General features: G+C 46.1%; 13 protein-coding genes across 31 annotated transcripts; 8 read left to right on the top strand and 5 right to left on the bottom strand.

Annotated features, from left to right (window-relative positions):
* Nucleotides 1-3,898: 3,898 nt before the first annotated feature.
* amigo1 (adhesion molecule with Ig-like domain 1) lies at nt 3,899-13,095 on the top strand. 2 transcript variants are annotated; one of them, XR_003933647.1, is made up of 3 exons: nt 3,899-4,078; nt 4,873-6,654; nt 13,084-13,095. XR_003933647.1 is itself a non-coding variant. In XM_030118030.1 (2 exons), exon 2 carries the CDS (start codon nt 4,966-4,968, stop codon nt 6,517-6,519), a length of 1,554 nt encoding a protein of 517 aa, XP_029973890.1. In that variant the 5' UTR covers nt 3,899-4,078; nt 4,873-4,965; the 3' UTR covers nt 6,520-9,532. The 2 variants fall into 2 exon arrangements, 1 of the variants encoding a protein (XP_029973890.1); XM_030118030.1 differs by lacking the exon at nt 13,084-13,095 and having other exon boundaries at nt 4,873-9,532.
* Nucleotides 11,108-16,844, bottom strand: atxn7l2b (ataxin 7-like 2b). Its single transcript, XM_030118029.1, has 9 exons — nt 16,746-16,844; nt 15,132-15,197; nt 14,756-15,047; nt 13,639-13,922; nt 13,448-13,530; nt 13,214-13,365; nt 12,921-13,104; nt 12,636-12,757; nt 11,108-12,449 (listed from the first exon to the last, which is right to left on the bottom strand). Exons 1-9 carry the CDS (start codon nt 16,840-16,842, stop codon nt 11,786-11,788), a joined length of 1,944 nt encoding a protein of 647 aa, XP_029973889.1. The 5' UTR covers nt 16,843-16,844; the 3' UTR covers nt 11,108-11,785.
* Nucleotides 16,845-17,513: 669 nt separating this feature from the next.
* sypl2b (synaptophysin-like 2b) lies at nt 17,514-20,523 on the bottom strand. Its single transcript, XM_030118031.1, has 6 exons — nt 20,351-20,523; nt 20,128-20,205; nt 19,598-19,716; nt 19,305-19,509; nt 18,772-18,960; nt 17,514-18,694 (listed from the first exon to the last, which is right to left on the bottom strand). Exons 1-6 carry the CDS (start codon nt 20,366-20,368, stop codon nt 18,572-18,574), a joined length of 732 nt encoding a protein of 243 aa, XP_029973891.1. The 5' UTR covers nt 20,369-20,523; the 3' UTR covers nt 17,514-18,571.
* A 4,153-nt stretch (nt 20,524-24,676) lies between these two features.
* sort1b (sortilin 1b) lies at nt 24,677-34,827 on the top strand. Of its 2 annotated transcripts, XM_030118028.1 has the most exons (20): nt 24,677-25,278; nt 26,495-26,554; nt 26,726-26,799; nt 26,887-26,989; nt 27,083-27,244; nt 27,377-27,450; nt 28,767-28,816; nt 28,980-29,107; nt 29,205-29,349; nt 29,614-29,769; nt 30,293-30,399; nt 31,083-31,185; nt 31,272-31,440; nt 32,059-32,249; nt 32,336-32,525; nt 32,702-32,818; nt 33,219-33,324; nt 33,412-33,524; nt 33,596-33,725; nt 33,887-34,827. In XM_030118028.1, exons 1-20 carry the CDS (start codon nt 25,009-25,011, stop codon nt 33,899-33,901), a joined length of 2,463 nt encoding a protein of 820 aa, XP_029973888.1. In that variant the 5' UTR covers nt 24,677-25,008; the 3' UTR covers nt 33,902-34,827. The 2 variants fall into 2 exon arrangements, with proteins under 2 accessions (XP_029973888.1, XP_029973887.1); XM_030118027.1 differs by having other exon boundaries at nt 33,219-33,524.
* A 1,518-nt stretch (nt 34,828-36,345) lies between these two features.
* Nucleotides 36,346-38,839, bottom strand: ngrn (neugrin, neurite outgrowth associated). The gene is made up of 3 exons (XM_030119151.1): nt 38,470-38,839; nt 38,107-38,217; nt 36,346-37,379 (listed from the first exon to the last, which is right to left on the bottom strand). The coding sequence occupies exons 1-3, from the start codon at nt 38,691-38,693 to the stop codon at nt 36,797-36,799; spliced, it is 918 nt and encodes a 305-aa protein (XP_029975011.1). The 5' UTR covers nt 38,694-38,839; the 3' UTR covers nt 36,346-36,796.
* Nucleotides 38,840-39,307: 468 nt separating this feature from the next.
* Nucleotides 39,308-45,080, top strand: nfyal (nuclear transcription factor Y, alpha, like). 16 transcript variants are annotated; one of them, XM_030119139.1, is made up of 10 exons: nt 39,308-39,441; nt 40,010-40,114; nt 41,009-41,092; nt 41,783-41,929; nt 42,016-42,147; nt 42,266-42,368; nt 42,460-42,629; nt 43,819-43,992; nt 44,091-44,213; nt 44,435-45,080. In XM_030119139.1, exons 2-10 carry the CDS (start codon nt 40,034-40,036, stop codon nt 44,492-44,494), a joined length of 1,074 nt encoding a protein of 357 aa, XP_029974999.1. In that variant the 5' UTR covers nt 39,308-39,441; nt 40,010-40,033; the 3' UTR covers nt 44,495-45,080. The 16 variants fall into 16 exon arrangements, with proteins under 16 accessions (XP_029974999.1, XP_029975004.1, XP_029975003.1 ...); XM_030119144.1 differs by having other exon boundaries at nt 41,009-41,095; nt 42,460-42,611; nt 44,091-44,201; nt 44,438-45,080; XM_030119143.1 differs by having other exon boundaries at nt 41,009-41,095; nt 42,460-42,611; nt 44,091-44,201.
* Nucleotides 45,081-46,320: 1,240 nt separating this feature from the next.
* Nucleotides 46,321-58,270, top strand: ahcyl1 (adenosylhomocysteinase-like 1). 2 transcript variants are annotated; one of them, XM_030118618.1, is made up of 17 exons: nt 46,321-46,637; nt 52,033-52,147; nt 52,598-52,741; nt 53,102-53,202; nt 53,286-53,388; nt 53,839-53,933; nt 54,019-54,125; nt 55,120-55,236; nt 55,351-55,414; nt 55,504-55,592; nt 55,773-55,843; nt 55,992-56,086; nt 56,471-56,569; nt 56,660-56,728; nt 56,807-56,885; nt 57,041-57,161; nt 57,251-58,270. In XM_030118618.1, exons 1-17 carry the CDS (start codon nt 46,446-46,448, stop codon nt 57,255-57,257), a joined length of 1,668 nt encoding a protein of 555 aa, XP_029974478.1. In that variant the 5' UTR covers nt 46,321-46,445; the 3' UTR covers nt 57,258-58,270. The 2 variants fall into 2 exon arrangements, with proteins under 2 accessions (XP_029974478.1, XP_029974479.1); XM_030118619.1 differs by lacking the exon at nt 46,321-46,637 and adding an exon at nt 50,129-50,284.
* Nucleotides 58,271-58,620: 350 nt separating this feature from the next.
* On the bottom strand, nt 58,621-73,525 carry LOC115408030 (heat shock 70 kDa protein). The gene is made up of 2 exons (XM_030118616.1): nt 73,522-73,525; nt 58,621-60,675 (listed from the first exon to the last, which is right to left on the bottom strand). The coding sequence occupies exon 2, from the start codon at nt 60,651-60,653 to the stop codon at nt 58,734-58,736; it is 1,920 nt and encodes a 639-aa protein (XP_029974476.1). The 5' UTR covers nt 60,654-60,675; nt 73,522-73,525; the 3' UTR covers nt 58,621-58,733.
* Nucleotides 62,034-68,268, top strand: LOC115408031 (heat shock 70 kDa protein-like). The gene is made up of 2 exons (XM_030118617.1): nt 62,034-62,182; nt 66,188-68,268. Exon 2 carries the CDS (start codon nt 66,210-66,212, stop codon nt 68,127-68,129), a length of 1,920 nt encoding a protein of 639 aa, XP_029974477.1. The 5' UTR covers nt 62,034-62,182; nt 66,188-66,209; the 3' UTR covers nt 68,130-68,268.
* On the top strand, nt 70,215-79,978 carry LOC115407453 (eukaryotic translation initiation factor 4 gamma 3-like). Its single transcript, XM_030117801.1, has 13 exons — nt 70,215-70,283; nt 73,649-73,774; nt 73,903-74,100; nt 74,477-74,623; nt 74,713-74,949; nt 75,301-75,411; nt 75,486-75,618; nt 75,785-75,879; nt 77,140-77,581; nt 79,195-79,292; nt 79,359-79,440; nt 79,576-79,713; nt 79,809-79,978. The coding sequence occupies exons 1-13, from the start codon at nt 70,215-70,217 to the stop codon at nt 79,976-79,978; spliced, it is 2,046 nt and encodes a 681-aa protein (XP_029973661.1).
* A 6,366-nt stretch (nt 79,979-86,344) lies between these two features.
* LOC115408034 (uncharacterized) lies at nt 86,345-92,374 on the top strand. The gene is made up of 9 exons (XM_030118620.1): nt 86,345-86,408; nt 86,692-86,735; nt 87,195-87,241; nt 87,624-87,711; nt 89,206-89,270; nt 89,432-89,590; nt 89,928-90,069; nt 90,297-90,438; nt 90,622-92,374. Exons 1-9 carry the CDS (start codon nt 86,350-86,352, stop codon nt 90,758-90,760), a joined length of 885 nt encoding a protein of 294 aa, XP_029974480.1. The 5' UTR covers nt 86,345-86,349; the 3' UTR covers nt 90,761-92,374.
* A 5,983-nt stretch (nt 92,375-98,357) lies between these two features.
* On the bottom strand, nt 98,358-100,349 carry LOC115407603 (heat shock 70 kDa protein-like). The gene has a single exon (XM_030118014.1). The coding sequence runs from the start codon at nt 100,325-100,327 to the stop codon at nt 98,408-98,410; it is 1,920 nt and encodes a 639-aa protein (XP_029973874.1). The 5' UTR covers nt 100,328-100,349; the 3' UTR covers nt 98,358-98,407.
* Nucleotides 100,350-101,730: 1,381 nt separating this feature from the next.
* LOC115407601 (heat shock 70 kDa protein-like) lies at nt 101,731-105,146 on the top strand. The gene is made up of 2 exons (XM_030118012.1): nt 101,731-102,047; nt 103,018-105,146. The coding sequence occupies exon 2, from the start codon at nt 103,040-103,042 to the stop codon at nt 104,957-104,959; it is 1,920 nt and encodes a 639-aa protein (XP_029973872.1). The 5' UTR covers nt 101,731-102,047; nt 103,018-103,039; the 3' UTR covers nt 104,960-105,146.
* Nucleotides 105,147-121,896: the final 16,750 nt, after the last annotated feature.

Raw genomic sequence — 121,896 nt, 5'->3', positions numbered from 1 at the left:
ATGCTACTGATGAGCCTGCTGCCGACATCCAGCATCTACAGCTCCTCTCATCTTCCCTGGACTGGAATCGGAGCTTCTCGCTGAACCGTCTGATCAGTTTCTCGCTGTTTTAGTTCACCATCAGCTCTCTCATAGCTGGGTTTTTTGGCTGCAGAAGGCAGTTTTTTTCAGCACATATAGTTCTAAGAAAACCCACTCTACACCACCTACAGACGGTTTGTGGTCAGCAAAGTGAGCATAGTGGAGTACTGAGATGCTCCGCAGCCAGGTATTTTCCTTCAGGACGCCAGAATCATAAATAAAACAGAGTGAAGAGGATTTTTAAACATGGTCGGTCACTATTGTAGGCGTGATTAAGCTTCAATTACAATTCTGGAAAATACTGTTGACAATTTCTTTAGAAAATAGCAGAAGAATAATACTGAACTAACAACAGTTTGGCAGTAACGGCAAGGCGCTGCAGATCCAGGTCCAGCAGCTGTGTCTGCAGCCTGTATGGTTTCGCGCACATCCATGCTGTATGCTGTGTAAACCAGTCGGCTGGGAGGGAGTTTACTGTGTAAGCAGAGGAGCAGGTGGACCGCCGGCAGAGTGAACTGTATGCAAACATCACTCTCAATGCTGTGATCAGGCCTGGAGAAACAGAAAGAGACTGATCACGCAGACGGCTGCTTTTAGCATTCAGAGTGTCACTTAATGCCATTATTTGTGAAACGTGATCGGGTTCATCTCAGGTGAAACAAAACAGATAAAGTCTCTGTTGCAGGAGTCAGCGCTGCCAACACTGAATGACTAATAAGTGGTGGAGTTGAGTCTTTCTTTCTTTTCCTTGACTGATCACTTTGCCAAGAAAGACAAATATTCTGCCTCATTTCTTTAATATTTGATCACATGCTGATGAATTAAGGTGCACATTCGGTAACCCGGCGTTCCTCATGTCAGGAAGTCTCTCCCTCTCAAAGCAGGACACCGATCCGGGCAGGAAACCTCATCTGAGCAGGTACGTGCAGGATCGGGAACAGGAGAGGAGAGAAGGCCACCTCAGATTCGCCACCGAGCCAAAACAGTCAACGAAAGGCCGCAGGCGGTTGCCAGGCAACACTATCCCTATCACAGCAGGAAGGGGAGTCGAACAGTACATTAATCACTTTCAGCTCCATCTCACAAGAGTCCCTGCGCTCCGCCGCTCTGGTCAGACAGAGGTTTCCACGCTCCGTTCGGTCGCGCCGGCCCAGCTTCTTAGCATTTAGGAAAGGGTGCATCAGAGTCGTTTATGAAGCGTATCTGTGGAAATTAACGTGATATGAATGGTGAGGTTATAGAGTAAAAGCACACCCACATTATAATGAGGCGACATTAAAATGATCCTTTGTCCTTTATTGCTGTAACCTTCTCTTGTGGCGGCATCCCCAGTAGGAGGCTGCATTAATTGGCAATGCACAGTCCCTCACAGCTCTGCCAGTGCTGAGAATTACTGCAGCAGATCTGTGAATTGAGGAAAATCCAGAAAAAAAACAGAAAGGAAGAAAAAAAAAATCAAAACGCCGCATGTGGGTGGATTCACTTGAGTAAAAAATGACAAGGTTTTCCCTGCTCAGCCGGCACGCAGAAACAGACCTAATCAAATACGAAAACAGTGTGCACAGCGAGCCAGACGGAGCGAGCCGCGCGAGGGAATCAATTCAGGTATCGATCAGCGAGAGGTAACTCCGCGGTGGGAGAGCTGTCAGCACGTTTTAGGGAAAATCAACATCTAAATACCCACAAACAGAGGCAGTCCCTCAACGGAGTAAAATGTCAAAAACCCAACCATGTTCAGAGTGGAAAGAGAAGATTCCGATACCGGAAAACCGCCGTCGATACTCAACACACTGTAGATTATATTCTGCCTGGATATCAAGAGGAGGTGAAATCCAGTTCCTACAATACCAGCAACTTTAAATCACCTGTGATTGTGACATTTAAACCAGTAGTTGGTTTAACATCAACTCATAGACCAAAAAAAAAAACAAAAAAACAAAAGGGCCTCAACTTCCAGCCAGGCTGAGACAGTTGGATAACACACACTCTGTGAATGTGAGCTTTTTGTGTCTCACAGATGTCACTGCAGTAAAGTGGCATTTGGAGGGACCAATATAATCATGCTTTCTGAGCTCTTTTCTTTTCTTTTTTTCTTTTTTGATTGCTTTTCAGAGTATTTTCAGCCAAATCTTAATCACAGATGACATGACAGCAAACTCACCACCTTACATGACTCACTGGAGAAACTGGAATTACTCAATCTGGATCATCCGCCACAATTCAGTCGGACCTACTTATATGATGAGGAAATAAAAATAGTAGCACTCTCCAGAACATGCAGTCACGGCTCACACTCTGCTGTCAGATGGCGAGTGACGAGCGAGGAGAGAAAAATGTGTGACAGCTTTGTGCGGCCATATTCAGCCACATGTGAGAGAAATCTGTGCAGACAGAAACAAACAGCCAGCGACTGGATCACACTGTGGTGTCACAAATATGCTTGGTGGATTTAACAAACCCTGTCATTGTTTTTTAGCTGGAATCAGCTCCACATGCAGGCTGACCGACAGGAACACAGAAAAAAAGGCCAGTATATGTAAACCAGGTGGCAGCAATCAGGTGAGAGACATCAGGGAGGGAAAGACTGATCAAACTGGAAGATGGGAGACGAGAAACCAGTCAGAATCCAACAAAACACACCAAAGACAACATTAACCATGATATTTCACTGCTAAACCGTGAATATTCATAGTTGGATCCACTGATAACGGAGCAAAGCAAAGGTCAAATATACACTTATTTTAATTTCCTCTCTCTGGGAATATGGAAGTCCCAGGAGTTTGAATGTTCTCTCCATGCTGGTGTGAAGAGCTCTGGTTTCCTCCCACAAACCAGAAAACATGAAATCCCACTGTTTTGGAGATTATTGTGGATGTGGATATGAGTGACACTGTACAACAACCAAATATGAGATTATATTTTTAATGGCTGTCTGTTGTGCGTGCTCAGTGTCCAGGTGTAACACTCTGAATTTAATAGAGCTATAGATGTATGGATGATAAGAAAAACGAAATCCCCCACTTTTCATTTACAACTTCAATCAAAAATCATATTGCATTTAGTCTTTTTCTCTTTATTAGTCCACCCAAACACTGACATATTTGATAGATAACAATATAAATCCCAGTCTGATCCTTTTAGATCAAGATCATTTAACACACTGCAGTTTTCAATGCCCATCATGAACTTGTGTGCAGGGTTATTATCTTGTTTTTATATTGTTGTTTCTGTTGTTGTTGTCCGGAATACTTATTATAATTGTATCATTTTGCTACTTTTACTACTGTTAATAATGCAAATTTTTACATTGTGGGACAAATAAAGGCTTATCTTATCTTATCTTATCTTATCTTATCTCATCTTCTTGATAATGTTGGTGATGAGGCTATAAATAAATGTCCTGGTGTTGATTTTCTTGGAGAGCGTCTTGCGGTGCGTCCTCTTCCAGAAAACAGCGCCTTCCTCCCTGGTTCGAGTGAACTTCAGCCACTGCATCTGCAGCAGCGGCAGCAGCAGCAGGCCTGTGGGGAGCCACCGCGTGTTCCTGAGCACTGCTCATCCTTAATGATCTCCATGGCTGCTGATGAGAGCGGACCAGAGCCGGACCTGCTCAAACTGCGCCAATTCCCCGCAGAGGACGGACGCGCGGCGGCGGCGCGTCCACAGAGCGCCGCGCTCCTCTGAAACCACCACACACACCTGCTCCCATCGAGGTTGTTGAACCTGTCTGCGAAAAGGACAAGCGCTGTCTGGTCTTTTACGTAATTTATTTATTTATATATTTATTTTTTTGCGTGGCTTTTGCGCCGGGCGTCGCGCGCCTCGTGGAGCGGGATTATTCCGAGGAGCTCCGTGCGTTCCCTCCTCCCCGCATCCGCTGTTGTCCTCCTCCACAGCAGACTGGGAGTCGGTCTGGAACTGGGGGGGCTTTTCGCATGCAGCAGCGGGGTAAACAAACCAGGAGCTGTTTTCATGAAGCCCGGCGTCTCTGCTTGAGGTGAGCGTCCTTCTCCATCCTTCTCCGCTGCGCACGCTTCCACGTCGAGCGCGTTTGTTTTCCTCCAGAATGGTGCAATGCAACGCTTCTCCAGCCTCAGATCGCACAAGGGCATCTCGGAATATCACGAGTTGCAGACCATTCCGGGGTTGGACATTTACAATCTTTGCTTTATTGGCTATTTTGTGTGTTTTTAACGCGTGCTGGTGTGTTTTTCCGCGCGTCACGGAGGAAGAAAGAGAGAGGGAAGGAGGGAGAGACAGGGAAATGGAGAGAGGAAGAAAATCGGTACCGTTCCTCCAGGAGTGTGAATGCACATGGGTTAGTGCGTGCGTGCGTGTGTATGTGTTTGTGTGTGCCAGGGGAAAGTTTGTGCTGGAAACGGTGTTTGCGTGAGGAAGGAAGACGAAAAGAGGCACAGTGCATCACAGAGCTGCATGTTCCCTGTGTGGCTCAGAGGGGAGGAGGGCATGCTCACTTGCTGAAGTGCATTATGTAAAAATACTGCTGCTTTAATGACTTTAATATTGATTTCAGGCAGTGGGGCATTTTCTAAGAAGAGTAGCAAGATGGAGCTGCAGCTGTAGAACCACAGTCTTTCATTATTCATTAAAACAGGACGTAAACAAACTGCAAAATCAGTGTCCGAATCTCTTCCACAAAAAGAGATAAGAGAGAAAAGAGAAATTCATTCAGTATTTATGCCATCTCTAATGCAGGATGTCGTATTGGTTCTAATCAGGGTTTATTAATGACCTAAAACAATCTCTTCTTCCTTTTTTCAGCCATTCAGCCGATGTAACTGGAAATCCCGCAGCTGCCCCTCAAGACTTTTCCTGAGAATGGGATCATAGTGAGCGTCCCTGGGATCTGAAACACTTGCTAGCATGTTGCAGCCTTCCGGCAGAGCAGGTGGCGGCCCGTGGGAAACGTCTCCTCTCGGGGCTTGTGGGAGATGGGCCCTGCTGGTCTCCCTCTGCACAGCCTACCTCTGCCTTCCGGGGGCGGCGGGGTCGGCGGTGAACTGCCACAAAAACTGCATCTGCGCCTCCAACATCATCAGCTGCTCCAAGATGAATCTGTCGGTCGTCCCGACGGGGCTGCCGCTCTACACCGCCGTGCTGGATCTCAGCTATAACAAGATCGGCCGGCTGCAGTCGGAGTGGACCACAGTGAAGCTGCCGAACCTCCACAACCTCCTGCTCAGCCACAACGGGCTCCACTTTGTGTCTCTAGAGGCGTTCGTCTATGTCAAACACCTCCGCTATTTGGATCTGTCCTCGAACAACCTGCGGCAGCTGGAGGAGTTCATCTTCGAGCCCCTGGTCAACCTGGAGGTCCTCCTGCTGTACAACAACCAAATCACACAGATCGATCGCTCCGCCTTCATCGGCATGGTCAACCTGCAGAAGCTGTACCTCAGCCAGAACCAAATCTCTCGCTTCCCCGTGGAGCTGGTGCGGGAGAAGTCCCGTTTGGAGAAGCTCACCCTCCTGGACGTGTCCTCCAACAAGATCAAGATGCTGCGGATCGACGAGCTGCAGGCCCTGCCTGCCTGGATTAAAAACGGCCTCTACTTCCACAACAACCCGCTGCTGTGCCACTGTGATCTCTACACGCTCCTCGCTCACTGGTCCATCCGGAAGCTCAACTCCGCCGTGGACTTCAGAGACGACTTCACCTGCGTCCTCCCCGGCCCCGAAAAGACGCCGGTCGGGGTGTTCGAGCTGAGCGGCAACTCCATGAACTGCAGCACGTTTGAGGAGAAAGACGAAGAGGCGTATCTGAAGCAGACCCTGACGCTGGGCTGCGACACCAAGCACAGGGACATGGCCAAGACCTGGAGGCTGCCCGGGAACGTCCCCGTGACGGCGGGAAGCAACCAGACCGCCAAAGTCCTGCCGGACGGCAGCCTGCAGATCAGTCCGGTGAGAGCCGAGGACTCCGGCACCTACACCTGCATCGCCATGAGCGAGGCGTTCAACGAGACCATCTACGTGGTGCTCAAGGTTTACAACTTCACCATGGAGGGGAGCGGCGACACGCTGAACACAGCGTACACCACGCTGGTGGGCTGCCTGGCCAGCGTGGTGCTGGTGCTCATGTACCTCTACCTGACGCCCTGCCGCTGCTTCTGCTGCCCCAGCAAGAACAAGGCCCAGGGCGAGGACAGCATCCACTCCTCCATGCTCAGCGTCACGCCCACGCACGGCGACCCGGAGCTCAAGGCCGAGCTCAACCGCCACGTGGCGTTCATAGACTCCAAGGACTTGCAGGGGCAGAACGGGAAGCTGAATCCCACCGAGGAGGAGGAGGAGGATGAGGAGGAGGAAGACGAGGAGCTGGACGCAGAGGCCGGTTCCCTCATGAAGGGGAAGAGGAAGAAGTCAGTAGCAGAGTCCATCAGCTCCGTCTTCTCAGACACTCCGATGGTGGTCTGAGAGGAATCCGGCAGAGGCGGCAGGCGTCACATGACTGGACGTATGACGGGACTACAAGAGCCATGTTTTAGTTTATATCAATCCTGACTAGTGACCTTGTGGGAGAAATCTATGGAGGGATCTCCTTCGTTCGTAGTTTCCAGCACGTGGGAAAAAACAGACTTGAAAGGGAGTAAAAAAGACAAACTGTCTTGTTGTCATGTGGGACAATGAACAGGACTTTTCCAGCAATTTAATCTGTAGCACTTAATATTCATACTGTGAAGGATGGTGGTGGACTCAGACGGTGGAAGCCAACAGTCTTACTCTAGTAAATGATGTACTGAGGAAGGGATCTATTACACTGAAGAGTGTGGGAAATAAGTAGAGCGAATTTAGTTTTCAAAAGCATAATATGTTACACGTAGTATATATCAGAACCAGAACTGGCTCATATTTATATTGATTAAGAATGATTAGAATAGATCGCATCCTGTGTAAACAATAGAGCATAGGTCCATTCATCCATGGGAGGAAAGATTTAGAGTCACATTAACCTGGCGTCACCTGCAGTGAAGCGGCGTGCCAGAACGCCTCGTCACGAGACTCCAGAACGCAGCAGAGACGGTGGGAAGATAAATTCTATCCATGAGTAGTCAGATAATCATATATGAAAGCAGGAACGCAAACATATTAAAAGATGCTGCGTCATATTCAGGACTTCGTGGAACTCGGTTGTAGTAAATTAGATCCTTATTAGCATTCATTCTTGTCATGAACTGTGATGAAACGCAGATGCTTTTTGCTTTAAAGAATCAACTTTGGTGCATATTGTTATTCAGCTTTTTGGACCCCATTTACACGACAACGCTTCAAGTGGAAAATGCTTCGTTTCTGCATTTTCGTTTCACTTGTCAGCATTTTGAAAACGATGTCCGTTTACACGGCAATGGCAGAAACGCCCAAAACTAATGCAGTTTTCACACTGGGCCACCAGGGAGGCGTTTTCAGCATCTTCGAGCGCCGTTGTCATGGAAACGGACCCCGAAACACAACTGAAGTTCGGCATTTTCACTTGAAAACGTTGTTGTGTAACCAGGGCCTGAATTACAGCGACCTTTGTAGTTTTCCATTGAATAAAAACATGGAATGCCTTCAGGAGACACACGCCGGCGGGCAGAGGCGTCCATCCTCTGCTGCAACCGTTGAGGGAGGGACAGACGCGTGTTTGTCGTTACGCTGAGGTGCCACGTTACCGTCGTCCGAGTCCGACTCGTCCTCGTCTCGGCCGGGTTAAAGGAAAGTCAACGACAGCAGCTGCAGTGTTTAACCGGTTGTTTCTGTTCTCTGTGTCAAATGTGCACCTTACTCCGAGTCCAGAATTGTTTTGTTCGCAAAAGAAAAGATTTTCATGCATCATAAATGATGTGGTATATCAGTGTTGGATGACGCTTGTTGCCTGGATGGACGGCTCCGGTTTTTGCTTTGTGGTTGAAACGTTGTTTACATGAGTCAAAGTGGAAGGAGAGGAAAATGTTTGTGGTTTCTCCAGAATATTTACTTCACGATTGATTTGATTTGTTGAGGAAAGACCTCGGCGTCATGTCTGTAGCTGCTGACAGGAGATCTCTGGTGGAACAAGCCATTTAAACGCTGAATGGATCGGATGCTGCACATATATAACTATATATTTATCTACGACCTTCAAACAGGAAGCCGTCTCACCGTCAGCTGGGAAGGGGGATTGAATTAAGCGGTGCCATGTCGGCGTCGTAATACAATGAGGGAGGCCTGGCGTAAACGCTAATTGCATCTTTTGATGGGACGGCGCTTCCCTGTTTGCTGTTAGTTTGTGTGTGTGTGTGTGTGTGTGTGTGTGTGTGTGTGTGTGTGAGCTGGAGGGGAGGCCGGTGTGCTAACATGAGTCACGGCGACACAAAGCCATCCTCCCTGGCTCTGCCGGTAAACCGTCTGCCTCCGTTCAGCCCAGATGTGTCGGCTTTGTTTGTCCGCCTTTTGTCATTAGGCCGCCCTGACTTAAGCTCAAAAGCAATTATTCAGCCAGGCAATGAATGTGATGCCCTTTAAACGGTCTGCGGTTTGTTTATGGAGGGGGGAGACGCCCGCAGCTGTCGTTCCACAGGGCTCAGAAAGTTGAAGAATATTTGGAAAAATCAATGTCTGTGTGAATCACCGGCGACTTGTAGCTGAATAACAACTCAACCCTCACATGTTAAGAAGTAGTTGTTTCTGGGTGGAAGAGGTTTTTTTTACGCAAAATAGGTGGAATCTTCACAGTCACTGTGTGCACCGCAGCATCTCCTGTGTGGGTGAGAAGAGGAAGTCACACTTATCAGGGAGGTGGTGCGTGAATCATTCCACTCTCTCACACGTCGGAATACCAGGTGGAGAAAGAAAAAAAAAAAAGGAGAAGGAGCAGCAAAAAATACCGCGACGCGCTCCAAGTCAAGCCACATTTAGCCGGCCTGCAGGCCGGCCGCGTTTGGCCAAGAAATCTGTCACTTCTCCAGGAATCCCGCTTCTCATTTTCACCCTCCGGAGCTGAAACACGCTGAAAGTCGACCCATTTCCTGAATACTGAAATGTAAACATGGGTGTGATCGGCCGCTGAGCTGCACACAGTGAATTTCAGGAGGAGCGGTGTGGAAACACTGCATGTTTTTCCCCCACAAATGAAGCTGAAAGTGCTGATCCGATCAAATCTGCGGTGCTGGTTAATGAGCGGTCTACCGCTCTGTCCGAACACCACGGTGTCGTCCTGGACGGAGGGAACACTCCTGCTGGGAGGGAGAGGAGCAGCTTTGAAGTCTCCAAAGCTAATTTGCCTTCCTATGAATATATTTATCTATATATACAGTATATATGTATTGAGACTCACTTTCTGTGTTTAGTATTGATTAGTTGTGTACTGCTATGTTCTACCAGTGTACTGACTGTATTCCTGTGTAATCCAATGTTCATTTTGTCGTTAGTTGTTTTGAGCACTCCAGTCTTGATATAAATGTTTATTTTTTAATCTGGATCAAGGGGGGGATTTTCGTTTGTTTGCTTTTTTTTTTTATTCTTAATTGAATGAGGATGTATTTTACCCTCGGCTAGTGAAGATTGCGATCTGAACATGTATCTGGAACGTGCATGGGAAGAGAGTCAGTGGATCCGATGCGTCCTGAAGGGCAGTGAGTATGTAGCCTCCAGTTATCGTCGGTCAGTATTTGACTTTACTAATAAAGCCATAAGCAATTTGAAAAATGACATGATCTAATGCAGTGGTTTTTCACATGTGGGGTAATCTACATCACAGTCAGAGAGAGAGAGAGAGACAGTCATCCTCCCACCCTGAAGTCCCCTGACGGAGGGAGTTGCATGTTCTGCTGTGAATGAAACGTGGATGGAGAAAGTGACCACCTCCACATCACCGGCTCAGACAAAGGAGCGCTTGAAAGGCTTTAACGGCGGTGGGTGGAGAATATCTCCTGCGAAACTTCTCAAACTCGATGTATGAGAGAGACGGCGTCTTTGGTTTGCAGTCACTTTACAGCAGGGGTGTCAAACATAAGGACTGCGGGCCAAAACCAGCTGACAAGATTCAGATCCGGCTCAAGAAAATGGTACAAATTTTAGTTCTAGAAGATTTTTTTTTTCACATTTCACAATTTTGCACAGGTAATAGTGTATTGTTTTGGGAAAATAAAGCCATTTTCATCACATATACTCTCTGCCGCAATCAGGAAAATCTTTCACGTATGAATTTAAACATTTTTATGGCACTATTGTAGCTGAATATTTCCCAGTGAACTAAAATGAGTTTGACACGTTAACTCAGTTCTGATCAGAGAAAAGAGTCCCTCTGATTCACATCTCCATTTATTCAACAACCAAGCAGCAATCGCAGGAGCGTCGCTGAGGTGAGGAGGCCAAGAGCGCGTCCAGAACGGAGAAGAGCGCTTTCAGCGGAGTTTACTGACCACTGCTTCAGAGATGAGACGGTCGGTCACCGCCATAAAAAATAGAAAGGTCGTGCAGCTGAAGTGGAAATGGATTTGCATGGTCTGCTTAAAAGCTTCTCTGACTGCAGGGTGGGTTCAAAGCAGCGGCCGAGAAAGAAAAACAGAATGCCGAAATAATCAGTTGACTTAATGAAAGGTAAATGTTGCTCATCGTTCAGTTTCTGTTTCTGCAGCCGTCTCATTCTTCATGATGGTCAGTCGTCACATTTGGCCGAACTGAAGCCTCTCGCGGCCCGGTTTTGGACCTCGGGCCTTATGTTTGACAGAATATCAGTGAATCAAAGTGATCACGGTTCAGTTGATTTTCATCTTCTGTAACAAGCACAGAGCTCTTTGTGAGTGTGTGCTGTGCATTTATGTAACCTGGAGGGAAAAGCTGCAGCTGCATCCCGCAGCTCCACTGATGCCTCTGCGCCATCTAGTGGCGGGACCGTTGTAGTGCGTGTAGAAAAAGGCAGCTTGCATTAATGACCAGCAGTGAATCTGGCAGCTCTATCAGTTACTAAGCCTCTTTGATGAAGGGAAATTGGACTAACAGACAGTTGATGTTGAAGAGACGCAGTGGAAGGACACAGAGCGACACCGATCAACTGTGTTTTAATTGTTCTGCCATAAAATGTCCTTAAAGTTTTAGCAGCATAACGAGCAGACTGAGGTATGTTTTATGTTCTCACATAGATAATAAACTGAAACATGTGGACGCTTCAAAAAAAACAAAATTGCAAAAATACACAAATTCATTTGCATACAAATATGTTTTCCTGACAACGGCTGTGCATATAAAAGGTTGTTAAACAGTGAGGAAAAAAAAAAAAAAACAAGGTGTAAAGACAACAGAGCTTGGTCTCCATGATTTAAAGGGACGTGACACCGATCAACAATCATGTGAACTCACTCTGACCCGTAACAGAACAGCCGGAAGCCTGGAAACGGTGACGCCACCTTTCGAGTGGAATAACTTACTTCACACACCCCCGAAACAACACTGTGTAAACACGCTGAGTGCCGACCGCACACACATTCACACACATTCACACACATTCATGCAAAATGTTCCCTAAACGGCCCCTTTAAGGCCGACCTCATCGGCTACACACACTGGATGTAAACAACATTTACAAATCGATCCGTCCGCTGGCTCCTCTCTCCCAGAGCAGCTTGAAAAGAGAGATGTTCAGCTAAACGTCCAGAGCTGCTCGACTTTATACAGAACTGACCTGTAGCAGTACTTCCTGTGCTGCGCTCAGCCGGGGCATCCTTCACACGTCCGCCCGTTTCTCCAAACCCCAGCCGAGGACGTCCTCGATGCTGGAGCGCGACGGGGACGGCAGACATTTGTACTTGGGGGTTCTGGGCAGCGGGGGTCCGCTGCCTTTGCGCTTCTGAACGAGCGGCCCGTGGTCGAACCCCAGGACTCTGCACGGCGCTCCGGACGGCGCCCTCCTGCCGCGGGGGGCGCAGCGCGCGGGCGCGGCCAGCGGGGAGCGCTCGGCGGGGTTCAGGGACAGCGGCCGGCATGGCTTCTTGACGCGCGGCGGACTCCCGAGGGCCGCCTCGGAGGAGGAGGGGGAGAAGGCGTGCGGCTGGCTCTTCTCGTGAAGCGGCCGCTCCCTGATGTACCTGGACGGTCTGTCCTCCACGCCTCCTTTCCTCGGCTGGGGGCTTCCCGGTTTCCCGGCGAGGTGGCAGCGTCGACCGGGAGGCGGCCTGACGGCGGCGGCGGCGGCGGCGGCGGCGGAGGAGGAGTAAGGCCGCTTGGTGCTGTGAGAGTTGTGATGACTTTTGGTTTCCAGTTGTCCCACTGAGGTAGACTGCAGGCAGCGGGAGCCGGCGGAGAGCTTCTCCCCCGGCCGGACTGCCGCTCCGACCAGCGGGGGCGAGACGCGGTGCGGCCGAAGACCTGACGAGACTTGAGGCATTTTTCTGGAGGTTAAAGAAAAATAATAAAAAAATCAGCAAATTTGTGATTATGTGAACAATAACAATTTGATTTACATGTGAAGAACAAAATAACGATCGGGTAGCAAATATGACAATAGCCGAATGTTTCTGTCAGCTCAGCCCTCTCCTCGTCCCACTGCTCAAACGCTGCAGTTCAGCCGGACTCACTTCCACACGTGTGTGTTGGCGTGCCGCTCCAGCATGGCGCTGAGGGCGAGGCGCAGGCGGTGCAGACGCCGGTCGAACGTGAAGATGCTGCAGCCCAGCGTGCGACACCCGAACGTGCAGAGCTGCAAAACACAAGGTTTTGGGGGATTTTTTTTTTTTTTTTAAACACAAAAAGAGGTGAAGCTTCCCTCTGCTGCCCACAGGATGGATCCAAAAGTTACACTTTAGTCCTCTTTTTTTGTCAAACATGAGGCTCGTGGGCCAAAAAGTAGCATCTCCACCCACCCCGAGAGGTTTGGGGTGCCAGGCTGTAGCGGGCAGGTCTGCGGCTTCCTCCTCCTGCTCCTCCTCCTCCTCACTGCCCTCGCTGGACAGCAGGCTGTGGCTGAAGGAGAACGCTGGTTTGAGCTCCACCTCCACACCGGAGCCTCCTTTTCCCTCTGGAAAGCTTTCTGACAGAGTCTTTGACCTGCAAGAAGACAAAATAAATCAAAATGTAGAAGGCAGCAACACGTGGATCGTCCTCACAGAGCAGTAGGTATAGTGATTCACACCAATATGTGAATTTACTGGGATACCTGAGAATGCTGCAGCTCCCACCCTGAGGACTCTTCTTCTCGTCTACATTGTTAGCGAGCTTCTCTTTGGATTTGGTGGGAAGCTGTTCTGCGGCTGCTCTCTGCTCATCGACAGACTCTTTCTTCTGCTGCTGCTCTTGGGTCAAATCCGTCTGTTAAGAGGACAGAAAAATCAGGGTTTTACTCTAAAAGTGAAGGATATGAAGCCGCAAAACTCAGAAATGTGATCATTACATTGCATATAAGCTGCCGGACGGGCAGCTTCTTCTTTTCTGGATCCAGACCGCTGCAGAGTTTGTTCAGCTCACTTTCTTTTTCTGGGTGAAACAATGCAAAAAAAAAAAAAAAAAAAAAAATCATTAACACGTTCACATCTGACGATGAAGATGCACGAGACACGGAAGAGAACCAGGCAGAAGACTCACTGTTGAGGCTTTTGTTGGTTCGACTGTAGGTTCTCATTCCACGGACAGAACAGGGAGGCTCAGTGGACTGACCGGCCGGCGACTTCTGAACAGAGAGCCTGTCTGACGGGGGAGCGGCGGTGGAGGAGGAGGAGGAGGAGGAGGAGGAGGAGGAGGAGGAGGATGATGAGTCGCTCGGAGGCGGCGGTGCGGAGGGCCACGGAGGAACCCTGGGCTGTGGCGTGGAGGAGGGCGGGTGGAGCAGAGGAGGCTTTTCCTTTTCCGAGAACTTCACTGAAGATAAACTGAAGAGGGAGACGGAGAAACGAGTTTCAAAATGTGTTTCATGCAGTTTAGACTCAAATTACACACAAACTTATGATCTTCAAGATAAAAACTGCACATTAAGAGACTTTTTAGATACATTTTCAAAGAAAATCAAAGTTACGCTGCATCGATCATGTGACTTTTCATCTGTGTACATGCTACTAAAGACTTCCATTCATTCTTAAAACCTCTGCTTTAATTCAGAATTTTAGACTTAATTGCAAAAGCAACATGATGAAGCAGTAAAGGCTGTGAATGAAGAAAGCGGCCTTGGAGTTTGAGGTTCCTTTTCCTGCTCTTAAGTTTAACTTAAACACTTAACATTTCTATACCTGCTTTGAATAATAAAACATAATGATCCACTGTGGTTTTTAGCCTGGATTTACTTTCACCTTTTAGTCATGTGTTCTGCTCATTGTTATAAAAAAATGAAAAACAGATGATGTGCTCACAATTCAGATTTTTTTTGTGTGTGTTTACCATAAAATATTTTGCAAAATTCTGCAAATCTAATTCTGAATGGCAGGAAATGACCACGTACACAAAATGCACACGTGTACAAACCGTATGGAGATGTTTCAAACAGGCACTTTTACATTTGTCATTGTGACAAAATAAGATTTTTTTTAAACAGATTTTTTAGTACAAATGCTAAACTTCACCCTATTGGACGCCTTCGTGATGCTAGTTACCATGCCGACGGCCCGCCCACAGCATCAGCTGCTGTTTGAAGTAACTGAATCCTGTGACATACACCGATCATCAATATTTAAAGCGACATTTACAGTCTAATCACAGCTTCAAACCGTACCTCGCTGTCTCCTTGTGGTCCTTTGAAGGCCTGCTCCGGTGGCCGGGTGACACCGCTGCGGACACATCGCCGCCGTCTTTCTGCCGTCTCACGCAAGGAGAAGCACTCGAAGAGGACGGAGGTCGCAGCTGAGGAGCCAGGGCGGACGGCTGGCCGCACATCCACATGACGGGGCCGTGCAACCTCTCGCAGTGCTTCTCGAAGGCCTGAGGCTTCACCACCAGGCCGCAGTGGCTGCACACCACCAGGAAAAACTCATCGTGCGCTGGACAATGGCCAAATATATTCATGTCTGCAGGAGAGAATACAAAGCAGAGATGTAGCAGCTGAAGCAACGCACTGGGAGAGAGGTCATATTGACGGTGTCTGTGTTCACCTTCTTTCCTGAGGGTCATCGTTTCGGGCCCGTCCGTCCCATTTTTGCTGTCCTCATTACAGCCACCTGCAGAGGAACAACAGTCAACAATGTGTAGATATTTTTTCATCTGATAACCAATTGTTATTTTTACCAGAGAGATGACGAAAAGATGCAATTTACATTTCACCCTGTCCTGCCAAAAGCATTTGCTCAGCTCTCCAAGCCAGGTGTTCCAATTACTTCCATGGCCACAGGTGTATAAAGTCAAGCACCCAGGCATGCAGACTATTTAACATCAGTGAAAGACATTCGTGGGGATTCTGCTGTGGGCCTGTTTTGGGGGAGCGGGGCTCGGCCTCTCAGTTCCAGTAAAAGGAACTCTGAAAGCCTCAGCAGACCAAGACAGGTTCTCAGGTTCTCAACTTTGTGGCAACAGTTTGGAGATGGACCCTTCCTGCTCCAACATGCTGGCACACCAGAGCACAAAGCAGGTCCATGAAGACCTGGATGATCCAGTTTTGACCTGGCCTGCACAAAGTCCAGACCTCTACCGAGGAGAACACCTCTGGGATGAATTAGAGCGAAGACTGCCAGTCAGGTCTTTTCTTCCCACATCAGTGTCTGATCTCACAAATGAGGCAAAATTCCTGTTAACACACCCCAAAACCTTGTGGAAAACCTTCGTAGAAGAGTTGGAGATGTTATAGCTGCAAAGGGTGGAGCGATACCATGTTAAATCCTCTGGTTTAGGAATGGGGTGTCATCAAAAATCATTCTGGCTGTATAATGTGTGTGTGTGTGTGTTTGTGTGTGTGGTTCATGTTTTAGATGCTTCCTCTGTGTGATTACAGTGTTCAAAAAGTCAAACAATAGAACTTCTGGACCACCAAAGCAGTGTCCCACACCTGTTTGTGATCAGATGTGCACCTCTGAGGTGTTTTCTCCTCTATTTAAAGCTTTTCACTGGATGGAAAGTATTTAACACAGACTAGTTTTGTTTTTCTGTAGTGGGGTAGTCGTGTTTTATGTCTGTTAACGAGTTGTACAAATCCTTTCAAGGAACTAAATCCTCAAGTAAATGTTGCTGTCCTTGACAGGCTAAAGCTGAAGCTGAAGAGTCCACCGGGAAGACGAGATCACTGAGTTTTCCTCTCGGGTCTTTGATTACATCGCACATTGATCAGAAACGATGGTTTTATTCAGTGTTTACTGTTAACATTTGAGGCTCCCGCACTCGGACCTGGCAGGTGTTTCAAATGAACTGGATTCCAGGTTAACCGGTGACCGACTTCCTTTGGCGTCCCATGTTGCTGCTGGTAACAGCAAATGTCAAAAACACAGGCAGAAAATCTGCAGCTGTCCTGTCGAACGCCGCTTAGAAGCATTCACGATTAGTGTCGGCCCTTCGGTGATTCTCTACTTTTTTCGGGTTATAAACATCTGCTGTTACTAGCAGCAACAAGGGACGCTACAGGACGTCAGACACCAGTTAACAGGGAAACCGCTTTATCCGAAACACGGGTCTTTTGTTTGGGTTGAGCTTTCTGAGTCTTTGAGACGCAAAATAAACCACAGGACGCTCGAACTAGGACAAGGTGAATATCAGGAGTGAGACAGGGGAGTACGACTCACCGTCAGACGATAAAATATTCACCCTGTCTACCCAACAACTCCAGTTTAATCCGACAAAGTCGTCGAGATTAAGGTTTCGCCGATCCAAAGCGGCCATTGCTGCTCTTGCGCGCGCGTTCACGAGGTGCGCGTCACGATGTTCGGGGGCGCGCCGGAACATTATGTTACAAATAAATAAGAAGTAGATATGTAAGGAAGACTAATGGAAAAATACAAAAAGAACATAAAAACCAACAATGCAAACAAGTAATGAAAAAAAAAAATGAATTTTTCAAAACCATGACCAAAAATAATTAATCAAAAATGATACAATATTGACATGTATTTGAGATCTGTTTAAAATATTTTGGAATTATATTACTCTTGCCATAACAGTAAAACATATCTCAGCCACTCTTGAGTTCTAAATAGTCCTCTATCAATAAAGACTGTTGGATCATTGTGCTCACGTGTCATTTTTATTTAAGATATCGGATCATTTGTGTCAACATCCTGGTTCCCTGTCAAGAGCAAAGCAGCAAAGGGAGCAGCAAAAACCAGTCATGCTCATTACACTTCAAGCTATCTGGTTTGACCGGCCATGTCTTCCTCTCTGGCTGAGGTTGCTCCACTTTATGGTCCTCTATGTGTGTGTGTGTGTGTGTGTGTGTGTGTGTGTGTGTGTGAGAGAGAGAGAGAGACATTTGTCAGTTCCTGTAAACCAGATCTCGAGAAACACTGAATAGTGTGCGAGCTCCCAGTGAACGAAATCAGGCAAACAAACGAGACGTAGCTTCACCTCCGGTTCTTTTATTTAATTGATGCACAAAATATTTTTGGGATTGTAACAAGATCTTAATCTGTAACTGATGATTTTGGTAACAAGAAAAGCAATATAGAAAAAGGTGTAACAATGGCAGAAGCAGAGAAAACTTTCATTCCCTTGTAACAAAAAGGAGGTAGAAGCCAGGCAAGAGCAAAACAAATAGAATTGTTTCAGGAAAATGTCAAAAAACTACCACCACCTGTCTGAAGTCAAGCTATAGATGGCACAGTGGGTTTCAAATACTGCTGGGTCTTGACAGGATATGTTACAATTAATCATCACAAAGATGAACAGAAAAGTAATCTTAAAGGAAACGCCTGTAAACTTGACCTCAGTAATAGTTAGTTTCATGTTGTTTTAAGCGCTGAATGGACAGAAGCAGCAAGCTCAAATTATACTCAGACATCAGTCAAACATAACGGATTGATGAAAGATGACACAAGACAAAAACAGCTGAAATAAAATTTCCCTTACCCGCCATAGATAATCTCACATCGGCGCCTGAATTATTCTTTCAAATGAGCTATAAGATTATAGAATCACAAGTTGGTCTGTTAAACTGAACTTTGATTAGGTTTCTGCTTGTCTTAACAATAAATGCACTTAAAGTGATGTTTGGTCTAATACTTATTTTACCATTTTGTCTAAACACACATGAACCCTGAGTCTTTAAAAGGAAATTTAATGGCAAACGCATGGTGCAGAAACGCCACACAGCTGCAATTCGAAATAAGGGAAATTTCATTTTGGGTTTGAACGGTTAAAAGGTGCCAACTGAGCACCTGATAAAGCAACATTTTTGTGTCCTACTTGTTAATTTCAGCCAACTTAAATATTAGTGCCTTTTGAAATGCGTTTGAAATTAGATCAGTCGAACAAATAACCGCCGCAAAAAAACAAAAAGCGGGCAGTTTCACAGGTATATTACTCCTCGAGCAAGTTTTAGCTCATCAGTCATCAACCAAACTACTCGTTTATTAACACTATATGTTAGACATCCAGAAATGAGGAAGCTGGGTGGTTACGAAGGCCTCGGGCCCCCCTCCACATCCGCCGGCTGGTTGGCTGATTTATGGAACGGCGTTTCCTTATAAATGAACCAGCAGTTGCCGCCCCACAGGATGAGGTTGAGAAAGCCGAATATCTGCCAGAGAATGACATGAATCAAACCTGTGCCTGAAAGCACGAAAGCACGAGTCACTTCCCCGCACGGGGACTCACCACAGACGCGTTGAGTCGGCCCATGTGCGGCACCGCTCCAGTGGTGCACACGTTGGCCTGTTTGCACACCGCAACGTCGGTTAAAATGGTGGCAGGACTGGTGGCAAACTTCACATCAGTCAAGCCTTTAGCCCAGGCAGAAGACGACACCAGCCAGAGGAAGGTGAACGCTGCAGTCGCCAACAAATCCTGCAGAGCAAGAAAGGGAAATATTAATAAAGACCAACGTGAAAAGCTGATGCGGCTCAGCTGCCTTCTCATTTGCACAGCTCTGTTAAATGCACTTTCTCTGACCTCCAGCTCCACTCCAACTTGGCTTGACTACAATGTCTGTCTTAAAATCACAAAAGACAGAAGAATAACCACCTGTGTGTTGCGTGAATTTAGGCCCTGTTATAAACAGGACCCAAAACTATTTACTCAAAACCAGTCAACACATGTGGGACATATGTGTAAATCTTTATCTGCTTGACATTGTCTTACACATCCAGGAAATGGCTAAAAAAAGAAAAAGAAAAAGAAAGAAAACATACCACAATGGGGCCACGGCTGGTCTGCTGGTACAAGTGCTGGTAGCCCAGATAGAGGATAAGAGTGGCAGTGCTGTAGAGGAAGGCAAACACTCCGACACAGACGTAGAACTGCGCGGAGGATGCATGATCACCCCTCAGGAAGAGCTTCTCTTGGCCCGTGGAGTTGACTTTACAGTCAGGCACCAAGTAGGGATGCTGCATCAAGCTGCGTGCAGACAGAGAGGGAGTATCTTTCAGTCAGTTCGAGCCTTTCTACCTGCACAACGCCTCAGGTTCTTCCTGGTCATACACACTTGAACGGGTAGTTGAAGTCAGCGTGGATCTCCTGGCTGGTCGCTCCAGGACACTTGACGTTGATGCTGCTGGAGCCGCTGTAACCTCCGGTGGTGGCAAATGCAAATATGGAGAAAAACTGCAGCAACAGACACAAGACAAGTCAAATGAGTCGCCCACCCACACCCACACACACACACTTACTAACCCCCGGAAGATATGACCACAGGGTGCCAAGTTCACAGCAAAGTCTGGAATTAAATTAGACCAAAGTAAAGAGCATCCACACTGATCTGGATCAATGTTACAGTCAACATGTTTGAACAAGATAACTTTTTAAAAAAAAAAGACAGAACTACAGTGTGAAACCACATTAGAAAACCTCCAACATCTCCAGGAGTGACTTACATAGCTGTTTAGGGCGTGTAGTGGGTCACAAGACAAACAAGATAATCAATTTGTAAGGTATTTTTACCATTTGGTATGGGCAGGCAGACACCGCCATAGGCCATATGGTATCAAAAAGCACACAGATATGGATAAAACTTACCCATTCCAGCAGACGGATAAACGCCAAAGGCTCCTTCAGGGGACCCAAGTCGAGGTTGAATCCTGAAGTCAGCACTTTCTAATGCATGAAACAACGACACGGGATGAGCAGGAAGCCGTGAAAGTGCTGAGGAAGTGTAAAATAAATAGGAGTGTTCCCGTAAAAGTGGCCGTTCGTGACGCGTCGTTTCGCCGTCGGCGCGTGCCTCCGTGCGCCTTCTCACCTGAGCGACGGACTCCATCGATCCTCCGGCCGAATTCACCGTCTCACGCCGACAATCGAGCTCTTTTCCCCGGGTCTTTAGCTGCTCTTGCGAGGCGCCTCGGTCTTGTCAAACTTTTTCACCAACTTCAGCGAATCGGAGTCGAAAACACGTGATCAGCGACGTCCGGGGCCGGCAGGGGGCGCTGTGGCGCAGCGGGTCGGTTTGGACTGCCCGCACTCTGCAGGCCTGCAAGACCTAACACACACTGCAGAGACACACACTGCACAGGGGAGAAACACCTCAACAACCCAAACGATTCAGTCCAGGCGACTGAAAATCACTGGATTCAGTGTTCTAGAACAAAACTGACCTTTTAGACAAAGAGAAATAAGCACCAATAAGCAAATAAAGTGGAGCAGCCTTGTCTGGAGATACCATGATGCCATAGTGTTTGGAACTATGGTTTGGGATAGGTCCTAATTTTTACCCTGTAAATACTGTATTGTATATTAAACAAATCTAAATAAGTCAGTTTCTCCATCACATCTATATACTGTTTTATCCTCTTTAAATTGTGTTGTCTCATTTTACTACACCTGTTGTTCCATTACTACATGTCTTTTCTTTCTCTTCTTGCATTTCTGTACTTTATGCTGCTTTACTCCCAATCTATTGAATGCTATCTTATTTTAACTATAAAACTGTCTGTACATTTTGCTTTAAAAACCCATGTCTTTCCAATCCTACAATGAAAAAGTTGTTTTTCAATTCACCTGATTTCAGACTGTTAATTTATAAATTCTCTAATGGCATAATAATTGCAGACAAAGTCCCCTCATATTGTGATTATTAAAACTGAGAGAAAGAGAACTGTATATAAATGCTTTTAAGAAAATATTATTTACTTAATGGAAAATATTGAATTTACATTACCTTACTTTAAATTGTTTGCTGAAAACCGCATGTAAAATAACATTTATAGCACATAAAATATCAAGATAAAATGTTCATATGACTAAAGAAAGGTAAAAGCAAACAGTTAAAGCTTTCATTGAGGGATATCTATGTTGATGAATACACATACATATATTGTTTGTTAGGCCTATAAAAAACACAATTTAGAAGCTTTCTGTATCTCTCATCCATCAATTGCCTTTAATCTTTATCCAAGGCAGGGTCAGTCATCCCAGATGACTGTGGACTAGTCGCCACCCATCATAAACAAACACAAAGAGATAGCTCGAGAGTCACCAGTTAAGCTCAGCAAACATGTTTTTGCACTCTGGGATGAAAATGGACCACATGTAAACTCTAAACAGAAAGACCCACTCTGGACTCTACCTGGGGACTTTTCAGTTATACAGCAAATTTGCAAACCACTGCACCACTGTGCAACCAGCAAAGACTTCATGAACCCCATATTATCAGTCCACTCAACACATTGCTTTGTACAACGAGAATTCCCTTCATATAATCCCATGATTGCTTTGACATGTGTGCATGTTTCTAGAGCTTTAATCTTACCATGTATGAAGAACAGAATAGAAATACTTTATTAATCCCAGATTGAAATTATTTTACAGAATGTATGTGTGTGTGTGTGTGTGTGTGTGTGTGTGTGTGTGTGTGTGTGTGTGTGTGTGTGTGTGTGTGTGTGTGTGTGTTAACAAGCCTTTTTTTAGTGAAAAGAATCTAAAACACTGGGCATGATGTGGCTCTGTATGCTCTCAAGATCTTCGTTGTATCAATTCACACAGTCACAAAGTGCTTATAAACATCATTGATAACAGATAGTTTTAAGGTCATTGTTTACAATCTAACCACATAATAAATGTAACAGACCTTAGAAATGACAGCGTGTAATACCAATATGCCGAGGCTAAAAGCTGCAGCCTCTACGTTATAGTTTCTAAACCTAAGAAAACAGTTCAAAGGGTCATCCCATCTGAGGGGCCTGTGTGGAGAGAAGCAAAGCCTGTGTCTCTGATATCTCCATCCTAAAAAGACGAGGGACACATTATCCCTAACAAGATAAAGCCAGTCATGATTAAAAACAACTCAGTCAAAAGAAAAAAAATGTCATCTGTGAACCCGCTGAGCAGTTTGTCCTGACTCCAACATGATCAATTCAAGCTATGGATTGCAGTCTCTGATTTATATAACTGAAAAAAGTGACAATGATTATGTTTCACTAGACGTCGCCTTTTCTGCTGCCGCTGAAAGAGCTTCGTTGACCTCATACGGAAAGCCAGCTCTGTGCCCCATGATTCCCATTAATGTGGGCTGAACTGTCTCACACACAGGCTGTCAGTGGAATAATGAAATGCTTGTTCCCAGACATGGTAAGTAGACAAATTCAGGTACATTTGATTCTTCCTCTTAATTTGTTTAATTTTCCGGAGCACATTTTGCAGTCAGACAAGAACATTTCAGTCCCGTCAGGAGAGCACAGTTCTCTTTTCAGCCGAGCCCATCTCCAAGGAATAAGAGTGGCTTTGTTCTCCACCTTTTATTAGTTGACTAGGCTGCAGCTGGGAGGGGCTTCTGCACCATTGTACAGTCCCTTTGTAGGAATGCAGCTCTTCAGATCAGGCTGTGTGAGTTTCTGAGTGTATCTGGAGACAGAGAAGTAGAAAAGCGAGACAACAAATGTACCAAAGCTCATGTGAATTTTTCGCAAGGTGAGGAATGTCTTTAAAAAATTAACCTGTTTTTCAGCTTTTTGTCTATTTGCTTGAAAGAGCAGCTGATAAAGCACCTGCTTTCCTCAAAACCTGCAGAACAGGTCGTGCCACACCACTAACTACACTCAGAAAGATTATGAAACACTCAGAATGACTACCTGATCTAGTCCTCACTGTTTTAGCAGCAGTATGATGAAGAAATGGTTATATAAGAGCTAATTCTCCTTGCAAGATAAGCTTTACATTGCTTTTTGTTTTCTTCTGGAATGCAGTTTGCATATTTCTTGTCAGTCTCTGATGCTAGCTGAAATATTTTTTGCAACCCATGACTAGTGACATGACTCGTCATGGGTTGTCATGGGTTGTCGAGCAGGAATTATGAGCTGCTGTGGTATCACATGCAAAGATTTAAACAAATTATACCCTGTGCAATAAATAGAATTGATCAGGATTGTTTGTGGATATGGCCAAGTACAGAAAATCACTCAATGCAATTTAATTAAATGAGATCATAAGACAGGAAGAGCTGTTTTTCCTCATTGAACATGTTTTTTTTCTCCACAGATCAAGCCTTAAATATTTCAAAATTGGGTCTTAGCATTAAGCCTGAGGTGGTGAGACCTCAAATAAGAGCTACAATCAAGCAACTTCTACAGATTTGTATCATTAAAAACTGCCACTCACAACTTTGTCTGTTCAGTTGGTGCTTGCATTCAAAGTATTTATATATGTACTATATGTGTCCTTCACTTGGTTTCATTTATAGCAAAAAGGGCAACTGCTGAAGAGATTACCCACACTCAGAATAAATTAATCTCAATTCTAACATTTCAGATCCATTAATTTAGTTCCAGACAAAAGTAACCTGCAAACTTACAAAATGAAAGTTTCATATTATACATTATGACATGCTGACATACACAGAAAAATAAAATATTTCATTACATAATCATTTTTGAAAAAAATGTCCTTTTTTTAAATATATTTTGTAAGTGATGCAAATGGAAAATAACAGGAAACATGTGCAATCTTTTTTCAGATGTTAGTTTCCACTTTCTGTTTTGGTGTGTGTGTATGTGTGCGTGTGTGTGTGTGTGTGTGTGTGTGTGTGTGTGTGTGTGTGTGTGTGTATTGCATACATCTTTAAAAAGTTTTTCATTTCAGTGTCTTTGCATTTCAGTGCTTCATAAAGAAATACTGACTGATGTTTTTGAATTTACTTCAGACATGAAAACAATTGCTGATCAAGCTGATCAAGGTCAGTGTTGAGTTGCAACTTTAGCAAGAGCGTAACCCTGATTTTTCAACATGCTTAATATTTAAGAAAACCTTCCACCATCGATGAATGGACATATATTTTGCGTTAGATTTATATGGAATATAGCTCTCCTATTTTTTGTTTTATTTATTTATTATTTATCTATTTATTTTGTTCGTTGTAATAACCAATGTCCTTTTAAATATGAAGAAAACGTTTAAAAAAAATCTTTTTTTTATGAAGAATAGTTTCATGACAATATTGCGCAACCTACCTTGAAAGCCTTTGACAGGTAAATATACAGCTCATCCAATCGTCCCGCCTCCTTATGACTCAACCAATGAGAAAAGCCAATAGGTGGTCGGGAGCAGCCAATCAGAGCGCCGATTTCCTCACAGAGCATTACGACCTGTCGGCTCTATTTCTATTCATTACAGTGCGTGATGTGCATGAAGGAGCGACAATAATATGCGTTTACCACCTCGCTTAAATTGTGAATTCGCGATCCTCCCTCGGTGTTTCGTGTCGCTGCTGGGCGGTGAAACCGGTTGAAATTCCCCTGCGGATGCTGCGTGCGGCGCGAGCCTGAAACAGTCGCTGTCAGGAGGACTGTTTGTTGATGTCATCCCGCGGAGCAGGAGCGACCTTCAATTCATAACCGGGATCCACAAAGAACCTCTTCTACATTTTTTTTGATTTTTATTTCTATTTCTATTCCACCACCCGCAGAGAGGATGGGACTTCTGCTCCGGGTCATCTTGCTGCTATCTGCTGTCACTTTCACGGCCGGTTTAGATTTCCAGCAGGAATCCAGATCCGGATCCTCGGCTTTCCTGAGGCGTTCCAGAATCGGATCGGATCCGGCTCTGAACCGCGTCCGGAGATCCGTGCCTGCGTGGCTGGCTCCATCAGCGCACCACCTGAGATCCAGGAGGAGCGCCGACCAGGACTCGTGCAAGGCTGTGGGAGATTTTGAGAGCAAGTTGGCGGACAACACCCACAGTGTAAGTTACCGGCTGAGGTCCTGTTACACTTCACACGCCTGGTGATTACATGAGACAGAGACGGAGACAGAGGCGAGAGGTCGAACCAGGTGTGCAGATCAGCCTCATCATGGTTTTTCCACTCACCTGCGATGGCTGCAGGAGGGAGGATCTGCTTTCTATTGTTTGTATTGGAAAACAATACACGTCATGATTAATCCTGTATCTCATATGCTGAAATATGATCTACAAGATCACATTTATTTGTCTGATGCAGTACAGTGTAGTGAGTCTTCAGGTTTGTCTAGTTTTCCTGTTTCAAAGGTTGCTCTAATGGCCATGACCTATATTTCGCTCCTTATCCCACTTGAATCTGCCTGCCTCCTTGAATGTTGACAGGAAAATTGACCCATGGGAAGGCCATGTGACTGGCTGCCTGCGAGTTATTTTCTAATTAAAAGCCATGTTTGTGTAATTGTGAAAGCAGTTAAGAAGCAGGAAGTCAAGTTAGGACACAGTGACTAGGGTGTTTGAGTTTCATCAACACACTTCAACCAGGAAGAGGTTAAAGTGTAAACTGCCTTTACAAGATCTGCGCACCTTTTTTGTGTTCTCTCTTAGTACACCAGTGCTTCTTATTTGCCTGTATAACCCACTGCCATGTGATCGCCTTTGCATCAGTATTTGTATGCCTGGCCCCAGTAATCTGCAGGAAACAGGATTCCTGAAGGCTCAGAGCTTTCTTCCAGCATGATATTTTAAATGATCCAAGAGCAGAAGTTCCTCCAACAGTGAAAACATTTTAGCTTCCCTGCTAAGTGTACTTAATCAGCAGGAAAATTAAGGTCTGAAAATCCAATTCTTGATCCGTGGTCTGTTGTTGTTGTGTTCAGATGGCTGCCAGTTGGCTTAAAGCCTTGTGTCTGGTCTGTAAAGTGGTGATTCACTTCACACACTTGGTCGTCAGTACTTGAACACAAGATGAGGGGGAAAGACACTGCCAGTCAAAGCAACAAGAAGAAAAAAAAACCCTGTCTGGAGGCAGCAGTCACACACAAGCTTTGGTCGCAGTTGAGAGTTGTTTTGTCAGTTTGTCGCTTTTTGTCAGCAGTTTGTTCCTCTTATGATGTAGCATCGGTTTCTGTTGCAATACACTGTTGAACTGCCTTTTTTTTTTCTACTGTAATGTCTTATACTACGAGGAATGTGTGAACATGCCGTTGCTGTTTTTCCTCAGTGTACGTTCAATGACCTGAGTGGCTCGGTGTCGCTGGCCTGGGTTGGAGATGGCACAGGGGTGAGTGTTCCCTCTGATGTGGACTGCAAATGTTAAAATAAAGACACAGCAAATCCCTCTGCTTGTGCTATATAATGACTTCCCCAAAGTCAGGCTCTCAGACACACCAATAAATGAGATTCGCTCCATTCTCTCAAGCCGAAATTTTCTTTCCTTCCTTTGTTTCTGCAGGTTATTCTGGCTTTGACGACCTTTCAGGTGCCCTTCTTCATGATCAAGTTCGGCCAGTCCAAACTTTATAGGAGGTAAACTATTTTTTTTTTTTTTTCACCTGAGATACATTTCGGCGACTTGATTTGCATTTAATTTCACTGTAACTATTTGTTTGCCAGTGAGGACTATGGGAAGTCGTTCAAGGATGTGACGACCCTCATCAACAGCACCTTCATCCGATCCGAGTTCGGTATCGCCATCGGGCCCGAGAACTCAGGGAAAGTAAGTTACTTCCTGATTAGGTCCTCGCCACATTTCCTTGTTGTTTTTTTTTAGAGCAGGCCTCTAAAGAATCATCCTGACCTGCTCTCGTAGGTGATTCTGACAGCTGAGGTTTCTCGAAGTCTTGGATCTCGGCTTTTCGTCTCTGAGGATTTCGGGGAGAACTTTGTCCACAGGGACCTGCTGTTCAATCCCCTTACGCAGATCTCCTACAACCCAGAGAACTCCAGCGTGCTGGCAGTGCTCAGCAGCAACGTAAGTGCTCGGATTACAGCGAGACATCATGTCAGTAATTCAACACACGGAGCGTCTCCATTGTTCTGGTGTTCGGAGGCGGTTACGGGATGAGGTCGATCAGCTAATACTGAATATTTTCTCCGTCCTCAGAATGAACTGTGGCTGTCTGAGGATTTCGCACAGACCTGGAAAATTATCTACCACACGGTGTGTTTAATGAAATGGTAAGAGACACGACAAACCCACAATATCAATGTCTTTATCAGTAACCTGGAGATCAGTGAGATGAGGGAGAGGTGGATTAACCCTGAGTTTACTGGAACCCTCACCTTTATGTTCCTCTTCAGGTGAAATGTGGCAGAATTTTTGGATTAGCTTGAACTTATGCAAAATTTTTGTTAATGTAGGTCAGTGACAAAGCATTATGAGGTCAAGACAGCTATCTTCAGGGCCTTTCACTCAGGGAGGTCAGCGTTGCTGTGCCTTTGTCACGCAGGTGGTAAAACCGCATTGCAAACAGTGACTCACTCACCGTTGGACTAGTTGTGTTGTTGCCAAGCCCTCTCACAGCATACCTGTTGTTTTGAAGCTACTTCCTGATGTGTATCGTTCCGTAGCCTTGGCGGCTCTGGATCTATTTTTACTTTCAGTTTTTTTTTTTTTTTTTTTTTTTATAATTTTATTTATGCATTTTCAATACAAATTTACATATTAAGTGTGTACCAGACACAAAATGACTCCCCCCCCAAACTTAGAAAACCCCCACTTACCCTAATCCCTCCAAAAGCAAAGAAAAAAAAAAAAAGAAAAAAAAAAAAAAAAAAAAAAAAAAAAAGGGCAAAACAGACATACCCGCAACATTTATACTGTACGTGTTGAAGTAACCAGGAAATGAAGGTACAAAATGAATTCGATATAATTTAGAAATATAAGTGAAAATAACATTAAAATGTAGAACTCTGCCATGGTGATGTTGTTCCTGTTATATTTCACTGTGGTAAGCTAACTAATTTAAAAGACTCTATATACCTTAGGAAGGGCCGCCATGTTTTTTCAAATTTTTCCATTGAACCAGCAAGTGTACACCTCATCCTTTCTATTACTTTCAGTTTTAAGACCGGGCCATCAAGGTCGCCTGGCCCGAGAGAACCGCGTGTCCAAAACAGTCACAGGCTTTTGCCTGGAATCCTGAAACACACCCCGGGGGGTGTTAACGCGGGGGATAAAATGGATCCTCCTCAGCTCGGGACAGGAGAGCGCTGAAGTCAAAACACGAGCAATTAAAGCACAAATGACAGAAAGGCGGGTTGGGCTGACTCTCACGGGGAAGTGAACGTTACACCATTACAGTGGCAGATGAGAACCGCCGAGAGGATCCTGTGTGAAACCGGATTTCGTCCTTGGTGCTGAAATGCAAAGCATTTCCAAAGCAGACGCTGTTTGTTGAGAAAGTAGCGCGGTTGTCATAATATCAGTTCACATTTGTTTAGCTTGACTTTTTGTTTTGCACGTCGTACTTGACTCATCGCTCTGCTTTCAGGGGAAGGAGAAACACCATGTTCTACACAATAAGCCACAACACGTCTTGCAGTAAGTCACTGACAAATGACTCAAAGATCAATATCAACACAATTTAGTTGAGTTTTGCTAATATGATAGTTAATGAGCATGAAATTCATATTTATTTGTATAGAATATCGTATGAAACTATTACATAAAAGTATGGATCACGTTGAGTTGTAAACTCCTACAGATGATCGCGGGTCACTGGAACTGTGGAGGACATCAGATTATGGTCACAGCAACGTGAGTCTGACCTCAAAGGTCTACTCCTTTGGCCTGGGTGGACGCTTCCTCTTCGCCTCTGTCATGACCGGAATGGTGAGTAAGAAACGTCGCCTGAGAAGTTGACTGAATCAACTCGGGTGTAGAAGAAAACTGAACCCCTCTGTCCCGTCCCCGCCCCCACCCCCCGCAGGACAATCTGAGGGAGATCAAGGTGTCTGTGGATCAGGGCGATTCGTGGAACTTCGCCCAGCTGCCTCCCGTCGACCACGAGCGTTTTTATTCAATCCTGGCAGCGAATGATGAGATGGTCTTCATGCATGTGGACGAGCCAGGAGGTCAGTGCTGCACCTGTCATGTCCTTTCACTTAATAACATGTTATCAGGTGTGATTATGGTCACGGCCAGGTGGACCTGCATCACGTCATTTACACATGTGAAACATAAACAAGAGGAATTCTACTACATACATAAAGAGGTCGTTGCTACTTTTGGTAAATGTGGAGAACTCGCACCATGGAGATCTGTCAGCGCCTCGTTTCCTGTGAATTTACACACAGTATATTTCAGCGGACTGTTTCTTTGTTTTCCCTCTACTGCAGACACAAGCTGTGGAGTAGTTTATGTGTCGGATGACCGCGGCATCGTGTACTCCGTGTCACTGGAGCGCCATCTTTACACCGCCACGGGGGGCGACACCGACTTCACCAACGTCACCTCCCTGCGAGGAGTTTTCATCACCAGCGTTCTGGCCAAAGGTAAGGCTCCAGCGTTCAGGTGAAGCCCAGGTGAAGGAATCTCACACACACACACACCTGCCTGCCCTCAGATTCCCTGAGAAAAACACACACACCCACACACACACTTTTATAGCATCCCCATACCAGAGGGAGGGTGGCGGGTAAATATTTAATTAGCGGCCCAGTGTTGGAAGTGTTGCCTTTCTGAATCAGGCTCAGCTCACGTTACCAGATAAACATTAACTTTGGTTTCCGTGTTGCTCTCATTTCTTTTCAGTTTCATTCTCCTTTTCAACCCTTTCTGCCTCACGCAGTGGGGTATTATTCAAGAGATTTCACTCTTTATTTGTAGAATGAATGGTGTCTGAATTAGGTATTGAATCCAGTCTGTTTTGTGATTGTCATTAGCTTCCAACAGTTTAAAGAAACAAGAACATCTGTGCCTGATAGAAAGTTGATTTATTCTGTGAATCTACATTTACTTTTTATTTTTATTCCCCACATTTTTCTCTAATAATGTGCTCCTGTCTTGCTCTGCCAGATGGCTCCGTGCAGTCTGTCGTGTCCTTCGACCAGGGAGGCGAATGGGTTCCGCTGCGAAAACCGCCCAACAGCAAATGTGATGCCACGTCCAAAGACTCGGCAGAGGTAAAGACAAAGAAGAAAGACAAGCAAAGAACAGTTAGTGTTGATAAAAGCCATAGTTGCAGACTGTACTTAATGACTTGCATCCAGCAAGCACAGGGGTTTCAATCATGAGTCCCGTGTAGCCAAAACTGGCCCACAACAGGCTCCAATCCAACCTGCCAAACCACCAAGTGAATTGTAAACACTTAAGTGAAATATTTTTATTTATTTATTTTTCTAAACAAATTTATTGAGAGTAGCAGACACAACACAACTCAACTCAGCACAACCCTGTGACCCGAGCCGAGGAATCGGTGAGGCTGCTGTGAAAGCCAGCAAATGCTAACAAGCTAGCAATTAGCCTCAAAGATGAGCTGTCAGGGTGAGTTTGCAAAAACATGCAGAATGCAGCAGCTATAAGAGAAGATTTTTGACTTTTCACTGTATTTTGCAACAGAATGTTTCATTAAAATTGCCTTCTAGTGGAGATTGTAGTCATTTTCTCTCGTAACTGTTTGATTTTCCAAGACATTTTCTGAAAAATGTGTTTGACGCAAGAGCAGTTAAAAGTAATACTAATCTTACTGAAAAGACTCCCTGGGCTGGCTGAAGCTCTGTGAGGGTGCGACTCCTCATCCCTCACTCTGAACCCTGCTGTTCTGAACACTGATATACTGAAGCCTCCTTCTGTTTTCTGTCTGCAGTGTTCGCTCCACATCCACGCCGCCTACAGCACTGCCATGAGGCTGAACGTCCCCATGCTGCCTCTGACTGAGCCCAACGCCGTGGGCCTCATCATCGCTCACGGTGACTCTCGCAGAAAGCCTCGGCGCTCCCAGATCCACTGAAGGGAGCTCTTTCTTATGCGCCGACTGTCTCTGCTGTTCCGTCAGGGAGCGTTGGCGATGCCATCTCGGTGACCACGCCAGATGTGTACGTGTCTGACGACGGGGGCTACAGCTGGATAAAGGCGCTCACCGGGCCACATCACTATGCTATTCTGGACTCTGGGGGGCTGCTGGTGGCCGTGGAGCACAGCGCCCAAACCGTCGACAAAATTAAGTAAGTTCCTTTCATTGGCGATGGAAAACTTGAGTTTGATCGGTATTTACTGATTTACTTTTCTGTTCATTTGTGCTCTGATCATGTATTAAGCCCAATGTGTGAAACTCATTATATAATAATTTCATTTTGAACGAGCCAGACTTAAAATAGTGCCACAATTTTCTGTCGTGATGCAGAGTATATTTGATGAAAATACTTCCCTGTGTATGCACAGGGAAGTATTTTGTCATTCTTCCTGGTGCAGCTCAGATTTTAAGAGCCTTCATTAATCAATTACTTGTCACATAATTGGATTTTTACTTGCTAATTTTGCTAGGCTAATTTTATTGAAACCTTTTGGTGTTGCAGCTGTTTCATTGTTTCATTAGAGCATGACTTTGAGGTTAATTTTTTTGCTACCTTTCATGGCAGCACCACCGATACTTTGCTATTCTTCAGAAATTTGTGAAAACATGGTGTATGTTTTCTGGAATTTTGACCATTTGTTTGGTGGTTTGACCAGATTGGAGCAGCTTGCAGGCTGGTTTTGGCCCACGGGCCTTATGTTTGACAACCCCTTTATTCACAACATCTTTGCAGTTCGTATTGAAATGTCTGGTTTTGATGTCCTCCCAGATTTTCCACCGATGAGGGCCAGTGCTGGCACGTGTACACGTTCACCAACGAGCCCATCTACTTCACCGGGCTGGCGTCGGAGCCCGGCGCCCGCTCCATGAACGTCAGCATCTGGGGCTACAAAGGCAGTGCGCTGAGCCAGAGCTGGGTCTCCATCACCATCGACTTCAGGGACCTCCTCACTAGAGACTGTAAGCCAGCTGCCTCCACAGCAATATTTCTGTGATTTTCTTTTTTTTGGCCTCTTGAGACAGAATCTGACCTTGTGTCGGCCCAGGTGGGGATAACGACTACGTGCAGTGGCTGGCCCACTCCGACGACATCAGCGACCCGGCCGACGGATGCATCCTGGGCTACAAAGAGAAATTCCTGCGTCTCAGAAAGGACTCGGTTTGCTACAACGGCCGTGATTACGAGGTCACCACCCAGCCGACGCCGTGCCTGTGCACCCTGGACGACTTCCTGTGGTAAGACCAGCCAGCCCAGAGAGCTAATGTCACCTGTGTTGATAAAACTGAAGGTAATGTGTAAACTGTAAATCTGGAAGGTTTACTCTCATCGACACACTTGAAATGCAGTTTAAGGAGGACTGATCGAGTCAGTATGACGTTAATTAGCATTAAATACAAACTGCTTTCCACAGTGACTTTGGATACTATCGTCAAGAGAACAGCTCCGAGTGCGTGGAGCAGCCTGATCTGAAAGGCACGGTGTTGGAGTATTGTTTACACGGCAGAGAGGAGCAGCTGCGGACCAATGGGTAAGACTCTGGCTTCCACCTCAGAAAGTTTGCTTTTACACAGAGAGAAAGAACCAGTCCTCTCTGGACACTTTATTAAGTAGAAATGTCTTCAGCCTAGCCTGTGAAGTACAGACTGTGTTAGCCTCCAGAACCGAGATAAAAGAATGTTTTGTCCAGTTTGAATCCACACAGAAATCATCTGTTGTAGAAGTTTCTGCTGTGCATGTTTTAGTCCTGCAGATCCCTTCAAACTCAAACCTTATCAATTCGATACGCTTATCAGAGTCAGACTCAGCCTTGACGTTCTGTGCTTGGTTTAACACGAACACCCTTTTATCCAAACTGTTTTGAACCTTAATCAGCTTTTTGTGCAAAACCTCAGAGCCCACGGAGAGATGACTTTGCTCTTGGTTCACAGCTACAGGAAGATCCCTGGAGATAAATGCGAAGGAGGCACCATGCCGCAGCGTGAAGAGGTGGACCTCAGTAAGAGGTGTGTGAGCGACCTGCTGGGCCGGGACCAGGTTCGTATCTCCCGAAGGTCACGACGAAGCAAATGCTGCCCTGATGGTCTGACCGCTGTGAGAACTGTCTGCTGGTGTTGTCCACAGCCGGAGGAAGGCTCCTCCAGGACGGTGCTGGTCGTCATCACCGTCATCGTGGTCATGCTGCTGAGCGTCGCCGCCGGCGTCATCTTCGTGAAGAAATACGTGTGCGGCGGAAGGTTGGTGCTCGGAAAACACTCCGTCCCGTCCCCGCGCTGAGGACGCGTCCTGACGCGAGTGTGTCCCGCAGGTTCCTGGTCCACCGGTACTCGGTGCTGCAGCAGCACGCCGAGGACAACACGGCCGACGCCATGGACGACCCGCTGGAGACCAACCACTCTCACAACGGCAAGATCGAGTTTCATGACGACTCAGACGAGGTACGGCGATAAAGAGACTCATTAACTAGTTCGGTTTCTGCCCTTTGTAACCCGACAGTTGGGAATTGGGTCACTGGAGTCATATCTCTCTGTGTAAACATGACATGGGTTGTTTGCTCACCTGGCCTCATCGGCACGCTCTCGTCTTTCCTCCTGCGCAGGATCTCCTTGAATAGCCGGTCGGGCCAGTCGAGCAGCTGAGCGGCAGGCTCCCAGGCCGTCCCGGAGGCGGGCCGGCTCCTCTCCCCGTCACTCTCGCCCCAGTTACTTCTTCCTTTCACTCTCTGGCGTCGGCTCGGGCCTCGAGTCTGCGTCTGTCCGCCGTCATCGGTCAGGTGTAATGAATGTACGGAGACCGCCCCGGGGGCCGCCGGGGACTGTGGAGGAGGTCTCTGCGTCACGCTTCCAGCTATCCATTCGAGTAGAAGAACTGCAGCGGCCGCGTGAGCCGCCGACACAGCCAGACAAAATTGGATTTGGAGAAATGCCTGCTGTATAAATCTCCCACCACTGCGTTACGGGTCCCGCCTGTCTCTCCACCTGAGGGGGGGGGGGCGAATGGAAACCCTCCCACTGCTGTCAAGGACTCCGGTCCTTCCCTTCATGCACTTGTACAGACCCCATTTTTCACCCCTACTGGCTAAAACGCTTCCATTTGAGTCTTTAACCTCTATTTCATGAAGTATTTGTAAAAAAAAAAAAAAAAGAGAAAGAAACGTAAAAGCCCCGACGGGCCGGAGTGTGTAAATCCGATGCTTTCAGCCTGACGCCTTTTCTGAAATCACCTGTTTCAGTCTGTACCTGGAATACAAGCCTGCAGACTTTTGGTACGACTCGGCACCAAAATCTAACTTCAGAGTAATAAGACATACGTGGAAATTAGCATTTCCATTAGGTTTGATAGCAATAAGATGTCTGGATTTAGTGTATTCACTATATCGTCCATGCATGTTAAATACGCCTATTGGCATCATGTTTTTTTTCTAAGTCTTCTGTTAGTTGATGAATGGAAATACCATCCAGGAAGACGTGTTATGCATCATTGTCCAGGGTCGTAAAATGTTTCAAGACTTTAAAAAGTTTGTCTGCAGTCGTGGCTGCATAAAAGAACAAGGTCCTTTGTATGCGAAGGGTTTGTAGTTGAACTTTTTTCCTAAGAGTGGCCTGTTGTGATAATCTAATAATCACTGTACTCGTGCGTGCGTCGTGTTTGTAAGAATTGAACCAGCTTTTGTACCGATCGGCTTTTACAAATCATGTCACGGTCGATGACTTGAGCTTCTGACACCTTCAGAAATGGCAGAAATGATAATAATATAGTTTGATAGCAGATTATCTTACATTTTCTACCAATAAAACCAGCTAACCAAATGCTTCTTTATGATTTGGTGATGGAATGAAATAAAATGAAATAAAAATAATGTGAATCCTCTACAGCACAGCTCCTGCTCGAGGTGATCAGTTATGGGTGGATTTTTTTTCTTTTCTTTTGGTGTTCTTATTCGAAGCTACCGGGATGATTGAAGGTCTCGTCACTGTTCTCTCTCCGCTCGTTCCTACAATGTCTGATCCGCCTCTTTAAACACGTGTTGCACTTCTTTTTTTTTGCGTGTCTGTCGTGTGTTGAAGTAAATATGTTGCTTTCATCCAGGTTTAATTTATTTGTGGCTGGTTCAGAAGGAAGTGATTTGGCTGCGGGAGGAGCTGAGCTGGTTTATTTTACCGATTCTTGCTTCGGCCGGTTCACGCAGCGTGTCTGGGACGTTCGGGAGTTGCACTTTTAACAGAAATTCTTCAGCAGTTCAGATCTCCTTTCACTTCGGCTTCAAATAAACTGCATGTCAGCTCTCCATGTTTAGTTAACGGCCAGCAACAAATGTGGCTTATAGTTTTTTTTTTTAATGTTACGTAATTCAAGCTGCGATACTTTGACTAGAATCGGTTCAATAAAGAAGAAGTGGATGCAGGGTGTTCATGTAGCTGCTTTACACTGGGAACAGCGCCTATTTAATGTGTTTGTGTGAAAGTGATGCAACTTTCTTACAATTTAAACCTGCTGTGTAAAATAAGTCATTGTGATGGTTTTGTAAATATACAAGGTTTCATCTTTTTATCTGCTGTTCCTCTTTTCTGTATATTTGAAGCAGTTTTCTTTGGGTTTGCCAATAAATTCAAAAGTTCCATTAATTTTTTTGGCTTCATGTTTTTCTTTCTTGAGTTAGAATTTCTCAAATTGATTTGATTTAGAGAAACTGCTGCATTCATCTTTAATGAAAAACAGTGTCACTCGTGTGATATTTGCTGTAACCTTTGTAGCTTCTTGAAGCCTTCTGCATCATTCAAGTCTTTTTGTTATAAAAAGTAATTCATGTCACCATAAAGAGCTACATTTGCTCTCATGGTCAAATCCTGAGAACGTCCTGGTTATACTCCAGGTTGGAAACAGTCCAAAAACATCCAGGGTGATTGGTGCCTGTAAATCAGGGGTGTTGATCTCATGTTATCTCAGGGGCCACATACAGCCCAACTTCATCGAAGCAGTAAAGCAGTACCGTTTAAAACCTACGTTTTTTTTTTTTTTTTAATTGAAAGCAAGATCTCAACATAGACAGTTTTAAGAATGCAAAATACAGTAAATGTCACACAAATAAAAATAAAAGCAGCTGCATCATGCATCAAACTCACACATCCCTTTCTTTGAACTTTTTACAATTTGCTTGGTAGGGTTTTGGATTGGAGCCTCTTGTCTTTTGCCCACGGTATTTATTTATTGACACCCCTGCTATAAATATCCTGTAGGTGTGAGTGTGTGTGTTTTCCCTGTGATGGACGGATGACCTGTCCGGTGTGTGTCCGCCCTTCGTCCACAGACTCCAAGTTGGCTGAAGTGTGTGACGATCATAGGATGAAAGGGGTGAAGCTAAATGAACAAATTGAAATAATGAGGAAGTTCTATTACACAAGCATGAACAACAGTTGCTTTTTCTCAAAACATTTATTATCTTCATGTTAGAATTTACACTGAAACCCTCATAAATATGAAACAATGTCAAAACTCGAACTGGAACTCCTCAGAGTCGGTATAAAAAGTTGCCTTCTGCATCAAGGAAATCCTTCCCAACTTGCTTCACCGGAGAAGGTTTTTCTGTTTGCATGAGCTCCTCCAGGTCCTGCTCTGTCAACACTTGTCCATCCCAGCTGTCCTCCTCCTCCTCCTCCTCCTCCTCCTCCTCTTCCTCCTCCACAGTGTCTTTCACGCTGCTGTCTTCTGTGGACCTCGCCGTCGAGGCATCTGTACCGACCGCCGCTGGACGCTGAGCGGGTAAAGCAGCAACTGGGACGACACCGTGAGGGGGCGATCCTGAGCCGTCAGCTCCGACCACGGCGAGCAGAGCGCCGTCTGGACCTCCGGAGGGAAGCATGGCTGGAGCGCGGCTCCCAGGCAGTGTGAGCCTGTCCCGCCGCGGCCCTGCGCCCGAAGGCAGCGCCTGCAGGCCGGCCGCTGACATGACTCGAGCGTCTTGCTTCTGTCTTCTCTCTGGCAAAGGGACGAACTTAGTCCTCAGGACTCTCCGGATGACTTCAGGGGGGACAGAGAAGCCTTCGGCCAGCCGCTCTACAGTCCACTCCTCTGGCTGCTCCTGCTTCAGATACCTGAAAACAGAGTCACAGGCGAACACCGAGTTTCCTTTACTGATGTCAGATATGCTCTATTCTCCAACTGGATTATAAATATAAATGGTAGATGCAGACGTACAATTAAAGAAGAGAAACAATTACATTTTTGACTTATTTCAACTGGATTGCATTAAATTTATGGGAAATTAGTTCAGCTCAGTCCAGTAGGTAAGGATGCTCAGGAAACAGCGCAAGCGCCACCTGGAGGCACTCAGAAAAAGCAACTTCATCTCATTTTCTACAAATCTTCTACTGCACTGAAAGGTGTGCGGGGTTGCAGGGTGCTAGAGCCAATCCCAGCTCACTGTGGGGCGCCGGCAGGATGCAGCTGGACAGGCCTCCAGTCCATCACCGGATCAGAACATGCAGGTTTTTGGACTGTGGGGGGAAACTGGAGCACCCAGAGGAAACCATGCACACCGAGGGAAAACCTGCAAACTCTGCGCAGAAAGCTGGTGTTTCAAACCACAACCATCTTGCTCTGACGTGAGAGCCTGTAATGTGATGTTTTTAAAGAGCGTCTGTGTATTTTGGCCTGCCAAAACGAAAAAGGGACAATAAAGTGCTGATCTATTCTAAAGTCATTTCTGCAGCTCCTCAGTTTTATTCTAAGGCTTCTTAATGATTATAGTAAAAAGTTTGCAACCTGTCATCTGAATCAAACCCTGCTTTATATGTGTGTTATTCATCAGAGCTCGCTCACCGTATCTGCTCCATAGCATCCCAGGTTAACTTCCTCTGCGGAGGTCCTGATGGGGTCATCTTCCTCCTGATCATGTGGTATTTGACTGCCTTCTGCCTTTTACTCTCTGCACTGAAAACACAACGGAGAAAATTAATCTGTCTTCTCATACAGTCATGGCATTTGCACAGACAGACAAGAAAGGCCACAGAAGATATTTAAGGCCACAAAACATTAATTTCAGATCATAAAATATGAATGTGAGGCATACTACAAACTAGATATAAACATGAGGCTGAAGATTATTCATTTTCACAGTTGTATTTCAGAAGTCATGTCTGTTGTGGCACTTGGAGGAGAATAAGGTGTGATGAGGGCTCTTACTCCGCCAGGGCCTGGATCTTGTCGTCCATCTCCTCCAGCTCGTCCGCTCCATCAGGCAGCTGCTGGCCGTGAGAGCCGAACCGATCACCGGGCCGTACCGGTTCCCTCCAAGTCCTGCTGACACCTCTGCTCGCAAATCTGCAGCTGCTCGCAGACAACGAGGGAGACGCCGAGACAGAGGAGACTCTGGACAGCAGGCTGAGGGCGTGGAGACATCGAGACATGGTCCCAGGCGCGTGTTTGGTCCTGAATATCTCTGATCACATATCCACCAGCGTCAAAGACGTGATGTCCTCCTAACACATGGATCCTATCGGACCGGCAGCTCCACGGTACAAAGCAGTAAACACAAACACATCCGAAAAACACGTGAAAGTACTTCCGCAAATAATTCTTTAAAAATGACACAGTGCTGCCCCCTAGTGGCCCGGATGAATTTTTTAAAAATTCTTTTATAATAATCAAATATGATCACCACACCTAAAATAAACATTAGTCCAGATAATAATTTGTATATTTGAAGCATGTGAGTTAAAAAAATGTAATGTTGAACTAGAGGATGTCTGTTCTCTGCTAGAACCATTTTTTGTTTAGTCAAATGATCCAAGCTGAAATCACTGCACTCATGCATGTATTGTATTTCAATCTTTTAAATAATTCTGTTAACATATTTCCCTTTTAGTTTAATTCTTCGTTATTTCCTTTTCTCTTGATACTTTCTGTGTGAAAATGTCATAATTGTGTTATTCTGGACGAACGGCGCCACCTGCTGGTCTAATACAGTTCTGCAGCTTGCACTGCCCCCCCGCACCCATCTGTCATCACGCCGCTGCGCGTCCGCGTGACACGGCCGCGCGCGCCTCCTCCCCGGCGCTGTTGTTTCATTTGCGCCATTTTGTCCGCTCACTTTGTTGATTGGGCTTCAGAGCTGAACTGGAGCCAATCAGAGGGGAACCGGACAGCACACACACGGTAAGGCAGCACCGATTGAAGGCATTGGTAGTTGTCAGCACGGATTGGTTTGTCATGGACCAACCAAATTACTAACACGGGTAAATGCACGGAATAAACCCTCGGATCGCAGCTTGATTTGAAGCGTTGAATTTGGAACTTACCGAGGATTTTTTGAATCCTTGTCGTTTTCAATGTCGCTGAAACATGAGCGGTGCTACCCGCGGCTAGTCGGCTAAAATACCGACTGTCAGACAAAGGGACGGCCGGTGAAACAGCCATCCAGACCCCGGCTAATACCGCCCGGTACATCATTATAGTGTCCAAGCAATCAGTAAAATACCGGAGGCCGCAGTGAAGCTCACTTTATCCACAGAAACGTAAAGGTTTCTGGGGTTTTCCACGCTTTTAGCATGCTAACATGCTAACTAATTTAGCTAACGGTGCCAACAAAATACCCCCATAAACAGCCCCATATTTGACAAATACATACATTACTGTTGACTGGAAACATTGAACCCTGTCATTCTATATGTCTGTGTTGCATTACAATTAATAAAAATATTATACAATTTTTTGTTTGTCTCAGGGAGGATTTATACAGAAATAAGCTATGGAGCAGTACACCACTGCAACCACTACCACTGGGGAGCAGATAGTGGTGCAGACAGCCAATGGACAGATCCAACAGCAGGTATACACACACATCACACACACTCACATTCTAACACAATTTTTTTTTTTTTTTTTGTTGCTTTATGTTGAATTAGTATTGGTTTGACAGAACAGAAAGAGTCCTATTTATTATGTTAAAGATCCGTGATTCCTGACCTTTTACTTGAAGGATCCAATTATTTAGCACCATAAACAATTCCATAAAGAAGCAGAAGGAACCTCGTAACACACCATAGTTAAGTACAGTCTCTATATTCTGTAATGATGAGCGCCTTTTTAATTCTTTGGGTTTATATACCGTCTGTAGGTGTTTTGGTAGCCTGGTGCTGCTTCAGCTTGCAGTTCCAACCTCTCATTTATACACTGTTATTACACCATCATGTGAATCAGTGGGGACACATTCTCATGTGAAAAATTGAGGCAACAGAGGAAGGGAAAAAGGAAAAAATTTCGACTTTCAGCATTTGCGGAAGAGAGGAAAATATAAGAATCTTCATAGAGGTACATAGACTGAGCCTGTAGGCCCTGTTTATGTGATGTTTTCAAGTGGAAATGTCAACTTTCATTGCATTTTGGGTGTCTGTTTACATGACCACGGTAGTCGGAGCCACTGAGGATGCTCCCAATGTGGAACAATTTTAATACGCTCGGTCTCTGTCTGTGTAGTTGGCAGAAATGCTGCCACTGTACAGGTAAATCAAGGTCGTAGTAAACAGTGCTTGAAGCTCAGTATGTTAAAGAAGCTCTCCCAGGGTGGGTGGAGTCAGTCCCAGCTGTCATCTTGCCTGGTTCGCCTCCTAAAGTAAAAGTGGCGCTGCTTCCATGGCGGAGTCAACATCATGCAGTAAGGTCACCAGAGGATTCCAGGTTTGACTCTGTGGTCTGAGACGGTGTTGTCCTGCCTTGCCCGCAGACACAGGGCACAGTGACGGCTGTGCAGCTGCAGACAGAGGCGCCGGTGGTGACGGCCTCAGGCCAGCAGGTGCAGACACTCCAGGTAGTGGTGTCACCGCCGCCCTGTGTCGGCGCCGTTACCAGTCTGCATGCCGCACCCAGGCTGTTGTTATTGTACTTCATGACCCATCTCTGCTGTGCGGTTCATCGTCCCCCTCCCAGCATGTGTTGCAACTGCCTGAACTGCATGTTCCTCAGCACAGTGTCCGTGGTTGTCGTCCGTGCTGTCATGGCTGTCAGCGGAGCCCCTCGCTTTATAGCAAATTGATAAATCCAGATGGCCCTGAAGTCAACAATGGAAACATGAATCATGTGGATGTATTTGAACATTAACTTTCTCTTTAGTTTTAAATAACAGTGACTTTCTTTCTGTAAGGCTTTATTCATTTGTCCACTGTGAATGTGTCTCAGTATTAATATTAATGAAAACTCATTTGATGACAGTATGTTGTCTAAATACGTACAGCAAGTATACTTCATATAACATCTCGGCTCAGCGTTTCCTGTAAGTACAAATCAGAAGCTGAATTGACAGAATTCATTGTAGGGAGACATTGTTTGTGTTCACCATGTAACTGGATGCTTTCATAGTATCCAGATGTGAGAAACGATTGCTAGTCATCACCTCTGTTGATCCACATGTGTCACCTCTTGCATGCAGCCCTGGAGCTCCCGTGATGCTGAGATGCTGGCCATCATTGCTGCTGTAACAGCTTTCTGTTCCTCCCCGTAGGTCCAAGGACAGCCTCTGATGGTGCAGGTGAGCGGCGGGCAGCTCATCACGTCATCGGGACAGCCCATCATGGTGCAGGCCATGTCGGGGGGTCAGGGGCAGACCATCATGCAGGTCCCTGTGTCTGGTGCTCAAGGACTACAACAGGTAAGGTATCAGGCCCGCTGCTTCCTGCCTGCGAGGTCAGATGTTCACTTCAGGGGTGGGTCTCACTGCTGTGTCTGTGTGTGTAGATCCAGCTGGTGCAGCCGAGTCAAATCCAGCTGCAGGGAGGTCAGACTCTACAGCTTCAGGGCCAGCAGGGTCAGCCTCAGCAGATCATCATCCAGCAGCCGCAGACCGCCATCACTGCAGGACAGAACCAGGTGCTGCAGCTCCACCACTCCTCCACACCATCACTAAATCCCCGGACATCTTAACAGGTTGAGAACTGTGATGATTGGGCTTGATTTTCATGCAGAGTATTGCTCTCCCACTCTTCAGGGGCAGCAGATCAGCGTGCAGGGGCAGCAGGTGGCTCAGACAGCAGACGGACAGACCATCGTCTACCAGCCCGTCAATGCAGACGGCACCGTCCTGCAGCAGGGTACCTTCAGAAACACCTGCAGCCTTTAGAAACCATGAAATCTGACAAGTTCCAGTTCTGATGAAGAGTTGTGCTGATCTTCTATTGACAGGAATGATCACAATTCCAGCTGCCAGCTTGGCCGGCGCTCAGATCGTACAAGCAGGCGGTGCCAACACAAACACCACCAACAGCGGCCAAGGCACTGTGACCGTCACCCTGCCCGTCTCTGGAAACATGGTCAATGCAGGTGGAATGGTCATGGTAAGACCCTGTGCAGAGGTACCCATCATCTCATTACTTTTATTTTAAACAAGAACACTCAGTAGCACAGGAATGTGCGCTGTGATGACGCTCACAGAACCAGAACAAATGTAGTGTTTATCTTTTAAAATATACACAGCCAGGATTCTTTTCCTTTTTTTTTTTTTTTTAATGTCCAAATAATCACTTCTTCATGCTGTGTCTCAAATCACAAGCTGCTACATGTTAATCTTAAAGCTCTATTAACTGCAGGAGTAATGAAGGAATCACTTGAAGATGTGAAAATTGTAATAATTCCCTGCAAATTTAGATATGATAACATCAATACTGAACTCGGCAGCAGAAATGCATGCTCGGATGCCTGCGGAACAGTTTGAGCCTCTTGTTGATGTTAGCTTTGCATCTCTAACAGCGCTGCCTTTGTGGCTGTGACGTAACTCTCAGGACGTCAACCTTGATCCTGAAATAACTGCATAGTTTTCCCCGTTCTGCGTGGAGGCACCTTTAACCCTCGTCTCCCTTTCCTGTCGCTGCTGAAAGGATTTAACACGCTCGCTTCTCATGACTGTAACTCCCATGCTCGCTTCTTGGCGATCTGTGCAACCGACGCTGCTATTTTGAATTCCATGAAACACAAAACCAAAATAGAACATGTGGTTAGTGATGTGTTAGTCGGTGTTTGACTTGAGATTATATGAATTATTTGATTAATACGAGGCGCTGCAGCAGAGGTTTGTGATTTGAGACATAGATTTTGTTCAGTTTTGATAATTTCAATTAATTTTTTTATTTTTTTCAACCCTTTAATTAATGTCCATGAGATAAAGCCTGTACAGATGTTTTCCTCTCAGATTGCAGCCCTGGCACATCAGAGTTGCAGTACTTACTTACGCTGAACAGCAGATAAAGAATAATGCACCAAGTCAAAGCTGAATCGATTGAATACAATAATTTGTGGTCATTTAAGACTTAAATGGTAAGAAGCTGGAAATGCGAGGAAAGACAGATGAGGGACCACCTTTAAGGGACGTGCAAAGGAGTGAAAACATCTGTGTATGGCTGTGCACAGGCCCAACATTGCATTCTAGATGGGACTGTCCTGATTTCTACAGCTTCATCTTCTTACACTGCATGGTGTTTATTTGTAATCTTTTAAATCCGGTTGTTTTAAGTACGACGTGCCTCTTTATGTTTCTCCAACACTCAGATGGTGCCCGGAGGGAGTGGAGTTCCCACAATGCAGCGTATCCCCCTGCCGGGAGCAGAAATGCTGGAGGAGGAGCCTTTGTACGTCAACGCCAAGCAGTACCACCGCATCCTGAAGCGGAGGCAGGCCCGGGCCAAGCTGGAGGCCGAGGGAAAGATCCCCAAAGAGAGACGGGTACGATCACGGTGGTTCTTCTACCTCGGACTGTGAGCAAACGGGCTTTGGCAGCACAGGAGCAGAAGACATCCTCAAATCTGCCCTCCTGCTTTCAGAAATACCTGCACGAGTCGCGCCACCGTCACGCCATGCAGCGTAAACGAGGGGACGGCGGCCGCTTCTACTCACCGAAGGAGAAGGAGGAGATGGCTCTGGCGCTAGCTCAGGTGCGGAGCTGGGTAAATGAAAAAACACAACACCGAGTCCGAAGTTAGAACAAGAAAGGAAAAAAAAAAAATGGATGGAAAACTTCAGAATCTGTTGGAAAAATTTAACGTTACCTGCTCCCATCCATGTAGCCAGATTTTTTTTTTTTTTGATGAAAATTCTTCCTGTTTATTTGAGCCGATGCTTTAGAAAAGCTCGTCCCTGATCGTTTTCTCTCGCTCTGATCCTCCAGCAGGAAGTGGGACAGGCAGCAGCAGACGAGACGGTGGCTCAGATGATCCGAGTCTCATAACGACCCCCCACCCCCACCCCCACCCCGCCTCCATCCCACAATATGTCTGAACTCTACCAGGTCTGAAGGCTCTTCATCCCGGTTTACCATCTGTTTATTTGGTTTGGGGTAAATTCTGAGAATTTGTTGCCTTTTGATATTTTTGTAAATGGTACCTTTTTTTTTTTTGTTTTTTGTTTTTCTGTCAGGACACTCTCACTGTCATTATTTGTTCCGTCTTCTGTGGGATGCCCCTTGTCCTGAGGTTTATTTTTTAGACTCATTCTGTGTGTGAGTGGGCACGAGATCTTTCTTTCAGCCTGCGTCCGCTGAACAAAAGCTTAAATGTGACTGTAATATAAAGATATTGTTTATGTGAAGAGACGAGGGTCTTCTTTCCCCCGTCTGCTCCTAATTTGCTCCCCTTTTGGCATTTGCATTTTATACAGTTTGTTAGTGGTTGTGTTTGTACTCATTTTATTCATGTAGTTACTTCTTCTGAATTCAGGTTTTCATTGTAGATATTATTATATTTGTTTGTATTTTTCCCATCATATGCAGTGTATTGCATTGATGAGACAATGCCCTAATTAAATTTTACAAACTGCCTCGAGTAAATGACTGCGTTCTGTATCTTCTATTCTATTCTATATCTTCTAATTGTGGTCTTGTTCAAAAACGGCTGAATAGCAAATTACCTTTTGTTTACAACAGCTTCGGTGAAAGATTAAGTCTTGTTTATGTGACGACGTTTCAAGATGAAAACACTCCAGCGTGTCATGGCTCTCAGTCTAGATTCTCCTGTTACTCAGTAGTTTAGGAGTCGACAGTCACCAGTAACATCAGTTCATATGAAAATTAGTGTTCCACCTTTGTTAATGTGTGTATCCTCTGAGCACGTCACGTGTGTTGCTTCATAACAAAAACCAACTGCAGCTACTCGCTGACTACATTGTTTTCTGCTGTTTCCTGGTAAACACATTTCATTTTCAAAACACTTCCACGTAAACATGAAATATTTGTGAAATGAAAAATGAAAAAAAACAATGTGTTTTTACTTGAGATGTCATGCACAGTAAACGGGGCCTAAACAATTTGTATCAGGACCAGTCAAGTTGGGAAATTGAGTAGAGCTTCCATGTAATTCAATTCCAGTGAAAAGTGTTTCAGAGTTGGTTTAATTAGTAGAAATAAAAATGTGACAGCTGCACTATTTTTGATAATTGCGTTATGAAGAGATAGTGCATCATAATTATGTATCATTCAGTAAAGCAACAACACTGATATAAGAAAAAGTAGTCTATAATTTAAAATCTCAGTAATTGTTGAAACCTTATAGTTTAAATGCACTCCTAATCCAGTTGAGTCCTAATCTAACCCAGTGTTTGTAGTGTAACAGCAGACAGGTATTTCCCTTCGGTAGGGCCGCTCAGGTTCCGCGCAGCCAATCAGAAGCTCTGGAATAAACACGCTCTGCTGCGCTCAGCCAATCGCTGCGAAGGAGGCGGGACTTACTCTCCCGGTAGGTTGTCCCCGCCGCAGCTATGGTAACGAAGCATCTACTCTTCTACGTCTCGGTAACGGGATACTCTGCGCAAGGCACTTCCCATGCGGGTAACGAGTAACGGTACTCTGCCGCTCCCTCTGGTGGACGGACGCCGCCTCCACACTGGTTCAGGTGACAGCCTCCGCCAGCCGCCCCGCCCCTCGGTGATGCTTCTGTCGGCGGATGACAGCCGAGCTGCCGCACGGAGCCAGTCTCATACAAACTACCGACGCAGCGCAACTCGTCTCCCTCAGCTGTAGAGGAGCCGCTCGGCAGATCTCTTAATTTTAAGCGTGACTTCGTGAGGAGGAACAGTTCAGACTGAACTCATCGCGGGGCGGTCGGCGTCTCTCCCACCCAGACCCAGCAGCAGCACCACCCCCCCCCCCTCCGTGCGCACTCGGGCAGCAGGTACCGGGGGATGCGATGACGGACGCGGCCGTGGAGAGCAAGACGGAGCTGAAACAAGCCACCAAATATGTCAAGGAGACCGAGAACGTGGCGGAGAAGTACTCCGCCTTGACCGTGAGCAAGAACAGCAGCGACGTGAACATGAACGTCGGGGAAATGCCGTCGGCGGCGTTCACCGCAGTCCCCACGCTCAAATCCGTCAAGAAGGTAAGAAACGTGAGAGCCCGCGTGGGCACCTGGGGGAGGCACGTGTGAGGAGGGGGGCACACGCTCACGTTGGTGCAGCACACTGCAGCACTGAGGAAGTACTGCCGAGAGGATGGATGGATGGACGGACACTGCAATCAGACGGTTTATTCAGCATTAACGTGGTATTTACTCCCAACTTGTCTGCGGAGGGATTACTGGAGCTTTGATGGATGAACTCCTTCCCAGGAGGAACAGACCACCGTAATCTGACATGCCACGTTCATTGTTTCACACATTATTACTGAGGAAAGAACGTATAATTTTGCAGAGACTTTCACGGAGACCGGATTATTGTTTGTTATTGTTCAAGTCGTGTAGCTTTCCTGTTTAGTCTGAGTCAACATCATGCCAGGATCCCGGAGTCAGGAAACAGCTCAAATCCTCGCTGATCCCTTAAATGTGTGTAGTACATGAGTTACATACCTGAGCTCAGAGAGGGGGTCTACACTCTCACTACACTGCAGACCAGTTAAATCAGCCTAACACCCACTAAATTAAATGGAGGTCCATCCATTGGGGGCAATTTAGGGTTCAAGGACACTTCCACACGAATGGAACCTGCCGGAGAGAAAACCAGTCCACCAACCTTTAAAATCTGTAAAGATCATTGTTGCTTGGTCCTATCGGTCTAGTGTTTTTCCAGGTGTGTGCAGTAAGGTAAGAAATGAATTGGCAGCACAAGTTGCACCTGTGACAAAAGGCTTTAGTTTCTTGGCTGTGATACAATGGGACTAAAGAAGGAGACTCTCCTCAGGTGGCTTTTTCACATCATTACAGATCCACCGCTGTGAGCGAAACCTGGCAACAGGTGTTGGATAAATACTCCACAGACAGCCGGTTAAAGGCTTATTTTGTTTTTCTCAGAACAAAAGTTCTTGGACATTTAAAGAAAAACCTATTCCATCAAAGTTGTTGTTGTTTCCCATAACAGATGGCATCGGGATGATTGCCGATTATTAACATTTCCAATTCCAGTGAGATATTTCCAATCCTTCAAGGTGACTTTGACTTGTAACACAGTGTTTCTCATGGAGTTTACACCTAATTCTATTTTCTTGGTCAAACACACCAGATGGCAGTTAATGTAATCAACATGTAATCAATTATCTTATCATTTCATCTGATAGGGAATAATTGCATTTTCTATCATATTGATTGTGATTTAAGAAGTTCATTGTTCATATTTGTTCACCACAAATATATTGATTTAGATGTGATAATAATCCTTTCATTTCCAGCTATAGCGATTGGTACAGTGTTTTTTTTCTTCTTTTTTTTTTTATTTCAGTTTATAAAGCAATTGTGAACTGATGCTGACATTATAAATTGCAGCATTAAGTGTCATTAGCAGTTATTTTGCTTGTGGATATGAATTTGTGTCTGAGTATTTCACATAAATACATCCATAAGAGGCGAACGGATTAATCTGACTTATGAAAATATGTATTTTCCCAGCAGCGGGGCTGGCAGCCTTCAGAATATTAGCTCCGACTCCCCGTCTGACAAGGCAATAAGATGTGGACTGCCGGTCGCCTCAGGGAGCACGATTGAAAACATATTGGATGGTAGGAATGTTCACTGCGCTTGTGAAAACAAAGCAGTGTGTTATGAATAAATGTGAGAAGCCGGCGTCAAACTGAGCGGCCTGTTCGGATGAAAAAAAGTAGAAATAAAACCTCCGCTAATGATTTTTAGGTGGGATAAAACTAACGAGAGCCTTTCAAAAGGCTCCACAAGCAGAGGGAGAGTGAGTACTGCTGCTCTGTCACGTAACACAACAGGAAGAGGTACAGCAAGAGAAAACACAATCAATGCTTCAAATTATAAATGAGTGTGTGTGAGTGTGTGTGAGTCAGAGAACATCACTAGCGTGCCTCGTCGCTCTCTGGATGTATCCAGCAGTTATGTAAGACGCCCCCTGGGAACGGGACTCTCTCACTGTGGGTTTGTTTGTGCATCATCAGGTTTCTCTGAACCCTGCGAGCTGTTTTACATATATTCCAAAATATGCGAGTGTGCGTTTGTGTGCGTCTCGTTTGTCAAAGATGCACGACGGTTAAACGCAGCAGACTCGGCAGCACCGATCCCGTTGTGACCTGTCACGAATGGGTCAGCAGAAAGCAGGAAGCCGTCAGAAAACATGTAGGACAGAATCCTCTCCAGACCAAGACGGCGCAACACACTGACCTTCAGTCTGCGAGAGGAGCGATCGCAGAGGTCGTCCCGGCACAATCTGACCTGAGCACACTGAAACATTCCTGTTAAAAACAAAAAGAAAAAAAACTAGACCTGAAACACATGAAACATTTCTGACTGTGGCCTGTCAAGCGCTATCAGCTGCGTGCAAAAATAACTCCGCCTGTGGTTTCTTTCGAGGGTTTTCTGGAAGTCTGAGTCCGGCTCGGTCCGCACAGGTAGCGCTCTGTGTCGCCGGGACAGTTGTTCACACCGAGGGAAAAGTCACGATAAGATGAGAAATGTAGCACATCTGCACTGACCGCTTTCCTCATTTTACAACTCTCTTCTCGGCTTTATCTGTTATCGCAGTAAGTTATGGGCTTTCTGGATTTCACAAGTATGCTATCATCTAACTTTCATAATTTTTTGACCTATTAGCCAATATGACATATGGTTTTTGTTTTTCAATTTTTGCTCAAAAGACAACAATGCATTTCAGTGTGTTTGTTCATACATTACCCTGACAATGCATAGGAGTCATAGTTCATGTTAAAGTCCACAGAGTTGTGGAGGACTAGCACCGATATATAATCATTCATCAGGCGTCGGTGCAGACTGAGGCCGTTCCGCCGCACGAGACCGGACTGTGCAGGAAGACGCGGGGCTCGGACCGTGTGCCTCCCGTGTTCAGCGGAGCAGCCTGGATCAGGAGTTAGCGTCGCCTTATGTCAGGCACACGTTGAGCTGTTACAACACCGACCGACTGTCACACTCCACAGCTTAAGTCTGTGACCCGGCCTCCTATCGAAGAGAGAAAGAGTATTTTTAGCCGCTGGATGGGACGCCTATTGATGCAGCAGAGGGCTAATGGAAACGGAGTTTAATTCCTGCTGTCAATCCCCTTTTTATTTAGGCGTCCAAATCAGGAGCGCTGGCTGAAGCTACGTGCGGCAGCAGTGCTGTTTTCATGTCTCTGTGCATCTCTGTTGTTTGTTTATTTATTTTTTTTGTTCCATTTCTGAATTTCTCTGCATTTGCAGCTTCTTCCTGAATTTGCTCTTTCAGCACTTAAAATCACCGTAAAAACACAACCTACAGACTTTCGCAGCTGGTTGTCAAGGGCAAAGCCTGAGAGAGTGAGAGAGACCGGGCTAAAATCGACCTCCTTTTTTCAGTGGAGGCCTCTCTTTTTCTCCCTCTCTCTCTCTCTTTCTCTCGCTCTTTCCAGGTTGGCCATTAGAAATCATGATAATAGGTGGGAACCTCCCCCCGGCTCTGCCTGGGAGTGTTCTGGGATAATAGCATCAGGGACACCTAGTACCATCACACAGAGGACACACAGACTCAGGGAGGTAGTCTGGACAGCTGGGGAGAGCAGGCGGTGACCGGCAGCTATGGCACACAAGCATGGGCTCCTCAGAGAACGGGTGAGTTATTACCAAGCCATCAGAAAACTTTTCCAGCATACTGATTCTTTTTTCTCAGGAGGATGGGTTTCCCACTCTTAGCATGCAAAGGTTCTCCCTCCGCTTTGCTGTTTGCTGAAAGGTTTTGCCTTTGGCTCGCAGGAAAAAGAAAAATCCATTGACATGCAGGTAGGAGAGGACAATCCCCCAAACTTCGGTGGCAGGGTTCGGCTGTGTGGCCGGCTCCTGTGGAAGGCGAGCGGAAACACAATGCTGAGCAATTCATCATTAATCGCTTTAACCTCTTCCATGCTGCAGCCATTTCAATAAACTGAAGCGGAACAAAGCGGCGCTTTCAAGACGGTGGAAAGTTTCCCGCTGATGCCTCAAGAGTCCGAATCGATGCAAAGCAAACATAAGGGCAGTATTTAGTCAGAAAAATGAGACACGAGAAAATAAAGACGCGCAGCGATCGCCTCAGTCTCACCGGAGTTTATTTGTTCTGACACTGCGGGTTGATGAGGCCCGGGTGTTGCACAGTATAGACATGATTGTGAGATCTGGAGGATGAAGTTGCTGTTGTTTGAGGTACTTAGAGAGTTTGACATGCACATACACAGAGTATCGGGGGGTAAATTGTGAAAATTGTCTTTACAGTATGTGGTATTTCGTGTCTTTACCCCTCAATGTCACACTCATTAATACTGCCCGGCGTCCGTGTGTTTCCCAGATTCATCATCTTGTGTGTTGTGTCAACTCGGACGGCCGGCTCTTCAGTTTGTAGTCCAAACACATGATATGGACATTTAAAATAGGAAGAGGGGTTAAATCTCCCAGGACTGTCTCCTCGGCGAGTGAAGAATTTATCACAGAGGTGAAGTGAAAGTTAAAGACCCTCGCCGGCTGACCCCACGTCATGTTGCATCCCAACACTGCCGCTGAGTCATGTGACCACAAACACAAAGGTCGGCCCGGGAACGGGACCTTTAAACGGATGTCACAAGGTCTGACCGTGCTTGACCCGTAATGCAGAGTGTTCCTTCAGCACGTGCACAACGCTGCGCGGCGTTATTCTGCACGATGACGACGCGGACGTCAGAGAAGGCCTGTGGATTTTGACATGAAGCCACCGAAACACAGGAGGGGATTCGTGGAAAAGAAGGCCAGGCGTTGGGACAGAACGTGTTTGAAGAGCATCTCGTCAAACGCCACAACGAAACGTGCCTGGCGTGCAGCTGTTTCAGTAAAACGCTGAGTAACTGTCCACAAACACTTAGTTTCGAACAGTAGCAGGTATGCAAGAGCTATGAAAAAAAAAAAAAAATCAATTTCAATCGTTTCAGTCCACTAGCCTCTACAGATTGAACAGTTGAGACTTTTATTGAAATGCCAGGCCAGCAAACATCCCAGCTCCGCTCTTTGTGATCCAATTTATGCGTCTCCAGATCTTTGATCTCGGCCCCTTTGAAGGGTTGATTTGACACGATGAATCTCAACCAGAACCCAGGAGAGGCCTGTGAACAAGGCAGAACATAAATCACAGAGCTTCTGGGAGCGTTTATAAATAGCCCCCCCCCCCCCCCCCCCCCAGCTCCCTCCTCCGTCGTCCACCTGCGATTTCCTTCTGAAAGGGCCGTTTCGGTGTCTCAAACGAGTCTAATAATAAAACAGCTGTACGAGTGGCGCATTTGAACCGTGGAGCGGCGTCGGCTCAGTCGCTGAACGTCTAAATGTTTAGCCTGTGTGTCGTGTTGCTCTGTCCCCTCCAGATTCAGTTCGCCAACGCAGAAGACAAGCAGGAGTTCACCAAGTATCCCACCAAAGCAGGCCGGCGCTCGCTGTCCCGCTCCATCTCGCAGTCCTCCACAGACAGCTACAGCTCAGGTACTGCGGATATAGAGCGCTTTGTGTGTGTTTGACACAATGAATGATCTTCATAATGAAGTGTGTGTATCAGGGGTGTCAAACATAGGGTCCGTGGGCCAAAACCGACCTGCAGCAGGCTACATACGGTTCAGTCAAACCGCCAAACAAATGGTAAAAATTTCTAAGAGAAGTGTGATTTTCTTTTGATGTTTCATTGTGAATCTTTGTGAAAATGTAGACATTTTCATCACATATGTTTGCTCTACGCCACAACAAAGAAAAACTTGAAAAGAAGAAGTTTTTATGGGAGAGTTGTGTTTGACACTCCCGGACTATGATCAATAAATACAACACACAAAGGGAGACAAGTTCCATCTTCCACACAATGGATTTAAAGTGCAGCTTTCATAATTGTCTCTTTTGTGTGCTTCACTTCAATAATGACCTTTTGTGCGGGTCGTTTCCCAGCTGCGTCGTACACCGACAGCTCCGACGATGAAACCTCCCCCCGGGACAAAGCGCAGGTCAACACCCACGGCAGCAGCGACTTCTGCGTGAAGAACATCAAACAGGCCGAATTCGGCCGCAGAGAAATTGAAATTGCAGAGCAAGGTACATCAGACACGACTGGCGGATTTTTTTGTTTTTTTTCTTTACCTTCCATCCATCTTCTGTAGTGCTGCATCCGAAGCGGTGTGACGGCAGGTTACACCTGGACAGCATTTAGATGCTGTTTTATGTTTATCAGAGGAGCCACCGTGATGCAGGCGAATGACAGACTCATTCGTGCAGAGATAGCGTTGAGTCTTTAGTTGTTTATTCGGCCCGTGAGGCCGATGAGTGAGCCTGAGTGCTCTTCAGACTGAAAAATCCAGCCAGGCAGCAGCTGCTGCTGACGCTGTTTCACCTGACGTTCTCCTCTCCCCCCTCATCACGAGCTCTAACCCTGGCTCTGGATGTGCTCCTCCACAGACATGTCTGCCTTGATCTCCCTGAGGAAGAGAGCCCAGGGGGAGAAGCCTCTGGCTGGGGCCAAGATCGTCGGCTGCACCCACATCACTGCCCAGACCGCAGTACGTCCTCCCGTCCCGGTTGGCCTCCGCCGCAGACCGTCGAGACGAGACGAGACGAATAAAGCCTGTCTCCTCCTCCGCAGGTCCTGATTGAGACGCTGGTCGCTCTCGGTGCTCAGTGTCGCTGGACTGCCTGTAACATCTACTCCACTCAGAACGAGGTGGCTGCTGCTCTCGCCGAGACGGGTCGGTTTGAACAAAAAATTTTAAATATGATCTTAAACATGACAGTCCTGCTAGTGAGAATCCTCTTCAGTATCTGACTTCCTGTCTACAAAGCTCTGATCTCGGCCCTATAAATGCATCCCAGATCTAGTAGTCAAATATGAAGCCTCCAGACTCCTGACGTCCTCAAAGCAGAACCACAAGGCTTTCTCATTTTAGCATTTTGCTAATGGGCTGACATGAAACATAAAATCTAAAATCAGTGTTTCTCGTCACGGAGAGCCGTTTGTTTTGAATCAAAACGCTCTGTTCGTCTCCGACGTTCCTTCAGCTTTAATGTACCTTGAAAACCAACACGGTTCATTCCTTTTGCTCTGTAACGCGCCGCTAATGGACCTGTTGCGCAGGCTACACATAAGTGTGGATGTGTGTGTGTGTGTGTGTGTGTGTGTGTGTGTGTTGTTCCTGCAGGGGTTCCTGTGTTTGCGTGGAAGGGCGAATCGGAGGATGACTTCTGGTGGTGCATTGATCGCTGTGTCAACACCGAGGGCTGGCAGGCCAACATGGTACCATGTGCTCACTGCCACCGTGGCTTTTCCACCCTTCACACTTTATTTCCTCGAGGCGTTAATCCTCATCTTCCCCTTTAAGATCCTGGACGATGGCGGGGATTTAACTCACTGGGTGTACAAAAAGTACCCGAGTGTGTTTAAGAAGGTGCGCGGCATCGTGGAGGAGAGCGTCACCGGGGTTCACAGGTGAGACGCGGCTCAGTGGAAACCCTCTCCGTCGGCCACTGCTGCATTCTGGGAACATTTCATGAGCTTCGGTGTCCCGTTTTTGATTGCGGGCAGTGAGAGCTGCCAGTGAATGTCAGCGTAGCGCTGTCAGCGAAAAATAACAACCCGGGTCTGGAGTTATTTTAGCACAGAAATATGTTGCAGCCAAGTCATCACTCAAGCTATAAAAAGATTGAGCCTTCAAGACTTTATATGGCAAATAAATGTGAATTATTGTTATAAAAAGAACAATAACAATGGCAATATGTTGCATTGCGTGTTGACAGATACAGATAAATATTCAGTTGTAACTTTTATTGCGCTGCAGTTTTTCTGTCTCTCAAAAAAGATTTTAAGTATTTCAGGAACTGCAATTTTGCATATTTGTCATTTTACTTCTAGAGTTTTACTGAATAGAATTCTGCTATTTTTTTACCCCTCTGCATCAGGGGTGTCAAACACATTTTAGTTCGGCTGCTACATACAGTCCGATTTCATCTTGAGCAGGCCGGACTGGTAAAATGATGCCAGAATAGCCTTTAAATTTACACTTTAAAGTTTTCATTTGTTGTTTCAGAGATCGTAAGTTTTTAAATTTTCTGTTTTTTTCAAATGTGAGGAAATTAATGCACTAGAATCTCCACATAGAGCCTCTTTTAAGGACACAAAATACAGTGAAATGCCCAAAAACATCTATAACTGTTGCACTTTTCGTCCTTTTACATGCATGTTTGGAAGCTAAACCTTGTTGAGAGCTTTCATGGAAAATGTCAGAAGAAATTTGTTAAAAAGTGCGTGCTTTATATACAGTTTGCTTGGTGGTTTGGCGGGCCGGTTTTGGCCCACAGAACTTGCATTTGACTTATACTTTGAACGGAGTCGACCAGACGGAGGCTGCAGACAGTGAAAGGTCACACAGGATTGTGTCCTGGTGTGTGTGCTCGCCTGCCTGAACCTGTGTGTGTCCTCTCAGGTTGTACCAGCTGTCGAAAGCTGGAAAACTCTGCGTCCCGGCCATGAACGTCAACGACTCGGTTACCAAACAGAAGTTCGACAACCTCTACTGCTGCCGCGAATCTATCCTGGACGGGTGAGAAGGAGCCATTATGTGTTTGTAGTCGTTCTGATTTCGCTAAAGGTTTCTGTGTTCGGATTGAGAAGAAATGCTTCTCGAAATGACTTGACCTTTTCTTGTTTCTTGCAGCTTGAAGAGAACCACAGATATAATGTTTGGAGGCAAACAAGTAGTTGTGTGTGGTTACGGAGAGGTGAATCACTCTTTAATTTGAGAACATCTTTTGGGAGGAGTGAGCTGCCCTCGCAGACATTTTGATGCATCTCTCATGTGCTGTTTTAGGTGGGAAAAGGCTGCTGCACTGCTCTGAAAGCCCTCGGAGCGATTGTGTGCATCACAGAGATTGACCCCATCTGTGCCCTGCAGGCATGGTGAGTCACTCGGCTCCGTCCAACACGCTCCGGCCTTTCCTTCTCTGTTGTTTCATATTAAAATAAATGTGCTGGAGTACAAACAAGCTGGTTTTATTATTATTAATAATATAAGCAGCGTTTCTTTCTCTCCAGCTTGCTTAAGCTCCGATTAAAATATCTGCAAATGTCTCCACGCAGCATGGACGGGTTCCGAGTGGTTAAGCTGAGCGAGGTCATCCGGCAGATGGACGTGGTGATAACGTGCACCGGTACGGAGCGCCACGCGGCGGCAGACATTACTTCTGCTTTGATAAGCAGCGTCTCCGCCAGACTAATGCATGTTCCTTCGGAGCAGTAGTCGTCTTCGACTGCGTTTGACTCGGTTTGTCGAACACTATCCTCTTTCTGGAATCACAGGCAACAAGAACGTCGTGACCAGAGAGCAGCTCGACCGCATGAAGAACGGCTGCATCGTCTGCAATATGGGACACTCCAACACTGAGATCGATGTGGTAATGTCACCGTGTGTGTGTGAGTGTTTTCAGAATGCAGGGAAATTCCATCTCCGGCAAACATGTAACAGTCCCCCGTGGATCAAAAGGGTCAGTCTCCGTACTAAAAGGAGGACATGCTCTGAGTGAACCACTTTCACTCACTGAAAGAACAAAGAAGTCAAAGTAGGAAAAGAACCATCCCCTTCTGTGTGACTGGAAAGGATTCAGTAGCCTGTACACAGCATTTTTCTCCTAGTTACTTTTGGCTGCTCAAAGTCTTCAGTTCAGGATGAAATATAGAAAACAACATGAGATGTGAATGAAATCTGCTGCAGACCAGATTTCTGCTGTCAACCGTGGACCCGTGGACAGACAACAGGATGTTTCCTCTCCTGTCTGCAGGCCAGCCTCCGCAGCCCCGAGCTGACCTGGGAGAGGGTCCGGTCTCAGGTGGACCACATCATCTGGCCTGATGGGAAGAGGGTGGTCCTGCTGGCAGAGGTGCTGTCCTCCTGGTTCCATCCAGCCCGATCAGCTGTGCGCTGAACTCCATCCAACTGCACACCTCACATGAGCTCTGTTGATTTCCAGGGTCGTCTCTTGAATCTGAGCTGCTCCACTGTGCCTACATTCGTGCTGTCGATCACTGCTACAACTCAGGTTGGTAGTTTGATCCTGCTGAAGCCTCCCTGACATTCCTGAGAGCTGTGCTCATCGTGTGGTGTTTCTCCTCTGCAGGCTCTGGCTCTGATTGAGCTGTTTAATGCTCCTGAAGGACGTTACAAACAGGATGTGTATCTCCTGCCCAAGAAAATGGGTGAGAGTGAAGTTCCATATGTTGCTATATGTGAATTTTCTGTGCCTTTTCAGGCGAAGCTCCAGTGAGTTTATGCTGCTCTTTTAAATCAGTGGTCACTGCTGCCACCTTATGGTGTCTTAATTCAACTGAAGCTCCTCGTCTCTTCCCTCCAGATGAGTATGTGGCCAGTTTGCACCTCCCAAACTTCGACGCCCACCTGACCGAGCTGTCTGACGAGCAGGCCAAGTACATGGGCCTCAACAAGAACGGCCCCTTCAAACCAAATTACTACAGGTTGGAGTCACTCTGTTGCATTTTTTACCCATGTTTTCAACAGATTTTACAATAAAATTATATTTTTTTCCTGTTTTGTTTTTTCACAGGTATTAATGAGAACGGCTTGTCCCCGTCACACAGTTACCCCGGAATAAACAGAGATATCTATTTTATTTTCTGCTAAAGATGGAGGACTTATTTTACTTATGCTGAATGTAACTTATTAAATTGACCTTTATAGTAGTGTTACATCTGAGAGAAAGACTTGTAGAAAGCATAAAATGTATCACCAACTAACATTTGACCTGTCTTGCTGTGTTTTATGAGAAAACTGCTCGCATGCTTCAATGTGTTCGTCGGCACTACCAATCATTAACTCACAGCTATCGTTTTTGTTTGTTTACCGTATTAATGCACAGTGCCAAATGACCGCTGGAAGAAAGACAAAGAGAGAGGAGATATTGATGTTTTGTCTGTCAGGCACATTTCATGAGTGCATTCCCTGAGCCAAAACAAACTCTGTGTTACAACCTGCAGTCTTTTTAGAATGTTTGTTTTGTATTAATTCACTGAATTTTCCTGTCACGACTCATGACGCACTTTCAACTTCCGTTCAGCGCAAAAAACTGACAAAGATGTTTTGTCTCAGCATGAAGTTCAAGAAACTCTTCCTCCAAATACAAACTATCCAAAGTGTTGGAATGAAAAGTCTCTACAGATTTTAGAGATCATAGCTTTCAGTCAAGTTTTCCATTTGTGTCTCTGAAGAGGTTTTGATTGGATAATGCCTTCAGGCTAAATGGCATGGGTGTGCCTTTCACATCATTCACTGGTAAATTCCAGCACTTATTAAAAACCTTTTTTTTTTGTGAGACAAAAACATTTATGACAGGAATATTAAATGTCTTAATTCCATTGCTTCTGCTGGTAATCTGATCTCTAATGTAAGAGCTGTATGTTGAACATAATATTAGACTCGATGTCTGGCACATGATTGTTGCTGTATTATCTGACTTTGTTGGGCCAACTATGATAATAATGTATGTGATCAACACGTCCTACATGTATACTATGTATTAAATGAATGCATCAAATTAGCAATAAAGCAAAAGTTTTTAACAGGAAAGTGACTCTTGGCGATGAAGTTTAATGTTGTAGGACACTGTTAAAGCTTCAACAAAATTGTAAGATAGAGAATAATAAAGGGTTACAGTTCAGACTGATGATGACGGAAAGTGAATACTGATCATGATGATAAAGTCACTGGGTTTAGACTTCAGTAAAGTTTTGCAGATTGGATATCTCATGCAAATAATTCAGAAGAGGCTTCATTTTATTTACAAGTTATTCACACTTTTATTCAGTTGACAAGGAAATTTACAGCTTCACAGTTTGAAAACAAGTTTCAGAATTAATTAAAAACTTTTACGTTATAGATATTTGGCATAATTTACATGACAAGACTGGTTCGAACAAATCAGAAAAGGTTAGAACACAAGTTTCGTGTTTGTTTTCATGCTGTAAAATACATTCAGAGGTCAGGAAGTTTGTATGAAACAACAGTGATCAATGTCCTCAGAAACATGAGTTTCAGTCGACTTCTTCAATAGTGGGGCCCTTGGAGGGATCTCCTGAGTGGCCCCCGAAGCCTCCTGACGGCGCTCCTCCCTGGTACAACTTGGTCACGATGGGCGTGCACACCTTCTCCAGTTCCTTCTGCTGATGCTCGTATTCCTCCTTTTCTGCCAGCTGGTTGTTCTCCAGCCAGGAAATTGTCTGGTTGCACTTGTCGATGACCATCTTTTTATCCTCCTCACTGATCTTGCCCTTCATGTTGTCGTCCTCCACGCTGCTCTTCATGTTGAAGGCGTACGACTCCAGCTGGTTCTTGGCTGCCACCTTCTCTCTCTGTTTGTCGTCCTCAGCCTTGTACTTTTCCGCGTCCTGCACCATTCGCTCGATCTCCTCTCGGCTCAGGCGGCCCTTGTCGTTGGTGATGGTGATTTTGTTTTGTTTTCCGGTGCTTTTGTCAACGGCAGACACGTTCAGGATGCCGTTGGCGTCGATGTCGAAGGTCACCTCCACCTGTGGCACGCCTCGGGGGGCTGGAGGGATGCCAGTGAGGTCAAACTTGCCAAGAAGGTTGTTGTCCTTGGTCATGGCTCTCTCGCCTTCGTACACCTGGATCAGCACACCTGGTTGGTTGTCTGCGTACGTGGAGAAGACCTGAGTCTGCTTGGATGGAATGGTGGTGTTTCGTTTGATCAAAGGTGTCATAACACCGCCGGCGGTCTCAATGCCCAGGGACAAGGGAGCCACATCCAGCAGCAGCAGGTCTTGAACGTTCTCAGAAGTGTCGCCCATGAGGATGGCGGCCTGCACCGCCGCACCGTAGGCCACAGCCTCGTCTGGGTTGATGCTCTTGTTCAGCTCTCTGCCATTGAAGAAGTCCTGTAGCAGCTTCTGGATTTTGGGAATTCTGGTGGAGCCACCCACCAGCACGATCTCACTGATTTTGGATTTGTCCAGCTTGGCGTCCTGCAGGGCTTTCTCCACTGGTTCCAGCGTTCCTCGGAAAAGGTCCGAGTTGAGCTCTTCAAAACGCGCTCTTGTGATGGAGGTGTAAAAGTCAATTCCCTCAAACAGAGAATCAATCTCAATGCTGGCCTGGGTGCTGGAGGACAAGGTCCTCTTTGCTCTCTCACATGCCGTGCGCAGCCTCCTCAGGGCTCTCTTGTTCTGGGTGATGTCCTTTTTGTGCTTTCTCTTGAATTCCTCCACAAAGTGCTTGACCATCCGGTTGTCAAAGTCCTCCCCGCCCAGGTGAGTGTCTCCTGCCGTGGCTTTCACTTCAAAGATGCCGTCTTCAATGGTCAGGATGGACACGTCAAAGGTGCCTCCTCCAAGGTCAAAGATCAGCACGTTGCTCTCTCCTTTCTTGGCTTTGTCCAGCCCGTAAGCGATGGCTGCTGCTGTGGGCTCGTTGATGATCCTCAGAACATTCAGTCCAGAGATCACACCTGCGTCCTTGGTGGCCTGTCTCTGTGAGTCGTTGAAATAAGCCGGCACGGTGATCACGGCGTTGGACACCTTCTGTCCCAGGTACGCCTCTGCTATCTCCTTCATTTTAACCAGAACCATTGAGGAGATTTCCTCAGGATAGAAGGCCTTCGTCTCTCCTTTGTACTCCACCTGGACCCTGGGTTTGCCGTTGTCACTGATCACCTTGAAAGGCCACAGCTTCATGTCGGACTGGACAATGGAGTCGGTAAACTTCCTGCCGATGAGCCGCTTGGCGTCAAACACTGTGTTGGTGGGGTTCAAGGCAACTTGATTCTTGGCAGCGTCTCCAATCAGCCTCTCGGTGTCAGTGAAGGCCACATAACTGGGGGTGGTCCTGTTGCCCTGGTCGTTGGCAATGATCTCCACCTTCCCATGTTGGAAAACCCCAACACAAGAATAGGTGGTGCCCAGATCGATGCCAATGGATATTCCCTTTGCTGAGGACATCTTGCTGGCTGTGTTGTAGTTCCTACACAAATACAGGAGACATTGTATTTCAGTTATTAAAGAACTGAGACAAAAAAAGTGGAAGATATTTGTTTCCAAAATTAGTTAATAAAACACTTCCTATGTTAGTTACTACCTGCTCATGCCATTTTTTATGTAGTAAAAAGATACATAGCTTTTTAGGTTTAACATTTTTGTGATTGAAATGTATATACACATTTAAGATGATCTAATGAACTTCTTTAAGCATCAATATTCATTAACAATTTCAACTGAAAATCTGAAATCTGTACTTACTTTCACTGGTGGTCTCTCTTTCTCTCTGTGTCTCTGAGCAGCTTCCTGTTGTCAGCTCTCGTCTCCTTCGTTTTTTGTGAAATTCATGCCTGGACTGACTCAGGTCGCTGGTTTATATACTTCCAGCCACATTTCCAGAAGGCTCGTGGCTCCTCCTCCCCTCAGCGCGCGGACTGAGAGCGTCTGTTATTATTAGAGCGTCAAGCAGCGAGCAGGAGCGCGAGAGCGGGAGAAAGTTCCAGAGAGTTCCAGTCGTCTGGAGCTCAGTGGAGAAGGAGACTGTGAGGGAAATACTGTGGAGGGTAGAGCAGGGAGACTGCAACTGCTGTCTTTATTTTGTTTATTTCAGAGTTCATTCTCACAGTTGAGCTTGTTTTGAAGTTAGTTTTGTTTAGCTGCGTCTAATCCGGCGCATTTATTTTGAAGTAGGAAGTAATTTTTGGGCTTCCGGGTCCTCGTGCGTTATGCTGTGGTATTCTGACATATAGAATTAATAATTAAGTAATTCTATACGTCATTGGTGGTATTGATCAATATGTTCATGCGGTGCTCCGGTTCAGTGTTGTTTTATTTGTGAGCATGTCTCCATGTTCGTGATCATGTCTTTTACGTGTTTTTATTCAGTTTTCACGGTTGATTTGGCGAAGGTAGAGGAGCGTCTGGGTGGAAAATAAACCCGCTGAAAGCGAACCTTCTGCTACGAGGAAACTAACAACATCTGACTGTACGAATGAATGAATCAGTGGTATTATTTCTGGTCATAAGTCAATACACATTAAACACTAATACCAACAAATAGAGTGAACTGTAACTAAACAAGAGACTCGACTGACTGAAGTCCGTGGCTTTATGTCTATCTTACAGGATTTATGTTCATTCATCGTCCCTTGATTCCTACAGTCCCTCCCTGAGAGCGTCTTCCTGCTCTGTTCCCCACAGTATTTCCCTCACAGTCCTGCTCCTTCTCCACTGAGCTCCAGACGACTGGAACTCTCTGGAAGACTCTCCAGCTCTCGCGCTCCTGCTCGCTGCTTGACTTTCTTTCGGGCAGTCAGTCAGTGAGCTGAGAGGAGGAGGAGCTGGAGGAGGAGCCACGAGCCTTCTGGAAGCCAGCTGGGAAATATAGAAACAAGCCAAGTCAGTCCAGGCTGGAAGTTCACAAGAAACACGGAGGAGAAGAAAGCTCGCAAGAGGAAGCTGCTCAGAGAGAGGGAGAGAGACCTTCACTGAGAGTAAGTATGAATGAATGAATGAATGAATGAATGAATTTATTTCGAGATACAGAATACAAAATAAATTAAAGATGTACTGTACAATATTCCATACAAAAAAAGCCACATTTGGTAAACCAAAAAAGCAAGAAAACAAACAAACTGTACAGTACAGCATTAGAGCAAAAAGTGTGTTATAAAAAGATTTCTTGTCTGTACCTCGAAAAGGAGCGGGACAAAGACAAGCTTATAAACACCCACCCCTTGCACATTCAATGTAAGTTTCAGTCAGCTGCTTTAAGTAGAATTTTTTTTTCATAATCTGCACACTCCATACCTGTTATTACATCCTATATTTACAAATGCTATTATACACAACAACTATTACTATATGTTTTTATAATAACTATAATATATAGAAAAGGAAAGCAAATTACAATTTTCTACAGTTGTTATCCTTATTATTGCAAACAGCCAATAGTCATCATTATCATTATTGTCACCATTGTCATCATCTCTACAATCATTACATCAGAAATATTATGAGGTGTATCAGCAGTCATACTGAATGGTGCTGGTGTTTTAAAATTGATTTTCTGCTTTGTTAGTGTGAGGTGCATTAAAAAGACCAGGTGTTTTGTGGACCGGTTGCCTGAGGAGGTCAGTCCCCGGGCAGCAGGACCATCCCTGTCTGAGTGTCCTACATTGGTGATTATATTGTGTCTTACTTAATGTTTACATTCAGCACCATTCCTCCTGACTGTTGATTTTTTTTTTTTTTTTTTTTTGAGATTACTAGATGTATAGAATGATATAGTGATGATCCGACAATGACTACAATATCAAGGTGTTGTATATATTGATATGAGTACATTAATAAATGCAGTAATAAAAATAACAATATTATATATAACTGTATGTTATTAATTAACCAACAATGTAGTAAACTAGCGAAAATTGGTAATGGTAAAAATGCCATTATTGACAGCAGCAAAAGTAGAGAGAAAAATGAGAAAATTACATCAAAGTCACTGAAAAGAATCTCTACATGACAGTAATGAATAATCTTTCTTGTTTTCTCAAATCAATTGAAAGAACCAAATACATTATATTGCTCGATAATTATCAAAAACTTTGGATTTGAACATTTTCTTAAATATTTTAATGGAAGTTGCCTGTTTTATCATATTATCAAGACTGTTCCATAAATTGACTCCTCTAATCGAGATACAACTCCATTTAGTGTTTGTCCTAGCCCTATTTTTTTGGTAGATATCAGTTCCTCTTAAACTATAGTGTGTCTCTCTTGGTTTGAATCTCTCCTGGAGACATTTAGGAAGCATATTATTATGAGCTTTGTACATTAGTGCAACTGTGTTTAGGTCGACTAGATCATGCAATTTTAACATATATAATTTCAAAAATAATGGGTTTGTTGGAGTGTAGTAATCAGCTCCATTGATGATTCTAATTACTTTTTTCTGCAGGATGAAAACTGGTTGAAGTGTAGACTTGTAGGTGTTCCCCCATATTTCTGAACAATAGTTATAATACGGTAGGATGAGGGTATTGTACAGTAAGTGCAATGATTTTTGGTTTACAGAATGTTTAATTTTACACATTATACCAATGGTTTTCGCTATTTTACTTTTGAGATAGTTTACATGTAATTTCCAATTCAACTTTTCATCAATATTTACACCCAAGAACTTAGTATTACTTACCCTCTCTATTTCTGTTTGATTTATTTTCAATTTAGTACATATATCAATCTTCCTATTTCCAAAAATAATATATTTAGTTTTTTTTAAGTTCGTAGATAGTTTGTTATAGTCGAACCATTTTTTTAATGTCTCAAGTTCGTTGCTCACAGTTTCCAGAAGCTGTTCAAGATTCTTCCCAGAGCAGTAGATGCTGGTGTCGTCTGCAAATAAAATAATATGCATTTTTTTAAGGGCTAAGCCTATATCATTTATATATATGTTAAATAATTTGGGACCCAGGACAGAGCCCTATGGAACGCCATGAGTTATGATTTTTTTCCCAGAATCGAAATTATTGAATTGAACATATTGCTCCCTATTGGTGAGATAGTTTTTTAGCCAATCATGAGCCACACCCCTAATTCCGTATCTATTCAATTTGGACAAGAGCAAATTGTGGTCGATGGTGTCAAAGGCTTTACTAAGGTCAATGAAAACTTCAACAGTGTACTCTTTTTTGTCTATTGCTTCTGAAATATCCTCCACCAGTTCCATTATAGCCATTGATGTTGATCTTGAGGTCCTGAATCCAAACTGAAAATCACTTATAAGGTTGTACTTGTTAAGGAAATTATCTAACCTAATGACATACAATTTTTCTAACATTTCTGAGAATTGAGACAATAATGCAATTGGTCTGAAGTTAGTGAACTGGTGTTGATCACCATTTTTAAATATGGGTATCACTTTTGTGGTTTTCATTTTTGCAGGGAAGATGCCGGTGAGAAAGGACTGATTACAAATATATGTGAATGGTGTGATAATGCAGTTAATTATATCTTTGATCAAAACCATATCTAAGTTAGAACTGTCTGTTGACCTCTTACTGTTGAATTGCCCTACTATTTTGATAATTTCGCTTTCCTCAACATCACTGAGAAAAAATGAACTAATATTACTTTCTATATTGTTTATACCCAGTCCTTGTATATTTGTAGGTTCAGCTATTTCATTCGCAAGGGTGGGTCCAACATTTATAAAGAAATCATTGAACTCATTTGCAATGTCCTCATCCTCCTTTATTTTTATTTGGTCCTTCAAGAAATAATTTGAATAATTTTGTTCTTTGGTTCTGTTCTTAATTAAAGCATTTAGAACTTTCCAGGTGCCCTGAATGTTATTCCTGTGATTTTCCAATAATTTATGGTGGTAGTCTCTTTCAGAAGAGTCAGAAGTACAGCTTTCACGTTTAAATAAACATTTAAAATGACAACAAAGTAGAGATATCGATGCTTGAAGATGTTGACTGTATCTAGGTAAAATGTTTAAAATAAATGCCGCAAAAAAAGGGAGTTCCTGATGAAGAGCATGAAAAGAGTTTGAAATGAGCCATAAACCATCACAATGCTTTTGTGATTGGATGATTATATTTAATGATTCGGGCATCAAGATATGTTTTATAGTTTTACACTGAAATCAAGAAAAAGTAGGATTTCCTTTATATTCAAAGCTTTAGGATTAAACTTTCAGGAAGGCTTCCAGACATCAAATTTCGGTCAAGGTGTTAATTTAAGGGGATTTTCACAGTTATTTGTAATAATAATAACAGATTGAAGCCTCATATTCAGCCTCACAAAAACGTTTGTTTTTTAATGAAACACCCCGAAACCATCAATAATACAGATCACATAAAGCTGAATTATGTTAGTGATATGAAGATTGTATTCACACAAAACCAGATTGGATTTTCCATTGAGTGAGCCATCCTGCAGATGATGGATTTCCAATGTGCACAAACGAAATTCTTTCAAACATTGCACTGTGATCAATATTATATGTGCTGGTAGTAATGTTTACGAGGTGAATAAAACAGTCCTCTGCTTGCCTTTGAGAGAAGATTGAGTTATTTTGAAGACAGAAACGTTTAACGAAGTGGAAGGTCTGATTTCATTATCTAAAAAAAAAAAAAACTCAATTGATCAACTTCTTCTGATGATGGGAGTTGATTCCCAGGATTCCACTACTGTATCCACCAGGAAATGATCTTTTTTTAATAGCACGCCCAATGCACTGCAAAAAAGAAAAAAAAAAGATATTAATCCAATAACAGTAATTTTATCATTTTGAAACTACAGCTGGATTTTAGTCATTTCTGTCATATAAATATTCTAATTGAAGGTATCTTTTTAATACACCAAGCTTATTTTTTAACATGATGAACTGTATAAGAGATCATTGATTTTGAGAACAAATATCTTCCACTTTTTTTTTTTTATCTCACTTCTTTAACAACTGAAATACAATGTCTCCTGTATTTGTGTAGGAACTACAACACAGCCAGCAAGATGTCCTCAGCAAAGGGAATATCCATTGGCATCGATCTGGGCACCACCTATTCTTGTGTTGGGGTTTTCCAACATGGGAAGGTGGAGATCATTGCCAACGACCAGGGCAACAGGACCACCCCCAGTTATGTGGCCTTCACTGATACCGAGAGGCTGATTGGAGACGCTGCCAAGAATCAAGTTGCCATGAACCCCACCAACACAGTGTTTGACGCCAAGCGGCTCATCGGCAGGAAGTTTACCGACTCCATTGTCCAGTCCGACATGAAGCTGTGGCCTTTCAAGGTGATCAGTGACAACGGCAAACCCAGAGTCCAGGTGGAGTACAAAGGAGAGACCAAGGCCTTCTATCCTGAGGAAATCTCCTCAATGGTTCTGGTTAAAATGAAGGAGATAGCAGAGGCGTACCTGGGACAGAAGGTGTCCAACGCCGTGATCACCGTGCCGGCTTATTTCAACGACTCACAGAGACAGGCCACCAAGGACGCAGGTGTGATCTGTGGACTGAATGTTCTGAGGATCATCAACGAGCCCACAGCAGCAGCCATCGCTTACGGGCTGGACAAAGCCAAGAAAGGAGAGAGCAACGTGCTGATCTTTGACCTTGGAGGAGGCACCTTTGACGTGTCCATCCTGACCATTGAAGACGGCATCTTTGAAGTGAAAGCCACGGCAGGAGACACTCACCTGGGCGGGGAGGACTTTGACAACCGGATGGTCAAGCACTTTGTGGAGGAATTCAAGAGAAAGCACAAAAAGGACATCACCCAGAACAAGAGAGCCCTGAGGAGGCTGCGCACGGCATGTGAGAGAGCAAAGAGGACCTTGTCCTCCAGCACCCAGGCCAGCATTGAGATTGATTCTCTGTTTGAGGGAATTGACTTTTACACCTCCATCACAAGAGCGCGTTTTGAAGAGCTCAACTCGGACCTTTTCCGAGGAACGCTGGAACCAGTGGAGAAAGCCCTGCAGGACGCCAAGCTGGACAAATCCAAAATCAGTGAGATCGTGCTGGTGGGTGGCTCCACCAGAATTCCCAAAATCCAGAAGCTGCTACAGGACTTCTTCAATGGCAGAGAGCTGAACAAGAGCATCAACCCAGACGAGGCTGTGGCCTACGGTGCGGCGGTGCAGGCCGCCATCCTCATGGGCGACACTTCTGAGAACGTTCAAGACCTGCTGCTGCTGGACGTGGCTCCCTTGTCCCTGGGCATTGAGACCGCCGGTGGTGTTATGACACCTCTGATCAAACGAAACACCACCATTCCATCCAAGCAGACTCAGGTCTTCTCCACGTACGCAGACAACCAACCAGGTGTGCTGATCCAGGTGTACGAAGGCGAGAGAGCCATGACCAAGGACAACAACCTTCTTGGCAAGTTTGACCTCACTGGCATCCCTCCAGCCCCCCGAGGCGTGCCACAGGTGGAGGTGACCTTCGACATCGACGCCAACGGCATCCTGAACGTGTCTGCCGTTGACAAAAGCACCGGAAAACAAAACAAAATCACCATCACCAACGACAAGGGCCGCCTGAGCCGAGAGGAGATCGAGCGAATGGTGCAGGACGCGGAAAAGTACAAGGCTGAGGACGACAAACAGAGAGAGAAGGTGGCAGCCAAGAACCAGCTGGAGTCGTACGCCTTCAACATGAAGAGCAGCGTGGAGGACGACAACATGAAGGGCAAGATCAGTGAGGAGGATAAAAAGATGGTCGTCGACAAGTGCAACTACACCATTTCCTGGCTGGAGAACAACCAGCTGGCAGAAAAGGAGGAATACGAGCATCAGCAGAAGGAACTGGAGAAGGTGTGCACGCCCATCGTGACCAAGTTGTACCAGGGAGGAGCGCCGTCAGGAGGCTTCGGGGGCCACTCAGGACATCCCTCCAAGGGCCCCACTATTGAAGAAGTCGACTGAAACTCATGTTTCTGAGGACATTGATCACTGTTGTTTCATACAAACTTCCTGACTTTTGAATGTATTTTACAGCATGAGAAAAAACATGAAGCTTCTGTTCGAACCTGAATCTGTTCTGATTTCTATTCTAACCAATGTTGTTTTGTAAATTGTTCCAAAAGTCCATAAAATGTTATTTTTTTTAATCTATGTTTTAAACTTGGCTTGAAACTGTAACTTTCCACGTCTACTGAATAAAGGTGTGAAAAACTTGTAAATAAAATGAGGCCTCTTTTGAATTATTGTTTGCATGAGATGTCCAATCTGCAAAACTTCACTGAACTTTAAACCCAGAGAATTTATCATGATCAGTATTCTCTTTCCCTCATCATCTGTCTGAACTGTAACCCTGAATTATTCTCTATTTTACAACTTCACTGAAATTTGACAGTGGGTTGAAACATTTACGTTCATCACTTAGTTTCCTGATAAAATTTTAGCTTCATTGCTAATTTGATGCATTCATTTAATGCATAGCATACATGTAGGACATGTTGATCACATACAATACTATAGTTGGCACAACAGTGTCAGATAATACAGCAACAATCATGTGCCAGACCTCAAGTACAGTACTTTCAACATTTTTTTCTCCAACAAAAATTTTTTTAACAAGGTCAGTGCTGGAATTTAGCAGTGACTGATTTAAAAGGAACATTGATGCCATTTAGACTGAAGGAGTTATCCAGTCAGCCTCTTCAGAGACACAAATGGAAAACTTGACTGGAAGTTATGAACTTTGAAAGCTGCACAGACTTTTCTTTGAAACTATTTCCCACCTGAGATCTGAGAGGAGACGTCCAGTCATCTGTCCACATGCTGACCACTCAAAAAACTCAAGAACAGAGTAAGAGAGTATACTGGAGCATGAAAGAGATGAGAGGAAAAGATTCATGATGCCCCAGTTGAACAGCTAAGTTGTATCATGACATATGCGTGTGTGTGTTTGTGTGTGTGTGTGTGTGTGTGTGTGTGTGTGTGTGTGTTCTTGTACATACCTAAAAGTAAGGACCAAAATTGGTATTTCACCAACAGAGTGAGGACATTTTTGCAAAGTGAGGACATTTTTGCTGGTCCTCACTTTTCAAAAGGCCTTTTTTGGCCTTTTTGAGGGTTTCAACTTGGTTTTTGATTTAGGGTTACAATTGGGTTTAGGTTAGGTTTAGGGCATAGGTTAGGGTTAGGCATTTATTTTTGATGGTTAGGGTTCGGGTAAGGGGCTAGGAAATGCATTATGTCAATGAGTGTCCTCACAACGATATAAGTACAAACGTGTGTGTGTGTGTGTGTGTGTGTGTGTGTGTGTGTGTGTGTGTGTGTGTGTGTGTGTGTGTGTGTGTGTGTGTCTCAACATTATTCTGATGTTACCTGATGGAGACGATGTCCCCAGTTAAAGCACAGGTTGGGGTAAACCTCTTAATCTTGATTTCACATACAGTCTACATGATGGTTCAAAAAAAAAAAAAAAAATTTTATTTGTTCCAAATTTGTTGAGAAGTGCATGAAAAGTAAACAAAGTCAGGATGGAATCAAACTTTCTGGCAGTAAACCGAAGGCAGAACTTTGAAACTGTCATCATTTAGATGTCATTGGTCTATTTATCATCATGGACAGCAGTGGACTGGAGGACGGAGAAACAGATTTAGGATTCAAGATTCTGCAAAGTTTCCCTCACATCTGACAGGTCACCACTGTGGGCTGTTGCTGGAAAATACTGCAATGAATGCCAGTGGAAAAAGGTGTGCTCGACAGGCATAAACCAAGACTATTGTGGAGAAAGAGACAGTTGCTTGTTTGGTCCAGGTGGAGGCAGTGTCGCAGTGAAGAAGCTGAGAAGCTGTTTTGGTGATGAGAGAAAAGAAAAAAGACAGAGAAGAGCTGAACATGTGTGAAGACATCAGCTGTGATCCTGTGAGTGGAGCCAGTGCTCTAAAAGACTGGGTCTGGTTGTGTTGCTCAGGCTGCACTGCAGCGTCTGTTCACAGGCGCGATCCCACTACTGAGCAGCACGAGGGCTTTGACCTGCTCCGTTTCCGACCTGGGCCGATGCACCCCTCCTTAGACGACCTGGTGGTCCCGGGCTCCCCCAGGATCACCATATCGATGCCCAACTTAGTGCGGACACCCGATCGACACAGTCCACTGCAGCTCAGAGCTCCTGAGCTCAAACCATCCTCCAGCCTCAGCCTCCCGGGAGCTTGGATTATAGGTGTGCGCCACTGCACCCGGCGAGAATCACCTCCATTCACAGAGAGTTTCAGGTTTTACAAACGCGACGTTGAGCCGAGGTTCAACATGGATGATGGAGGGATGAGGAAATGAACAAAGCTCCAAAAAAGAAAACTTGAAAACAACCTATCTCATTCACAATTTCTGTCCTTAATACTCATGAACATGATCAATGTCCATCTGGTCACCTTCTACAGCCAGTTCTCCAGACTCAGCTCATTGTGGGCACAGCTAGTAAACTCCTGGAATCTCCGTCTGCGATTCAATATGAATGACAGAAGGATTTTATGGATAGGTGGAATAGCGTCTGCTTCATTGATCAATTCAAAGCTGTCCATACATTGGTTAGGAGGGGTTCATGAAGAAAAATGTGACGTTAAATCAATAAAGCATCAGACTTGAGGAAAAGAATGATATTAATGATGTTTTTTAACTTGTATTTCTCACTTGAAGACTTACTCTTGGCCATAGAATGAATCAGGAATGAATCATCTTCAATGTGACATGTTAGAAAATGGAAGTGAGTGAGAATCAGAGGGAATATTGTCAGTGATGAAGCCCATGTGGAAAGAGGGCACTCTCCCAGTTACTGAGAAACAATCTCAATTTGTGATATTTGGTCATAAGAAAGCAAAATATGTTGGTTTCTGTGTGTATGGACAGCCAGTTCAGAAAGTCAAAGACATCAGGAGATAATCTGATGACAAAGTTGATGAGAAAGAACAGACAATCAGTGTTTTAAATAAATGTGAGAAGGTTGTTAATGAAATGTGTAATGGGTGCACACGGGGTTCTCATAGTCATGAATGCACAGTTAATGATCCACAGGACAATGAGAAGATGAAGACTTGACTGTAGTTTAATACAGCAGTCAACAAATACAAAGGAAAAACTAGATAGCCAGACAAAAAACAAACAGAAAACTGGGCGACGAAATCGGGGGGGAATTGGGGTTTATTTTGGAGCCAAAATACGGGTTTTTTAACCAGCTACACTGACAGCTACATTTTGCCATCCCTGGGTGTGTTCCAAGGCAGTAATATCATATATACCTTATTTTCCTGAGTAAAAGTCTCACCTCACCTGACTCAAGTCTATATTTTGACTGACATGAACAAACGACAATAAAATAACAGAGAATTGTATAAAACACAAGTGATGCATGGCCTGAAGCATTTGTGTTATGTCTATGGCTCTTAAAGGAGGAAAGGCGGTAACATAAAACCAGTGGTGGGCCGTCAGGGCCTGCAAAGCCTTCTCTGCTGGCCTAAAAATGATCTGAATTACAGACTGATGTAAATTATATGTTGTCCATAAATAATTAATAAATGATTCCAAACGGTATGTTCCAGTTCCTTTCATAGTTTCCCCGTGGTTGCGCTGCTTCCAGACATGTTTTTTTCATATTAAATCATTTAACCAATCAGATTTCGAGTTGGCGACTCAGCGCCTTCTCGCTTCTAACAACAGCATATCCAGGCCCTCTGGTTTACATTCACCAAGAGATACAGTAGGGGGCGGTATGCACCTAAGTTGTTGGTCGCCTACCGCAATTATTCCAAAGAAGAAGAAGAAGAAGCCCTGAAGAGAAATAAAACTTACGCCAGAAATCCCACAGGGCAAGCTGGACTTTTAGCCCTGGCTTTATGGAACTGAAACGCACGGATAATCTATATGACAGAGCAGTTGAACTCTTTTTGAGGAAGGAAAGGAGGATGTGTTTTGTTTTCAAATAATTGGGATTTTGGTGAGTAAAATGTTCCTCTTTTCCTAAATTATATTGCTGTTTTATTAAGTTGTTGATGATCATTGTATGTGCACAGATGTAGTAGGAGAATTGTGCACTTCAGCAAAGGCATTTATTCTGGCTGCACAAGTATCTATCTGCTGTGGAACAACTCTTTATGTGCATATCTGCATAATAAGATTTTTTTTGTAGACAAAATAGTTATTGAGAGGTGGATTGGTTCAGGCGGATCTGTTCTGAAGGCCTTAGAGTGAAATGCACGGTCCGCCACTGATAAAACCCAACGGTGGGTGTATGTTGTAATTGTCTTCCCTGTTGCAGTGTCTTGTAACTTGCAGACGGTCCCTCTACACTGCAGCACTCCCCTCATAGAAATCAATGTTGTTTCACCTGACTGATGCTTTTGATAAAAAATGAGTTTGTAGCATATCTCACGGCTATGGGAAGGAGGCGCCCATTGTGTGCTGCTGACGTTGTGTTAAAGAGTAATTAAAAAAACAACATTTACAATGTGACTCAGCTTTCCGGAAGGACTTCTGGTTGATTTTCGGTTCTCTCTCGTAATTTTTATTTTATTTTATTTTTTTTTTTTGCCGTATTTTTTTCTTTTTCGATTGCATAAATGGCAATACGCCCGTATTTGCTAAAATTGCATTTCCCCTCATTAAAATAACCTTCTCACTTGATGGGTATGTGACCACACAGCACCGCAGTCCTGGGCTCTCAGTCAGCCCCGCCCCCTCGCTGTCTTTTTTTCCGTCTCTGATTCATTCATTCCAACATGGCCGCCTCCGGGAGCCTCATTTGGTGGTCATAGAAACAAACGGGTGACGTCACGAATGGTTAGCTATGGCATCACCATTGGTTGCCAATGTGACCGCCACTTGAAAGGAGCCTGTTGTCTCATCAGAAGCCCATAGCTTCCTGCTTACATCTGCCTAGCTTCAGATCACTTGCATTTGATTCCCGGAGTGAATTCAGCTTGTCGAGCGACTTCACTTTTTGGCGTCTTTTAGAGACTTTTAGAGACTTTTGGAGAGTTTTGGAGACTATTTCCGAGCGTTTTACAAGGCTTACTCTGAACGGTTTAACCAGGAGACTGAATATGAACAGTTCAGATCTACAAAACATGACTTCCCCGCAGACTAGGGAGGCCTGCGACCCTGAGGTAAGACAAGAGCATTCAGTTCCAACAAACACAGTTCTAACATGTGGATAATTAGCTGGAAATACAACTTCTGTGAGCCCTTAATTTAACTGAGGTATTTCTTAGCTCCTGCTGCAACTGTGCCATCAGATATACCACTAAATTCATTATTGACCTATGCTACAATTATCATAAATGGTCAGTTTTAATTTCCAGCTGCTTTTAGCTACTTCAGTGATGCTCAAACATCTGATGTTTTTCTAAATATCTCTATTTGTTTGCGTTCACTTCTTTTTCCATTTTTTTTCTGAAAACATGAACTCTGTATTCTCTATTTGTGTCCTGTTGCCTTCACAGCCACAGGAAGCTCAGGTTCGGACCTTCTGCTTGAACAATGGTGACCTTAACAAGTGCAGCAATGCTTGGAGGCCCAGAATGAAGAGGAGCAGCCCTGCGAAGGACCCAGAAATGCTGCAAACGGAGGTACGGGCAAAAGTTCACACTCAAAACACTCTACCTACACTGCACTACGGATTTCAGTGTGCCTGTGCCGGCTAAATGTTTGATGTTCTCACTGATTAACCATATTTTTAAAATGATTTCCCCCCCAGGACCTCCTGCGGCAAGTGCGGGTCATCTTGAATAAACTGACTCCGGAGAGGTTCGACCGGCTGGTGGAGCAGGTGCTGGAGCTGAACATCGACTCCGAGGAGAGGCTGAGCGGTGTGGTGGACCTGGTCTTCCAGAAGGCCATCGACGAGCCCAGCTTCTCCGTCATGTACGGACAGCTGTGCCACCGCCTTGCCCTTGTAAGCACGCTTTTTTTTTTTTTTTAATCACAGTTCGTTAAGAATGAAAGTGTACATTTTAAAACAGAGGACATTGGGTTGTAGTTGTAAATGCGTCTGTCTGAATATCAAGTAGCTCGGGCGATCTTCAGAGGCCTGATTGTTTTGATCTGTTCTTTTGGAGACTCACTGATTTGGTGATGAATGTTGAAAAAGTGAATTTCTGTTGGGGAAACATGAATTCATGATCCACCAACATGAACCTTCCCATCAGAAATACTTTTTAAATGCTTTTACGTGTTCTGAAGTTAAAAATGATGAATGGTTTGTGCCACACAAACATTTTTGAAGCGGTTTGCTTTTCCCCCTAACCTTAACCTCTGTCTGTGGTTCACAGGTGAAGGTGCAGATGGCCGAGAAAGCCGACAGCACAATGACCTTCCGCAGGCTGCTGCTTCGCCGCTGCCAGAAGGAGTTCGACATGGAGAGGAGTGACGACGTGGTGGTTCAGAAGAAGCAGGCGGAGCTGGACTCTTCTGCATCCGTAAGTGTTGATTCAACTTCTCATTGTTTCGCAGATATGTCTGAACGGCTCAGTGAGTCTCATGTGAATGTTTTTCTTTCTTTCTTCAGGCTACAGAGCGCGAGCGGCTCCAGGAGGAGCTGGAGGATATCAAGACCAAGGCTCGGAGGCGCTCGCTCGGACTCGTCAAACTCATTGGAGAGCTCTTCAAGTTGAAGATGTTGACGGCGGCCATTATTTTCAGCTGTACCTCCCAGCTGTTAGAGAAGCAGGACGAGGACTCGCTGCAGGGTCTCTGCGCGCTGCTCACAACTGTCGGCAAAGAGCTCGACGCTAAAGGAGCCAAGGTGAGACTGAGGATGCCGGTTTATCGGTTCTGGATTGATGTTTTTATTTTCCTCAAATATCAAACTGACACTTTTGGGACATATATTTAGCCATGGTGCTGAAAATTACAAGAGAATTTTATGTGAGATTCAAACTAGCTCAGCTTATCTTAAAGGCTCCAAACCAGAAAACCTTGATGTGAAAATCAGTCCCTTCAATCGGAGCATGTAGTCTTATTTAATCTGAGGGAAGAAAGTGAGAGTTAGAGTGAAATGAAAGGAACTTCCCAAATAACTGCTTTTTGTTGTTCTGAAACAGAGAAACAAAAATAACACTTTCTCTCATCTTCTCCTTGTTTTTCTTTCCATCAGAAACAGATGGATCAGATGTTCAATCAGATTCAAGAACTGATCCAGGAGCGCCGAACGTCGGCACGAATCCGCTTCATGCTGCAGGACGTGGTGGCGTTAAAAGAGGTGAGTGTTTGGGTTGAGAGATTGAACTCTTAACTCCTGGACCGACATTAACAAAATCCGTTGATTCTTCTCAGGAAAAGTGGGTTCCTCGCAAGGCCGACCAGGGCCCGAAGACCCTCCTCCAGGTCCACCAAGAGGCTGAAATGGAGCAACAGGAGGAGCAGCTCCAAACGACGAAGCAGCTGTTCCCCAAAACCGAATGGAGACGAGCAGGTGAGTCCCTCAGTGGAAATCCTCTATAAGGCTGAGAATCTCTCAGCTGACTTATGATTTGCCCTCATGCAGAAATAGTGAAACATGAATATGTCCTTCAGTCGCCACTCTGACTGATCAGTGTTTTTAAACTGTGTGTTTTCTCTGTGTGATGGTGTGTTCTCAGGAACCTCGGTCGCTTCTCCATACCGGAACAAAGAAAGCAGCTTCTCTGCTCCCACCAGGACCTTCATCCCCTGGAACACCCCCAGGTTTTCAAAGGTGAGACACACTGCAGGCAGGCTGAGCTCCACTTCCAGCAGCTGGATGGAAACTACTGCCTTTTCACTGCTTTTTTACCAGCAGTGACGCTGACCTCCTCCAGGACGGATGTTGTAAATGCATTTTTCCAGCTGGAGCAGAATGAGCACGTTTCCATTGTTTTAAGAAAAGACACAGTGCATTCTTTTTCTGAGTGTTACATTTCTTCAAGACTACAGAATCCATAATTATCTCTCTATTTTCCTGCAGCGGCCACAGTCAGATGAGGCCTTCCAGCTGCGCCCACAGGGTCGCTCGCTACGGGAACGGGGATGTCGTGGATGGACTCCAGCTGTGAACTCTGGTAAGATCGCTTCCTCCTTGATTTCTCTCTTTTTTTGAATCCGAACAAATACTTTAATTGGGGCTGTCAGTTTTAATGGCATTAATTGAAGTTAATTAATGAAGCGCTGTCAATAGGGAACTTTTTTCAATCTTGATTAATTGCAGATTTAGGGTTAGAGTTAGCAAGTGTGTCAAAGAAAAGACATAAGAGAATAAAAGTGCTTCATTGTTTTCATCCCTGGTCAGTACAGGTGAATTATGAGGATTAGATTCCTCATTTGATGCTTGAGAATGTCACAAATACGCTGCTGTGGCGTTTATGTTTTGTTCTGCTCAACACAAAAAGACAAAATCTGAAGTTTCTGCTGTTTTTCTAATGTGCTGCTGCGTGTGAGTGGTGATAATGAGGCTTTTCCTTGATTGATCTCTTTTGCAGAAACAAGAGTTTCCAAGACCGCCGGCCCCAAACGAGACCCTGCGCTGCTGTCAGCGCCTTGGTCTCGGCTCTCCACTTCCCCCACAAGACCCAGACATGGCGGCGCTGGAAACATGAAAAAGACAGATGTGAAGCAGAGACACAGTGAGACCAGCGAGATGGAGGAAAACCGAGTTGAGCCAGGTGAGCTGACGGTGGTCGATACCAAACCTGCATGATGCAAACTCAAGCTTTATTATGATTGTTTCCTAAATATCAGAGCAGCTCAGAGCAGCTTGACTTGGTTGTTATTTTAAACAGTGTGTAAAAACCCGACAAAAACACAAATGTGACTCTACATTTTTTGTTGACAGTGACAGTGGTGGAACCAGTGGAGCAGGTGGAACCACGAGAGCCCCTTCAACTGGCGGAAGCGCTGGAGCCCCTTCAGCCGGCCGAACCGCTGGAGCCACTTCAGCCGGTGGAACCGCTGGTGCCCGTTCAACCGGTGGAACCACTAGAGCCCCTTCAGTTGGTGGACCCACTGGAGCCCCTTCTGCCGGTGGAACCGCTGGAGCTCGTTCAGCCGGCAGAACCGCTGGAGCCCCTTCCGCCGGTGGAACCACTGGAGCCCCTTCAGCCGGCCGAACCGCTGGTGCCCGTTCAACCGGTGGAACCACTACAGCCCCTTCCGTTGGTGGACCCACTGGAGCCCCTTCAGCCAGTGGAACAGCTGGAGCACCTTCAGCCGGTGGAACCGCTGGAGCACCTTCAGCTGGCGGAAACGCTGGAGCACCTTCAGTCGGCGGAACCGCTGGAGCTCGTTCACCCGGCGGAACCGCTGGAGCACTTTCAGCCGGCGGAACCGCTGGGGCTCGTTCAGCCGGCGGAACCGCTGGAGCTCGTTCAGCCGGTGGAACCGCTGGAGCTCGTTCAGCCGGTGGAACCACTGGAGCCCCTTCAGTCGGTGGAATCACTGGAGCCCATTCAGCCGGTGGAACCACTGGAGATTGTGGAACTGCTGAAACCGGCTGAATTGAGCTCTGAGGAGCTAAGAAAGATGAAGAAGAGAGCCAGGAGACAGAGAAAAAAAGAGGCCAGACAAAAAGCAGCCATGGAGGAAAGCAGAGTTGAGCCAGGTGAGCTGACGGTGGTCGATACCAAACCTGCATGTTTTATTGTGATTGTTTCCTAAATTTCAGAGCAGCTCAGAGCAGCTTTACTTGGTTGTTGTTTTAAACAGTGTGTAAAAACCCTACAAAAACACAAACGTGACTCTACATTTTTTGTTGACAGTGACAGCAGTGGAACCAGTGGAGCAGGTGGAACCACGAGAGCCCCTTCAGCCGGCGGAATCGCTGGAGCTCGTTCAACCAGTGGAACCACTAGAGCCCCTTCAGTTGGTGGACCCACAAGAGCCCCTTCAGCCGGCGGAACCACTGGAGCCCCTTCAGCCGGCGGAACCGCTGGAGCGCATTCAGCCGGTGGAACCGCTGGAGCTCGTTCAGCCGGCGGAACCGCTGGAGCTTGTTCAGCCGGTGGAACCGCTGGAGCTCGTTCAGTCGGTGGAACCGCCGGAGTCCCTTCAGCCGGCGGAACCACTGGAGCCCCTTCAGTCAGCGGAACCACTCGAGCCCCTTCAGCCAGTGGAACCACTGGAGCACCTTCAGTTGGTGGAACCACTGGCGCCCCTTCAGGCGGCGGAACCACGGGAGCTCGTTCAGTCGGCGGAACCGCTGGAGCCCCTTCAGTCGGCGGAACCGCTGGAGCCCATTCAGTCGGTGGAACCGCTGGAGCCTGTGGAACTGCTGAAACCGGCTGAATTGAGCTCTGAGGAGCTACGAAAGATGAAGAAGAGAGCCAGGAGACAGAGACAAAAAGAGGCCAGACAAAAAGCAGCCATGGAGGAAATCAGAGTTGAGCCAGGTGAGCTGACGATGGTCGATACCAAACCTGCATGTTTTATTATGATTGGTTCCTAAATATCAGAGCAGCTCAGAGCAGCTTGACTTGGTTGTTATTTTAAACAGTGTGGAAAAACCTCACAAAAACACAAATGTGACTCTACATTTTTTGTTGACAGTGACAGCGGTGGAGCCAGTGGAGCAGGTGGAACCACAAGAGTCCCTTCAGCCAGTGGAACCGCTGGAGCTCATTCAGCAGGTGGACCTGCTGGAGCTCGTTCAGCCGGCGGAACCGCTGGAGCACCTTCAGCCGGCGGAACCGCTGGAGCTCGTTCAGCCGGTGGAATCGCTGGAGCTCGTTCAGCCGGTGGAACCACTGGAGCCTGTGGAACCGCTGAAACTGGCTCAATTGAACTATGAGGAGCTAAGAAAGATGAAGAAAAGAGCCAGGAGACAGAGAAAAAAAGAGGCCAAACAACAAGCAGCCATGGAGGAAAACAGAGTTGAGCCAGGTGAGCTGACGGTGGTCGATACCAAGCCTGCATGACGCAAACACATGTTTTATTATGATTATTTCCTAAATATCAGAACAGCTTGACTTCGTTGTTGTTTTCAACAGTGTGTAAAAACTCCACATAAACACTAATGTGACTCTGCATTTTTTGTTGACAGTGAAAGTGGTGGAACCCGTGGAGGCCCTTCAGCCAGAGGAACAGGTGGAGCAGGTGGAACCGCTGGAGCCTGTTCACCCAGAGGAACAGGTGGAGCAGGTGGAATCAGTGGCGCCTGTGGAGCCCACGGAGCCTTTAGAGCCGCTGTGTTCTTCTCTTTTTCAGGCCAACGTGGAGGACAGTCAGATTAAGTCGTCCTCCTTCATGAGAGCTGTGTTGAAGGCCGTGCGTCAGCCCGCAGTGAACGGTAAGCACCGCAGCACCTGGAGGAGACCCTCCTCTGGTGTCAGCCCCGCTATAACATTCCCAGTGGGAACGGAGCGACTTCTCGCCATGCACTCACCCTCACGCTTTCTCTTGCTTTGCTGCACAGGTAATGAAGCCAGCTGTCGAGTGGACACAGTCGTCCTGAAGAAGAGCTTGCCGGTCCTACGACAATACCTGGACTCCGACGATGAGCGACAGCTGCAGGCGCTTTATGCCCTTCAGGCTCTGAATGAGTCCCTCGGTCACCCTACAGGTAAGATGAATTTCTTGACTACATTGTGGCTTTTGACACCAAGAAGGAGCACTCACAGAAATCCTCTAATGTCTGTCTCCTCTCCTGTTCTCCAGACTTCCTGCAGATGTTCTTCGATTTATTCTATGACTGGGGACTGATCTCAGCTGCCACGTTCCTCAAGTGGCAGATGAGCAGAGACGATGCCGAGCCGAAGGGAAAAGCCAAGGCCGTCGAGTCCACCATGCCCTTCTTCACCTTCCTGCGAGTGTGTGAGGGACTCTGAGCTCCAGACAAGAAGATGGAACAGAGTGCCGGAATTTAGAACAATGGGTGGAGAATTTAGAACAAGGTGTAGGGAAGTAGTGCAAGTAAGTTGCTACTTTCCAGGACGCAAATAGCCTAAAAAAAGAAAAAAGAAGAGCAAAACTCAAGGCATAAGTACGCTAACGAAGAAAACTAATTTCCAGTACAAAAATATTGAATCAAAAGACAAAAAAAAGAGCTAAGCTCAAGGCACAAGCAGGCTAACAAAGAAAACTAATTTCCAGGACAAAAAAAGGTTATCAAAAGACAAAAAAAAGAGCTAAGCTCAAGGCACAAGCAGGCCAACAAAGAAAACTAATTTCCAGGACAAAAAAAGGTTATCAAAAGACAAAAAAAAGAGCTAAGCTCAAGGCACAAGCAGGCCAACAAAGAAAACTAATTTCCAGGACAAAAAAAGGTTATCAAAAGACAAAAAAAAAAGAGCTAAGCTCAAGGCACAAGCAGGCCAACAAAGAAACCTAATTTCTAGGACAAAAATAGATTACAAAAAGAAAAAATGATAATCTTTTATTACGGAACAGGGACGCTGGAAAACCAAAACACAACGGAGCAGCGACGTGCCGTGAGGAGGAAGGGGAGGCCGGGCTTCCCCGACCGTCACAAAAATAAAAATAAAATAAAATTACAAAAATAAATGAAATGGTTGTATTTTCCAGTGATTTTATAAACTAATTATGAATTGAACTTGGCCGTTTTTACATTTTCTTTTAATTTTCATTAAAATACTGAGAAGAGACTCGGCAACGGACACAGTGCGACACAGCGCTGCCCCGCCTACATCCGGAGGCCAGGTTTGACTGAGCCTCAGATGAGGGCGGTGCTCTGTCTTTATGTTGCTATTGATGTTCAAATACGAACACTATGTGAACTAAATGTTCATAGTTGAGCTGATTTATATAATGAGCCATGTTTTTGTCAGCAACTTTATTTCTGTCATGTGTTTCTTCAACAAAAGCTTTATTTTGACTCAGAAAGGTAAGAATTTCCCCTGGATGATCAATGGAGTATTTCTGTTTGTGATTTTGAAGAGCTGACCCGACTGCAGGTCTTCCTCCACCTTCGTCTTCCTTGAGCTTCCTGGTGAAGTTTCTTTCACTTTTGCCAGCATTTCGTTTCTTCTTGCCTTTGTCCTCTGAAGCATCCACACAGGAAACTTCAATGTCGTCCTGCCTTATGTCTTTTGTTTGTTCTGCTTCGCACCTGCAGAAACCAAAGCTTTTGTCTTGGTTCTCCGTAGCCACTCTGGCTGAAGTCCTGCAGACTTTATTGATTTGCCAGTTCACTCTTCACTGCAACAACGACGGGTTTTGCCCGGTTTCGCTGTGCCGCCACCTTGCATGGCCTTCACCGGAAGATGCAGCATTGACAGGACATAATCCTTCCTGGACCCTCAACTTCCTGGAGAAAGTTCTTCAGTGCCCGGCGGTTCCTTGGGCTGCTCTGAGCCTGGATTAGCTCTTTCCTCCTTGATGTGAAACACAGTGGGATGACCTTAGCCATACCTTCTGCTGGTCCTGCTCCTTTCGCCATTCTTGCTTGTGTGTCCGGTACACAGGCGTGTTAAACTATTTCCTCTCTCCCACTGCTGCTTCCACACATACAGGAAGTGGGTCTACTTGTCTCCTTTGAAGCCCGTTTCCTTGTAACTTTTCCATTAGTTTCTGGGATTGCTGTTGTTGCAGCGGTTGCAGCTGTTTGAGCTCAGAGCTCCAGCTGTTCCTTTTCTTTTGAGCTGTTGTTCCTCCCGGTGTGGTTTCTCTTCAGACATGCTGCATGTGTGACCACTGCAGCTCTCTCAGCCTCCGCTGTAGAGCTTGGAGAACCTGTGGAGCTTCAGCTTTTCCTGCCTCAAGCACTCTGTTTGCTGGAAGGCTTGCTGGCAGGCAGCGTTCCACACTGAGCTGAAGTCAGGTAGGACACAGGCGATCCACATGAAGATGATGAGACACACCCAACAGAGGATCCATGATGGAAACACAACGAGCACGGACGGTCCTGACATTGTTGACCAAGTCTTCTGGGCTTTTCCAAAACATTCTGCCATTTAAAGTTTTCAATAAAGATTCAATATTACAGACAAATCGGTAGTGTCATGAATTCTTCTTTTGATCAGTGGAGATGTGGGTAGAAGAGAACGTTGCTGCTCTCTATGGTTGAATGTGGGGGCTGCGTGTTGCCAGACTGGGCAGGTTTCCACCCAGTTAGGCTTCTTTTGAATGCGTCAGGCTGTAAAAATGGCAGTGGGCAAGTTAAAAAAAATGGTTGTGTGCTTATGATGTGTTTTTTATTATGCAAATAAGTGTTCCATGGATTTAACATGACTTTCTACAGAGACTGAGATTTGGGCTGGTTTTCATTGAGTTTGGACTGGAAACAGTGAGTCACATCTGTGTAATCCCCACTAAATGAACATGTCCAAAACCAGGTCGAGTCTGAACAGTCACAAAGTCCTACTACACACTAAGTTGAAGAGATGAGACTCCTGCTACAGGCTGCACCTCAGGATTTTGTCCTCAGTCCGTGTAGCCATGTGCCTCATCTTTAAAGTTATGAACCACAACACTCTCTTCGACTACATCTGCTGCTTCGAAGACCTGGAGTGGAATGGCGACCCTCTCACCACCTTCATAGCCTATCAGGAGGCCACTGGGTCTGGAGAAGTGGCTGTAGAAGGTGACCAGACGGACATTGATCATGTTCATGAGTGTTAAAGACAGAAATTGTGAATGAGATAGATTGTTTTCAAGTTTTCTTTGTTGGGAGCTTTGTTCATTTCCTCATCCCTCCATCATCCATGTTGAACCTCGGCTCAACGTTTGTAAAACCTGAAACTCTCTGTGAATGGAGGTGATTCTCGCCGGGTGCGGTGGCGCGCGCCTGTAATCCAAGCTCCCGGGAGGCTGAGGCTGGAGGATGGTTTGAGCTCAGGAGCTCTGAGCTGCAGTGGACTGTGTCGATCGGGTGTCCGCACTAAGTTGGGCATCGATATGGTGATCCTGGGGGAGCCCGGGACCACCAGGTCGTCTAAGGAGGGGTGCATCGGCCCAGGTCGGAAACGGAGCAGGTCAAAGCCCTCGTGCCGCTCAGTAGTGGGATCGCGCCTGTGAACAGACGCTGCAGTGCAGCCTGAGCAACACAACCAGACCCAGTCTTTTAGAGCACTGGCTCCACTCACAGGATCACAGCTGATGTCTTCACACATGTTCAGCTCTTCTCTGTCTTTTTTCTTTTCTCTCATCACCAAAACAGCTTCTCAGCTTCTTCACTGCTACGCTGCCTCCACCTGGACCAAACCAGCAACTGTCTCTTTCTCCACAATAGTCTTGGTTTATGCCTGTCAAGCACACCTTTTTCCACTGGCATTCAGTGCAGTATTTTCCAGCAACAGCCCACAGTGGTGACCTGTCAGATGTGAGGGAAACTTTGCAGAATCTTGAATCCTAAATCTGTTTCTCTGTCCTCCAGTTTACTGCTGTCCATGATGATAAACAGACTAATGACATCTAAATGATGACAGTTTCTAAGTTTTGCCTCAGTTTTACTGCCAGAAAGTTTGATTCCATCCCGACTATTGGTTATCATCATATCCCGAAGAAGCTGGTTGAGGAGGAGGAGGAGTATCTATTGTTTAGTCTGAAATCTTTTAAAAGTCTCATTCTGAGCCTCATGCTCTGACTGGAGAATATTGAAGCTTAGGGTGTCGTCCTGAAGCTCCACTATGAGTTTTTATCTAAATTCTCAGACTTTGTGTCCTGCTTAGCACTGATTTCATATAAAGTAATTATCATTGATGACTTTCATGACAATGATAACTAACTTAAACTCTGCATTTTGTTCATTAGTAGATACAATCAGCCTTTCACAGAAGGTGAGAAAAAAACACTCATTTGAATGACACCCTTGATCTGGTTCTAATGTATATTATAGACATTGATCAGTTTGATTTTTTTCCCTCACGCCCCTCTGTCCTGATACTCATGGAAAGCAGTTATTTTGCTACTCGCCCCATTCAGGTTGACTTGGTTGTCGATGGTGCAGCAGCCTCACTTTGCATCACACTTTATTCTACTGTCCCACCATAAATGAAAGCAACAGCTCTGAGGTTAGCACCACGGCATAATAAACAATTGTAAACATTATTGAAGTCAGCATGAAAACTGGAGACAAAATGCAATATAATTGAAACAGGATCGTTTGTACTGCCTGAAGAGATAGTTTGTTGATCTATGAAAAAAAGCTCTTCACAAAATTTGAACTGCCTACTATTCCTCCTGAATAGAATAACACGAGAACGACACCATATTTATGCCTTTAAGTTTTCAATAAAGTTCAGTTAATTTTTGTCCCCATTGGACAATTTGTTTTTCAGGAAAGTATAAAACATGAACGACGAGCATATTTTTGACCTGATTTACTATACCAGCAAAGAAGAGAATAGAGTCAGCACAGATTGAATGTACAATCTCTCAAAGAAAATTTTTCCAACTGACTGTGGAAATCAGTTGTGCACAAAATATAGAGGAGGCAAGAACACAGCCCTCGGAAGACGCAGTAGATGATGACATCTCCCCCATCGTACATTCATTCACCCTCACCCTCTGTGTTCTGGATGTTAAAAAAATAAATATATCAAAAACCAAGCCGAAAATATTAAAATATAAGTCAAAATTGTTCAGACTTTTGTCAGGTAAAATGTGGTGCTGGATGTGTTAAAAGCAGATCTGCAAAGAGCAGCTCAGCGAGGAATTTTTCTCCTCCAAAATGTGTAAAAACCAGGTTTACTAAAGCGGTGATGGCAATATGATCTGTCTGACCGGTCCTGTTTACAAAATGGAAAAAGGGTTAAATAGTGTTCTGTCTTGGTAACAGTTTCTCTCTTAACCAATCTTTCAACGGAATTTAAGACAAATGAGGTCAGGGCCAAAAGTCTAATGTCTTTAAAGAATTTTTTGTTGTTAGTTGCAGCCACGAAGCATCACTGTGGACTGCTTCAAGCCCCTGGGGATCCTCTGTTGGTTGAGTGACAGGTGGAAGATAGAACTAAAGATGGGAGCCAGTTGTTCTGCACATGAGGAGAGCAGTCCACCACTTGCAGAACCCAGAGTTTTTCTCATTTTAGAATGTTTAACAGATTTTTGCCACAGAGAGAACATAAAAGGTACCAGGACAGGATAGTTTAGTTTTTTAAATTATAAAATCAATACAGTGAAACCTGAAATAAAACCTTTTGTAGTCATGTGCAAATTGGTTGTCAGGGTTAAAACCAGCTTAAAATGTCACTTTTGTGTTGCTCTTGCTCTCTTGGCAGGTTGCTTTTTCTGAAAGTCTTTCCTCTTCTTGTTCACCTCGTTTTTCAGAAGATTTTGACACCCAACATTTATGATTAGTAGACTTGGGAGCAATGGATTACATGTAAAGGCATTATGTAATTTAGATAATATGAAATCGAGATGTAATTTGTTGCAGGACATTCAGAAAAAGTGTAATGTGAGATTATTTTTTGAACAAGCATCACTCAGCAGGATGAAAATTTATAATCTAAAAAAGCAAAAATTAATTATTATTCTTCTTAAGATTATTCTTCAGAAATGTAAAGAATTCAGTCACATCACCGAGACCAAAAGCAACATTGTTGTGGCAGTAAAAGTCAGCAAATAATGCTGGAATAAATTAGCCAACTATGGGAACTTTATGAGCAATTATAATTCATCGGATTGTATCCATGGTGTGTTGTGTCAGTATCAACACTGTGATGACCCTATTTCACTTTTTCAAAAGCTTAACGGTCAGAACAATAATCCCACACCACAACAAGACCGCTTTCCTCTCCCATGGAGGTCACTGACATGAGGGAAGAAGAGGTCAACGTGCGGGAACCCGAGACATTAGAGAGGGTTTCACGTTTTAGACTTAAAGTAAAGTTCCCCATTCTGACTCCAAAGCCCAACTTCCGGGTATTAAATAAAACAAATGCACAAAAAATAAACGCTGGGGCATGTTTAATATATCTATAACAATAACAAATGTAGAACAACATATTAAACACACATATACAGGATAGTTGACACTGTTTGACATGCACACTCACTCAATAAATAAATAGAAAAATGAAAAAAGAAAGAAAGAAAGAAAGAAAGAAAGAAAGAAAGAAAGAAAGAAAGAAAGAAAGAAGGAAACTTGCACACAGATTAATTAACAGTTAAAACCAGAAGATGGCAGTAGCGTCAAGTGATGTACTCTTCATACCACCGAAGGACTACATCCGGAACATTTATATGCGGAACCAATCACTGCGTCTTGTTTCTCCCGGTCTCAGATACGTCGGACAGTATGATTCGAGGCGGTATGGCGTCGGGAAAGAGAAAAGGCAGCCCCACTCCACGGAGCAGGTACTCTTGAGTAGTTCCTTGCATTTGTATGGAGATTTTAAAAATGATTGAAGGATCTTTATCAGCCGATGTCGCTGGAGTCAGTTAAAGAGAAGTTCAGCGTCCTCAGCCGTGACAGCTCCCATAATGCAACAGTACTGTATTCTAGTGACGGCAGTTCAGCGCTACGTCTGTATTAGTTTTCTGTCCCCTGGTTAGTTTTCTCCAGCTGATGGCCACCTTTAGTCTCAGCAGGCTCGGTGTCGGTGATTAAAGCAGACATCCTTTGTTCTCTCGCGTCCAGATCTGTCTCTGGCAGTGAATCCATCATCTCCACCGGAGCTCGACGTGAGTGTTGATTGCGAGGAGTCACGTGATTTCACTATCAGCTTATAAAACCAGAACGTTCATTGTACACATATTGGATTACATTCTTCGTCAGACCCAGTAAACAGTTCGATGAGGGGAAGGGTTAAAGTTTTACTTGTTCCTACCTCTTTTCAGACACGTAAAACTAGTTTTCTTATGTGTCTTTCACATCTTTCTTTTACTTATTCACAAATGATCTTCTACTCCTTTTTCAGTTTGTGTGAACCTTCGTTTCATTCATGGATTTTTAGCGCCACACGAAATTGGTTTACATATAAAGAGCCCCCTTCACATGCAAAAATCCAGCAGTCTACTCATTTAGTCTTTAATTTTACAAGATTCTCTGTCTTTGTTTTCCCTTGTGTGAACAGCAGCAATGAGTAACGGAGCTCTTTCGATGTCCTTCCTGCTTTTCTTTTTGATGTCTTCATTATTTAGCCAAGACAGCTGTGGTTCAGCGAAAGCTTGTCAAAACCAATTCAAAGGTAATGCACTTTAATTTGCTGTTTTCTTGTGGCTTGTTTTTCTCTTGTTGATGCAATAAAAATTGATACTTATGTTAGCGTTGTGAATTTATACCTGGATCTAAACGGTCCATATTGATGTAGATGTTGTGCAGCACATATGCCACCTGATATTGTTTATGTTGTATTCTATAGTTCTGCAAAGAAACAAGCCATTGAATTATAAGCTAATCGCCACTGCACGAGGCAATTTTCATAATAAAACTGATGTCACGTAAAAGTTAATAAATTTAAAATACTTGTCTTGAAAGAATGTTGTGTATCATGTTTATCAGCTCTGGAATTTTATTTCACTGTTTATCGATGTCACATTGTGTTTTCTCGTTGTCTGTGTTACTTAAAGACTCAAATCACTGCTGAACAGACGCCTTCTTCTTCAAGTGCAGCTGTCAAACCCAAAGTGGATGCAAAACAACAATATGGTCAAAACTGTGAGTCATTTCTGAGGCTTTACAAGACTTTCCATGTACATCAAAAAATGTTTGTTTTTGTTTTGTTTTTTTACTTTGACAGACACACTATGAAGCCTGAGAGAAATTCATGTTATCAGCAGCTGACATTCAACAAAAAATAAATAAATAAAGACAATGGATGCAGTTCAGTGTATCATCCAGCTACAGTGTTGACCACCTCCATGTCTGAGCCCCCCGATGGAACCAGGCTTGTGATGGGCTCTGTTCCTCCTGAAATTCACCAGTATCTCCCTGGTCTTGTCGGTGTTCAGCTGCAGGTGATTTTAGCTGCACCACCTCAGAAAGTCCTCCAGCAGGCCTCTGTACTCCCCATCCTCTCCACCCTCCACACAGCCACCGACCGCAGTGTCGTCCGAGTTCCTGTGTATGTGGCAGAGCTCCGACTCCTACTGGGAGGAGGAGCGTAGAGATTGGACAGTACGTTGCCCCGTGGCACACCTGTGCTGCTGACCAAAGTGTCCGATGTGCAGCCGACTATTCTGTCAGTCTGTGGTGTTTCAGTGAAATTGTCGCCAATCCAAGGAACCAGGTGTGAGTCCACTCAAAACGAAGCTCGTCGTAGTGTCCTGCAGTCGCACCAACTGCTCTTATAAGAGGTCTTTTTTTAGTGTGATGAGTCTTATTAAAGTCTCCACGTGTAGATCAGCAAAAACTAAATGTGTTGTATAAGCAGGGAAATTGCTTCATGAAAAAAAGCATCAGAGTCCAACAACGATGTACTTTTAAACAGGCTTGTTATTGTCAGTATATTTACAACATCATGTCAGCCTTTCTTGGTGAAATGGCCTATCTTAAAGTGTGGAACGAAAAACAGAATTGTGGTGTAATGAGGATAGTTCCTTGTCGTTTTGAGAATTTTTGTTGTCTTAAAAAAATAGAATACGCAATTGTCCACATAGTCTCAAGAGAAGAACTCTGTCAAAGCTGGTTAAATGATGAAAATGTGTTGCTGAGCATGTTGAATTTTCACATTTAACTGTTAAGTTAAACAGGAAAACAAAAAGCGTCTGGCAGACCAGCTACACTGAAAATTCAAATATAAAAAAGGCAGCCATTTAAATAAAGAAGCCAGTCTCATGTTTTGTGATGTAAAACATTTCGATAGTTCCAAATGTAATTTTTGTAAATATTTACTATTTGCACCTGATGTTTTCTTCCACAGTCATTTTGAGATAGAGGGCAGTGCAGAACAACCATACTGCTGTAATGCAGTGTCTTCAGAAGCTGGGATTTCCTCTTCATGCCTCGTATTTCTACTTGTTTTGGGTTTCTACCTTTTTTTGAAATGCTGCATCTTTCTTGCCAAATATCAGCTTTTTTTGCTCATATACTATAATCTAGCAATTTAGGAAAACAAGCTGGAATTGTTTCATATTTTCTTGCTCCTTAAAACTAATAAAGTTTGAGATTCACAGGAATAATATATTTATCTTTCTGTGTTTGTCAAAACAGCTGTCGACCAGGAAATGGAAAAATGGCAGCTCCATACACTGATACTGACCTACTTGACAGCACAGGTTAGTTGTTTCAACATGTAAATGTCTGTCATACTTGTCTCCGCTGTGTCTGCCTCATTCAGTGTGTCGTGAAATCCACTTGTTAATGTGCTTTTTTTTTTTTTTTGGTGATCTATTTTGAAGGCTTAAATCATTTGGTTGAAACATTTCTTCCTTTTTAGTTGGAGAGCCGTAATGCAAAACTCAGAGCTTTGGCAGAGGAAGGTCTCCAGTTCCAACTGAAGCAATTCGACATGTGCAGTGAATTGGTCTGTGAGAACGAGCGCAAACATGACCTTGCTGAGAAGGAAAAGGAAGTGGATGAGGTGCTGGACTTGCAGGTCTGAATATTTTAACTTTGTGCTGAACATGGTGCTAATTTAATGAAATCTGTGGTTGCGATTACGCAATCTATTTAAATTCCTTTTGTCTGACAAAGAAAGTGCAGAATTGCCATGTCTAATATGCACCATACTGTCACAATGTCTTTTGAGTGTTGAAATAACGTAATATTGATAATTATGCAACTCATTCGGGACACTTTCTATTCTACATGTAAAGATAAAAAGCCAGTAACTGCAAGTTTTTGTGTGTATTGACAAAATGAACACATGGAACCTATGTGCTATGCCGAGGACGATATTTTCTGCCTCCTGATTCTTTTCCTCTTCCCATCAGGTTGCTACTCTGACTCCAGTGGCAACAATTGCTCCACAGTTCACAAACTACTACAGTTATTTCACAAAAAACTTGGCTTGCATGGAGCATCTGCTGTCTGTCTACAATTACTACATTGGCGGAAACGAAATTGAATTTCTCGGTCAGTACCATTTGCAAAACATTGTTCAAGTCACACAGTGCCCAGCTAATTGGAATGTTTCTTAATTTGCATTTAACTACGATCTTCATTTAGTTGTGTTGTATAGAGCAAATTAAAAACTGCACAGAAATTGATTTGTTACTCCATGATGATTTTATTTAACCTACTTTAGAAAAAGAGAGAATGATGCATGATGCCATGAATACATTTTTATCTACATGTTCCAGATAAAGCTGAGAATTCCCTCAAGGAGAGTGAGGATATACTTGTGGAATTTGAAGAGGTGGATAACAAACAAAATGCTGCATCTCTGGAGCTCGTCAGATGCATGAAGACGACCTCCAAGGTGGTCAGTCAGCAGCTTGCAAGGTAGATTATATATATATATAGAGGTATATAGAGGAGGCAGCATTTTGATCATTTATTCTTCTTTTGGTCAGTTTTCACTATATTTTTCAATGACTTAGAGCTGTTTTCTCCCCAAAACTGTATTTTGGTTTAGAATATAACTGTTGTGCTTGGATATTAACCTTTTTTTTTTTTCTTTTCCAGTTCATTTGAAATGCTGCTGAAGCTGTGCTCGCTGGCCTGCCACTATTCAGTGAATGTCCAGCAGGCCAAAGAGGAAGAACAACTTGGTGATTCAAGGATCCGTGAGCTTTTCTCCACAGTGATGCTCAGTAAAGTCTGAAATTACGTAGCTCATGCACTATGAGTCCTCTGAGAAAACTGTTCAAATTATTGTAGCCTATACACATTTTTTTGTCTCCTGTCGGCGAAGTTTAAAGTCCTCGGTTGAGAATGGAATACACAAGCAACCTTCACTGAAATGACGCGAGATGTGAGTTCCTGCAGTGAAAGAAAAACGGCCTAAAGCCTCATCAGAATAAAATCTGCTGCATAACAGATTTCTGCTGTCATGCCTCAACAGTAGACAAGAAACATGACTGTCCATCAGGACTGGAGCAGGGGTGTCAAATGTAAGGCAGATGGGCCAAAGCCGGGCCGCAAGATGCTCCAGTACTGCCCAACATTGATTTTTCAACATGTCTCTTCAGAGTAATGAACACAGCACAATACTAAGACCCGTCCTGAGATATCAGTGATTCTGCCATGAAAGCTGCCATGAAACAGCTTAGCATTAGGGCCATAGTCACGTTGTCATGGTGAGTTTGTAAATTCACACATAGCATATTGTTTTAAGGAGTTGGATATACAGACGGTTTCCAACAAGTTTGAATATATTGGAAAAGTGCACCAAAAAAAAAAGATAAGCAGGGGCTTCAGCTGATTATTAAACAGAGAAGATTGAAGAATCTGGCAGCGATCCAGAAAGAGTGGAACAAGGCGGGAGTCACAACTGAAAAAAACCACCACATTCAGACGCATCCAGGAGATGGCCTTCAACTGTCTGTGTTGGAGCTATTTATCAGTCTTTGCACGTTTTCTGAATATTTCTTATATCGTTTTCATTTTTATTATTGCATATACTGTTTATTTTGTTTAGATTTGTTGCTTCTTTATTTTGCAAGTTTGTTTTGGGGTAAATGACAATATTTTCTGTTGGGCTTATTTTTGTAGATTTAATTGTTACCACAGGCACCTGGAGTTTATTTAGGGAGGCTGCAGGTATAGGACCAGTATGCACCTGGTTTTACCCGAGCAAGAGGGGCAACAGAAAATGAAGACTCCAATTTCTTTGCTTGCTTCAGGAAATAAACTAAGACAAAACTCAGTGGAATTTTGTGGACATTGATTCTTTTGCTTGCGTAAACCTCAACCCATGGTGCATCAGTGGCAATTTGAAGTTAAGTTTGGATTAATTTTTTTTTTATTGAGGACGTAGTCGCGACAGTCGGGTTCCTCTGGTCAACCCACTTCTGAGCGTGAGGCAACGTGGGAACGTCTCAACTGGGCCAAGGAGAAGGACTGGACCAGTGGTCCAAGGTTCTCTTTTCCGATGAAAGAGAAGTGTGCCTTTCATTTGGGGATCAAGGTCCAAGGGTTTGAGGAAGATGGATGAAGAATAGAACCCAAGCTGCTTGAGGTCCAGTGTGAAATATCCACAGTCAGTCATGATTTGGTGTGCAGTCCAGTGCAGGTGTTGGTGAAAATCTGCTTTCTTAAATCCAAGATCGCTGTCACAGTCTACCAGAATGTTTAGAGGACTTCATGGTTCCTTCTGCTGAGGATCTGTATGGAAATGCAGATTTCATCTTCCAGCAGGACCTGGCCCCTGCCCATACCGCCAGAAGCATCAAAACCTGGTTTGATACCCATGCCATCACCGTGCTTGAGTGGGCAGCCAGCTGCCCGAACTCAACCCTCTTCAGAATGTATGGGGTCTTATCAAGAGGAAAACGAAGCCACCAGACCCGAACACGAAGAGCTGACAGCAAGCGTCAGAGATATCTGGGCTTTCATAACTCCCAGGCAATGCCACAGGCTGTTAGCATCAATGCCACGGTGCATCGAGGCAGCGATGAAGGCAAAGGGATTCACAACCAAGCATTGAAGATTGACATATCATTTTTAAAAACACCTTATTTTGATTGATTTGATGTGATGCTAATTTCTGTCTTTTTTCCGAATAAACTGAGAAGTCAATGGGGATTTCTTCACAGTACTCTAATTTTTTGATTTCCTGTTTTTGTGGAAGGGGGAGGGGAAAGCAGGTCTCTGCCAACACTGCTTACAGTGGAGGTGGGAAGTTGCTGACCTCAACTGGGGATATTGTTGGACGGTGGAAGGAATAATTGGGGACCTCCTCAATCTCGTCACCACGTCTTCCGTTTAGGAAGCAGAGGCTGAGGTCTCAGAGGCGGACTCGTCCATCACCCAAGCTGAAGTCACCAAGGTGGTTGGTAAGCTCCTCGGTGGCAAGGCATCGGGGGTGGACGAGATTCGCCCTGAGTATCTTAAGTCTCTGGATGTGCAGGGACTGTCTTGGTTGACACGTCTCTGCAACATCGCGTGGCGGTCGGGGACAGTGCCTCTGGATTGGCAGACCGCGGTGGTGGTCCCCCTGTTTAAAAAGGGGGACCGGAGGGTGTGCTCCAACTATAGGGCGATCACACTCCTCAGGAAAGTCTATTGCAGGGTACTGGAGCGGAGGATTCGACCGATAGCCGAACCTCGGATTCAGGAGGAACAATGCGGTTTTCGTCCTGGTCGTGGAACAGTGGACCAGCTCTACACCCTCCATAGGGTGCTCGAGGGCTTGTGGGAGTTTGCCCAACCAGTCCACATGTATTTTGTGGACTTGGAGAAGGCGTTCGACCGCGTCCCTCGTGGTGTCTTTTGGGGGGTGCTCCGGGAATATGGAGTCCGGAGCCCCTTGTTAAGGGCTGTCCGGGCTGTATGACCGGAGTAGGAGCCTGGTCCGCATTGCCAGCAGTCAGTCAGACCTTTTCCCGGTGCATGTTGGACTCCGGCAGGGCTGCCCTTTGTCACCGGTTCTGTTCATCATTTTTATGGACAGAATTTCTAGGTGCAGCCAGGGGCCGGAGGGGGTCCGGTTCGGGGACCGCAGGATTTCATCTCTGCTTTTTGCAGATGATGTTGTCCTTTTGGCTTCACCAAACCTGGACCTACAGCATGCGCTGGGGCGGTTCACAGCCGAATGTGAAGCAACAGGGATGAGGATCGGCACCTCCAAATCCGAGGCCCTGGTCCTTGACCGAAAGAAGGTGGCTTGCCCTCTCCAGGTCGGTGGAGAGACTCTGGCCCAAGTGGAGGACTTTAAGTATCTTGGAGTCTTGTTCACGAGTGGGGGACGAATGAAGGTGAGGTTGACAGGCGGATCGGTGCAGCGGCTGCAGTGAGGAAGTCGTTGTATCGGTGAAGAAGGAGCTGAGCCGAAAGGCGAAGCTCTCGATTTACCGGTCAATCTACGTTCCCACCCTCATCTATGGTCATGAACTTTGGGTCATGACCGAAAGGACAAGATCCCAGATACAAGCGGCCGAAATGAGTTTCCTTCGTAGGGTGGCTGGGCGCTCCCTTAGAGATAGGGTGAGGAGCTCAGTCACCAGGAAGGAGCTCGGAGTAGAGCCACCACTGCTCCACATCGAGAGGAACCAGCTGAGGTGGCTCGGGCATCTGGCTGGGATGCCTCCTGGACGCCTCCCTCGGGAGGTGTTGTGGGCATGTCCCACTGGGAGGAGACCCCGGGGAAGACCCAGGACACGCTGGAGAGACTATGTCTCTCGGCTGGCCTGGGAACGCCTTGGGATCCTCCCGGAAGAACCGAAGTCGAAGTGAAGAGGAAGTGTCTGGGGACAGGGAAGTCTGGGCATCCCTGCTGAGACTGCTGCCCCCGCGACCCGGCCCCGGATAAGCGGCAGAAAATGGATGGATGGATGTTTTTGTGGGTTTCATGAGCTGGAAGTTCACATTATTTAAAAAATAAATTAACACTAGAAATCATTTCATTTGTGGGCTCTGAATCTGTAATCTATGAAAGTTTAACTTTTTGAATGGAATTATGGAGGTAAACAAACTTTTTCATGATGTTCTAATTTTTAAGAAAGGGTCTGTTTATGAGTGTTCAGGATGCACCATGTATCAGCTGTTATGATGGACTCAGCAAATTTGAGTAATTCCTTTGAAAAATTCTGCATCAGTGAAATGACCAAAAGTGAGCTGATATGAACAATTGGTGTGGTGCCCTTTTGTTTAGTCTTTTTTCAGTTTGTACAAAAGGTGATCATGCAACATTAATTTATGTAAATGCTATTTATCAGTTATTGCATGGGACAAAATTTTCTTATCTGTGCTTCCCTAATTTGTGTGAATTTTCTGTGCCTTTTCAGGTGAAGCTCCAGTGAGTTTATGCTGCTCTTTTAAATCAGTGGTCATTGCTGCCACCTTATGGTGTCTTAATTCAACTGAAGCTCCTCGTCTCTTCCCTCCAGATGAGCATGTGGCCAGTTTGCACCTCCCAAACTTCGACGCCCACCTGACCGAGCTGTCTGACGAGCAGGCCAAGTACATGGGCCTCAACAGGAACGGCACCTTCAAACCAAATTACTACAGATTGGAGTCACTCTGGTGCATTTTTTTACCCATGTTTTGAACAGATTTTACAATAAATTTATGTTTTCTTTCTTTTTTGTTTTTTCACAGGTATTAATGAGAACGGCTTGTCCCCGTCACACAGTTACCCCGGAATAAACAGAGATATCTATTTTATTTTCTGCAAAAATAACAGATTTATTTTACCTACGTTTAAAAGAAACTCCAGCATTGACCTTTTTAAATAATTCCTTTTCTTGTGAGAGAGAAAAAAAAATTATGACAGGAATATCAAATGTCTTAATTCCTTCTGACCAGGTAGGTTTTGTTAAAGGGAGGTGTTCTTCTGATAATCTTCGAAGGTTACTTCATTTGATATGGCAAAATCATGATAAAGATGTCCCAGTGGCTGCCTTTTCGCTTGACGCAGAGAAGGCATTTGATCGAGTAGAGTGGAAGTTTTTATTGTATGTGTTGGAAAAATTTGGTTTTGGGAAGGAATTTTTGAGTTGGATAAAAATGATTTACGCAAAACCAAGTGCAGCGGTGATTACAAATGGGCAAATCTCACAGTTTTTTAGGCTGTTTAGGGGTACAAAGCAGGGGGATCCAATGTCTCCTATCCTGTTTACCTTAGTTATAGAATCTTTAGCTGCTGCGATACGGAAAGAGACGAGCATTAAAGGGGTTCTCGCTGGAGGAAGAGAACATAAGCTTTTTTTGTATGCTGATGACATTTTGTGTTTGGTTTCAGATCCTGTATCCTCTACCCAGGCTCTTCTGGATAAGGTTGATTTATTTTCTCAAATTTCCGGATATAAGATCAATTGGCATAAATCAGAAGCTATGGCTGCGTCTAAAACCTGTCATCCAGCGATGGTGGCTGCGGGTAATTTTAAGTGGCTCTCCTCTGGCATGAAGTACTTGGGTGTAAAATTATGTGCAAACCTATCAGCTATCATGCATATTAATATGAGTCCGCTTCTTAATAAGATCAAGAATAGCCTGGAAAAGTGGAAAAGTCTGAATTTAACATTGTGGGGTAAGGTTACTACTATAAAAATGGTTATTGCACCCCAATTTAATTATTTGTCAATGATGCTTCCAAACTCAATTCCTCCAGAATACTTTAAACAGTATAATGAAATCGTGAAAGACTATCTGTGGAATGGGAAAAAGTCAAGGATTAAATTGCAGAAGCTTTATGTAACAAGAGGAGACGGCGGACTGTCACTCCCAAATGTTGAACTTTATAATATAGCCTTTGAGATGAGTAAACTTATAAAATACTGTAAAAACAAAGATATCAACTCAGGGTGGATGAGTATTGAAGAAGAGTATACTGCCCCCTTCAGTCCGTTGGATGTTTTATCACAAAAAATCTCACATGGAAGCCAGGAGACCAATCCAGTGCTACAACACTCTAAAAATATTTGGATGAAATTTCACAAATTCTTAAAAATCTCACCTTATAAACAGCTCTATTCTTCACTTTGGAATAATCCGACCATTAAGGTTGGGGGTAAAGTCATTGTTTGGGATTCCTGGCTGTCTAACTAAAATAACAGATTTAGTTGATGATACAATACTCAAATCGTATCAGGATCTTCAAAAACAGTTCAGCCTAAAAAAACCTGACTTCTGGAGATTTTTACAAATGCAAAGTAGTCTGAGAAATGTCCTTAAGCAGCTGCCTAAGCAGGACAATGTTGTGCAGACTTATTTCAAATTACCTCAAAAGTGTCAGTCAGCTTCTATGTTTTATAAAATGGCATCTAGAGCTATGTCTGATAAAAGTGAGAGTTTGAGGCTTATTTGGCAAAAAGATCTAGAAGTGAACATAGAACAGGATTCTTGGTTTAAAATAATTTCCACTATGGGATGGTTTACTAGAGAAGCACGAGGAAAGCTCACACATTATAAAATACTTCATCGATTTTATTACACACCTTCACGTCTTTATAAAATGGGCATTCTTCAGAATAATCTTTGTTGGAAATGCAGTAGTCATGAAGGTACATTTCTTCATGCCATGTGGGCTTGTCCTGTAATTAAACCATTTTGGAAAAAAATAATCAAAACAATGGAACAATGGCTGGGAACATCTGTGCCAGAATCTGCACAGCTTTGTCTTTTAGGAGATAGATCATGTTTACACAATGTTTCAAAGGGTGCAGTGGCTTTGGCTTTAACGGGTTTCACCTTGGCTGCTCGAGTTATTCTTCGTGGCTGGAGGAGTCAAGATGGACCGGAGTACCAAGAATGGGTAAAGTCCATGACTGATGTGACTTCATATGAGCTATTGGTGGCAAAACTACAAAACCGGAGAGAGCAATATCTGGAGGTCTGGGATTTGTTTCGGTGTTATTTAAGGGGTCAAATGCATTAAGTCTTGCCTTGTATTCTAATTTTTTTTTTTTTTTTTTTTTTGTGTGACTGTCAGTGACTGCTACAATCTATAGTCGGTGGTTTGTTTGACCTGTGCTTTTCTTTTTCACTTTTTTTTTGTTTTTTTTTTGTTTGTTTTTTTTTTGGGACAGGCACTTTCATGTAGTTTAGTTTAGTTTTGTGAAAAATCAAATAAAAATTTGAATAACAAAAAAAAAAAAAAAAGATGGAGAATAAAATTGCTTGAACATCCAAAAAAAAAAAAAAAAAAAAAAATGTCTTAATTAAATTGCTTCTGCTAGTAATCTAATCTCCAATGCAGGAGCTGTACTGTATGTTGACAATAATATTAGACTTGACGTCTGGCACATGATTGTTTCCGTATTACCTGACACTGTTGGGCCAACTATAATAACGTATGTGATCAACATGTCCTACTTGGATACTATGTTTTAAATGAATGCATCAAATTACAATAAAGTAAAGTTTTTAATGGTAAAGTGACTCGGTGATGAATTTAAATATTGCAGCTCACTGTTAAATTTCAGTAAAGCTGTAATATAGAGAATAATTAAGGGTTACAGTTCAGACTAATGACGAGGGAAAGAGAACACTGATAACGATAATGAATTCACTGCGTTGAGACTTCAGTAAAACTATGCAGATTGGATATCTCATGCATGCAATCATTCAAAGGAGCCCACATTTTATTTACAAGTTATTTACACTTTTATTCAAGTGACATGGATATTTACAATTTCAAGCCAAGTGTCAAACTTCAATAACTTATTTACTGTTAGAACAACTTGTACAACAGCATTGGTTCGAACAGAAATCCATAAATTTTAATTATTTTTACAGCAAGAGAAAAAACATCAGAGGTCAGGAAGTTTGTATGAAACAACAGTGATCAATGTCCTCAGAAACAGGAGTTTCAGTCGACTTCTTCAATAGTGGGGCCCTTGGAGGGATCTCCTGAGTGGCCCCCGAAGCCTCCTGACGGCGCTCCTCCCTGGTACAACTTGGTCACGATGGGCGTGCACACCTTCTCCAGTTCCTTCTGCTGATGCTCGTATTCCTCCTTTTCTGCCAGCTGGTTGTTCTCCAGCCAGGAAATGGTGTAGTTGCACTTGTCGACGACCATCTTTTTATCCTCCTCACTGATCTTGCCCTTCATGTTGTCGTCCTCCACGCTGCTCTTCATGTTGAAGGCGTACGACTCCAGCTGGTTCTTGGCTGCCACCTTCTCTCTCTGTTTGTCGTCCTCAGCCTTGTACTTTTCCGCGTCCTGCACCATTCGCTCGATCTCCTCTCGGCTTAGGCGGCCCTTGTCGTTGGTGATGGTGATTTTGTTTTGTTTTCCGGTGCTTTTGTCAACGGCAGACACGTTCAGGATGCCGTTGGCGTCGATGTCGAAGGTCACCTCCACCTGTGGCACGCCTCGGGGGGCTGGAGGGATGCCAGTGAGGTCAAACTTGCCAAGAAGGTTGTTGTCCTTGGTCATGGCTCTCTCGCCTTCGTACACCTGGATCAGCACACCTGGTTGGTTGTCTGCGTACGTGGAGAAGACCTGAGTCTGCTTGGATGGAATGGTGGTGTTTCGTTTGATCAAAGGTGTCATAACACCGCCGGCGGTCTCAATGCCCAGGGACAAGGGAGCCACGTCCAGCAGCAGCAGGTCTTGAACGTTCTCAGAAGTGTCGCCCATGAGGATGGCGGCCTGCACCGCCGCACCGTAGGCCACAGCCTCGTCTGGGTTGATGCTCTTGTTCAGCTCTCTGCCATTGAAGAAGTCCTGTAGCAGCTTCTGGATTTTGGGAATTCTGGTGGAGCCACCCACCAGCACGATCTCACTGATTTTGGATTTGTCCAGCTTGGCGTCCTGCAGGGCTTTCTCCACTGGTTCCAGCGTTCCTCGGAAAAGGTCCGAGTTGAGCTCTTCAAAACGCGCTCTTGTGATGGAGGTGTAAAAGTCAATTCCCTCAAACAGAGAATCAATCTCAATGCTGGCCTGGGTGCTGGAGGACAAGGTCCTCTTTGCTCTCTCACATGCCGTGCGCAGCCTCCTCAGGGCTCTCTTGTTCTGGGTGATGTCCTTTTTGTGCTTTCTCTTGAATTCCTCCACAAAGTGCTTCACCATCCGGTTGTCAAAATCCTCCCCGCCCAGGTGAGTGTCTCCTGCCGTGGCTTTCACTTCAAAGATGCCGTCTTCAATGGTCAGGATGGACACGTCAAAGGTGCCTCCTCCAAGGTCAAAGATCAGCACGTTGCTCTCTCCTTTCTTGGCTTTGTCCAGCCCGTAAGCGATGGCTGCTGCTGTGGGCTCGTTGATGATCCTCAGAACATTCAGTCCACAGATCACACCTGCGTCCTTGGTGGCCTGTCTCTGTGAGTCGTTGAAATAAGCCGGCACGGTGATCACGGCGTTGGACACCTTCTGTCCCAGGTACGCCTCTGCTATCTCCTTCATTTTAACCAGAACCATTGAGGAGATTTCCTCAGGATAGAAGGCCTTGGTCTCTCCTTTGTACTCCACCTGGACTCTGGGTTTACCGTTGTCACTGATCACCTTGAAAGGCCACAGCTTCATGTCGGACTGGACAATGGAGTCGGTAAACTTCCTGCCGATGAGCCGCTTGGCGTCAAACACTGTGTTGGTGGGGTTCATGGCAACTTGATTCTTGGCAGCGTCTCCAATCAGCCTCTCGGTGTCAGTGAAGGCCACATAACTGGGGGTGGTCCTGTTGCCCTGGTCGTTGGCAATGATCTCCACCTTCCCATGTTGGAAAACCCCAACACAAGAATAGGTGGTGCCCAGATCGATGCCAATGGATATTCCCTTTGCTGAGGACATCTTGCTGGCTGTGTTGTAGTTCCTACACAAATACAGGAGACATTGTATTTCAGTTATTAAAGAACTGAGTTCAGTTATTAAAGAACTTTGAGAAAAAAAGTGGAAGATATTTGTTTCCAAAATGGGGTATTTTCACAGCTTCATTACTTCCTGAAAATAGCTGTGCACATTCATTTCCTGTCTTGCATTATTGGCCAAACTGATTAATCCAGGTGTGTCTGGTTTAGACTTCTGCAACAACACACACCTGGATTAATCATTTTGGCCAATAATGCAAGACAGGAAACTAATGTGCACAGTTAATTTCAGGAAGTAGTGGAGCTGTGAAAATGGCCCATTAGTTAATAAAACACTTCCTATGTCAGTTACTACCTGCTCATGGCATTTTTTATGTAGTAAAAAGATAAATAGCTTTTTAGGTTTAACATTTTTGTGATTGAAATGTCTATAATCCAGCTGCACATGTAAGATGATCTAATTAACTTATTTAAGCATCAATATTCATTAACAATTTCCACTGAAAATCTGAAATCTGAACTTACTTTCACTGGTGGTCTCTCTCTCTGTGTCTCTGAGCAGCTTCCTGTTGTCAGCTCTCGTCTCCTTCGTTTTTTTGTGAAATTCATGCCTGGACTGACTCAGGTCGCTGGTTTATATACTTCCAGCCACATTTCCAGAAGGCTCGTGGCTCCTCCTCCCCTCAGCGCGCGGACTGAGAGCGTCTGTTATTATTAGAGCGTCAAGCAGCGAGCAGGAGCGCGAGAGCGGGAGAAAGTTCCAGAGAGTTCCAGTCGTCTGGAGCTCAGTGGAGAAGGAGACTGTGAGGGAAATACTGTGGAGGGTAGAGCAGGGAGACTGCAACTGCTGTCTTTATTTTGTTTATTTCAGAGTTCATTCTCACAGCTGAGCTTGTTTTGAAGTTAGTTTTGTTTCGCTGCGTCTAATCCGGCGCATTTATTTTGAAGTAGCAAGTAATTTTTGGGCTTCCGGGTCCTCGTGCGTTATTCTGTGTTATTGATCAATATGTTCATGCGGTGCTCCGGTTCAGTGCTGTTTTATTTGTGAGCATGTCTCCATGTTTGTGATCATGTCTTTTACGTGTTTTTATTCAGTTTTCACGGTTGATTTGGCGAAGGTAGAGGAGCGTCTGGGTGGAAAATAAACCCGCTGAAAGCGAACCTTCTGCTACGAGGAAACTAAAAACATCTGACTGTACGAATGAATGAATCAGTGGTATTATTTCTGGTCATAAGTCAAGACACATTAAACACTAATACCAACAAATAGAGTGAACTGTAACTAAACAAGAGACTCGACTGACTAAAGTCCGTGGCTTTATGTCTATCTTACAGGATTCATGTTCATTCATCGTCCCTTGATTCCTACAGTCCCTCCCTGAGAGCGTCTTCCTGCTCTGTTCCCCACAGTATTTCCCTCACAGTCCTGCTCCTTCTCCACTGAGCTCCAGACGACTGGAACTCTCTGGAAGACTCTCCAGCTCTCGCGCTCCTGCTCGCTGCTTGACTTTCTTTCGGGCAGTCAGTCAGTGAGCTGAGAGGAGGAGGAGCTGGAGGAGGAGCCACGAGCCTTCTGGAAGCCAGCTGGGAAATATAGAAACAAGCCAAGTCAGTCCAGGCTGGAAGTTCACAAGAAACACGGAGGAGAAGAAAGCTCGCAAGAGGAAGCTGCTCAGAGAGAGGGAGAGAGACCTTCACTGAGAGTAAGTACAGCTTTCACGTTTAAATAGACATTTAAAATGACAACAAAGTAGAGATATCGATGCTTGAAGATGTTGACTGTTTAATGATTCATTTAATGATTTGGGCATCAACATATGTTTTATTGTTTTACACTGAAATCAAGAAAAAGTTGGATATTCAAAGCTGTAGGCTGAAATTTTCAGAAAGGCTTCCAGACATCAAATTTAGGTGAAGGTGTTAATTTAAGGGGATTTTCACTGTTATTTGTGATAATAATAGATTGGAGCCTCATATTCAGCCTCACAAAAGCGTTAGGTTTTTTACGAAACACCCCTAAACCATCAATAATATATATCACATAAAGCTGAATTATGTGGGTGATATGAAGATTGTATTCACACAAAGCCAGATTGGATTTTCCATTGAGTGATCCATCCTGCAGATGATGGATTTCCAATGTGCACAAACGAAATTCTTTCAAACATTGCACAGTGATCAGTATTATATGTGCTGGTAGTAACATTTATGAGGTGAATAAAACAGTCCTCTACTCACCTTTGAGAGAAGATTGAGTTATTTTTAAGACTGAAATGTTCAATGAAGTGGAAGGTCTGATTTCATTATCTGAAAAAATAAATAATAAAGTCAATTGATCAACTTCTGATGATGAGAGTTGAAGAGATTCCCAGGATTCCACTACTGTATCCACCAGGAAATGATTTTTTTATGGCACGCCCAATGCACTGCAAAAAAGAAAAAAAAGATTAATCCAATAACAGTAATTTTATCATTTTGAAACTACAGCTGGATTTTAGTCATCTCTGTCATATAAATATTCTAATTGAAGGTATGTTTTTAATACACCAAGCTTATTTTTTAACATGATGAACTCTATAAGAGATCATTGATTTTGAGAACAAATATCTTCCACTTTTTTTTTTATCTCACTTCTTTTTTAATTGAAATACAATGTCTCCTGTATTTGTGTAGGAACTACAACACAGCCAGCAAGATGTCCTCAGCAAAGGGAATATCCATTGGCATCGATCTGGGCACCACCTATTCTTGTGTTGGGGTTTTCCAACATGGGAAGGTGGAGATCATTGCCAACGACCAGGGCAACAGGACCACCCCCAGTTATGTGGCCTTCACTGACACCGAGAGGCTGATTGGAGACGCTGCCAAGAATCAAGTTGCCATGAACCCCACCAACACAGTGTTTGACGCCAAGCGGCTCATCGGCAGGAAGTTTACCGACTCCATTGTCCAGTCCGACATGAAGCTGTGGCCTTTCAAGGTGATCAGTGACAACGGTAAACCCAGAGTCCAGGTGGAGTACAAAGGAGAGACCAAGGCCTTCTATCCTGAGGAAATCTCCTCAATGGTTCTGGTTAAAATGAAGGAGATAGCAGAGGCGTACCTGGGACAGAAGGTGTCCAACGCTGTGATCACCGTGCCGGCTTATTTCAACGACTCACAGAGACAGGCCACCAAAGACGCAGGTGTGATCTCTGGACTGAATGTTCTGAGGATCATCAACGAGCCCACAGCAGCAGCCATCGCTTACGGGCTGGACAAAGCCAAGAAAGGAGAGAGCAACGTGCTGATCTTTGACCTTGGAGGAGGCACCTTTGACGTGTCCATCCTGACCATTGAAGACGGCATCTTTGAAGTGAAAGCCACGGCAGGAGACACTCACCTGGGCGGGGAGGACTTTGACAACCGGATGGTGAAGCACTTTGTGGAGGAATTCAAGAGAAAGCACAAAAAGGACATCACCCAGAACAAGAGAGCCCTGAGGAGGCTGCGCACGGCATGTGAGAGAGCAAAGAGGACCTTGTCCTCCAGCACCCAGGCCAGCATTGAGATTGATTCTCTGTTTGAGGGAATTGACTTTTACACCTCCATCACAAGAGCGCGTTTTGAAGAGCTCAACTCGGACCTTTTCCGAGGAACGCTGGAACCAGTGGAGAAAGCCCTGCAGGACGCCAAGCTGGAAAAATCCAAAATCAGTGAGATCGTGCTGGTGGGTGGCTCCACCAGAATTCCCAAAATCCAGAAGCTCTTACAGGACTTCTTCAATGGCAGAGAGCTGAACAAGAGCATCAACCCAGACGAGGCTGTGGCCTACGGTGCGGCGGTGCAGGCCGCCATCCTCATGGGCGACACTTCTGAGAACGTTCAAGACCTGCTGCTGCTGGACGTGGCTCCCTTGTCCCTGGGCATTGAGACCGCCGGCGGTGTTATGACACCTTTGATCAAACGAAACACCACCATTCCATCCAAGCAGACTCAGGTCTTCTCCACGTACGCAGACAACCAACCAGGTGTGCTGATCCAGGTGTACGAAGGCGAGAGAGCCATGACCAAGGACAACAACCTTCTTGGCAAGTTTGACCTCACTGGCATCCCTCCAGCCCCCCGAGGCGTGCCGCAGGTGGAGGTGACCTTCGACATCGACGCCAACGGCATCCTGAACGTGTCTGCCGTTGACAAAAGCACCGGAAAACAAAACAAAATCACCATCACCAACGACAAGGGCCGCCTGAGCCGAGAGGAGATCGAGCGAATGGTGCAGGACGCGGAAAAGTACAAGGCTGAGGACGACAAACAGAGAGAGAAGGTGGCAGCCAAGAACCAGCTGGAGTCGTACGCCTTCAACATGAAGAGCAGCGTGGAGGACGACAACATGAAGGGCAAGATCAGTGAGGAGGATAAAAAGATGGTCGTCGACAAGTGCAACTACACCATTTCCTGGCTGGAGAACAACCAGCTGGCAGAAAAGGAGGAATACGAGCATCAGCAGAAGGAACTGGAGAAGGTGTGCACGCCCATCGTGACCAAGTTGTACCAGGGAGGAGCGCCGTCAGGAGGCTTCGGGGGCCACTCAGGAGATCCCTCCAAGGGCCCCACTATTGAAGAAGTCGACTGAAACTCCTGTTTCTGAGGACATTGATCACTGTTGTTTCATACAAACTTCCTGACTTTTGAATGTATTTTACAGCATGAGAAAAAACATCAAGCTTCTGTTCGAACCTGAATCTGTTCTGATTTCTTTTCTAACAAATGTTGTTTTGTAAATTGTTCCAAAAGTCCATAAAATGTTATTTTTTTTAATCTATGTTTTAAACTTGGCTTGAAATTGTAACTTTCCATGTCTACTGAATAAAGGTGTGAAAAACTTGTAAATAAAATGAGGCCTCTTTTGAATTATTGTTTGCATGAGATGTCCAATCTGCAAAACTTCACTGAACTTTAAACCCAGAGAATTTATCAAGATCAGTATTCTCTTTCTCTCATCATCTGTCTGAACTGTAACCCTTAATTATTCTCTATTTTACAACTTTACTGAAATTTGACAGTGCCTTGAAACATTTACATTCATCACTTAGTTTCCTGATAAAATTTTAGCTTCATTGCTATTTTGATGCATTCATTTAATGCATAGCATACATGTAGGACATGTTGATCACATACAATATTATAGTTGGCACAACAGTGTCAGATAATACAGCAACAATCATGTGCCAGACCTCAAGTACTTTCAACATTTTTTTCTCCAACAAAAATTTTTTTAATAAGGTCGGTGCTGGAATTTAGCAGTGACTGATTTAAAAGGAACATTGATGCCATTTATACTGAAGGAGTTATCCAGTCAACAGCTTCTTCAGAGACACAAATGGAAAACTTGACTGGAAGTTATGAACTTTGAAAGCTGCACAGACTTTTCTTTGAAACTATTTCCCACCTGAGATCTGAGAGGAGACGTCCAGTCATCTGTCCACATGCTGACCACACAAAAAACTCAAGAACAGAGTAAGAGAGTATACTGGAGCATGAAAGAGATGAGAGGAAAAGATTCATGATGCCCCAGTTGATCAGCTAAGTTGTATCATGACATATGCGTGTGTGTGTGTGTGTGTGTGTGTGTGTGTGTGTGTGTTGTTGTCCATACCTAAAAGTAAGGACCAAAATTGGTATTTCACCAACAGAGTGAGGACATTTTTGCAAAGTGAGGACATTTTTGCCGGTCCTCACTTTTCAAAAGGCCTTTTTTGGCCTTTTTGAGGGTTTAAACTTGGTTTTGATTTAGGGTTACAATTGGGTTTAGGTTAGGTTTAGGGCATAGGTTAGGGTAAGGCATTTATTTTTGATGGTTAGGGTTAGGGTAAGGGGCTAGGAAATGCATTATGTCAATGAGTGTCCTCACAACGATATAAGTACAAACGTGTGTGTGTGTGTGTGTGTGTGTGTGTGTGTGTGTGTGTGTGTTCTCGTATTTCTATCCTTGTTGGGGCCAAATGTCCCCACAAGGATAGCAAAACGTGGAACGACGTGCCTTGTGGGGACCTTTTTCCGGTCCTAAGTAGGAGAAACAGTGTTTTCTTGACCATGTTGTTGTTACTGAAAAAAGTAAAAGTGCAAAAACATTTCTTTAGGGTTAGGCTTTGTTGTGATGTGGGTTAGGGTTAGGGTAAGGGTCAGGGTTAGGGGCTAGACATGAATGGGAGTCAATGGACGGTCCCCACAAGGATAGAAATACAAGACTGTGTGTGTGTGTGTGTGTGTGTGTGTGTGTGTGTGTGTGTGAACATTATTCTGATGTTACCTGATGGAGACGATGTCCCCAGTTAAAGCACAGGTTGGGGTAAACCTCTTAATCTTGATTTCACATACAGTCTACATGATGGTTCAAAAAAAAAAAAAATTTTATTTGTTCCAAATTTGTTGAGAAGTGCATGAAAAGTAAACAAAGTCGGGATGGAATCAAACTTTCTGGCAGTAAACCGAAGGCAGAACTTTGAAACTGTCATCATTGGTCTATTTATCATCATGGACAGCAGTGGACTGGAGGACAGAGAAACAGATTTACACACATCTGACAGGTCACCCCTGTGGGCTGTTGCTGGAAAATACTGCAATGAATGCCAGTGGAAAAAGGTGTGCTCGACAGGCATAAACCAAGACTATTGTGGAGAAAGAGACAGTTGCTTGTTTGGTCCAGGTGGAGGCAGTGTAGCAGTGAAGAAGCTGAGAAGTTGTTTTGGTGATGAGAGAAAAGAAAAAAGACAGAGAAGAGCTGAACATGTATGAAGACATCAGCTGTGATCCTGTGAGTGGAGCCAGTGCTCTAAAAGACTGGGTCTGGTTGTGTTGCTCAGGCTGCACTGCAGCGTCTGTTCACAGGCGCGATCCCACTACTGAGCGGCACGAGAGCTTTGACCTGCTCCGTTTCCGACCTGGGCCGATGCACCCCTCCTTAGACGACCTGGTGGGCCCGGGCTCTCCCAGGATCGCCATATCAATGCCCAACTTAGTGCGGACACCCGATCGACACAGTCCACTGCTGCTCAGAGCTCCTGAGCTCAAACCATCCTCCAGCCTCAGCCTCCCGGGAGCTTGGATTACAGGTGCGCGCCACTGCACCCGGCGAGAATCAACTCCATTCACAGAGAGTTTCAGGTTTTACAAATGCGACGTTGAGCCGAGGTTCAACATGGATGATGGAGTGATGAGGAAATGAACAAAGCTCCAAAAAAAGAAAAGCTGAACACAACCTATCTCATTCACAATTTCTGTCCTTAATACTCATGAACATAATCAATGTCCATCTGGTCACCTTCTACAGCCAGTTCTCCAGACTCAGCTCATTGTGGGCACAGCTTGTAAACTCCTCGAATCTCCGTCTGCGATTCAATATGAATGACAGAAGGATTTTATGGATAGGTGGAATATAGTTTGCTTCATTGATCAATTCAAAGCTGTCCATACATTGGTTAGGAGGGGTTCATGAAGAAAAATGTGACGTTAAATCAATAAAGCATCAGACTTGAGGAAAAGAATGATATTAATGATGTTTTTTAACTTGTATTTCTCACTTGAAGAATTACTCTTGGCCATAGAATGAATCAGGAATGAATCATCTTCAATATGACATGTTAGAAAATTGAAGTGAGTGAGAATCAGAGGGAATATTGTCAGTGATGAAGCCCATGTGGAAAGAGGGCACTCTCCCAGTTACCGAGAAACAATCTCAATTTGTGATATTTGGTCATAAGAAAGCAAAATATGCTGGTTTCTGTGTGTATGGACAGCCAGTTCAGAAAGTCAAAGACATCAGGAGATAATCTGATGACAAAGTTGATGAGAAAGAACAGATAATCAGTGTTTTAAATAAATGCGAGAAGGTTGTTAATGAAATGTGTAATGGGTGCACACAGGGTTCTCATAGCCATGAATGCACAGTTAATGATCCACAGGACAATGAGAAGATGAAGAAGATGACTTAGTAGTTACTGGATGTAACTCCAGTTCTACGAGTAAGTGCGTGCCCTCCTACGGGCTTCGCTAGTGGCACACCTCCAATCTCTGTCCAATCCACTGAGACTATACAAAGCTCGACGCACCAATCCCCCGCACGCGATGGCGCAGCGCCACGCCCCACACCGAGGGTACATAACCTCGGATGGCGCTAAGCAAACCCTTCTCCTGACGTAGCAAAAACAAGGGAAGCAGACAGCTGGGCCAGCAGGTAGGCGGGCACGCACTTACTCGTAGAACTGGAGTTACATCCAGTAACTACTAATTCTACTTCGTAAGTGCTTAGCCCGCCTACGGGCTTCGCTAGTGGTACTCACCAAGGCGAAGGCCGTAGGTCGATGAATGTACTCCCAGCTGGCCTGCTGACGGGATTGGTGCGTAAGACGGAAGTAAACAAATCATACGTCCAGAACGGCCGTAGAACTCCCGAAGGACGAGGCGGGCACCTAGCGACGTAGCGCGGCCCACGATGTACAAAGCATCGCCACAGCGACACACACACACGCCGGCCGTGAAACCACAGCGGCAGGCGGTGAAGGGGGGGACCCCTGGCCCGCGTTCCACGCACGGGGAGCGGCAGCGAACCCAAAAACAGCAAGCGGCAGAACTCCTGCCCCTGCAACACCGTAAACAACATCCGCAGACCGTGGCAGAGCCGAGCGGCAGGTGGGGAACCCCTGGTCCGCGAGCCCACCCGGGACGCGGCAGCCAGGCCAGAAGGACCGAAACGGTTAGACGACTGAACTCCTGTTCTCGCCGAAAACCGACATGGCCACAGAGTCAGTGCACATATCCAACAGATACGAACGCACGAAGGTGGACGCAGAGGCCCAGGAGGCAGCCTGGCAGATGTCACTCACCGTGACCCCTCTGCACAGGGCCGCAGAGGCAGCCACACGTTGTGTGGAATGAGCACGAATCACTGCTGGTGGCGAGAGATTCTGTGCCTCGTAGGCAGCTGCAATAGCGCCCCCCACCCAGTGGGCGAGACGCTGAGAGGTCAGCGGGGAACCACGCCCCCGGGCTCCAAACCTCACAAACAGCTGGTCCGTGGTGCGAAAGCCAGCTGTGCGCTGGACATAAAGACGCAGAGCCCTGACCGGGCACAGTGACCGCAGGCGTGGGTCGTCCCCAGACGAACCAGGCATGGAGTCAAACGTCCTGATCCGGATCACTCGCGACCGGAAGTCCGAAGTGATCACCTTGGGATGAAAGGCCGGGTTAGGCCAGAGGTGCACGAGTCCCCCATCCTGGCTGAACACCATGCAGGATGGGTGGACTGACAATGCGCAGAGATCCCCAACTCTCTTGGCGGATGCTAGCGCCAACAAGATGGCGGCCTTAAAGGAGAGAAAGCGGTCCTCCGCCTGCTCCAAAGGCTCGAAAGGAGGTCCCTTAAGGCCCTCCAACACCACATGGAGGTCCCATGGAGAGACCACATGCCTGGGGGGCGGTCGCAACCGACACGCCCCGCGCAGAAACCGCTTCACAAGCGGGTGGCTGCGCGCAGAAAAGCGGCCGAAACCGCCGTGGCCCGCTGTGATGGCCGATGCAAACACCGCCAGGGTGGATGCAGCGCGACCGCTGTCCAGCAGGGCCTGGAGGAACTCCAAAACTCCACCAATGGTGCAGGAGACCGGGTCCAAGCCCCTCTCCGAGCACCATGATGTGAAGAGCTTCCACCGAGACCTGTGGGCCTTGACAGTAGAGGGGGCCCTGGCACTCTGGATGGTGGACACCACCGCTGGGGGGAGGTGTAGTTCCACCAGCCTCACCCGCTCAGCCTCCAAGCCAGGAGCCTCCCGCCCAGGAAGGGGCGGGACCGAAGGGCGCCTCCTGCCTGCTGCAGTGCGTCGGGCCCGTCGGGAATTGGCCACGGGTCCCCGACTGCCAACTGAACCAGGTCCGGGAACCACCGCGCACTCGGGGTGTCCGGAGCCACCACGATCACGTGAAGATTGTGCAACCTCACCCTGCGCAGCAGCGGGGTCAAGAGGTGGACTGGAGGGAACGCGTACAGGATGCCTGAGGGCCAGCTCCTGTGTGCGAAGGCGTCTACCCCTAGAGGGGGGGCGTCTGACAACCTGAGCGAGAACCAGAGTGGGCACTGTGCGTTCTCTGCACTGGCGAAAAGGTCTGCCACTGGGCATCCAAACCTGCGCCAGAGTCGGGCTGCGACCCACGGGGACAGGCCCCACTTGTCGTGGAGTGGGCCTCCCCGGGACCGACGCACCGACGTTGAGGACTCCGGGCACGTGACACGCCCTGAGAGACACGAGTCCGCCCACCGGAGGATCTCCGCCGCTATGCGATGAAGAGGGGGAGACCGGGTCCCCCCCTGCCTGTTCAGGTACGCCACCACCGTAGTGTTGTCCGTCCTGATGAGCACATGGCTGTCCTTCAGCCTGGCTTGGAAATGGAGCAGGACCCTCTGCACCGCCGTCATTTCCAGCACATTGATGTGAGTGGGAGTCAAATCCCAAGCATCGCCCACCACGTGGTGGTCTAGGGTGCCTCCCCATCCCGCGAGAGACGCATCGGTGAACACTTCGACGTGATGCGACACGCAGCCCAGGGGAACTCCTTGCATTAGGAGAGCAGGATCCATCCAATGAAGGAGATCCTGGCGTGCTTGGGGCGGGATCGGGAACCGTTTGCATCCGTCCCACTTCCCCACGCAGCGGAGGCGTGCAAACCACCGTTGCAGCCTGCGCATGTGTAGAAGGCCCAGCCGGACCACTGGGTGGGCCGCGGCCATTAAACCCAGGACGGTCCTGATCAGACGAACCCCGACCAGGGGTGTGGTCACTGCAGACCTCAGGGTCGAGAGAAGGGAGGTCCGTCTCTCCTCGGAGAGGCGGGCAGTCATAGAGAGCGAGTCCAGCTCCAACCCCAGATAAGCCATGCTCTGAGCTGGGGTGAGTGCGCTCTTGTGTCGGTTCACCATGAACCCCAGGAGCTCGATGTGGTGCAGGACCTGGGTCGTGTGCAGCACAGCCTCCTGATGAGAGGACGCCAGTATGAGCCAGTCGTCGATGTAAGTGAGGATCCTCAGACCATGACGACGGAGGGGCTCCAACGCTGCTTCGACACACTTGGTAAAGGTGCGAGGGGCGAGAGAGTAGCCGAAGGGGAGCCGGTTGTATTGAAAATACCTGGTCCCCACGGCAAAGCGGAGGAAGGCTCTGTGCCTTCTGAGAATGGGGATGTGGAAGTAGGCGTCCGTCAGGTCGATCGAAGTCATCCAGTCCCCAGGTCGAATGCTCTCCAGGAGGTGTTTGACCGTCAGCATGCGGAACCTCCTGGTGGCTATGTGAGTGTTGAGGACCCTCAGGTCCAGAATGGGTCTTACACCCCCGCTTTTCTTGGGGACCAAGAAGTAGGGGGAATAAAAACCCGAGTGCGCCTCTGTCGCGGTCAGCTCCGTGACTGCACCCCGGCGGAGGAGTGAGGCTACTTCTGCCTCGAGAGCGGCCGTCCCCGCAGGGCATGCGAGCCGCGTACGAAGGATGCCGTTGAAGAGAGGCGGACGACAGGCGAACTGCAGGGCATAACCGTTTCTCAGCGTCCTGGACAGCCAGGGAGAAAGCGGTCCCAACATAACACGCCACGTGTGAAACCGGAGCGTGAGTGGCTGTACCACGGCCAGCGGGGACGGCCCACCCGCCCTCCCGGCCTCGGGAGACGGGGGCCCCCGGCGAAAGGGCTGTGGAGCAGGCGTCCCCTGAATGAGAGCGGGCGGCCGCCAGGCGGCCGCGGACCGGCGCTTTGCTGGGGACAACCCGAGCAGAGGCAGCGCGATCCCGGAGTTTTCCGGGTCGCTGTCCTCGGTGCTGATGTCGGAGCCTTCCGGATCGCTGGCCGTGATGCTGAAGCCGGAGCCGGGACGCTCAATAGCGGGAGCCCGGGACGGCAGAGCTCCGCTGCTCCGAGGCTCCGCTGTGACAACACACGGGGAAGCCGAGGGAGCGCTGCCGGGAGCAACACCAATAAGGCCGGGATCGGGGCGCTTTACGGCGGACACCCGGGCCGGCGTGAGTCCGCCGCTCGGCGGAGAAACTCCGCTGGGAGCGGCATGAGTGGCGCCGGGGCTGGGGCGCTGCACGTCGGCAGCCCGGGGCGTAACGGCACCGCCGCTCTGATGCCTCGTCATGCTAACACGAGCGGAGGTCGGCGGACAAACGCTGCTGAGAGCGCTATGGGTGCGGCCGGGGCCGGGATACCCCACGGCGGGGATCCGAGCCCGGCCGGAGCCGTCGCTCTGACGCTTCGAAATGCTCACTCGAGCCGAAGCCGGTGGAGAGTGCAGCCTGGAGCGTTTGCGGGGCGCTGAAAAGACATCAGCAGCACACCGCTTGCGTGACGCACACAGTGGGAAAGCTAGCGGCTCCAGCGCGCTGCTGTGCCCCGCGTCCGCAGCCGCATTGCGGCCAGAGCGCGAAGAAAGCGCCGGTGAAGAGGCGATTCCGTGCGCATTCCGCTCACCATCCTCAGCCGCCTTATCGCGGAGCGGGAGGGGGGAGGGAGAAGGGCCCAGCCGGGTTTTGCACTTTTCGATCATGCTAACACGGGGGAGAGGAGGGACTGCTGCTCTTTGGAAGATGTAACGGGCCTGACGGCCTTTATTTGCACGTTTGCTGGCAGGTGCGGGTCGAGCGGACGGGGCGCTCCGTGTCTCAGGAGCGCGGGACCGTCTGGGCTGATCGGCGCCCCGGGAGGATCGGCGGAAAGACGGTCCGGTCTGTCCAGGTGCCGAGGTGCTCCAAGGAGCGGGACGCCGCTGGTCCGCGGAACTACGGCGCTGCGGCGGCGGCTCACGGCGGGGCTGGAGGTGCGGGGCGAGCTGCTGCGAGCCTCGTGCTGCTGCCTCCAGGCGCTCGATGATCACCTGTATATCGGGCCCAAAAAGAGAAGAGGTGGACAAGGGGAGTCCCAGGACGCCCCGCTGGTCCCGCTCAGATAAATAAGACAGACCAAGCCACAGGTGCCTCATGGCGAGCTGTGCGTTGGCCATGACGCGGCCTCCACTGACGGCGATGGCTCTGCACATGCGCATCAGGACTTCGGCCGTATTTTGGACTTCCACGATGTCTTCGGGGGAAAGCTGGGACTTCTCGTGGCAGATCTTGTCCACAGAGCCCAGGAGGAAGGTCATGTTATTGGCTAGGACGAACGTCAGGTTGCCGCTAGCGTAGCCACGATCCAGGAAGCTCGCCATGCGCCTGTCCCTTTCCGACGGCAGCACGGGCTTTCCGCCGGGCCAGGCGGAGGATCGGGGGAGGAGGCACAGCCGAACGGAGTCCTCAATGGCAGGCACTCCGGAGACCGGCGGCCAACCCTCCACACAAGAATACTCTCGGTAGCCCTTCACCGTACCCTTGGCGGCAAGTGGCGTACCCCAGTCCCGCTGCACGTGAGCTTGAAACGACGGCACGGCGGGACATAGGACCGCAGTCCGGGACCGAGCCCGTGACCGGGTTGCCAACCCGAGTGCAAAATCACGCTGCACCGGCTCCGGAGGCTGCGGCGGCAGCGCGAGGCCGGTGCGCTCGGCGGCTGAAGTGAAGAGCCCCGGGAGGTGCTCCACAGGCTCACGGGGGAGACGGGATGCGGTGGAGGCGGAGTCGAACCCAGTCGAACTCCGTGACACAGACACGCTGCTGCTGCTGCTGCTGCTGCTGCGGATCTCGGCCCAGTCGTAGGCGGCGGCTGCGGGGGTCTCCTCAGCGTCGTCCTCACCGGCAGGAGCAGGGGAGGTTGCGCCCATAAAGGCTGCTCGCCGCTGGCTCTCTTCGAGCGGCAGCGCGAGGCAGGCCGGGCAGGAGGTCCGCTGGCGGTGATGCTGCCAGCCAAGGCAGAGAAAGCAGAGCTCGTGACAGTCCTGCACTATGAGCGGAATGCTGCAGGAGCGGCAGAAGAACGGCCCGACGCCCGATGGCGACTGGTCCCGGGCCGGCGAGCTGGAGGATATCAAGACCAAGGCTCGGAGGCGCTCGCTCGGACTCGTCAAACTCATTGGAGAGCTCTTCAAGTTGAAGATGTTGACGGCGGCCATTATTTTCAGCTGTACCTCCCAGCTGTTAGAGAAGCAGGACGAGGACTCGCTGCAGGGTCTCTGCGCGCTGCTCACAACTGTCGGCAAAGAGCTCGACGCTAAAGGAGCCAAGGTGAGACTGAGGATGCCGGTTTATCGGTTCTGGATTGATGTTTTTATTTTCCTCAAATATCAAACTGACACTTTTGGGACATATATTTAGCCATGGTGCTGAAAATTACAAGAGAATTTTCTGTCAGATTCAAACTAGCTCAGCTTATCTTAAAGGCTCCAAACCAGAAAACCTTGATGTGAAAATCAGTCCCTTCAATCGGAGCATGTAGTCTTATTTAATCTGAGGGAGGAAAGTGAGAGTTAGAGTGAAATGAAAGGAACTTCCCCAATAACTGCTTTTTGTTGTTCTGAAACAGAGAAACAAAAATAACACTTTCTCTCATCTTCTCCTTGTTTTTCTTTCCATCAGAAACAGATGGATCAGATGTTCATACAGATTCAAGAACTGATCCAGGAGCGTCGAACGTCGACACGAATCCGCTTCATGCTGCAGGACGTGGTGGCGTTAAAAGAGGTGAGTGTTTGGGTTGAGAGATTGAACTCTGAACTCCTGGACCGACATTAACAAAATCCGTTGATTCTTCTCAGGAACAGTGGGTTCCTCGCAAGGCCGACCAGGGCCCGAAGACCCTCCTCCAGGTCCACCAAGAGGCTGAAATGGAGCAACAGGAGGAGCAGCTCCAAACGACGAAGCAGCTGTTCCCCAAAACCGAATGGAGACGAGCAGGTGAGTCCCTCAGTGGAAATCCTCCATAAGGCTGAGAATCTCTCAGCTGACTTATGATTTGCCCTCATGCAGAAATAGTGAAACATGAATATGTCCTTCAGTCGCCACTCTGACTGATCAGTGTTTTTAAACTGTGTGTTTTCTCTGTGTGATGGTGTGTTCTCAGGAACCTCGGTCTCTTCTCCATACCGGAACAAAGAAAGCAGCTTCTCTGCTCCCACCAGGACCTTCATCCCCTGGAACACCCCCAGGTTTTCAAAGGTGAGACACACTGCAGGCAGGCTGAGCTCCACTTCCAGCAGCTGGATGGAAACTACTGCCTTTTCACTGCTTTTTTACCAGCAGTGACGCTGACCTCCTCCAGGACGGATGTTGTAAATGCATTTTTCCAGCTGGAGCAGAATGAGCACGTTTCCATTGTTTTAAGAAAAGACACAGTGCATTCTTTTTCTGAGTGTTACATTTCTTCAAGACTACAGAATCAATAATTATCTCTCTATTTTCCTGCAGCGGCCACAGTCAGATGAGGCCTTTCAGCTGCGCCCACAGGGTCGCTCGCCACGGGAACGGGGATGTCGTGGATGGACTCCAGCTGTGAACTCTGGTAAGATCGCTTCCTCCTTGATGTCTCTCTTTTGTTGAATCAGAACAAATACTTTAATTGGGGCTGTCAGTTTTAATGGCATTATTTGAAGTTAATTCGTGAAGCGCTGTCAATGGGGAACTTTTTTCAATCTTGATTAATTGCAGATTTAGGGTTAGAGTTAGCAAGTGTGTCAAAGAAAAGACATAAGAGAAAAAAAGTGCTTCATTGTTTTCATCCCTGGTCAGTACAGGTGAATTATGAGGATTAGATTCCTCATTTGATGCTTGAGAATGTCACAAATACGCTGCTGTGGCGTTTATGTTTTGTTCTGCTCAACACAAAAAGACAAAATCTGAGGTTTCTGCTGTTTTTCTAATGTGCTGCTGCGTGTGAGTGGTGATAATGAGGCTTTTCCTTGATTGATCTCTTTTGCAGAAACAAGAGTTTCCAAGACCGCCGGCCCCAAACGAGACCCTGCGCTGCTGTCAGCGCCTTGGTCTCGGCTCTCCACTTCCCCCACAAGACCCAGACATGGCGGCGCTGGAAACATGAAAAAGACAGATGTGAAGCAGAGACACAGTCAGACCAGCGAGATGGAGGAAAACCGAGTTGGGCCAGGTGAGCTGACGGTGGTCGATACCAAAACTGCATGATGCAAACTCAAGCTTTATTATGATTGTTTCCTAAATATCAGAGCAGCACAGAGCAGCTTGACTTAGTTGTTATTTTAAACAGTGTATAAAAACCCCACAAAAACACAAATGTGACTCTACATTTTTTGTTGACAGTGACAGTGGTGGAACCAGTGGAGCAGGTGGAACCACGAGAGCCCCTTCAACCGGCGGAAGCGCTGGAGCCACTTCAGCCGGCAGCACCACTGGAGGCCCTTCAGCCGGCGGAACCGCTGGAGCCCCTTCAGCCGGCGGAACCGCTGGAGCCCCTTCAGCCGGCCGAACCGCTGGTGCCCGTTCAACCGGTGGAACCACGAGAGCCCCTTCAGTTGGTGGACCCACTGGAGCCCCTTCAGCCCGTGGAACCGCTGGAGCTCGTTCAGCCGGCAGAACCGCTGGAGCCCCTTCCGCCGGAGGAACCGCTGGAGCCCCTTCAGTTGGTGGAACCACTGGAGCCCCTTCAGCCGGTGAAACCACTGGTGCCCGTTCAACCGGTGGAACCACTAGAGCCCCTTCAGTTGGTGGAACCGCTGGAGCCACTTCAGCCGGTGGAACCGCTGGAGCCCCTTCAGCCGCCGGAACCGCTGGAACCCCTTCAGCCGGTGGAACCGCTAGAGCCCCTTGAGTCGGTGGAACCACTGGAGCCCCTTCAGCTGGTGGAACCACTGGAGCCTGTGGAACTGCTGAAACCGGCTGCATTGAGCTCTGAGGAGCTACGAAAGATGAAGAAGAGAGCCAGGAGACAGAGACAAAAAGAGGCCAGACAAAAAGCAGCCACGGAGGAAACCAGAGTTGAGCCAGGTGAGCTGACGGTGGTCAATACCAAACCTGCATGTTTTATGATGATTGTTTCCTAAATATCAGAGCAGCTCAGAGCAGCTTGACTTGGTTGTTATTTTAAACAGTGTGTAAAACCCCCACAAAAACACAAATGTGAGTCTATATTTTTTGTTGACAGTGACAGCGGTGGAACCAGTGGAGCCGGTAAATCCACGAGAGCCCCTTCAGCTGGTGGAACCGCTGGAGCCCCTTCAGCCCTCGGAACCGCTGGAGCCACTTCAGCCGGTGGAACCGCTGGTGCCCCTTCAGCCGGCGGAACCGCTGGAGCCCCTTCAGCTGGTGGAACCGCTGGAGCCCCTTCAGCCGGCGGAACCGCTGGAGCCCCTTCAGGTGCCAGAACCGCTGGAGCCCCTTCAGGCGCCGGAACCGCTGGAGCCCCTTCAGCCGGCGGAACCGCTGGAGCCCCTTCAGGTGCCAGAACCGCTGGAGCCCCTACAGCCGGCGGAACCGCTGGAGCACCTTCAGCCAGAGGAACCGCTGGAGCCCCTTCAGGCGCCGGAATCGCTGGAGCCTGTTCAACCGGTGGAACCACTAGAGCCCCTTGAGTCGGTGCAACCACTGGAGCCTGTGGAACTGCTGAAACCGGCTGAATTGAGCTCTGAGGCGCTACGAAAGATTAAGAAGAGAGCCAGGAGACAGAGACAAAAAGAGGCCAGACAAAAAGCAGCCACGGAGGAAACCAGAGTTGAGCCAGGTGAGCTGACGGTGGTCGATACCAAACCTGCATGTTTTATGATGATTGTTTCCTAAATATCAGAGCAGCTCAGAGCAGCTTGACTTGGTTGTTATTTCAAACAGTGTGTAAAAATGCCACAAAAACACAAATGTGACTCTATATTTTTTGTTGACAGTGACAGCGGTGGAACCAGTGGAGCCGGTAAAACCACTAGAGCCCCTTCAGCCGGTGGAACAGCTGGAGCCCCTTCAGTTGATGGAACCGCTGGAGCCCCTTCAGCCGGCGGAACCGCTGGAGCCCCTTCAGCCGGTGGAACCGCTGGAGCCCCTTCAGGCGCCGGAATCGCTGGAGCCCCTTCAGCCAGTGGAACCGCTGGAGCCCCTTCAGGCGCCAGAACCGCTGGAGCCCCTTCAGCCGCCGGAATCGCTGGAGCTCGTTCAGCCGGTGAAACCGCTGGTGGCCGTTCAACCGGTGGAACCGCTGGAGCCCCTTCAGGCGCCGGAACCGCTGGAGCCCCTTCAGCCGCCGGAATCGCTGGAGCTCGTTCAGCCGGTGAAACCGCTGGTGGCCGTTCAACCGGTGGAACCACTGGAGACCCTTCAGGCGCCGGAACCGCTGGAGCCCCTTCAGGCGCTGGAACCGCTGGAGCCCCTTCAGCTGCCGGAATCGCTGGAGCCCCTTCAGCCGGTGGACCCAGTGGAGCCTGTGGAACTGCTGAAACTGGCTCAATTGAGCTCTGAGGAGCTACAGAAGATGAAGAAGAGAGCCAGGAGACAGAGAAAAAAAGAGGCCAGACAAAAAGCAGCCACGGAGGAAACCAGAGTTGAGCCAGGTGAGCTGACGGTGGTCGAAACCAAACCTGCATGTTTTATGATGATTGTTTACTAAATATCAGAGCAGCTTGGCTTGGTTGGTATTTCAAACAGTGTGTAAAAACGCCACAAAAACACAAATGTGACTCTGTATTTTTTGTTGACAGTGACAGCGGTGGGACCAGTGGAGCCGGTAAAACCACTGGAGCCCCTTCAGCCGGTGGAACAGCTGGAGTCCCTTCAACCGGTGGACCCATTGGAGCCCCTTCAGCCGGTGGAACCGCTGGAGCTCCTTCAGCCGGTGGACCCAGTGGAGCCTGTGGAACCGCTGAAACTGGCTCAATTGAGCTCTGAGGCGCTACAGAAGATGAAGAAGAGAGCCAGGAGACAGAGAAAAAAAGAGGCCAGACAAAAAGCAGCCATGGAGGAAACCAGAGTTGATCCAGGTGAGCTGACGGTGGTCGATCCCAAACCTGCATGTTTTATTGTGATTGTTTCCTAAATTTCAGAGCAGCTCAGAGCAGCTTGACTTGGTTGTTATTTCAAACAGTGTGTAAAAACTCCACATAAACACTAATGTGAATCTACATTTTTGGTTGACAGTGAAAGTGGTGGAACCAGTGGAGCCCCTTCAGCCAGAGGAACAGGTGGAGCAGGTGGAACCGCTGGAGCCTGTTCACCCAGAGGAACAGGTGGAGCAGGTGGAATCAGCGGCGCCTGTGGAGCCCACGGAGCCTTTAGAGCCGCTGAGTTCATCTCTTTTTCAGGCCAACGTGGAGGACAGTCAGCTGAAGTCGTCCTCCTTCATGAGAGCTGTGTTGAAGGCCGTGCGTCAGCCCGCAGTGAACGGTAAGCACCGCAGCACCTGGAGGAGACCCTCCTCTGGTGTCAGCCCCGCTATAACATTCCCAGTGGGAACGGAGCGGCTTCTCGCCATGCACTCACCCTCACGCTTTCCCTTGCTTTGCTGCACAGGTAATGAAGCCAGCTGTCGAGTGGACACAGTCGTCCTGAAGAAGAGCTTGCCGGTCCTACGACAATACCTGGACTTCGACGATGAGCGACAGCTGCAGGTGCTTTATGCCCTTCAGGCTCTGAATGAGTCCCTCGGTCACCCTGCAGGTAAGATGAATTTCATGACTACATTGTGGCTTTTGACACCAAGAAGGAGCACTCACAGAAATCCTCTAATGTCTATCTCCTCTCCTGTTCTCCAGACTTCCTGCAGATGTTCTTCGATTTATTCTATGACTGGGGACTGATCTCAGCTGCCACGTTCCTCAAGTGGCAGATGAGCAGAGACGATGCCGAGCCGAAGGGAAAAGCCAAGGCCGTCGAGTCCACCATGCCCTTCTTCACCTTCCTGCGGGTGTGTGAGGGACTCTGAGCTCCAGACAAGAAGATGGAACAGAGTGCCGGAATTTAGAACAATGGGTGGAGAATTTAGAACAAGGTGTAGGGAAGTAGTGGAAGTAAGTCGCTACTTTCCAGGACGCAAATAGCCTTAAAAAAGAAAAAAGAAGAGCAAACCTCAAGGCACAAGTACGCTAACGAAGAAAACTAATTTCCAGTACAAAAATATTTAATCAAAAGACAAAAAAAAAAGAGCTAAGCTCAAGGCACAAGCAGGCCAACAAAGAAAACTAATTTCCAGGATAAAAAAGGTTATCAAAAGACAAAAAAAAGAGCTAAGCTCAAGGCACAAGCAGGCCAACAAAGAAACCTAATTTCCAGGACAAAAATAGATTATAAAAAGAAAAAATGATAATCTTTTATTACGGAAAAGGGATGCTGGAAAACCAAAACACAACGGAGCAGCGACGTGCTGTGAGGAGGAAGGGGAGGCCGGGCTTCCCCGACCGTCACAAAAATAAAAATAAAATAAAATTACAAAAATAAATGAAATGGTTGTATTTTCCAGTGATTTTGTAAACTAATTATGAATTTAACTTGGCCGTTTTTACATTTTCTTTTAATTTTCATTAAAATACTGAGAAGAGACTCGGCAACGGACACAGTGCGACACAGCGCTGCCCCGCCTACATCCGGAGGCCAGGTTTGACTGAGCCTCAGATGAGGGCGGTGCTCTGTCTTTATGTTGCTATTGATGTTCAAATACGAACACTATGTGAACTAAATGTTCATAGTTGAGCTGATTTATATAATGATCCATGTTTTTGTCAGCAACTTTACTTCTGTCATGTGTTTCTTCAACAAAAGCTTTATTTTGACTCAGAAAGGTAAGAATTTCCCCTGGATGATCAATGGAGTATTTCTGATTGTGATTTTGAAGAGCTGACCCGACTGCAGGTCTTCCTCCACCTTCGTCTTCCTTGAGCTTCCTGGTGAAGTTTCTTTCACTTTTGGCAGCATTTCGTTTCTTCTTGCCTTTGTCCTCTGAAGCATCCACACAGGAAACTTCAATGTCGTCCTGCCTTCTGTCTTTTATTTGTTCTGCTTCGCACCTGCAGAAAGCAAAGCTTTTGTCTTGGTTCTCCGTAGCCACTCTGGCTGAAGTCCTGCAGACTTTATTGATTTGCCAGTTCACTCTTCACTGCAACAACGGCGGGTTTTTCCCGGTTTCGCTGTGCCGCCACCTTGCATGGCCTTCATCGGAAGATGCAGCATTGACAGGACACAATCCTTCCTGGACCCTCAACTTCCTGGAGAAAGTTCTTCAGTGCCCGGCGGTTCCTTGGGCTGCTCTGAGGCTGAATTAGCTCTTTCCTCCTTGATGTGAAACACAGTGGGATGACCTTAGCCATACCTTCTGCTGGTCCTGCTCCTTTCGCCATTCTTGCTTGTGTGTCCGGTACACAGGCGTGTTAAACTATTTCCTCTCTCCCACTGCTGCTTCCACACATACAGGAAGTGGGTCTACTTGTCTCCTTTGAAGCCCGTTTCCTTGTAACTTTTCCATTCGTTTCTGGGATCGCTGTTGTTGCAGCGGTTGCAGCTGTTTGAGCTCAGAGCTCCAGCTGTTCCTTTTCTTGTGAGCTGTTGTTCCTCCCGGTGTGATTTCTCTTCAGACATGCTGCATGTGTGACCACTGCAGCTCTCTCAGCCTCCGTTGTAGAGCTTGGAGAACTTGTGGAGCTTCAGCTTTTCCTGCCTCAAGCACTCTGTT

This window comes from Salarias fasciatus, chromosome 20, assembly GCF_902148845.1.
Source record: "Salarias fasciatus chromosome 20, fSalaFa1.1, whole genome shotgun sequence".
Classification (NCBI taxonomy): domain Eukaryota; kingdom Metazoa; phylum Chordata; class Actinopteri; order Blenniiformes; family Blenniidae; genus Salarias; species Salarias fasciatus.
This window is presented reverse-complemented; position numbering and strand designations above follow the sequence as displayed.

Bases quoted from the DNA above. Each gene is read 5' to 3' on its own strand.
- amigo1 (XM_030118030.1), top strand. From the start codon at position 4,966: ATGTTGCAGCCTTCCGGCAGAGCAGGTGGCGGCCCGTGGGAAACGTCT.
- atxn7l2b (XM_030118029.1), bottom strand. From the start codon at position 16,842: ATGGCCGCTTTGGATCGGCGAAACCTTAATCTCGACGACTTTGTCGGA. The intron at 15,198-16,745 runs GTGAGTCGTACT...GTTCCTCTGCAG, and splicing joins GAATATTTTATCGTCTGACG to GTGGCTGTAATGAGGACAGC. The intron at 12,450-12,635 runs GTGAGTCCGGCT...TTTAACCTCCAG, and splicing joins GCCAACACACACGTGTGGAA to AAAAATGCCTCAAGTCTCGT.
- sypl2b (XM_030118031.1), bottom strand. The intron at 19,510-19,597 runs GTGTGTATGACC...GTCTGCACGCAG, and splicing joins GACTTCAACTACCCGTTCAA to CTTGATGCAGCATCCCTACT. The intron at 18,961-19,304 runs GTATGTTTTCTT...CTTGCTCTGCAG, and splicing joins CCAGCCGTGGCCCCATTGTG to GATTTGTTGGCGACTGCAGC.
- sort1b (XM_030118027.1), top strand. From the start codon at position 25,009: ATGGGACTTCTGCTCCGGGTCATCTTGCTGCTATCTGCTGTCACTTTC. The intron at 26,800-26,886 runs GTAAACTATTTT...TTTGTTTGCCAG, and splicing joins CAGTCCAAACTTTATAGGAG to TGAGGACTATGGGAAGTCGT. The intron at 31,186-31,271 runs GTGACTCTCGCA...CTGTTCCGTCAG, and splicing joins GGGCCTCATCATCGCTCACG to GGAGCGTTGGCGATGCCATC.
- ngrn (XM_030119151.1), bottom strand. From the start codon at position 38,693: ATGTCTCGATGTCTCCACGCCCTCAGCCTGCTGTCCAGAGTCTCCTCT. The intron at 38,218-38,469 runs GTAAGAGCCCTC...TTGTGTTTTCAG, and splicing joins AAGATCCAGGCCCTGGCGGA to TGCAGAGAGTAAAAGGCAGA. The intron at 37,380-38,106 runs GTGAGCGAGCTC...CTCTGTTTTCAG, and splicing joins GATGCTATGGAGCAGATACG to GTATCTGAAGCAGGAGCAGC.
- nfyal (XM_030119133.1), top strand. From the start codon at position 40,034: ATGGAGCAGTACACCACTGCAACCACTACCACTGGGGAGCAGATAGTG. The intron at 42,630-43,818 runs GTACCCATCATC...TCCAACACTCAG, and splicing joins TGGTAAGACCCTGTGCAGAG to ATGGTGCCCGGAGGGAGTGG. The intron at 43,993-44,090 runs GTACGATCACGG...TCCTGCTTTCAG, and splicing joins AGATCCCCAAAGAGAGACGG to AAATACCTGCACGAGTCGCG.
- ahcyl1 (XM_030118618.1), top strand. From the start codon at position 46,446: ATGACGGACGCGGCCGTGGAGAGCAAGACGGAGCTGAAACAAGCCACC. The intron at 52,148-52,597 runs GTACTGCGGATA...GTCGTTTCCCAG, and splicing joins CACAGACAGCTACAGCTCAG to CTGCGTCGTACACCGACAGC. The intron at 55,844-55,991 runs GTACGGAGCGCC...CTGGAATCACAG, and splicing joins CGTGGTGATAACGTGCACCG to GCAACAAGAACGTCGTGACC.
- LOC115408030 (XM_030118616.1), bottom strand. From the start codon at position 60,653: ATGTCCTCAGCAAAGGGAATATCCATTGGCATCGATCTGGGCACCACC.
- LOC115408031 (XM_030118617.1), top strand. From the start codon at position 66,210: ATGTCCTCAGCAAAGGGAATATCCATTGGCATCGATCTGGGCACCACC.
- LOC115407453 (XM_030117801.1), top strand. From the start codon at position 70,215: ATGCACCCCTCCTTAGACGACCTGGTGGTCCCGGGCTCCCCCAGGATC. The intron at 75,880-77,139 runs GTGAGACACACT...TGGAACCACTAG, and splicing joins ACACCCCCAGGTTTTCAAAG to AGCCCCTTCAGTTGGTGGAC. The intron at 79,441-79,575 runs GTAAGCACCGCA...CAGGTAATGAAG, and splicing joins GCGTCAGCCCGCAGTGAACG to CCAGCTGTCGAGTGGACACA.
- LOC115408034 (XM_030118620.1), top strand. From the start codon at position 86,350: ATGATTCGAGGCGGTATGGCGTCGGGAAAGAGAAAAGGCAGCCCCACT. The intron at 87,242-87,623 runs GTAATGCACTTT...TGTTACTTAAAG, and splicing joins TTGTCAAAACCAATTCAAAG to ACTCAAATCACTGCTGAACA. The intron at 90,439-90,621 runs GTAGATTATATA...TTTCTTTTCCAG, and splicing joins GTCAGTCAGCAGCTTGCAAG to TTCATTTGAAATGCTGCTGA.
- LOC115407603 (XM_030118014.1), bottom strand. From the start codon at position 100,327: ATGTCCTCAGCAAAGGGAATATCCATTGGCATCGATCTGGGCACCACC.
- LOC115407601 (XM_030118012.1), top strand. From the start codon at position 103,040: ATGTCCTCAGCAAAGGGAATATCCATTGGCATCGATCTGGGCACCACC.